The following is a 107,451-nucleotide window of genomic DNA, read 5'->3' on the forward strand; positions in this document are numbered from 1 at the left end:
CACTGTTCTAAGCGCTGGGGAGGTTACAAGGTGATCAGGTTGTCCCTCGGGGGGGCTCACAGTCTTAATCCCCATTTTACAGATGAGCTAACAGGCACAGAGAGTAATAATAATAATAATGATGGCATTTATTAAGCGCTTACTATGTGCCAAGCACCGTTCTAAGCGCTGGGGAGGTTACAAGGTGATCAGGTTGTCCCTTGGGGGGCTCACAGTCTTAATCCCCATTTTACAGATGAGGTAACTGAGGCACAGAGAGTAATAATAATAATAATGATGGCATTTATTAAGCGCTTACTATGTGCCAAGCACTGTTCTATGCGCTGGGGAGGTTACAAGGTGATCAGGTTGTCCCTCGGGGGGGCTCACAGTCTTAATCCACATTTTACAGATGAGGTAACTGAGGCACAGAGAGTAATAATAATAATAATGATGGCATTTATTAAGCGCTTACTATGTGCCAAGCGCTGTACTAAGCGCTGGGGAGGTTCCAAGGTGATCAGGTTGTCCCTCGGGGGGCTCACAGTCTTAAACCCCATTTTAGAGAGGAGGTAACTGAGGCCCAGAGAAGTGAAGTGACTTGCCCGAAGTCACAGAGCTGACGATCGGCGGAGCCGGGATTTGAACCCATGACCTCTGACTCCAAAGCCCGGGCTCTTTCCACTGGGCCACGCTGCTCCTCATCCTCACACTGTAACCTAGAGGTAGCAGACAGGGAATGGTGGAATAAGAAGGGAGCAAGGGTAAGCTCTTTGTGGGTGGGGATTGTGCCAACTAACCCTACTGCGTTGTATTGTCCCAAGTGCTTTGAACAGTGTGTTGTGTACAGTAGGTGTTCTATAAATAGCACCGATTGATGGGGGGAAGCGGGAATCCGGGCCTTCTTTTTGGTCCTTTGGAATGGCCCCTTGTATCTGTACTTGCTCCCCCAAAACAGTTAACTAGTTTGCCCTTATTCTGTACCAAACACTGTGCTAAGCATTGGGGCAGGTTCCAAATAATCAGCTGGGACACAGTCCCTGGCCCTCACGGGGCTCCCAAAGGGGGAGGGAGAATGAGGAAACTGAGGCACAGAGGTTAAGGCACTCAAGGTCACAGAGCAGTGCCGGCCGAGAGCGGCAGCCGCCGTCTTAGTACCGGGTTGGAGATAGGAGTGGGATAGATGGGGAAGCAGCCTGAGACACACGATTCATTCGATCGGATTTATGGAGCGCTTACTCTGTGCAAAGCACTGAACCAAGTGCTTGGAAGGTACAATTCAGCAATAGAGACAATCCCTGCCCGCACTGGGCTTACAGTCTGGAAGGGGGGAGACGGACATCAGAGCAAGTAAACAACCCCACAAGGCACCCGAGTGCAAGTTCTGAGCTCACAAGGAACGGCGTCAAATAATCAGGATAGCTACCTTCCTCTTTTAGGGCTTAGTACAGTACTCAGCATAGAGTAGGCACTCAATAAATACCACTGATGATGATGATGATGTTCTGTAGATAAGGGGGGTACCATTCACGAGGGGGCTTTGGGCTCTTAAAAGGAAAGGCACCACATGAATTCAACGTAAGGTACAAAAAAACCTCACCTTTGGTATTGTATCTACTAGACGTACAGCCGACGCAGGAGGGTGGCCATTGCTCTGGATTTCAGGATAGGCAAAATGATCCCTTTCCTCCTCTACGGCCACCTGATTTCAGAGGTTAGGTGTGAAGAAACCCCAGGAAGGCGCTGAGGGGAAGGCTGGTGGCTTTTTCATCATCTGGCAGTGGAAGTTATTTGGTGTAAGCTCCTTGTGAGCAGCGGGAGTAGTAGTTAAGGCATTTATTAAGCACGTCCTGTACGAAGAGCACTGTACTGAGCACAGGGAAAGAACACACGGGGGGGAATTCGACATGGCCAAAGCCTTCCAAATGTTTAGTACTCGCCCAACCACAGAGCACAGTGCTCTGCACGCAGTAAGAACTCGGGAAGCACCATGGTTGCCTGACTGATTCCTCAGGATGGTGATTCCGCTCGGCCGAAATCCTGCCCGTCTTAAAAATATTTCGGAAGATTGTAACCCTGGGTAATAACACCTCCAACACGAACCTCTCACCAGGGAGGCTCAAGTTAATATGATTATTGCTATAACCCAGTGAAACACCATCGTAACAACTGGCCGTTTCATGATTCTTGCTCTCCTTGTGGCAAGTCGCGCGCCAAAACGGCACGCGCTTGGTCGGCTTGCTGTTTCGCCTTCTGCCGCAGATTCCGTGCGCCGGAACGGTGGCTAGTGGGGCCAGATGCACTTCTCCGGTTGGGATTCTGGCGGTGTCAAACACTTCCCTAATTTCTCACAGCCTGGAGGCGCCCAGTTCTGGCAAATGAGAACGCGGGGAAAGGACATAAGCGTTCGAGAAAGGGTTAGACTCACGACCCATCAGAGTCCAGCAATCTGGACCCTTCCGACACCTCGAGGCCGAGGGCCATATGTGACCTCCTTCATCCACCCTTGTGGCTTCGGATACTCTGCGGTAGTAACAATAATAATATTAACAATAATAATAATGCTCTGTCTCTGGGGCTTTTCCCCCCTCAACGTGCCTTCCCACTGATTAATCTCACTTCCCACCTAACATCTCTAAACTTTCCCTCTAGAAATCTGTTATAGACCTCTCTCGTCCATGAATTTACCCCAATCCCTCTCAGACCTACTGATATTTTATGCCTGCCCGACTTCCTCTGAAAACGAATTCCATATACTCATCACTCGCCGTCCGAGGAAGTGTTTCCATTAGTTTGGGACCTACGGCCTCATGCTTCGAAAGGTGTCCCCTTGTCTCAGGTCTGTGGGATTTGGTGAAACACATTCACACTGTCCTCACTCATCACGATTCCATAAATGCCCATTTCATTCCCGCTCAGCCTTTATCTTTCCAATGGAGTGTCCAGATTTAGTCTGTTCTTAAAAGGAAACTTCTCCCCTAATGATCTTGGTTGTCTACGTGGCATTCCATAAATGCCCATTTCATTCCCGCTCAGCCTTTATCTTTCCAATGGAGTGTTCTGATTTAGTCTGTTCTTAAAAGGAAACTTCTCCCCTAATGATCTTGGTTGTCTACGTGGCATTCCATAAATGCCCATTTCATTCCCGCTCAGCCTTTATCTTTCCAGACTGGAGTGTCCTGATTTAGTCTGTTCTTAAAAGGAAACTTCTCCCCTAATTATCTCGGTTGTCTACGTGGAAGAATGAAGTATGCAAAACATGAAAGAAGCAGTGTGGAAAGAGCACGGGGCTGGGAGTCGGACCATTTGGGTTCTGATCCTGGCTCTGCCATCTGTCTGCTGTGTGACCTTGGACAAGTCACTTGACTTCTCTGTGCCTCCGTTACCTCACCGGTAAAATGGGGATTAAAGCTGTGAGCCCCACGCAGGATATGGACAGTATCCAACCTGATTATCTTGTATATACCCCAGTGTTCAGTACAGTGCCGGGCACACAGTAAGCACTTATCAACAGAAACCATTAAAAAAAATCCTGTTTTTAAACTCCCTCCAGATTCAGTGGGCAGCAAATGCCAACTGTCCAGACTTCAGTAACTGAGGTCTTAGAGAAGCAGCATGGCATAGAGGATACAGCACGGGCCTGTGAGTGAGAAAGTCATGGGTTCTAATCCCGGCTCTGCCACCTGTCTGCTGTAGGACCTTGGGCAAGTCACTTCACTTCCTTGTGCCTCAGTTTCCCCTTCTATAAAATAGGGATTAAGACTGTGAGCCCCATGTTGGACAGGGACGGTGTCCAACATGATTTGCTTGTATCCTCCCCAATGCTTAGTATAGTGCCTGGCACACAGTAAGCGCTTAACAAATACCAGAATGATTTTTATGATTTGAACTGCCCCAAGCCTCCCCCGCCACGTGGCTACGGAACATGACCCAAAGTTGCCATTCATTCCCAATTTCTGTCTCTGGCACGGGGAGAAACTGGCAGCCAGAAACTTGGGGGAAGCCATGATGCAGGCAAATGAAATCTGGGCCTTCGGGAAATTAAAAAAAAGAAATTTCAGGATCTTAAAAACGGCTCCATCTATGCTCAGGCATCCTAAGCGTGGTTCTGCCCGTCCTGGTTAACAACAGGCTACCTTTCCCTTCATGTGAGTAACATGACCAGATATCTGTCCCTCAGAGATCCTACAGCTCTGTCCTGCCACTCCAAAAGCCTCCAGGGAAACCCATCAGGGTGACGCTTTCAGCCGTGTGACGGCCAGAGAGGCAGATGCCCCCAAAGAGCAGGCACACAGATGAGCAGAGCCTAAGCCCATCCACTCCTCTTTTATTATTATTATTACTCTATTTATTTACTTATTTATTTTACTCGTACATATCTATTCTATTTATTTTACTTTGTTAATATGCTTGGTTTTGTTCTCTGTCTCCCCCTTCTAGACTGTGAGCCCACTGTTGGGTAGGGACCGTCTCTATGTGTTGCCAACTTGTGCTTCCCAAGCGCTTAGTACAGCGCTCTGCACACAGTAAGCGCTCAATAAATACGATTGATTGATTGATTGATTCCCTCAGTGATAGCAGCAGCTGCTCTGGAGACTGCCATTTTAGCAGGACCCAGGCAGCGATTAGCCCGCCTGAGCCAATACTAAGAATAACAATAATTATAGTGTTTGTTAAGCACTTCCTAAATGCCCAGCACTGTATTAGGCACAGGGGTAGCTACACGATCATCAAGTCAGACATAGTCCCTGCCCCACACGGGGCTCACAGTCTAAGTGGGAGGGAGAACAGGTATCGCATCCTCATTTTGGGACCGAGGAAACTGAGGCAGAGAAATTAAGTAACTTGCCCAATCAATCAATCAATCGTATTTATTGAGCGCTTGCTATGTGCAGAGCACTGTACTAAGCACTTGGGAAGTACAAATTGGCAACACATAGAGACAGTCCCTACCCAACAGTGGGCTCACACTCTAAAAGGGGGAGACAGAGAACAGAACCAAAAATACCAACAAAATAAAATAAACAGGATAGAAATGTACAAGTAAAATAAATAAATAAATAAGTAAATAGAGTAATAAATATGTACAACCATATATACATATATACAGGTGCTGTGGGGAAGGGAAGGAGGTAAGATGGGGGGATGGAGAGGGGGACGAGGGGGAGAGGAAGGAAGGGGCCCAAGGTTACACAGCAGCCAAGAGGCAGTCCCCCCACAACGTCCCCATCCCTCATTCATTCAATCGTATTTATTGAGCGCTTACTGTGTGCAGAGCACTGTACTAAGCGCTCGTTCTCCCATTCTTCCTCTTGCTCACTCTGTCCCACTTTCTCCCTTCTCCCTCCACCCTGTCCATTTCCCCCTCTCTGTCCTTCTTTCCCCACCCCAACTTTTCACTTAGTTTTAGATTCTGCTGGATTTCCACGATACAAACGGAGCTAACGGAGGTAGGTTTGTCAGCTTCAGTAAATTCCATCTGGTTACAGAAGATGGCAGTGAAACACTAGCAACCTCCACCGACTTCCTAATAAAACTCACTGAGATTTCCTTCCGCGCAGGCAACGTTTAGGTTTTTGTTTCACCCATGATCTGCACGAAATTCGACCACGTTCATCTAGTCTGAGCATGACCCTAAATGGGGTGCACCTCCGGGGGCGAGAATACAGAGTCCTCCAAGAGTGATCTAGACAATCAGAAAAACAAGATTTAAATAAGTAGGGACTATATTCTCCTTGTGGGCAAGGAACAGGTCTGCTACCTCTGTTGTATTGGACTTTAGTAAGCTCTCACTAAATACCACTGACTGATAGGGACATGTGCCAGGTACATTACCAATTAATTACAGGCTATACTGACCCAAGTCTGCTAACGACTGGATAGGCGCAAAGATAAAGGAGAAATAACCGGAGTTTCCGAACGGTTCTTGAAAAGCAGGTGAGCCGGCTGTAAAGTGCTATGATTACAACAGCGAATGTGATATTGGGATGAATTAAGGGGCGGGACATTTGAAAGTGAGGTGCAAGTCTGTCCTTCACAATATTAGCACACAGGGTCCTCTTTGACCTGCACATATTAAGAGAAATTGGCGAGGGTCCAGAAGAGCAGTAAAAATGAATAAAAAGATAGCTATGGGGCCTAGGAGAGATGTTTGAAAGAGCTGGGGCTGTTTTATCTGCAGAATAGAGGCCAGGTTATTACAAGGAAGTTACAGATCAACTATTTTCCATCTTCACAAAGGACTCATTCATTCAGTCGTGGCTACTGAGCGCTTACCGTGTGCAGAGCACTGTACTAAGCGCTTGGGAAGCACAAGTCGGCAACGTATAGACACGGTCCTACCCGACAACGAGCTCACAAAGTATGTAGGCAATTGTCTTAAATGGTAAGGGAAGGGCTGTTATCACTGTCAACAGTTAGATTTCAAATGTTGAATTTTTCCACATTTATTGGTCTCCCACTTGGCTAGTAAATTCCTCCCGGGCGAGGATCACGTTTGACTTGTTTCACTTAATTCCCAAGCACCTAGGTGGGTGATTTGCACAAAGTGGGCACTCGCTAAATAATTGATGAGGAGGAGGTTTAGATTAGATGGAAGGGTGAATTTCACGAAGAAGAACATAAACACTCCAACAGCCCACTGAGAAATGCTGTGCGATCTTGCGGGAGGAGGGCTCTAGAATATGCTCGGTTTCTATGCTGCTCTGTGGCTGTCAGATATCATCATCATCATCAATCGTATTTATTGAGCGCTTACTATGTGCAGAGCACTGTACTAAGCGCTTGGGAAGTACAAATTGGCAACATATAGAGACAGTCCCTACCCAACAGTGGGCTCACAGTCTAAAAGGGGGGAGACAGAGAACAAAACCAAACATACTAACAAAATAAAATAAATAGAATAGATATGTACAAATAAAATAGAGTAAAAAATATGTACAAACATATATACATATATACAGGTGCTGTGGGGAAGGGAAGGAGGTAAGATGGGGGGATGGAGAGGGGGATATCTCCCGATACCCAACGGAAAGCTATAAGGAATGGGTTTGGGTTCCAACAGGTACAAGGCACTATTTCCCCACAATTCTCCCGACTAGCCCAAAGCCCTGGCACTAAATCGGTCCTGACGCGCTGGGTGACACTGAAAGAGGACGGAAATTAATTTGCCGCTGTCTCTTACAAGAAAACCCCACGGTCCCTAAATCAGCTCTAATACCATTCTGAGGGTGGGGATGTTAAAAGTAAACCCCGAGCAGGAAGGGTTAAGCCTGCCCCTCAAGCATTTTAGTAAAGGTTAAAAAAAAAAAACCCACAAAACGCCACCAAAAAAAAAAAGAACCCAGAAAAGCTCATGCTGACTCTTTGGCTCTTAGAAGGGTTTTGCTGTGAAATACAGAATCAAAGAAACCAGAGATGGTCAGGGCCTATTAAGTCAGCTTGTTACGCCCCTGGCTCCCATCTAACCAAGGTAGGATTGTTTCCCCCTGCCTGTTCCGCGGACCTTTGTCCAGTGCGGTTTGAAATGACTCAATCAGTAGGGCATCCCCCTGCTACCTGGAAGGAGACTATTTCACCACCTAATAGGCCTTGCTGCTAGGAAAATTTTCCTAATATTCAGACTAAATTTTCCTCCACGCAATTTCTTCCCATCGCTCCTCATTATCCACTCCCGGCTTGCTCAAAACAATTGTACCTCTCTTTGGTCTAGGCGCCCTTCAGGACTGGCCCACAATGCAGCCCCTACGCATGCGGTACCCCAAATCTTCAGCTTTCAGTAGGGCTTAGGAGTCTTCGACAACGGGAACCTCGCAACATAAAAGCCAACTCCCGGCTACCATGTCTGTAATTTGGCCCGATTGGGGAACCTGATCTTAATTTATTTCTCCCTAAACGCAGGCTGAGTTGAAGGCTCACGCCCCCGGCCTCACGTTGAGAATGTGGCTACGCAACAGGAGCAAAAACTGAATAAAAAGCTAGTTGCCAGGCCCATTTCTTATTAGCCAGCTCTCTGAAATGTTGGCACAGCACTAGCCTGGCATCACTGACAGAAAACAGGCTTCCCACCTTCCTGCTTCTGTCCTGAGGGGAGGGAGCTGACGACGCAGCTAGCGGTATTGGGGGGCAGCGGGGAGAGGTCTTAATCAATCAATCGATCGTATTTATTGAGCGCTTACTGTGTGCAGAGCACTGTACTAAGCGCTTGGGAAGTACAAGTTGGCAACATATAGAGGCAGTCCCTACCCAACAGTGGGCTCACAGTTTCTCCTGAGAAGGCAGTGTTAACTTGGCCGAGGGAGGAGTAAGGAGCCCTGGGAATGGGTCAGGCCCAGGACTGTAAGCTTGCTGAAGGCAGGGAATTTGTTTATCGTTCTGTTGTACTCTCCCAGGCACTTAGTCCAGTGCTTGGCACACAGTAAGCACTCAATAAATATGACAATGAACGAAATGGGGATTCAGACTGTGAGCCCCACGTGGGACAACCTGATCACCTTGTATCCACCCCCAGTGCTTAGAACAGTGCTCTGCACATAGTAAGCGCTTGACAAATGCCATTATTATTATTTATGAAGGATGGAGAACGCAAACACAACTTACGGGGGTGCAGCGACAGGGTCGGTGACCACGTGGCCTCGGCAGCACTTTGGAAAAGTCCCCGGCTGTCCCAGAGGGGTGAGGTGGCAGATTTTTCCCTGATTGTGCCACCACCCTGCAAGCCCTACCTGCCCCCTGGCACCACCTGACCTGCTCCCAACCTCTTCCCGGTTGCATTCAAACCCCGGGAGCCAGGCTCCTAACGCTGGCACTAATCCTGAGGTCCCGAATGACCATGGGTCCACCTACAAAGGAGCAAACAAATATGTAGTTGGGCGTGGGGGATATGTGTGCGTGTGAGGGAGAATACCATCTGGCGTGCTGGGAAGCGTCACCAACGCGACCAGAAACTCTGGTTTCAAAGCCTTGAACTGGCTTTCCGAACAGGAAGCGGGAAGCTGAAGAATAAACAGACGTTCTACCCACCCCCCTGGGAAAAAGCCAGCCGACGGGCAGCCATTTCCATTAGCCTCAGTGGCGTGGCGCTCCCAGACCCGGCACCGGGGCTAAGGAAACGGAGATATTATGGGATCTGCAAATAAGTCACCAAGTTATCGCAGCGTGCTGGGAGATTTTCCCGGATTAATTCCACTCGCTTTGCACCGGCCTTCGTGGACTACTGCCCACAGGAGATAACTACCCGGCCTGTTTCTGCAGCAGAATAACCCGACGACCCCAGCGTTTGCTCCTTCCGGCTTCGGCAGTGGGAGGTTAAGGCTTTGTCACGATTTCACCAAACCCTGGAGGTTGAGCTATGGGGTTTCGAGTCAATTGAAGAACCACTTACCATGACGGCCTGGTCGCACACGTTGAGCTGCGGCTGGCCGGGGATCATGGCCTCCTTGTGCTGCTCGACGATGGGGAAGATTTTAAGAAGGGCATCCTGGTACTCGGTGCTAGACACCCTAGAAATAGGAGGAAGCCGAAATGTCACAAAGACTATTCAGACTTGGCATCTGCCCAACAGGGGAACGCCAGATCCCGAAATGTGCCAGACGTATCTGGCTTGTTAACGGCTAAGTACCCTCCTCCTCCCTTCATCCTCCGGGAAGGTCAGTTCCCGGGGAAAGCCTGGAAATGTTAATACAGGACACCGGGCGGCATTCTTGTTGCTTGAATCGTTAAATGATTCAGTGGGGAAAAGTGAAGTCCCAAAGCAAAGTCGGAGCACTGTCTCAAAGGTGCCTGGCCCCTGATATCGGTCCTTTTTATGGCAAAAGGCCTCCCTTGCCCACTACGAAAGTCTCATCTCCAAACAGATCGACTCGGACCTCTTTTCATTTCCAGGCAGCCTACGCTGAGTTAGCTGCTTGCCAATCAAATTATAGACTCTCACGATAAGAGAGTCCCGAAGGTGAGTCATTTGTTTGGGAGCCTTGATTCAGACTGGTCGAATGAGAATGATGATGATGATAGTAGCAGTTTTGTTAAGCATTTACTACGGGCGGAGTACTGTACTAAGCACTGGGGTAGATCAAGATAATTGGGTTAGTCACAATCCCTGCCCACACGAGTCGAAAGGTGAGGGAGAAGAGGCATTGAATCCCCATTTTACAGGTGGGGAAACTGAGGTACAGAGAAGTTAACTAGTTAACTCTGGTGTGGGGGGTGAGGGACATCTTTTGGGGGGGTAAGTTACATTACTACTAGCTATCAAAAATTCACTACCCTTTCTGGTAGCTCCCTCCTTCCTCTCCCCCTCCTCCCCATCCCCCCCACCCTACCTCCTTCCCCTCCCCACAGCACCTGTATATACGTTTGCATAGATTTATTACTCGATTTATTTTACTTGTACATATTTACCATTCTATTTATTTTGTTAATACGTTTTGTTTTGTTGCCTGCCTCCCCCTTCTAGACTGTGAGCCCGCTGTTGGGTAGGGACCGTCTCTATAGGTTGCCAACTTGGACTTCCCAAGCACTTAGTACAGTGCTCTGCACAAAGTAAGTGCTCAATAAATACGACTGAATGAACGAATGGTTCCTCTCCCTTCACCTCAGATGACCCCCTCACCCTATTCTCTCCGGCTCACCATCTGGCCCTTCACTTGCTTCCCTTACCACTCTCCATGCGATCACCACTTTCCCCAGGGACGAGGCTAGGCCTGAACTCTTAGGAGTCAGGACAGAGGCCCAACTCCCTCCGAACGGCTGGGTGATCTGGAGCAGCCGCTGTAGCCAAGCCGGACAAGGGTAGTTTTCCTTGGTCTCCTGCAAGGTGGAAGTGAATGACATGACAACCAGGCCACCTTTCACTCCAAATTTCAAACTCCATGGGGCTCCACCATGGACAAGCCAGGCAGACATCCTGGTGAGGTCGACTACATCTCGTTGCCAGGAGACGGCCGTTGGTCCCGGTCCCATCACCCTCTGGGGTCAATGAAATGCCAGCTCAGCTCTAAGGGTGCCGGAGCAGACCAGGACAGGCCTGGCCTCTGGCCTTCCCCACTCTGGAGGAGTTGGTGGGATCAAATGAGGGATGTGGACCCTTCCCTTAAGGGTGGGCCGGGTCAGAGCCAAACCAATCTCCTCAGTATCATCTTGGCCTGGGGATGGCCATACAGCCCTGGCCCTCTCCAATCCAGCCCGGCACATTCTGGGAGCTGGGAAGAAAATAATAATAATGATGGCATTTGTTAAGCGCTTACTATGTGCAAAGCACTGTTCTAAGCGCTGGGAAGGTTACAAGGTGATCAGGTTGTCCCACAGGGGGCTCACAGTTTTAATCCCGATTTTACAGATGAGGTAACTGAGGCACAGAGAAGTGAAGCGACTTGCCCAAAGTCACAGCTGACAAGTGGCAGAGGTGGGATTTGAACCCACAACCTCTGACTCCAAAGCCCGTGCTCTTTCCACTGAGCCACGCTGCTTCTCCAAATACACGGGTCTTCACAAAAAGGGATTGGGCGAATGGCAGCAACTTATCCTACAAAAATGGTATGGTTTCTTGGCTTCCGCCAGAGATGAATCCCTGCCCTAACTTGGTTTGCTGGAACAGGCCTGGCTTTCTGAAGAATTTGTCTCTTCTCTACACTAGTGCAAAGCAAAGGAGATTCCCCCCCACCCCCGGCATCTCTGAACAGGATCATTACTTGGGCAGGCATATGCTTAAAAGGCTTCAACTGCATTTCCTTGTGTTAATACTTCAACTACTTCTTCAATGGGGCATATGATGATTTCATTTGGCCATCTTCTTAAAGTGTCATTGAAAAAAGGGAGTGAAAAGCAAATTACTTCTAGAGATAAATGCTCAGCTGTCAACTCGTCCGGAATCCTGCCCTGACGGTCCAAACTGGCACCGGCCCCATCCTTAAAGCTCAGTTCCTCTTCTTTGAGGGGTAAAATAAAATCCCATTTTGAAACCCAGAAATGTGCCAGCAACTTCCAGTAAATGCTATAAATATCACATCTCCTTGGCAGCTTTCCAGGGAGAAGAGTGCAAATACAGGCCCAGTCTCCCCTGGCAGAGAAAGTGAAGGGAAATTTGTATGGGCATGTTTAAGTCGTTGTCTTCTCCAAAATTCTCTTTCGATCAATTGCTGGAGATCACATCTATGAATCTCAAGCCAGAGAGACACAAGAGCCACTCTGACGGGAATTGGCAGGCAGCTGCCCCCAGGGATCGTGTGATCCGCCGACATTTCTCTTCAGGCACCTCATCTGAAATCCTTGAGTTCTCAAAAACAGCTCTGATAACCAGAGCCATTTAAGTAGACCTGTTGCCTAATCTGCTGATTTGAGCGTACCTACCAATTTGAAATCATCCCTGGCTTTTTCTGTTCCTAATCTGAACTATGTGATCACAGCTCACCTTTTTGGAATAAAAGGCTTAGCTCTTTGAAAGGATTAAATCGCTAACCCCTCACCTTTCATTAGTTTCTGCCTAAAAATAGCAATGTTTTCCATGTCTGATATAATTAAGGCATTAAAAAATATCCATTCCTATATCTTTATATATCGAGTAGCATTTCTCGTTTTGCTCTGGCTTTTGGTCCGTTTTCTTAGTACTGGGGGTCTAGTTTTTTGTTGGCGTTTCTATCTGCATTTCAAATCTTTGACCAGCTCTTGGCTTAACCAACTTGTTTTATTGTTATCCTTCCTGCTCTTACATTTTGGGGCTTCTTTTCATCACCTTGTAGAACTTCATTACAGATCGCACGCTTCTGGGACTCCATCTTCCTTCCCATTGGCTATTTCCTAGGGCAAAAGTCCGCTACCGTGAAGTTCACCGTCTCTACTTTGCTGAGTTCCTTTAAGAGCACATGGCTGCTTAGATCCCTTCAGGCAGCAGGCCTTCAATTTCCAAGGGATTTATTAGAATTCTAGCAGCGTCGAAGCTCTAAATGGGCTCCCGAAGTGGCGGGATTATCCGTGTGAAATGCACAGGAAAGGCTATCACCTTTGGAGACCGTGCAGGAAGTCGGGGCTGTTTGTGCGGCAGATGTCTGGGGACTTCAGAAGGTCATGACCAACGGGCTCCGTCGCTGGCCGATCAGATAAGTTACTGAAGAAAGACCTCATTGATTTTATCCTCGTTTAGAGTTTAAGAGCAAATCTAACCACGGCATTTACCTTTCTGTTCCTTCTACGGGGCTAAACTTGACAGGGCTAAACCTGAACCCATCTTTCTACTTAAATAGTAGTTGCCGTTCAATAGTATCTATTAAGGACTTACTATGTGTAGAACACCGTACTGAGAGCTGGTAAAAAATACACAGTTGGGAATCAGACAGGGGAAAAGGGGGGATGGAGGTAGGCCCCAGTTCATTGTGCCTTCTTTGTCATCACAGTTGACAACACCAGCTTAGAACGGTGCCAGCGAATAGAACAGTGCCAGGGCTTACAACAGTGCTTGGCACATAGTAAGCGCTTAACGAAAACCACAAGAACAATTATTAATACCACTACCCTCTCCGCCCCATAAGCTTATAGCACTGTTATCTTTAAATCTCTGCTGTCTTCGAACTCTCATATTCAATCTGCCTCAAAATCCTGCCAGTTTTCCGCCGCGATATTTCCTACATCCACTCTTTCCTCTCCACCCAAATGGCCACCACCACCCTGTTTTCAAGCTCTCATCAAGTCCAAGACTACTACTGCATTAGCCTCCTCCCTGGTCACCCTGCCTCTTAATTTTCCTCCTTTCAGACATCAGAGTCAGGAGGAAGCTTTCCCCTTCTGCTATTAAAACAACTGCAGCACGCTTAGCTTTTCTGAATATTAGCAATCCAATTTTTCAGCTACTAGGGTTTACTGTATCCTCCTTCCCCTGCATCACGGGGCCCCAGCAGGAATGAGTTAAAAATAGCCCAACTCCTGCTGGAGTGTGGGATTAGAAGTGGGACCTACTCATCTCTGCTTCTCAGGTAACGGGGGAAAAAAAAAAAAACTATTTGAAATAGGTTCAGTCCTTATTTCAGATAACTGAATTACTTTGTGATGCTTAATACATTGTGCTGGGTTACCTACAAAGAAATTTGGCTGGACACTAGCTTTTTATTTAATGGTCGCACCTAGCTATCACCACTTGATGATGATAATAGTGTAATTTCTTAAGCGCTATGTCACAAGCACTGTTCTGAGAACTGGGGTAAATAGAAGATCATCAGGTCCCACATGAGGCTCAAAATCTATGTAGGAAGGAGAAGAGGTATTGGATCCCCATTTCAGGTCCCACATGAAGCTCAGAATCTATGTAGGAAGGAGAAGAGGGACTGGATCCCCATTTTGCAGATAAGGGAACTTAGACACAGAGAAGTTAAGTGATTTGGCCAAAGTCACACAGTAGCCAAGGGGCAGAGCCGGGATTAGAACCCAGAGCCTCTGACTGCCAAGCCTGGGCTATTTCCACTAGGCCCTGCTGCAACAACATGAAAATGCTTTAACTGATGCAGGTCTAATTTTTTTTCCCCGTGAGTAGATGCTAATTGGGTCCACAGCAGCGAATGCAGGTAGTGAGGCAGGAAGAGAAAGGTATTAACCAGATTACAGAATTAGGTTCCTTCACTAAATCAGTGGCATCTGGCAACTGTGGGTTTGGCCTGCTAAATGGAAACTTTTTCACACTTTGGTTTTTAGAGTTAATTTCCCGACAACACGTATGCTCCTGAGGGCAGCACTGTGACTCACTCAAGTTTTCTCCTTCTTGCTGAGAAAGATTATCCGCCGTGGGAAATAAAAGAACCCGCTCTGGGAATTTTAGCGAAGAGGTCCCATAACTTGTATTTGGTCACACAACTTCCATTTGGTGGGGAACGCAGTACTTTCGCAGTTTAGGAAGGAAAATATCTCCGGTAGCCAGACTTGGAACCCGACTGTGTGGCTTTGTAGCCTCGGCCCACGAGGCAGCTCACCCTCTCCGCAGGGTCGGCTTTAAAAATCAATACATTCTCAAAGCCCTGAAGGTGTGTGCACCCGATGGCTAAAGACTACAACTGTTGCTCCCCGTGGGAAGCCAGCATTTTGAATTCTATCGCAACAGCCCGGGCGAAGGACAGCAAGGCTCCGGAGTGACAGGGAGCAACAGGGGAGCGTGTGCGGCGGGGAGAACAGGTGGTGTTCCGAGGAGTGAGCGAAAAGGGATCCCCCTGTGTACGCAAAATGAAGGGACGGAGTGGACTACGTCCAAGGTCGTTACATTAATTGACACTTTTAACCTCTAGGCAGTCCCCGGAGGGTCAATCAGGCCTGGCGTTGGGAGGGCTCGGTTCCAGACCCAGGTGTGACCTGGGCTTAGTTCATTTAGGGTAATTGTGCCTTGGCAAGCTGCTCGCCGCTCCACCCATTCCAAACAACTCATTGCGGAGCCTGCTGTGCTTCAGTTAAATTCCTATTGGGGGAGGCTAACGAGGCAGGGGGGGTTACGGTGGGTAGCCATCCGGCTTTTAAACACGACACTTTCTCCTGCTTCCACCATCTCCCGGTAATCCTCCAAATCCTTCCACCTCGTGGTCCCTAGTGTTGGCTTTTTTTTACCCATTGTGAGGCTGGCACGGGGAGATGAAGATGCTTCATCACACACACACTGCAAAACCAGAAGCACTCTGACCCGGCAGGGTTTCGCAAAGGAGGAGGGCTGAGAGAGATTGGGAAGTCGGACTCCCGAGGGCGAGCACCACAGACCCTTTAGCCCGAGGCGGGCCACGTTGAACTGCACTTGATTCCCAATCCGCACAAAGAGATGCTATTGAAAATCCCCCATTTCCGGCTGCTAAACCCTCAACGTTCAGGTCAGAAAGATCACCCTGTCTGGCCTCCGTTCTCTTGGAATTCACTCGGTCCGTCCCTTTGCTCGTCTTCGGCCAGTCCCCGTCAATCAGCGCGGCTCAGTGGAAGGAGCCCGGGCTTTGGAGTCAGAGGTTACGGGTTCAAACTCCGGCTCTGCCAACTGTCAGCTGTGTGACTTTGGGCAAGTCACTTCACTTCTCTGGGACTTAGTTACCTCATCTGTAAAATGGGGATTAAGACTGTAAGCCCCCCATGGGATAACCTGATCATCTTGCAACCTTCCCAGCGCTTAGAACAGTCCTTTGCACATAGTAAGCGCTTAATAAAAAATGCCATTATTATTATTATTATTAATAGACTCCTATTTGTCATGGATGGGTCGGAGCGGCCTGCAAAAAGCTGGCGTACAGAGAGATGGGTCCTTCGGAGGGGAGACCTGGAGCCGATCGGCCATGCCTTTGCTACTCTTTCTTTCCAAGAATCAGTCCGCAAGTAATCTGGTTTGTGCCAGGGCGGAAACGCCGTAAATACCATAAGAATCAACTGCTCTTCTGCCCGGTACCTTGTTAAGACTAGGGGAGAACTGGAGTTTGCATAGATACGGGAAGGATGTCCTTGAGAACGGGGCTGGATTGACAGCACGGGCGCCTGAATTGGGAGAATAAGTCCAGCATAGGCAGCGGCAGGCCTCCCGCGGTTGGCCGGGATGATTACCTCTCTCTCCAGCTGCTCAGGACCAAACACATACAGCAGACACACACACACTCCTCCAAACAACATTAGGATCGAGAGAGAACAATGAAGCAGCTCTTTCTTGCGGAAAGAGCACGGGCTTGGGAGTGAGAGGACCTGGGTTCTAATCCCGGCTCTGCCGCTTGCCTGCAGCGTGACCTTGGGCAAATCGCGGAACTTCTCTGTGCCTCAATCTCCTCAGCTGTAAAATGGGGATTCAGTGCCTACTTACACCGTGAGCCACACGAAGAACAAGGACTGGGTCCGCCCTAATTGTGTGGGAACTACCCCGGCTCTTAGAAAGAGCACTACTTGACATGTAGTAAGTTCATTCGTTCGTTCAATCGTATTTATTGAGCGCTTACTGTGTGCAGAGCACTGGACTGAGCGCTTGGGAAGTACAAGTTGGCAACATATAGAGACGGTCCCTACCCAATAGCGGGCTCACAGTCTAGAAAGGGGAGACAAAACAAAACATATTAACAAAATAAAATAAATAGAATAAATATGTACAAGTAAAATAAAGAGTAATAAATATGTGCAAACATATATATATAGTAAGTGCTTAACAAATATAACAATAATAATGATAATGATGATGATAATAATAATAAGAAAAACCCTGGATAATCGGCAAGCACAATAATAATGATAATAATGATGGCATTTGCTAAGTGCTTATTATGTGCAAAGCACTGTTCTAAGCGCTGGGGAGGTTACAAGGTGATCAGGTTGTCCCACAGGGGGCTCACAGTCTTCATCCCCATTTTACAGATGAGGTAACTGAGGCACAGAGAAGGGAAGCGACTCGCCCAAAGTCACGCGGCCGACAATTGGCCGAGCCGGGATGAGAACCCATGATCTCTGACTCCAAAGCCCGGGCTCTTTCCACTGAGCCACGCTGCCTGTGAACCTGATCTACGGATCAATCAATCAATCGTATTTATTGAGCGCTTACTATGTGCAGAGCACTGTACTAAGCGCTTGGGAAGTACAAATTGGCAACATATAGAGACAGTCCCTACCCAACAGCGGGCTCACAGTCTAAAAGGGGGAGACAGAGAATAAAACCAAACATACTAACAAAATAAAATAAATAGGATAATTCAGAATAAGAAGCTGAAGCTATTCTTTTTCTCCCAGCGGAGGATCCCAAAATACCACCAATCTTCCTCTCCTCTGTGTGAGAGAGAGGCAGTTGGCTGTATTGATTTGGCGTTACGGGAAAGCTTGGAAGGAGCGGATGATTCCGAGGTCTTTAAGGCTATGATGAGCCTCCAGAGAAGGGCCAGACTCTCTACCTTTCCCTTCCTGTCAACGGACCGTCTTCCGAAGGGCACCCCAAGCACATGTGGAGTGGAAACAAATGATGAGGGCTCAGGAAAAAGGCAGCAGATATTGTTTCACGGTTATGGGAAATATTTAGATGACTGAAATAACTCTGGCTTCCCCTGTCAGTGCTAAGTGCCAAATCTTCAAAAGCTTTGCAAGCCTGCGCTTGTGACATTTGCAAGGGCCCAACTCTGGTCACCTTTGTCCATTTGCAAATCAGAAGGGTATTTCCTCCCTCCCTTTTTCTCGCATTATGCCAGGTCACTTTAACACAAGACAGCTTCACGTGAATACCCTTGAGGGCTCTTTAAGGTCAGGAGCATTGAACCACTGAAAGGATGGAGATTTTAAAGAATAACAGAATCCTAGAACTGATGGAAGGGAATCTAAGGGTTACCCCCTTGCCTTTATACAGTATAGTACCTAAATCATCCAGAGCATCTGAGATGGTGGTCCAACCTCCATGTGACTTTTAAGGAAAAAGAGTCCAAATGAGGTTAAATGTAAGCTGTGACTTGCTGCCTATTCTAATTTCAGTTAGTGCTCTAACTGATGGGGACGGCTCACCTGATTCCTCTGCTTTGCCTTTTGATGCTTTTTAGAAAAAATAAATAAGTTGCATTCAGCCAGACCCTGTTTTCCCTACCCATTGATCTTTTGATGCTTTTTTGGGGTTAAGTTCATTTGAGATCTCTTAGCCTTTTACGGACAATGAAGGTGGTGAATTCAGACTTTACGGGCTCAGTTCAATAGTCTGTTTTATTCTCACTCCACCCAGCCTCTTGAGTTATGTTATACAAGAAGTTGTTGTTTTTTTGTCTTTGAACAACATTCATATTCCCAGTCCCTTCATCTGTTGAGAACCCAGTTCCTCATGCAGAATTCAGAGAGCTGGAGACCACATTTTTTTATGGTATTTAAGTGCTTTTTTTAAAGGTATTTGGTTGTTTTTTATGGTATTTATCAATAATAATAATAATAATGGCATTTATTAAGCGCTTACTATGTGCAAAGCACTGTTCTAAGCACTGGGGAGGTTACAAGGTGATCAGGTTGTCCCACGTGGGGCTCACAGGTTTCATCCCCATTTTACAGATGAGGGAACTGAGGCCCAGAGAAGCTAAGTGACTTGCCCAAAGTCACACAGCTGACACTTGGCGGAGCCGGGATTTGAACCCATGACCTCTGACTCCAAAGCCCGCGCTCTTTCCACTGAGCCACGCTGCTTCGCTTCTTATCAAGAGCTTATTCATTCGTTCGTTCACTCATTCAATCGTATTTATTGAGCGCTTACTGTGCGCAGAGCACTGGACTAAGCACTGGGTAGATACAAGCTAATCAGGCTGGTCACAGTCCATGTAAGTCTTAATCCCCACTTTACAGATGAGGTAACCGAGGCACAGAGAAGTTAAATGACTTACCCAAGGTCACACAGCAGACAAGTGGTAGAGCTAAGATTAGAACTTAGGTCCTTCTGACTCTCAGGCCTGTGCTCTATTCCAGACTTTTCACAAACCTGACAACCATGCATGCTAAGAAAAAATCAGACAGAGCTGACCTGGAGCTTGGAAGCTGCCTTTCCTTTCATGTTGCGTCTCTCAAGTGCTTGCTTCAGTGCTCTGTACACACTAAGTGTTCAATCATCATCATCAATCGTATTTATTGAGCGCTTACTATGTGCAGAGCACTGTACTAAGCGCTTGGGAAGTACAAATTGGCAACATATAGGGACAGTCCCTACCCAACAGTGGGCTCACAGTCTAAAAGGGGGAGACAGAGAACAAAACCAAACATACTAACAAAATAAAATGGAATAGATATGTACAAATAAATAGAGTAAAAAATATGTACAAACATATATACATATATACAGGTGCTGTGGGGAAGGGAAGGAGGTAAGATGGGGGGGATGGAGAGGGGGACGAGGGGGAGAGGAAGGAAGGGGCTCAGTCTGGGAAGGCCTCCTGGAGGAGGTGAGCTCTCAGCAGGGCCTTGGATAATTACGAGTGACTGCTATTTACATAACAATAGTTGTGGTATTTGTTAAGCACTTACTATGTGTCAGGCACTCTACTAAGTGCTGGGGTGAATACAAGCAAATCGGGTTGGACAGTCCCTGGCCCACAGTCTTAATCCCCACTTTACAGATGAGGTAACTGAGGCACAGAGACGTGAAGCGACTTGCCCATGGTCACCCAGCAGCCAAGTGGCAGAGCTAGGATTGGAATTCAGGGTAATCAGGTCAGACACAGTCCCGGTCGGGGCTTCCTGTCTAAATAGTTGGGAGGAGAGATACTGACTCCTAGTTTTAGGAGAAGAAGCGTGGCTCAGTGGAAAGAGCCCGGGCTTTGGAGTCAGAGGTTGTGGGTTCAAATCCCGGCTCCTCCAACTGTCAGCTGTGTGACTTTGGGCAAGTCACTGCGCTTCTCTGGGACTCAGTTACCTCATCAGTAAAATGGGGATTAAGATTGTGAGCCCCGCGTGGGACAACCTGATCACCGTGTATTCCCCCCCAGTGCTTAGAACAGTGCTTTGCACATAGTAAGCGCTTAATAAATGCTATTATTATTATTATTATTCTCTGGGCCTCAGTTACCTCCTCTGTAAACTGGGGATAAAGACTGTAAGCCCTCTGTGAGACAACCTGATCCCCTGGTAACCTCCCCAGCGCTTAGAACAGTGCTTTGCCCATAGTAAGCGCTTAACAAATGCCATCATTATTATTATTATTTTACATATGAGGACTTGCCAGGTTGCAAGGCAGCCAGGTGGCTGAGCCGGGAGCAGCATCCCGGTCCTCTGACCGGCAGGCCTGAGCTTTCCACCTGACCCTGCTGCTTCTCGTCACGAGTGTCACCGTACACGGGGATGACCCATTCCTTGCTCATTTGTGTGCGGCGTGGCAAAATTACGGACGGGCACGCCAGCTCCCACAAAGGCTTGCTGTGGCTCTCCTAGAACCAAACCGTAGCAGGAAGGCCCACTTCCTATTACATAACAATACTAATAGTGATAACTAAATGATATTATTTACTAAGCACTTACTATGTACCAAGCACTTAACTAAGCCCTGGGATAGATAAAGATAATCAGGTCAGATAATAATAATAATAATAATGGCATTTATTAAGCGCTTACTATGTGCAAAGCACTGTTCTGAGCGCTGGGGAGGTTACAAGGTGATCAGGTTGTCCCACGGGGGGCTCGCAGTCTTCATCCCCATTTTCCAGATGAGGGAACTGAGGCCCAGAGAAGTGAAGTGACTTGCCCAAAGTCACACAGCTGACAAGTGGCGCAGCCGGGATTTGAACCCATGACCTCCAACTCCACCCATTCATTCAATCGTATTTATTGAGCGCTTACTGTGTGCAGAGCACTGTACTAAGCGCTTGGGAAGTACAAGTTGGCAACATTCATTCAGTCATCCATTCAATCGTATTTATTGAGCGCTTACTGTGTGCAGAGCACTGTACTAAGCGCTTGGGAAGTACAAATTTGCAACATCTAGAGACGGTCCCTACCCACAGCGGGCTCACAGTCTAGAAGGGGGAGACAGATGACAAAACAAAACATATTGGCTCAGTGGAAAGAGCACGGGCTTTGGAGTCGGAGGTCATGGGTTCAAATCCCAGCTCAGTCAGCTGTGTGATTTTGGGCAAGTCACTTAACTTCTCTGGGCCTGTTACCTCATCTGTTAAATGGGGATTAAGATTGTGAGCCCCACGTGGGACAACCTGATCACCTTGTAACCTCCCCAGCGCTTAGAACAGTGCTTTGCACACAGTAAGCGCTTAATAAATGCCATCATTATTATTATTATATTAACAAAATAAAATAAATATGTACAAGTAAAATAGAGTAATAAATCCGTACAAACATATATACAGGCGCTGTGGGGAGGGGATGGAGGTAAGGTGGGGGGGGATGGGTAAGGGAAGGAGGGGGAGAGGAGGGAGGCGGCTCAGTCTGGGAAGGCCTCCTGGAGGAGGTGAGACTAAAAAGCCCGGGCTCTTTCCACTGAGCCACACTGCTTCTCTGCAGCAGCAGTCCCTATCCCTCATAGGGCTCATAGTCTAAATGGGAGGGAAAACAGGTATCCAATCCCCATTTTACTGATGAAGACACTGGGGCACCGAAAGTATAAGTGATCTGCCCAAGGTGACACAGTTAGGTAAGTGCTCTCTGCCCTGCTTCCACTTGTATCCTCCATCTGTGAACGTCCTGGAGATTCAAATATGTTCGAGCAGAGAGAGAACTCTCAAGTCCCATTTCAAACTCTACACCCATGAGCCAGAGAGGCTGAGCACTGGCTCAAGGTCACACAGCAGACTAGGGGCAAAGATGAGATTAAAACTCTTATCATTAGGCTACACAGCCCCTGGTTCTATGTTTTCTTTTTTTTATGTTGCCAGAACGAGTGATCCTTTCAAGGTCTTCCTATTTTCTCTAATCCCTCCAAGTCACTTTGGAATTCGACTCTTCTCTTCCAACCCCGCTCCGAGTCCTCCAAAAACTTAATTTCATCATGCATTTCACTGGTAGAGCTACTGATTAAATACTGACCACTATGGAATCCTTCAAGCTAGGTCATTTCTCGTCGATGCTGAGCTATTGATAAACCGTCTGACCCCGCAGCGCCGTCTTTACAGTCTCACTGACAAACTAGGAAGCTATGAACATAAACTGGGACAGAATCAAAAGTCTTACAAAATTGAGATTAAATCTCTTGCTTCCCCTTTATCTACAAGACCTGCCACTTTATTATCGAAGAAAATTTAATTGGTCAGGTACTATTTGCTCTTCAGAAAGCCATACTGGTTGCTTCCCAGTATCCTGGGCCTTCTATGTGGTTGCAAATCAATCAATCGATGATAATTATTGAGCATCCGTCATTTGCACAGCAGTGTCCTAAGTGCTTGGGAGAGTTTACCCGGAGCAGAAGAAATGGTCGCTACCCTCAGGAAGCTTGCACTCAGGAGATTTATTTACAAATAAAGGAACCAGGAGGAAGATCGAGGATATAAGTAGCAGTAGCGGGAGTAAGCGAGGACGAAATGGCAGAGGAAATAACGACTAGACTGATTCACATTTGCTTGAACCTCTCTCTAGGTGAATAAACTAAACTGCCTGGGAGAGTTATCTGGATCAGCAGTATCTGAGGCTATTTTCCTGCCTCAACCCCAATGCTTAGCACAGTGAGTGTTAATAAACACAACCAGTGAGAAGCAGTGTGGCCCAGTGGAAGGAGCATGGGTCTGCAAGTCTGAGGATCTGGGTTCTAATTCTAGCTCCATCACTTGCCTACTGTGTGATCTTGGGTAAGTGGCAACTTCTGTGTGCCTCAGTTTCCTCTGGAAAACGGGGATTCGCTACCTGTTCTCACTCCCACTTGGAATGTGAGCCCCTTGTGTGACAGGGACTGCATCTAACCTTATTGTCGTGCATCTGCCCCTGTGTTTATTACAATGCTTGGCACATACTAAGTACCTAACCCACACTATTACTATCGTCAATAATAACAATAACTACCTTGTTTTCCTTTTTTAAAGATGGGGACTATATTTATTCTTTTCCAATTTTCCGCTCTTTCTTTCTTCCTTGACTTTTAAAAAATAATACCAACCAATTCCTTACATGTTCTGGGATGCATATCAGCTCTTATGGACTCAATATCCATTCATTCATTAATTCAATCGTATTTATTGAGCGCTTACTGTGTGCAGAGCACTGTACTAAGCGCTTGGGAAGTACAATCAATCAATCATATTTATTAAGCGCTTACTGTGTGCAGAGCACTGTGCTAAGCGCTTGGGAAGTATAATCAATCAATCATATTTATTAAGTGCTTACTGTGTGCAGAGCACTGTACTAAGCGCTTCGGAAGTCCAAGTTGGCAAAATATAGAGACGGTCCCTACCCAACAGCGGGCTCACAGTCTTGAAGGGGGAGACAGACAACGAAACAAAACATATTAACAAAATAAAATAGAATAAATATGTACAAGTAAAATAAAGAGAGTAATAAATATGTACAAACATATATACATACATATAATATATCCTGCTTTTCTTTAAAGTATTCTTCAACCAGGCAGGACAGTGGGCTTTAGAAAATTCCTTAGCTAGTTTCCTGCTTTTATGGTTTTCAGTTCACAGAGAGTTCATACTGGCTTGAGTTATTTGCAACTTTTCTCCTGGGTTTCCACTTTAGGTTAGGTTATTTAATTGGTCACGTTCTACACATGCTCAGCTGGATGGAATGTCCCACCAGTAACCGGTGTAACAGAATGGAATGTAAGGCAGTTCCAAGCCTCAGAATTCTGGCCCACTAATAATAATAATAATAATGGCATTTATTAAGCGCTTACTATGTGCAATAATAATAATAACAATAATAATAATGGTGGCATTTGTTAAGCGCTTACTACGGGCAAAGCACTGTTCTAAGAGCTGGCGGTGGGGGGCTACAAGGTGATCAGGTTGTCCCACTTGGGGCACACAGTCTTAATCCCCATTTTACAGATGAAGTAACTGAGGCACGGAGAAGTTAAGTGATTTGCCCAAGGTCACACAGCTGACAAGTGGCGGAGCCGGGATTTGAACCCATGACCTCTGACTCCCAAGCCTGTGCTCTTTCCACTGAGCCACGCCGCTGTTCTCCATACTGGTTTTGGCTTCGCTCTCATGCTCCCTTCTAAGTCCAAGCTTCCTGACTCAGCTTGGAAATTTACAAAGATGATGAGACGCAAGGAGGGAGAAGGGTGAAGGAAGGAAGAAACCAAGACTCTGTATTTCCTACTTTCCTTTCCCGCAGTTTCCTTACCACTCCCATCCACTCCTGGCCCCAACCATCGCCACAAAACCTTTCTGGAGGCAAACGGGCCACACCTACCTCCAATCCCCCGTTTAAAACCGTACTAAAAATTGCCAGGCTCTCCTCGGAAAATACCACAATTCTGGTTCCCTGAATTTCAAACTTAAAAAGCATTATCACGAGGAAGTTGATTCCGGTTGGTTAATACATCTTCTCCACTGTGGAAGCAGTATCCTCTGGACTTTATGTGTCACGCTGAAGGAGGGGCTTTAAATGCAAAATTATAGTAGAGTTTCTTGTTTCTTACCGGATCGGGTATTTTTCTCCTGGGTCTCTGCCGAGGTGGAAGAGCAGAGGTACTTTGGTATGTTCTTCCTGGAAATGGGTTGTCACTCCTGAGATGTTCTGTCCAGGACAGAAATCAATACCCTGCGATGAAGAATACGGGAAAAGAGAGAATGAAAGGTATTCTGCAGGACTTCAGTTAATCATGAGACATGTCAAAGCTGCACTGCAATCAACCCAACCTTCTCTTCTTCTGTGGTATTTGTTAAGCACTACGTATATATGTTTGTACATATTTATTACTCTATTTATTTTACTTGTACATACTTATTCTATTTATTTTATTCTAATATGTTTTGTTTTGTTCTCTGTCTCCCCCTTCTAGACTGTGAGCCCACCGTTGGGTAGGGACCGTCTCTATATGTTGCCAACCTGTACTTCCCAAGCACTTAGCACAGTGCTCTGCACGCAGTAAGAGCTCAATAAATACGACTGAATGAATGAATGAATGTGTCTATTGTGGAACTCCACTTCTCACCTTCATTCCATTCCACTTATGCCCTACTATTTATGACCCTTAGACACCTGCGAATATAACTACAAAATATTAATACAAGAAAGCAAAGACAAGTGCCTGCTTAGATTATTTTGAAAATACTGACCATCGTTTCTACACAATTCTGTATCTGCAAGTCATTTTCACACATTCCTATCTATTCTTCACAAACTCTCTAATTTAGGTAGGTAATAATAATACTAATAGGCATTAACTGCTTACTATGTGCCAAGCACTGAACTACCCACTGCGGAAGGTACAAAGATAATCAGGTTGGACATGGTCCCGTCCCATACAGGGCTCACAGTTTAGTAGGGGGAGAAGAAGAGCTATTTATTACCAATTTGACTGTAAACTCGCTGTGGGGAGGGAATGTGTCTGTTGCTTAGTACAATGCTCTACACATAGTAAGTCCGCAATACATATGCAGCGTGGCTCAGTGGAAAGAGCCCAGGCTTTGGAGTCAGATGTCATGGGTTCAAGGCTCCGCTAATTGTCAGTTGTGTGACTTTGGGCAAGTCACTTAACTTCTCTGTGTCTCAGTTCCCTCATCTGTAAAATGGGGATTAAGACTGTGAGCCCCACGTGGGACAACCTGATCACTTTGCATCCCTCCAGCGCTAAGAACAGTGCTTTGCACATAGTAAGCACTTAACAAATACCATCATCATCATGATTGAATGAATATGAGGAAATTGAGGCACAGAGAAGCCCAGTGACTTTACAAAGCAGGTAAATGGCAGATCTGGGACTAGAACCTGGGTTTCCTGATTCCCAGGCCTGTGCAGCATGGCTTAGTAGACAGAGCAAGTCAGAAGGAGCTGGGTTCTAATCCCGGCTGTCATTTCATTTCTCTGCGCCTCAGTTACCTCATCTGTAAAATGGCGATAAGAGTGTGAGCCCCGTGTGGGACAGGGACCGGGTCCAATCTGATTAACTTGCATCTACCCCAGTGCTTAGAACAGTGCTTGGCACATAGTAAGTGCTTAACAAATACCATAATAATACTACTACCAACGTAGGTTTATTGGTACAGTATTACTATTCAGATGCAGTAATGGAACTTTAGATGATTCCTACAAGTAGCTTATCATGAGTAGCTATGGAAAATACCACTTCCATCTGTAGTAGAGTAATAGCAGCAGCAGTAGTAGTATTAATATTAGCAGCAGAAGTAAGAGGAGGAGGGGTAGCAGCATTTATATTGTGCTCACTTAATAATAATACTAATAATGGCATTTATTGAGCGCTTACTATGTGCAGAGCACTGTTCTAAGTGCTGGGGAATTTACAAGGTGATCAAGTTGTCCCAAGTGGGGCTCCCAGGCTTAATCCCCACTTTACAGATGAGGTAACTGAGGCCCAGAGAAGTTAAGTGACTTGCCCAAAGTCACACAGCTGATGAGTGGCAGAGCCGGGATTTGAACCCATGACCTCTGACTCCAAAGCCCGGGCTCCTTCCACTGAGACACGCTGCTTCTCAAAGCTCTACTTGGTGCTCTACACTGTATCAGATATTTGAAAAATATAGAATAACAAAGTGACATGTTCCCTGAACACAAGGAGCTTATGCTCTAACAGGGGAGACCAAAATAAAAATATAACTAGAGAGAACAAAACAAATAAAGTGGACACACACACACACACACACACACACACACAAACACACACAGGAAGGTGTACGCTTCATCCAAAGTTTATCTTTGACTGATTTTTCTTTTCTATCATTTACCATTCTTTTTCTCTCTCGGTCCTCTCTCAGTTTTCCATGATTCCTACCTTCATTTGGGCCCAGATAGGAGACAGTTGACGGGAAAGACAAGGAAGGAGAGGAGGGAAAGGAAGAGGACTTTCTGAAGTTACACAAGGGGCTCTGGAAAGAGGACCAACCTGTCAAAAGTCACAGAGTGAGAAAGGTGGTAAAACTGCAGAGGAAAATCAGATCCCCCAGAATCGATCCACTAGATTTCAATGGCTGTCTGGAATCATGAGAAAAGGAAGCATTTGCGGTCCACGAAAGTTGTCAAAAGGAATGGACTTATTTCTTTTGCTGGATTCTTTGCTTCTTAAAATTAAAGCCTGACTTGTATCAATTAAATCGGACTTTGCCAGCCTGTTTCTTCTGAGCACATCAATGGAAATCTTCCATAAAAGCCGGATCAGATTGGGAGTGTGGCGGGAGAAAGAGATCCCAAACCCTTCTGTGAAAGACTTTTGGGTGCTTAAAAATAACGAGGATGGGGGGAGAGCTCAGGATAAAGAAAACAAGGAAGACCCACTGGGAAAATACCATTTTGCTCTAGGGGCATAGTCAATTTGAAAACAGAGATCTCAGTTCAGAAACTTGCATCTAATCCTCCACTTGCACACTTAGCAGTGTCAATGGTGAGAATTTTTTTTTCCCCCTCTAAGAGCTTCCACCCCACAGAGGTCCCGGCGAGCAGTCTCTTATTTTAGAAGCAGAATACTCCACATGGCCTTTGCAGACTCAGATAGGTACTGCCAGGTGCCATTTTCTGAATCTTGGTAAGTGATAAGTTTTCCGATAAAGTTCGACTTTTAGTCTCTTGGGTTCCCTGCTTTAAGGATGCATAAAATGATGTGAAATGAAAATCCAAGATTGCTAATTTCATAGGGAGAATACATACCGCAACGTGGGATTCTTCAGTCATAACAAAAGCTGGAAACTAAATGGACTTTTAAGCTGCTTATTTAAAAAAAAAAACCCGCAATTCCAGCTCGCTCACTACACTACATACAATACTACACCCCAACAGGGAAAAAGAAACGAACACGACACACCGTAAATATACTTAAGGGGGAGGAAAATGGTTGTATCACTTGCTTATAAAACAGAACTGAAACGCTCTCAAAAGATGAAAGAAAACTTTGATTGGCAAACAATTTTCTAAAATATCCTCTGTATTTTTAATGGACAGCTAGTCACTGGAGCAGTTAATATTTTGCTTTTCACTAAAGCAAGAGGGTTAGAAGCCCATGAAATGCCATTTATCTGTACTGAGCTGTGTAGATTCCTGACTCAGTGGCTGGAAAAATAAGGGGGCTGCTTGATAGGTTGTATGGGGTAGCCAATAATGGACTTTAAATGGAGACAGAAATGATTGACCTTTTAACCTCCCAAGGGTTAACCTCTTACAGCTTGAATGAAAATCTACGAATGGGAGAAACAGAATTTAACATACACAAGGGAACCCTTAATGGAATGGTATCAAAGCCTAGACAGAACAAACATATTTAAATTTGGAGGCAAATCAAACAGGCTATTTAATTAAGATCCGGCTAATTGGTGCAGGATTTCTCTCTGGTAAACTCTGTTGCTTGAGGGAAAACTTTATCCTCCTGGGCATTAGCATCTGGGTCCTGTTTACATTTCACCCTTTGCCTGGTCAGGTAATGAAACCCCCTTCTATCAATCAATCAATCGTATTTATTGAGCGCTTACTGTGTGCAGAGCACTGCACTAAGCGCTTGGGAAGTACAAGTCGGCAACACATAGAGACAGTCCCTACCCAACAGCGGGCTCACAGTCTAGAAGGGGGAGACAGAGAACAAAACCAAACACACTAACAAAATAAAATAAATAGAATAGATATGTACAAGGAAGATAAATAGAGTAATAAATATGTACAAACATATATCAGGTGCTGTGGGGAAGGGAAGGAGGTAAGATGGGGGGGATGGAGAGGGGGACGAGGGGGAGAGTGTGAGCCCGCTGTTGGGTAGGACCGTCTCTATACGTTGCCAACTTGCACTTCCCAAGCGCTTAGTACAGTGCTCTGCACACAGTAAGCGCTCAATAAATACGATTGAATGAATGGCACACAGTATGTGCTGAACAAATACCCTAATTATTATTGTTTAAACATGTCCAAAACAGAACTCCTTAGCTTCCCACCCAAACGCCGTTCTCCCCCATCTTTCCCATCACCGTAGACAATATCACTACCCTCTCTCACAATCCCGTAACTTTGACATTATCCTCGACTCATCTCTTCCTTCAACCCATACATTCAATCTAAACTTTCTCACTCACTCTCCAACTATACAACTTTTTTCACTTAACCACTCTACTTTTCTTCAAGCAGAACGGGCACACGGTGACAGCGCAGCATAACCAATTCCCCAACGAAGCCGCCAGCCGCTTGCTCAAAGACACAAGCCAATCTGATTTCTTTATACAAATCGGCGTGAAACGGTGCCAAGCTCTCCCTTTCCCCCACACAATACTTGGTAGGTGGCTTTCTGGCTAATAACTGAAGGGATACAATGGAAAAAAAAAATCATTAGATTCTACAAGAGTCGAAGGGTTCACATAGCATCAGAGGCATTCATATTTCATTTTAAATCAATTATGGGTGGGAGGAGAGAAAATCCGCCTTGGCATTAGAGGGAAATAAAGGTCTCGTTAACGTCAACCAGGATTCAAGCCTACAAACTAAATTTTCCTCTGCTTTGGTCGAGAAACTGACTCTAAAGGAGGAAATTTTCCCAACAGTCAGATTCATTCATTCAATCGTATTTACTGAGCGCTTACTGTGTGCAGAGCACTGTACTAAGCGCTTAGATATAATTCAGGGGGAGCCTTTTGGCTCCTTTAAGTAAAGCAGCCTTTGAGGCTATTCACTGGGAAAGCTCCTGGCTTCTCTCAATTCTGCCCCTGCCTGGGAAGCCCAGAAAGGCTCAGGGGTTCACAAGTCATTCCTGACCAGATACAGAGGGACCCAAAAGTCCTTAGCGGTTTAGAAAATCTCCTTGCCCCATCTTCAATTACTTCAAATCCTGATAGTGACACCTGAGTATATCTTTTTGACCACTTCTTGCATGGGATTTAGGAAGTAATAATAATAATAATAGTAATAATGGCATTTATTAAGCGCTTCCTATGTGCAAAGCACTGTTCTAAGCGCTGGGGTAGAAACAAGGGAATCAAGTTGTCCCACGTAGGGCTCACAGACTTAATCCCCATTTTCCACATGAGGGAACTGAGGCCCAGAGAAGTGAAGTGACGTAATTTCAGCTAATTAGCTCAAGCAGTCCATACCCACAGATGGACATCCAGTGCTCCACTTAGATATCCCACCCTTGCAAATCCCTCCAAATTATTCTGAGCTCTGGGCCACTTTCTTTGAAGCATTATCAAATACACCACCATCTTCCCTTGCAGGCTCAACAATGATACGTTGCTGCTTTTCCTTAATCGACTTTGGATAGAGCATGGGCCTAGGCCTTGTACATATTTACTACACTATTTTATTTATTTTATTTTGTTAATATATTTTGTCTTGTTGTCTGTCTCCCCCTTCTAGACTGTGAGACCGTTGTTGGGTAGGGACCGTCTCTATATGTTGCCAACTTGTACTTCCCAAGTGCTTAGTACAGTGCTCTGCACACAGTAAGCACTCAAGAAATACGACTGAATGAATGAATGAATGGGAGTCAGAAGGACTTGGGTTCTAATCTTGACTCCACCATTTGTCTGCTGGGTGACTTTAGACAAGTCACTTTCCTTCTTGGTGCCTCAGTTACCATATCTGTACAATGGGGATTAGGACTGTGAGCCCAATGTGGGACTGTGTCCAACCTGATTAGCTTGTATCTACCACAGTGCTTAGTACAGTGCCTGGCACCTAGTAAGCAATTAACAAATACCATGACCTTCTGACTTCCAGACATGTGCTCTACCCACTAGGAGTCAGAGGACCTGGGTTCTAATCCCAGCTCTTCCACTTGTCTGCCGTGTGACCTTAGACAAGTCACTTTGCATCTCTGTGCCTCAGTTACCTCATCTGCAAAATTCGGACCGAGCCTGTGAGCCCCACATGGGACACGAACTGTGTCCAACCTTGTATCTAGTCCAGCGCCTGGCACATAGTAAGTGCTTAACAAATACCATTAAAAAAAAAAAGTCCTCCATTTCCCACACACTGACACAATTTGGGTCAGGGTAGGGGCAACTTGGGTCTCTCCAAGCTTTTATTGCCTCACTAAAAGGGAAGAACAGCTGACTGGCATCCGAAGTTAAAAGTTGGGTTTTTTCTCATACCCTAATGAGTACCAATATGAGCATTTTGAAAGCTCCTTGTAGGCGGGGAACGTGTCTATCCACTGTCACACTGTGCTCTCCCAAACGCATAGACCAGTGCTCTGCATACAAGAGGTGCTCAATAAATACCTCTGATGGATTGATTTGGAAGCCATGGTTAATATTGGGGCTTGTTACTATTTATTTTATTTTGTTAGTATGTTTGGTTTTGTTCTCTGCCTCCCCCTTTTAGACTGTGAGCCCACTGTTGGGTAGGGACTGTCTCTATATGTTGCCAATTTGTACTTCCCAAGCGCTTAGTACAGTGCTCTGCACATAGTAAGCGCTCAATAAATACGATTGATGATGATGATGACGACGACCCAGGGGAGCAGCAGATTGCTTACAGAGAATAAAATCAGAAGCAGCCCACTTTGCTTCCCTGGGCAAAGAGTTTAGGATCCAATACAACCTGAGGCTGCAAGCTTGTCTCTAAACTCTACGCGCATTATGGGCAGGGAACGTTTCTGCTAATTCTGTTGTACTGCATTCTCCTAAGCACTCATTACAGTGCTCTGCACATAGTAAGTGCTCAATAAAATACCACTGATTGATTGAATATGAGTGACAGAGTAGGTGGACTCTTTTCCCCCATTCTGTGACAAAAGCTACCGGCTGCTCAATAAAACTGAACTGCAGGTCTGTTTCCAAGAGGTTGGAGCTAGGCGTACGATGTCTATTCTGGCCGAGAGGAAAACAAAAAACAAACCCAAAGCAACACTTAACACCCGGCTCTTGGTCTCTTGGATATCTGGCTAAAATGCCAGCTCTTCGACAGAACATTCAGTGGGCAACCACCCTTAGGGAATTCTGACTTTATGGATAGCAGCCGATTAGGAAAGAAGTGCCACAAACACAGGAGTTTCTGTGCACATCAATGTCTTATCATAATGCCAAAGGGCAAAAACGTACCAGAGAAGCACTAGGATGGAAGAGGAAAAAAAAAAATCAAACCCACCAGGCCTTCTGAGCCCTAATCCTCAGAATCCGAACTCATTCATAACATCGCCACAATGTCGGGAGGTGTTTTCACAGCCTGTTTTTCCAGAATGCCTTTCCCCACCTTCTCCTTCAAGGCCTCAAAGCAGGAGCCCGCATGTGATGTCCGCTGCTGTCCTTCCGCTCTGGAAGCCACATCGGCTCCGCTGAGCAAAAATCGCTTCTAATGTGTTAACCGTCTGGAAGGGACTGGGAAAAAAGGGGCAAATGGAAAAGTCTTCATCGGCTCTCAAGCAGAAGCGATCGATCGCTGGCTGCCTGGCACGCTCAGAGGACCACAATCAAATGTCATTATTTGTGAGGTTCTACTTGACTTCACGGAGCCCTCCCCTCTCCCCATCACCTCTGCTCTATCGATCCCTCCACGGCCAGGAGACGGGCAATCAAAATAGACTGAAGCAAGAATAGCCCCTTTGGCATTTTACATTAAAACAGTGGTATCTTCAAAAATAAGTAGGGGAGAAGGGGAGGTGGGGAGAGATGGAAAGGAAGGAGAAGTTTAAAGATACAGGAACCTTTGGTTAGGGGAAGGGGAGGAGAAGAGAAATATCACAGCATCCTAACTGGAAACATAAAAATGCTGAGCTGCCCATGGCGTGGAGCTGGCAGGGACAGACGCTGTTGTCCAGCTCACCCCAATATTTATGGGGAAAAGAAAAATCCAGACATATCTGTCCCCAACCCAGAGGGAAGAAAGAGGAAAAGTAGTATTGGCCTAATGGAAAAAGCATGGGCCTGGGAATCAGAGGACCTGGGTTCTAATTCAGGCTCGCCACCTGTCTGCTGTGTGACCTCGGGCAAATCATTTTACTCCTTCAGTGCCTCAGTTACGGCCCCTGTAAAATGGGGATTAAGACCGGGAGCCTTATGCGGGAGAGGGCTGTGTCCAACCTGATTATCTTGAATCTACCCCACTGCTTAGTACAGTCCCTGGCACATAGTAAGTGCTAAACAAACACCACTACCCGTCCCCCTGCAACGCACACACACAGAAAACAGCGTTCTTGGATTAAGTAAAGTGGAGAGCTGGGCTGGTAAAAACACTTTAAAGCCCTACCTCTTCCATCTTCCCAAGAGCCCCTTTTGGAAGATGGGAGGAAGTTTTTACTATTTCCAGTCTATAGATGGGGAAACCGAGGCAGAGAGGATTATGCAATATTTTCCTTTGATTAAAAAAACCATTCCACACAGAAACAGGAAAAATACGACAAATCTCCAGGTGGCCAATCTGGTGCTTTCCCCAAGGTGCTGTGCACAAAGTACTTGATAAATACCATTTCTTGCTTGCAGCTCGTTGTGGACAGGGAATGAGTCTGCTATTATGTTATATTACACTCTCCTGAGCGCTTAGTACAGTCCGCTGCACACAGCAAGCGCTCAATAAATATGTCCCCCTTCTAGACTGTGAGCCCGCTGTTGGGTAGGGACCATCTCTATATGTTGCCAATTTGTACTTCCCAAGCGCTTAGTACAGTGCTCTACACACAGTAAGAACTCAATAAATACGACTGAATGAATGAACGAATGATTGATCAAAGCATGCCAAATTTTTCTGAAGAGAGAACTGCATGAGGTAAACGTTCCTCCTAAAAATGATCCCACATCATTTATCACCGGATGTGTGAACCTCCAGTTGGGTTCTACTGAGAAAGTTTATATTTTTTTCCACTTTCTAGTGAGGGGAAAAAACCCAACTCTTTATATTTTGTACTGCAATTAGTTGGTTGTCCCACTGGATTGTAAACTCCTCCCACTGGAGGGTAAGCTCCTTGAGGGCAGATATCTGTCCACCAACTCTGTTGTGCTCTCCCAAGCGTTTAGTACAGTGCTCTGCACACAGTAAGTGCTCAATAAATCCACGGACTAGTTGACTCTCATTTTTATTAAGGGCTAATTATGTGCTCAGTACTGCGCTAAGTGCTGGGGAGGGTACAAAATAATTCATTCATTCATTCAATCGTATTTATTGAGCGCTTACTGTGTGCAGAGCACTCTACTAAGCACTTGGGAAGTACAAGTTGGCAACATAGAGACGGTCCCTACCCAACAGTGGGCTCACAGTCTAGAAGGGGGAGACAGAGAACAAAACATATTAACGAAATAAATAGAATATGTACAAATAAAATAGAGTAATAAATATGTGCTCAGACAAAGACAAAGTCTGCATTCCACATGGGGCTGAGAGATAAGGGTTAGATTGTAAGGTCTTTGAAGGCAGGAAACGTGTCTGCCAACTCTGCTGTACTGCACTTTCCCAAGCGCTTAGTACGCTGCTCTGCATACAGAAAGCGCTCAACAAATCTACTGACAGATTGAATAGGCAGAGGCAGTCATCTCATCCCCATTTTGGAGAAGAGGAAACTGAAGCACAGAGAGGTAAGTGACTTACCCAAGGTCACACAGCAGGCCAGGGGCAGAATTGGGATCAGAACGCAGGTCTGCTGGCTCCCAGCCCCATGGCCTCACTACGTCATGCTGCTTGTCATCATAAGGAGGAGAAAGCTACTGGGCAATGGAAATATAGGATGAAAAAAAAATTCACCAAATGAATAACGGGATCTGGAAATACCAGTTCAAAAACTCTCTCCCCAAGGCCTTTCACCAGTGTATTCTGCACATGAATGAGTATTAATTATGGGGGATCGATTCGATTTTGTTAATGTCAAAGGAACTAAAATAAAACTGCAAGCCAGCACAAACCAATGGGGCACCTGAAATACTGAAATTTCTCCCTAGGTCAGATGCTAAACACTTCACAATGGAGATGTATTAAAACAAACTCCTAAGCCCCCGCTTTCCTCTTCTCCCTTCCGCGTTACTCTAACTTGCTCTTTCTTCATCCCCACTCCCAGCCCCACAGTACTTCTAGACTGTGAGCCCACTGTTGGGTAGGGACCGTCTCTATATGTTCCCAACTTGGACTTCCCAAGCGCACAGTAAGCGCTCAATAAATACGATTGAATGAATGAAATACGTACATAGCTGTAATTTTTTTTATGTTACTGTCTTCCTCCCCACCTCTAGACTATAAACTCGTTGTGGGCAGGGACTGTGTCTGTTTATTGTTGTTGTTTTGCACTCTCCCAAGCTTTTAGAACAGTGCTCTGCACACTGTAAGCACTCAAAAAATATGATTCAATGAATGAAGTCTCATTCTATACAAGCTGTGTTTTTTTAAAGAAAAAAACAAAGGCATGCTCCTCTCCTTCTCCCCCTTCTTTTCCCTACTTTGCCAGGCTACGGACAGCAACATTTGAGGGAATGCCTGGCTCTGCAAAGGTCAGGAACATTATGGGAGTGGAATTTTTTGGCAGGAAGAATATCTTACCTGAGTCCGCCTGGGGTAAACCTACAACGGTTGCCAGGATGAACGTTTTCGGTGTCGGGTCTTGCTTCCCGGCCCGCCCTAAGTACCCTGTCACCGGCACATCTGCCTGAGTGGCAGATGACACTGGAGGCTTTTCTGGTCCCTCGGATCCTTTTCACCACTCCACTGCCACCCAGGGCAGTCTCCCGAAACCAGACAGTCTGGCTGCCAGGGCAAAGCCCAAGCTTAACAACTTTGGAACTGTAGTGTGCTAAACCGAAACAGATCTTCCTCAAGTTAGCTGGCTAACACACGACAGGCCTTTAAGGTCACGAAGGAACGTGCAGAGTCAGGACACCTGGGTTCTGATCCCAGTTCTGCCACTTGCCTGTTGTGTCACCTCCGTTTCCTCATCTGTAAAATGGAGATTAAATTCCTGTTCTCCCTCCCCTTAGGCTGAGAGTCCCTTGGGGGACAGAGAGTTAACTGTACCTATCCCAGTGCTTGGCACATAGTAAGTGCTTCACAAATACCCAAATTATTACTATTATTACGTGGATTTGGTAAACATTTTAATGCTGCCGTTACATTAGTGGGAGAAGCAGCGTGGCTTGGTGGTAAAAGCACTAGCTTGGGAGTCAGAGGTCATGGGTTCTAATCCTGGCTCCGCCACTTTATCAGCTGGGTGACTATGGGCCAGTCATTTAACGTCGCTGTGCTTCAGTTACCTCATCTGTAAAACGGGGATTAAGACTGTGAGCCCCACATGGGACAACCTGATTGCCTTTGCGTCTACCCCAGTGCTTACAACAGTGCTTGGCATATAGTAAGCGCTTAACACCATTATTAGAAGCAGCGTGGCTCAGTGGAAAGAGCATGGGCTTCAGAGTCAGAGGTCAGGGTTCAAATCCCAGCTCTGCCACCTGTCAGCTGTGTGACTTTGGGCAAGTCACTTCACTTCTCTATGCCTCAGTCACCTCATCGGTAAAATGGGGATGAAGACTGTGAGCCTCCCGTGGGACAACCTGATCACCTTGTAACCTCCCCAGCGCTTATAACAGTGCTTTGCACACAGTAAGCACTTAATAAATGCTATTATTATTATTATGTAGACTTTGGCCCACAGTTCTGGCCTTGGAAGGTCCCCACATTGGAACCTACATCTACTATTCATTCAATAGTATTTATTGAGCGCTTACTGTGTGCAGAGCACTGTACTAAGCACTTGGGAAGTACAAGTTGGCAACATATAGAGACAGTCCCTACCCAACAGTGGGCTTAAGGGGCTTAATCAGAGCAATTACCCCTAAGCCTGACCTGGATTTTTTTTTTTTTAAAGAGTGGAAAAACTCACCCAATTAGCTCATGCGCTCAGGATTGCACCCTGCTTCCATAGCATGCCTTGTAAACCCATCCAGAGAGTGTTTTGCCAACATTGGAGAATTTCCAGCTCATGGCTCTGATGTCAAATGAATGCATGCACTAAGATTCCCTCGCTATGAGACCAGCTAGTGAAATTGGGCCCGACTGCTCAACCAGAATAACTAAAACTCTAGTATCAATAATATTGATAACACAACCCATCAGCAACAAGGAGGGGAGTCTGCAGCAATTAAGTCTGGTGAAGGGGGGTGGTGGTAAGGGGAGGGGAAAAAAGCCAGAACAGTACAAACATTCCGTTTTCCAAAATCCTGCACTTGCAAAGGTTGTAATTAATGTCTGGGAGTCACGAAAAGAACTGGAACAAACTCCAGCTCCAGCCTCCTCTGCATGTTGTTAATGGCTATTTTGTCCACTAATGTGTTCCAATTTTACCCACATCAACCACATGTGATATAAACTGCAGGAAATCAAATGAATTTTTAATCATCTCTCTGATGTACAGTATAATTGCTGACTTTTATCAGCCAGCAGTTAAACAAAGACTTGGAAAGAAATAAATATTCCTTAATTGCACAACTGCCACCGCTCGCAGTGGGAAAGCTTAGGAAATGAATAACCAGGACCTATTATTGCAGTTCTACGGAAATTCAGACATAATCAAATGGCTTTATTCCGACAGGTGGATTTTTCAGGGTGGGGTGGGGAGGAAGGAAGATCAGGTCAGAGCAGGTTCAGCTAAGATGAAGACAACGTACCATTTAAAAAAATACCATACAAAGATTATGTTTTCACCCTTCTGTAGGCACAGAAATATAATTCATATTGGGACCTCTTCTACCCCCAGAGACATAAAGAAATCAGGCACATAAATATCTATTTCCCTCTAACCTAACACTCAAAAGAAAAATCCTTTATATGCCAAAGATATAAACTTAACTCAGACTTTAGCCATCTATTGCATTATTTTATACCTTTCACATCGATAAGCTCCGTTCCTCATCCTTTTATCATTTCTTTTATACATTTTTGTGACACTGGTATATCATAGCGAACTCTGGCCCTTTGAGCTGAACCAGTGATACAGCAAATCCAAAACTAGTTTCTTGGCCTCTGATCCAATTTGCTCCGCTTCTTTCCTCTTCCAAACCACGTGAGGAAACCTCACACTTATTTTCGTATTCCCCCATGCTGCCACATTTATTTCTGCATCTGTGCAGCCCTGAGAACTTCCCAAATATAAATCTATGTATAAAACATTCCAACGTAATAATAATAAACTTGTAGTAATAAAAACCCTGGTGTCAAAATTACTAAAAGTGTCACCCTAACAGGTTGGCCTCCCTTACAAGGGTATAATCATCTCAGTGCATTAAGGCTCACATTCCTGAAAATTAGCAACCAAGTTGATAGGAAGGAGAGTGAAAACGGAATGAACCGAATAGGGCTTAGAACCTGGGAGAGCAATCATTTATAAAATACAAAACCTGTTAATCCCTATAGAAATTGCGACTTTTGTGAAGACCTCTATTAGATCATAGAATCCCACAGTTGGAAGAGATCTCCCTATGTAACCCCTTGCGTCCAAGCTGGCGAAAAATGAAACCACTCAGAAACGAAGTTCTTTCTTTACAGGATGGAGATTCCACAACCTCCCTTGGTAGCATTCTAGTGCTTCCCTCTCTCCATTCCCCCGCAACTTCCACAGACAAAACATTCTTCCTTATATCCCACCATAATCTCCCCTACTTTAAGCTTAAACCCATTCCCTCTGTTGAGGCCTGAGGGGAATTGATCAGAATCACCTCCATGAAAACCCTTCATATACTTCCTTAAACACGATTACTGCTTAGACTTTTCCTGTCTAGGCTAAACCACACCAAATCCAAAAGAAACGCTTAGGCTCAAGGAGACTAACTATAAAAGATAAACCCAGTTTGGGGGATAACCTACTGCCCTAGGCAATTATGCCCACTGAGGTAGGGTACAGGAGTAGAGGGTTGGGAGGGGAGGGGAGGGTAGAAGAGAAGAGAGAAGAGAGAGAAGAGACGAGACGAGAAGGGAAAAGAAGGGAAGAGACAGGAAGAGAAGGGAAGAGAAAAGAGGAGAGAAAAGAGAAGAGAGAGAAGAGAAGAGAGAAAAGAAAAGAGAGAAAAGAGAAGAGAGGGGAGAGGGAGGGGACGGGAGGAGAGGGAAGGGGCGGGAAGGGGAAGGAAAGGGAGGGAAGGGAAGGGGAGGGAAGGGAGAAAAGAGGAGAAAAGAGAGGGGTGGGGAGGGGAGGGGAGGGGAGGGGAGGGGAGGGGAGGGAAGGGAAGGGAAGGGAAGAGAAGAGAAGAGAAGAGAAGAGAAGAGAAGAGAAGAGAAGAGAAGAGAAGAGAAGAGAAGAGAGAAAAGAGAAGAGAAGAGAAGAGAAGAGAAGAGAAGAGAAGAGAAGAGAAGAGAAGAGAAGAGAAGAGAAGAGAAGAGAAGAGAAGAGAAGAGAAGAGAAGGACGGAAAATGAGGGGAGGGAAGGGAGAAAAGAGAGGGGAGAGGAAGGGGAGAAGAGAAGAGAAGAGAAGAGAAGAGAAGAGACGAGATGAGACGAGACGAGACGAGAAGAGAAGAGGCAAGAGAGAGAAAAGAGAAGAGAGGGGACGAGAGGGGGAGGAGTGGAGAGAAGAGAGAAAAGAGAGGCAAGGCGAGGTGGGGAGGGGAGAGGAGAGGAGAAGAGAGGAGAAGACAGTCTAGAGGCGAGGCGAGGCGAGAAAAGAGAAGTACAGCAGGGCACGTAGCTCTTTTGAAATTCCAAATTTCCACGAAGCCATCTTGTAGCATCTGACCCTCCCCACCGCCCCCAACCCCCCGACTTCACGCACCTTGCCTCGAGACATATTTCTTGACTTACTGAGGTCACAGAAAAAAGGGTAGGCATCCCTTAAACTGACCAGTTGACCATTTGGAGAAGTCCATGGCTCTGAGAGTGGGCAAAGAAACAGTTTCATGCTTTCCCGGGGGGCACTAGTTCTTTCTCCTTGACCATAAAGTTGGAGGTGAACCACTGCCACCAAATCCATTCGACTGCCTCCAGACCCAAACTGGACCCTCTCTCAAACCTTCTGTGGGGAGACAGAGAAGCTCCTTCACGATGGGATGGGTCTAAGTGGTTAGGACGGAAAGTCATGGCGGGCACAGGGTCGCTTTGTGCGGCGACGTGTCATAGGGAAGAGGAGTAGATCAGACACCCCATATTTATGGAAGTGGGCATCTCCTAAATATACATTTTCAGCCTTTAAGGCTGGACTAAAAATATGAATTGCATTTATTTCCTTCGAATAAAGCCTTTTTACACAGTAAGTGCTTAATAAATACTACTGCTACAATATAGTTCTGTGTTTTCTCAGAACGGGCACTGTCAGCTAAGTTGACTTTCAGCTGGGGCTGGTGCAAGAGAAGCAGAATTATTAGGAAGCCACTAAGGAGAAAAAAAATCTTGCCAACATTTTGGTCCTCTAACACCACTGACAGGCTAACACCAAAGGAAAACCTGAAAAAAACAGCTAGATTTGACTAGTAATCCGCAACTTGCATCATAGCACCACAGGAAAAGGACTAGGGTATTAGAAACTTTAACCAATCAGACAGGGAACTCTGGGTGGGAAGCCCACCCATATGATTAAATAGTGAGGCCATGCTAGAAAAGAAGTAAACAGTTGGAGACGAACAGTTCTTAAACAACTCAGTGAACAATCAGTCAGTTCTACTTCTCCCTTGGCAAGCTTCTAAGACACCCAAAAACCCTTCAGAGAGATGGAACATTGCACACTTTTGTTACTGGGCTTCCCAAGTCTCTGCAACTCTTATTTTTAAATCAGGATTTTTTTTCCCCGAGAACCAGAGAGTGGAATACGACTTTCATTTCTCCAAAAGGACAACGCTCGCATATGGGCCCAAGAGGGACAAAAGAGACCAAGATGGGGTTATTTACCTTGCTGAATTCCTCCCAGGAGTTGCTCCATGTCCAGTAGTGAGCTTTATATTGCCCAACTCTTACCGCCATCATTTCATTGCCTCGGTAGTAGAATATTGGTCTGCAGGAAACAACAGGATTGGTGGGGTGCGGGGAAGAGAAAAAGCAAGAAGGGAGGAGAAACGGTTACGGCCGCACGAGGAACACAACCCCCTAAACAAGAGGCTTCTGAACATGCCGAGATAAGGGAGACACACTCTCCAACGGAGCCTGACTCCTGAATCAAATTCAGAGCAGAAACAGATGGCCTTCTAACAGCCACAACTGCAAGGTTTTTCTATTAGCGTTTTTTAAAGTGGTCATCAAGTGGAGATATCACATTGTGCAAAAATGAAACATTATACAACTCAGCTCCCAGGGACAGTTAATCTTTACACTATCAAACCCTGTAATTGCCCATACAGAGTGCAGTGATTTAAATACTGAACATCTTAGAAGACTTGGAGGGGAGTGGAGCAAGAAAGAGGGATCTTAAAACGCAGGAGGGTGATGGGGTGGGATTCTCAGAACAGAAAATGGTCAGGCTCCTGTTTGCGGGAGAAAGTGGTAAGGTGAATAACCCAGCTGGAACAAGGAGTAGGCAGGCAGAATGAGTGGAAGTTGGAACTGCTTTCCCCCCTGCCCCACTCAAATGGTATTTGCTAGCACTTTCTGTGGGTGGGGCACTGTACTAAGTGCTGGGGTAGAGACAAGATAATCACCTTGGACCCAGTCCATGTCTCACATGGGGCTCACAGTCTGCATCCCCATTTTACATATGAAGTAACTGAGGCACAGAGAGGTTAGGTGACTTGCCCAAGGCCTCTCAGAAGACAAGTGGTCCAAAAGAGAAGTACAGCAGGGCATGTAGCTCTTTTGAAATTCCGAATTTCCACGAAGCCATTCTGATAGAGATGAAGCCGCAGAGAGCTTGCTCCTTTTTAGCTGGGCCCACACTGATTTCTTGTAGCATCTGCCCCCCCGCCAGCCCCCAGCCCCCCGACTTCATGCACCTTGCCTCGAGACATATTTCTTGACTTACTGAGGTCACAGAAAAAAGGGTAGGCATCCCTTAAACTGACCAGTTGACCATTTGGAGAAGTCCATGGCTCTGAGAGTGGGCAAAGAAACAGTTTCATGCTTTTCCGGGGGGCACCAGTTCTTTCTCCTTGACCAAAAAGTTGGAGGTGAACGACTGCCACCGAACTGGATAATAGTAATAATGATGGTATTTGTTAAGCGCTTACTATGTGTTACTAGAGCCCAGGTCTCCAGACTTCTAATCCCAGCTCCACCACTTGTCTGCTGTGTGACCATGGGCAAGTCACAACTTCTCTGGGCCTCGTCGGTAAAACGGGGATTAATATGGGGGATTCATTTCCCGAGTAGCAGGGAATGAGACAACAAGCTTATTCTGTTGCCGAGAGTGGGTGGTTCTTGGTGCACGGAACCCAAGTGGTGCTGCTGACCCAACACCCACCCTGCTGTTCCGGCTTCTGTTCGCTTTCCCTGTTCACTGACAGCTTTCCTGGATGGAGGCTAGACAGTGAGTTCTGGAACAGGAATGTGTATTTCCCCCACTTATTCCAGCCTCCACACTTTTATTAAAAAAAAAAAAAAAACAGAACGCAGGGAACTTGTCTCATGCGGTCATCTCCGACCTATAGCGACTCCATGGACCCAGCTCTCCCAGACGTCCCACCTCCATGTGCAATCGTTCCGGTAGTGGATCCATAGAGTTTCCTTGGTAAAAATCCGGAAGTGGTTTACCACTGCCTTCTTCCGTGCGGGAAACTTCAGTCTCGGCCCTAGACTCTCTCCCGTGCTGCTACTGCCCAGCACAAGTGGGTTTTGACTTGTAGCAGACTGCCTTCCACTCGCTAGCCGATCGTCCTCCATTCGCTAGCCACTGCCCAAGATAGGAATGGAAATGGGCGGCCCTCGTCTTGACTCTCCCTCCCATAGCCGAGACTGGTAGAGGACTGGAAACTCTCAAGGTGTGATCCTGATAGAGGGAATCCCCTTATCTTCTCCACATAGGCACACTGCCCCTTGAAGCCTGTCCCAGCCCCAGGTTCACTAACAGCAATACGTTTGATGCCCCAAAACTTCAGAGGTCGCTTTCTACAAAACCTCTCCTCCCTTTCCGCCCCTGTTCACCCGTGTGAAATATTTGGAAAGAGCCCGGGCTTTGGGGTCCGAGATCATGGGTTCAAATCCCGGCTCTGCCGGCTGTCAGCTGCGTGACTTTGGGCGAGTCACTTCACTTCTCTGTGCCTCAGTTACCTCATCTGTAAAATGGAGATGAAGACTGTGAGCCCCCTGTGGGGCAACCTGATCACCTTGTAACCTCCCCAGCGCTTAGAACAGCGCTTTGCACATAGTAAGATCACCTTGTAACCTCCCCAGCGCTTAAAACAGTGCTTTGCACATAGTAAGCACTTAACAAGCGCCACCATTATTATTATTATGCTTGCCGATTATCCAGGGTTTTTCTTCTTATCATCATCATCATCATTATTATTATATTTGTTAAGTACTTACTATATATATATGTTTGTACATATTTATTACTCTATTTATTTTACTTGTACATATTTATTCTATTTATTTTATTTTGTTAATATGTTTTGTTTTGTCTCCCCCTTCGAGACCATGAGCCCGCTGATGGGTAGGGACCGTCTCTACATGTTGCCAACTCGTACTTTCCAAGCGCTTAGTACAGTGCTCTGCACACAGTAAGCGCTCAATGAATACAACTGAATGAATGAATGTATGAATTTGCAAAGTAACAATTACCAGGAGGGTTTTAAAAGCCAGCAGCTTTGAAAACGGTGGTGGGAGAGAAGGCGGGGGGTGGGTGGAGGCACGTGCAAATGTGTTCGGGGAGCTCCGTTCCGGGCCGTAACTAACCTGTCAATCAACTTGCCCTGCAGGATGGCAGGTAGAAGGTCAATGCCGTCAATCTCCCTGTCGCTGGGAGGCTTTAGACCCGCCAGGGACAGGCTGGTAGTGAAGAGATCCATCACATTGCCCAGCTGGTGACTCACCTGAAATCGACAGGGCAACAACGTGACAAGCGCAAGGACATTCCTTCCCGTCCCCAGGCAGCGGGGTGGGGGGAGGGTTGAAGACAAGGGCTCATGTGTTTATTTTAATACATCTACTGTACACATTCTAACAGTTCGTTCCCCTTATCTTTTGCACCAATGTTTCCTAGAATTTAGCTTTACCTTCTCTTCTGGGGTCCTTATTTTCCTCCCCACCATTCACTCTCCATTTGGCAATATTTTCTCCTAATTTTCCCCTTTCCGATAGGAAAACCTCCTGGCCATCTTGGGCCTCAGAATCCAATAAAATGGCTAGTGCCTCGGGTGGGTCCTCCATTTTGGTAGCCGGGAAGAGGTTCTCGAGGTCTGAGTTTGATCGGGGTGGGGGGGGGGGGGCCTGGGCTGGTCAGAGGGGTCCCGGGCCAGCCCTGAAGCTGCCCCTTTAGGGGAGGATCAGGATTCCCAGATCAGGCCAAATTCCTGGTTGTTTTTTGTACAAAGGACGATCCAGGGTTTCTTGGCTAGCATCAGCCAAGGGGTGATGCTTCAGGGGCGGCGGGCATGGCCAGAGTACAACCCATGGAAGACTGAATGAGTGTTCTCTGCCCCCAATTTCTACAAACCTTTACCTCCAAGCCTGGTGTGGATTCACCCAGCCTCTCTCCCCCACACCCTGCCAATCAATCACCTGAATAATTGCGGTCTCCTTGATCAACACTCTAACTATAGGCCAGCCTCCCCAGAACCATCAAGCTACCTCACCTGTTTTGAATAATAATAATAAATAATAATAATGGCATTTGTTAAGCGCTTACTATGCGCAAAGCACTGTTCTAAGTGCTGGGGAGGACACAAGGTGATCAGATTGTCCCATGTGGGGCTCACAGTCTTCACCCCCATTTTACAGATGAGGTAACTGAGGCACAGAGAAGTTAAATGACTTGCCCCAAGTCACACAGCTGACAAGTGGCGGGGCCAGGATTTGAACCCATGACTTCTGCCTCCGAAGCCTGAGCTCTTTCCATTGAGCCATGCTGCTTCTCTAAATGACTTTAAACACTTTACGATTTACATCACCTCTGCTCCCTTCCTCTTCTTCCTGCCATTCAATCTATGGTGTTTATTGAGTGCTTACTGTGCGCAGAACGCTGTGCAAAGCACTTGGGGGAGTACAGTCTACACTGCAGGTTGGAGAGCTGCAACAAGGAAGTGAGATTTTAGGAGCTGAGTTTGCATTAACACATGAAGACTCACCCCCTACATTGTGGGTTAGGAACCCCTGAGCTGCCTAAAGTCATGCAAATATATGGGAAGGAGCAAAATAAATGATTCTACAGAGGAGGTGATTTTGCACGTTCTGCTGATGCACTTGGTGGGGGACTGCTTATAATGAAGTGACTATCCACAGCCTGACGTGGTCCATGAATCTTCAGGTGATTAACTAATGCAATCCAGTCGGCAAACAGACACTAAGAAATGATTTAAACAGAGCAACAGTTTGAACGTGATAAGTGCTTATTGCAACCCGGGGCTCAGCGGTCCACACTTTCTCCATCCTAGGAGAAGTCCCCAAACCTTCCTCATGAGAGACAGGCCAGGCTGACCATTCAGCAAAGAGAAAGGGCCACTGTCCCGAACACTTCTGACAGACCGAAGGGTCCCTGACTTAGACAGAGAGCCCACTGGGCGACGGCTGTGTTTACCTTGCTTTCTAGAGCTCGGAACGCACCGCTAAGGCTCAATAACTGCTTGTCGATAACAAACGCATGAATAATAATGATTTTCCTCCGTTTTCCAAAAATAGCGTCCTCACCGAGATGCTGCGCTTTTGGTCTCAAACTTTAAAAGCCACTTCATCATCTGAAGCCTTCAATCCACGGCATCACCTGGCAAATTGCTGGGTGCACTTCGGAATCGGTTAGACAAGGGCTGTACTCTCCCGTCACCCCGAGCTCCAGGAAGCAGACTACACAAAGTAGTGGGGGCTAATTACGGCAAAGCACCGAGACGAGTTGGAGTGGGTGCTTTTCTCCTCGTTGGGCTCCTCCAGGAGCGGCTACGGGACGCTTAGCTGGAGCCTGCTTCTTCATTCCCCTTTCAGACCGAAATCCAGGGTGGCTTAAGAAAAAGGCATCCGCTGGGACCCACGTAATTTGGACGGACTCTCTACCTTGGGCCACACTAAAGATTCCCATCCTCGACTAAATTAAAAGGCTTTCTCCCTACAGAACGCGGTTGCACGGATACGTCCGACTAGCTGCTTAATATAAAGCCTCCCAAACCCAAGCTGTTGAACTCCAGGAAGTGGGGAATAAAAAGAGAAGCTGCTGTAATTTCCTCTGATGCACAGCGGAGACCAGAGGACAGGCTATTTTAATGAGGAAATTAGGCGTTTCGGTTTTGCATCCAGCGAAGGCAACCTCTTTCCGTTCCCTTCCATTCCCCCACCTCAAAAGAGCCTCCATGTTGGCATCACTGAGTCCCAGAGATCAGCCTTCTTAAAACCATTTCTCCTTGGGGTGTGGGAGAGGGTAGGTGGGATGCCGCCCCCCCCAAGATCCCACCTTTCCCATCCAAGCAGAGCTGATCGAACACCTCTTGTTATCTGAGGATACGGAGATGAGCGGCCCAGGCTAATTTAGACGGAAGGGGTTTGAAGAAATAAGGGAAGAAACCCACTTGTGAATACCGTCCCTACAATTAGTCATTTTGTGCTTTCCAAGGCAAACTCTCTCTCTCCTTCAGTCCACACTCCCATAGTCTGGACATTTAGCTTAACAGGCAGAACATGGGCTGGATCCTTTAGGCAGAGACGCTGCCCAGACAGTCCTGTTGTAAGCCATGCCTGCAACATTATCGAATTTACACAATGCATTGTGACAGTCCTGTGGGGCTATCGCTGACTCCTCGTACCGGCCCTCATTAAACATAACCAGATGGAGATCGCTGACTTTAATCAGCCAATTATGTCCCCGGTCTCAGACGAACATTCCTCCGCATGGAGGAGAAACTTCTTAAGGAAATTAAACACATATGCCACAGCCATTTGGATTTATCTGTGTACAGCAGCACGATGAGGGGGAGGGGAAATAAAGGTTAATATCTGTAAAAATAGAGGAAAAACAAAACAATCATTTTTTCCTACTCTTTCATTCCAGTCTTCCCTCAGTTGAAAAAAGGAGGAAATTTTTTTAAAAAAAAACAGAAAGCCTCCCCCTTTTTGTTATGTTTCTGGACTAGAGATGCTAAGGTAGGGAGAGAAGGGTTGGGGGGAAGAGGGGGTGAGAGAGAAAGAAAGAGAAAGAGAGAGAGCGCACTAGCTATATCAGATAGTCCTCGTATCAGTAAGGAACAGCTGGCAGTACGCACGTAAGAAGCTCTCTTTTTAATATAAACTCTCAGTGTACACATAACGTCTTTAAGAAAATGAAATCCTTTAGCTGTGGGCCACGTAGCGAGAATAGTCACCACCACTGCTGTTATCAGTGCTTTCAAGCTTTAACTCTGAATCAAAGGCGACAATTAATAAAGTCGCCCCCGCCAGGAATGGAAAAGGGGGAAAGCTAAATATTTGAAACTGGGTGAACAAATGTCAGGGTGTTTTTAAATAAAATCCTTTCACAGTTATCACAGCGAGCAGACCTGATATCCCTGTCTAATTCAATTTCAATTTGTGCCCCATGGGAGACGGTGAAGAAAAGGTTGCAATGCTGTCTTTGGCTTGATATGTTCTTTTCTCCTTCAGGGAGCAGGAAGCAGAGGGAGATTGGGGAGAGGCGGGAGGCGGGGGAAAGACTCAAAATACCACAATGTAAATCTCATCCACCTCGATCCTTCCAGAAGGCAGACATGATGTGGGGAATTTTTTAATGTTTACTTGTTTTGAATTCAGTGAAACTGGGAAAAGAAAAAGATATACGGGATTTCTGAGGTATAAGAGTGTGAAGGAGGGTGCCCAGTCAGACATATAAATTGGAGCCTTCTGTGTCTAAGCAGCGCCTCTCTGCTCACAAACCATTAAGCTAGAAGCCAAACGTAACTTATGGACCTGGATTAAAACAATGCGTCTCTCCGACTCCTCAACTGCTAACAGAATTCACAAAAGCCTCTCTGGCGCCGTTCCCAACAGAATGATCCGTAAACTAGCTTAGTGATTAGCCGGTCCCCATCCATTGGCTTGGTAACGCAAAGATGTTCCCTTTGGAGATGGGTCAGACGACGGGAAAGGGGACAATGGACCATACGGACGGGACTTGCAACAAGCTGTGACCTCCGCAACAAGGCTGCTGTTTTCAGTTTTGAGACTCTGATATACCAGCCAGCAGCAGCCTAGCTTCAGCAGTCCCTGTTCCTTTAGAGAAAAAGGAACACAAGGCAACTAAGTACCCTCACTCTCACCCCCTCCAGCCCCGCAGACTGAATTTTTCTGGGACAAAAACAAGAAGCTATTAAATAAGGGATGACACCGCATTTATGTGTACTCTCCCAAGCACTTAGTACAGTGTTCTGCACACAGTAAGCACTCAACATTGATAATATGAGATAATGGTAATAACATTACTTGTTAGGTGCTTACTATGTGTCAAGCACTGTTCTAATCGCTGGGTGGATACAAGATAATCAGGTTGGAAAAAGTCCCTGTCCCACATGAGGCTCAGACTGTAAAACGGAGTAGGATTTAATCTCCATTTTATAGATGAAGAAACTGAGGCACAGAGAAGTTAAGTGATGTGTTCCAGGTCACACAGCAGACCAGTGGCAGAACCCAGGGCCCCTGGCTCCCAGATCCACCCGGTCGTGCTGCTTCTTTAATTACCCTAAAACTAGATTAGACGAAAAATCTTAGGATTCTTCCAGTCTGGAAAGAAGAAGGTCGAAATGAAACATGATTGAAACCTACAAAACCGTGTAGACTGTGTGAATGGGGTGAGCAGCAAACTGTTCTTCACTGAATCCTACAATACCAGACGGCCAGTGGAAGCCCACTTAAAACAGATGAAAGGGCACACATCTTCACACATTGAGTTTGGTAAGCACACAGAATTCCCTAAACATATGTTGTGCAGGCTGAATTTCCACAGGTTCAGGAGGGGTTGGCATAAATTCATGGACAAGTGGATCATAATGTGTTATACAGGGAAAGTACCTCCAACTCGGTTATTTCGCCGCAGACCTCTCATCCACATCCTGCCTCTGGCCTGGAATACCCTTCCTCCTCATACCCAACAGACAATTACTCTCCCCCGCTTCAAAGTCATCCAAGGCACATCTTCCAAAAGGCCTTCCCCAATTAGGTCTTCCTCTGTTCCCATTCCCTTCTTCATCACTCTTGTACCTGGATTTGCGAATTTTACTCACCCCTCCCTCAGCCCTACAGCACTTATGTGCGTATCTGTAATTTATCTGTATTAACGTCTGTCTCTCCCTGTAGACTGTAAGCTCAATGTTAGCAGGGAACATGTCTACCAACCCTGTCATACTATTCTCCCAAGTCGTACTCTATTCTCCCAAGCTCTCTGCCCCTCTCAGGGTCGCACCTGGAGAGTTTCCAGTACTCCACCAGTCTCGGCTACGGGAGGGAGAGTCAAGCAGAGGCCTACTCGTTTCATTTCCAGGTTGGCCAGTGGCTAGCGAGTGGAAGGCACTCGGCTACAAGTCAAAACTCACCCGTGCTGGCAGCAGCAGCATGGGAGAGAGTCGAGGGTGGAGACAAATTCACTGAGCGGAAGGAAACACTGCCGTATTTTTACCAAGAAAACTCTATTGAAACACTACCAGAACGACTGCAGATGGAAAGTGGGGCGTTCTGGGAAAGATGTGCCCGTGGTTTCGCTATGGGTCGGAAACCACTCGACGGCATAAGACAAGACAAGCTCTCTGCACAGAATAGCTGCTCAATAAATACAAGTCACTGATTGAAAGTCAGACATACCGGATGGTTCATTCCTATCGTTATTGTGGATTGCGAGGTGGTGCTACATCCTGTTGCCAATCAACCAACAGTACTTATTGAACACCTACTGTGTGCTAGAGCACTGTACAAAATGCTTTGGGGAAAACAGAATTAGTAGCCATGATCCCTGCCCTCGTGAAGCTTACAATTTAGTAGGGGGAGATGGACATTAAATAAACTGCAGGGGGTAAAGAGTTTAAAGAGATGTACTTCAGTGGTCTGGGGGGATAGGAGGTGAGAGTAGCCAAGTGCTTACATGACACTTATGTGCTAAAGTGACTGTAAAGAGGATGGAGGGTGGGGAGATGAAACATTTGAGAAATCATTTGGGGTAGGCATCCTAGAGAAAAGGTGATTTCAATCAACTAATCAATCATATTTATTAAGCATTTACTGTGTGCAGAGCACTGTTCTAAGTGCTTGGGAGAGTACCAAACAACAGAGTTGGTAGACACCTTCCCTGTCCACAATGAGGTTACAGTGTAGAGGGGGAGACAGAAATTAATGTAAATACATGATTTCAAGGTATTTTCATAAATCCTTTGGGGTTGAGGGTGGGGTGAATACCAAATGTCCAAAGAGTACAGATACGAGTGCATATATGACGCAGAAGGAGAGAGAGTCAGGGAAGGGGGCTTAATTGGGGAAGGCCTCTTGAATAAGGCTTTGAAGGTGGGGAGAGTGGTGGTCTGTCATACATGGAGTAAGACGGAATTCCAGACCAGAGGACAGGGCTTTCCGAAGAGCTTTGAAGATGGAGAGATCCAAGCTCGTTATGGGCAGGGAACGTGTCTGCTAATTTTGTTATGTTGTACTCTCCCTTGAGCTTAGTACAATGCTCTGTACACAGTAAGCATTCAATAAATATAGTTGATTAATGTGAACGAGGAGGAAGCTCAGGCAGGAAGGAGGACATTCATTGATTCATTCAATCATATTTACTGAGCGCTTACTGTGTGCAGAGCACTGTACTAAGCGCTTGGGAAGTACAAGTAAGCAACATATAGAAACGGTCCCTACCCAACAATGGGCTCACAGTCTAGAAGGGGGAGAGGGACAACAAAACAAAACATGTAGACAGGTGTAACGTAGACATGTGTACCTTCACATACCATTTCTTTTTTGAAATTGCGAGTCATTTCACTGAAGCTCTCGCAAGGACTTTAGGATGGAAGTTTGTTCTAGCTTTCCGGTAAGAATGATCAGAATCAGTATTTTTTTTTAATTTAATGCCCTCTGTATGGAGGGCAGGACATGAACAAGGGGCTGGCAGCAGGAGAGACTGAACAAGGTATGGTATGTAGGTGGGCTGGAGAGAAACAAAACATGTGATATGGGGTGTACCGGGAGAACAGAAGCGAACAAGTAGGAGAGAATGATCTGACTGAGTGCTTTAAAGCTGATGGTCTAGAGTTTCCAATCGATATGGAGAGAAATGGATAGCCATTGAAGGCTTTTTAGGAGATGTGTGCAGAATGACATTTCAGAAAAATGATCCAGGCAGTAGTGTGCAGTGAGGTCTGGCGAGGGGAAAGACGGAAGGCAGGGGTCAGTGAGGAGGCTGATGCAGAAGTCAAGTCGGGATATAACAAATGTCTGGACCAGCAGAGTGGCTGAATGGTTGGAGAGGAGGTGGCAGCTTCTGGAATGATAGGATATGCCATAAGACTGAATATGGAGACTGAAAGAAGGGATAACGTCAGGGTTTCGGGTTTGAGAGACGGAAATGACAATGGTGTTGTCAACAGTAATGGGAAGGTATAGCGGAGGAGAGGATTTGGGAGCTAAGATAGGGAGATAGGCCACACTTCTTCTCAAATGACCATTAATATTCTTGAAATAAAAGCACCAAGAGGTCAACCCCTACTTCCCGGCCATGCCTTAATTAGGGTACTGTCTGGGATTCGACAACTTGAACAAGATGGGGCAAATCTGAAAAAGGTCCAGCAGAAACCTAGAGAAATGAAGAAAGGGTCAGGAAATAGGGCCAATGAGGAGAAAGGAATTGACTTTTTAAAAAACTTGCAGTGAACACTAAGGTACAACCTAATAACGGTTTTCAAGCATAAAACACAAAAAACTAATTCGGCAAAATTAGTCTGCAAAAAAAAATCTGTCCATATGGACGTCATTTTCCCCGACACACTAATCTTTTAAACAAGGAGACTCAAGATGGGCACACGAAACAGGTCACGCTACTGATAAGCAGCATGGCCTAATAATAGTAATAATAATGATGGAATTCATTAAGTGCTTACTATGTGCAAAGCACTGTTCTAAGCGCTGGGGAAATTACAAGGTGATCAGGTTGTCCCATGGTGGGCTCACAGTCCTAATCCCCATTTTCCAGATGAGGTAACTGAGGTCCAGAGAAGTTAAGTGACTTGCCCAAAGTCACACAGCTGACAAGTGGTGGAGCCGGGGTTTGAACCCATGACCTCTGACTCCAAAGCCCGGGCTCTTTCCACTGAGCCACGCTGCTCTCGTAGTGGAAAGAGCACAGGCTTGTCTGCTGTGTGACCTTGGGCAAGCCACAACTTCTCTGTGCCTCGGTGACCTCATCTGCAAAACTGGGATTAAGACGTGAACCCCCAAGAGGGACATGGACTATGTCCAACCTGATAAGCCTGTATTTACCCCAGAGCTCAGTACAGTGTGTAGCACACAGCAAGCGTTCAACAAATACCATTAAAAATACGTGTGCGCAAACAAAATATATCAATCCAGTCAGGTACATATGCACATCGATCAATGGTATTTATTGAACGCTTACTGTGTGCAGAGCACTGTACTAAGCACTCGTGAGAGTTCAATACAAAGTTGGTAGACAGGTCTCTAGCCCACAAGGAGCTTATAGGCTAGATGACTGTACATAGTCACATATTCAGTCACATTGGTGAGGGAGGTAAATTGCTGGGTGGAGATGAGTTCCCTGAAGGAAGGGAATGTGTACCCTGTACCTTCCACTTGTTGTGCGCTCCAAGCGTTTAGTATTGTGCTTTATATTAAATACATGCCACTCAATAAATGCCGCCAATTGCTTGAGAGCTTGGACCAAGCTCTGCTCAGTTGGGGAAGGGATCATGGAGAAGGTGAATGTGAGTTGAGTTCTGAAGGAGAGAGGACCCAGAGACAAGAGGATCGCACACAGACTGTAAGCTCACTGTGGGCAGGGAAGGTGTGTTTACTGTTTACTCTCCCAAGTGCTTAGTACAGTGCTCTGCGCTCAATAAATACAATTGAATAAGGATGGCAGTAAGGCAGTCACTGGGAAATGAGGGCCCTGAGATAGCAAGCTAGGAGAAGGCCTTTTAAGTCCATTAACTGCAGTCTGAATTTGCGGCATAGGGAAGCAACAGGCAGTTTAGAGCATGGAGCCAGAGAGTAGAATGACTGAAGAGGTGTTTGAGGAAAATCGCTTCGGCAGCCCGTGCTTCCGCAGCGTCAACAGATTCCAGGGGCAAACAAAGTGAACCACGGGTGTGTACTTTTCCCTCTCATTCCACAAGTAAGGCTGGGCCGAAACAGAGAAGAGCACCAGCTCAAGAATAAAGCTCCCAGTTGTTGGGTCTGAGACCAGTCACTCAATCAATGGTATTTACTGAGTGCTTACTGAAGGCAGAGAACTGTACTAAACACTTGGAAAAGTACAATACAGGAGAGTTGAAAGACATGTTCCCTGTCCACAGTGAGTTTACAGTCTAGAGGCGGAGTCAGAGCTCGAATCTGGGCCCTTGTAGAGCTAGAGTGTGAGACACTCTTGGCACACTGGGTGTTTAATCAATGCTGAACAATAATGGACATTTATTACTAATAATAATCAGGCCTCTCTGTTTTGCTTTACCCCTATCTTTCATCTACCTAGTGACATCTCACACAAATACTATTATAAATATTATTTATTTTATTAGTATGTTTGGTTTTGTTCTCTGTTTGCCCCTTTTAGACTGTGAGCCCACTGTTGGGTAGGGACTGTCTCTATATGTTGCCAATTTGTACTTCCCAAGCGCTTAGTACAGTGCTCTGCACACAGTAAGTGCTCAATAAATACGATTGATGATGATCCCTTACTTCCTCAGGTGCCTGAGGCAACTGAGTTATCCCCCTCATTTCTCAGATGGCACCAATAAGGTTCAAACAGGTTAAGTGGATTTTCCAGAATCAAACAGAAGAGGTCCTAGAATGGTGCTCTCCCTACCCATTACGGTTATCAATGACTCAAGAAGAGATCTTTAATTGGGGATTTATCTTTGGACAAGTGAAATTTCATTTCCAGAGATGGGCCATAAGGTTTGCAAGATTTTGCTTCCTCCGGGGGAATATCCGTGTGCCAAGGGACAACGGTACCTAGTGGGAAGAGGACAAATCTGGAAGTCAGAAGACTCTGGTTCAAATCCCAGCTCTGTCACTGGCCTGCTGGGTGATCGTGGGTAAGTCATTTAACCTCCCCTCACTTCCCTTGTCTGGAAAATGTGGATAACATAACTGCTCTCCCTCTCTCTTGGATTTTGAGTCCTGTGTGTGGAGCAGAGAATGTCTAATCTGATTGCTATATCTGGTTTAATGCTTAGCACATAGTAAATGTCTAATAAATACCATTATTATTATTATTACTATTAAATATGTCGGAAGAGGGGAAATCATTTTTGGAGTCCAAACCTGCTTGAGGCAGAAGGAAAGAGGACAGAGCACAGGTCTGGGAATCAAGAGAACTGGAATCTGAATTATTTACCCTCTCTGGGACTCAATTCTCCTCAACTACAAAATGAGAATCATGCCCGCCTTGACTGAAGGACAAGAAACACATTCTCTTTTCTGGATTTTTTTAATGGTATTTTTTAAGTGCTTGTTACGTGTCAAGCACTGTTCTAAGCATCGAGGCAGATACAAGTCAATCAGGTGGGACACAGTCCTTATCCCACATGGGGCTCGCAGTTCAAGGTATTCAATCCCCATTTTACAGATGAGGCAATTGAGGTACTGAGAAGTTAAAGTGACTTGCCCAAAGTCACACAGTAGGAATGTTGGAAGGGTAAAACAAGATAATGGCTATAAAAGTGCTATGGAAAAAAAAATCAAAGCTCGACATAAATTCAAAATTTAAAATTACAAGAAGACCTCCAGAAATTATTCTGAACCCGTAATAGCTCTACTTGAAGATCCCCAAGTCCTAAATCTTGATTTTTTAAATAATAATAGTAATAACGATAGCATTTATTAAGCACTTACTATGTGCAAAGCACTGTTCTAAGCGCTGGGGAGGTTACAAGGTGACCAAGTTGTCCCATGTGGGGCTCACAGTCTTCATCCTCATTTTACAGATAAGGTCACTGGGGCACAGAGAAGTGAAGTGACTTGCCCAAAGCCACCCAGCTGAAAGGTGGCAGAACCGAGATTTGAACCCATGACCGCAGACTCCAAAGCCCGTGCTCTATTCACTGAGCCACGCTGCTTCTCTTTTGGAGAGCTCTAATAGTGTAGAATGGGCTAATATGCCCACAGTATTCACTTACTTGTCCGGCAGCTATGTGTCCCGGCCACCAGGCAATGGCTGGTTCTCTCATGCCACCTTCAAAGGTGGTTTGTTTCCCACAGAGAAAGGGGCCATTACTGCCTCCTGGAAGAATGGAGAATTATACCAGATTTGAAAACAAGATACCCCCAAAACCCCAAAGAGACAACTTGGAACTTCACTTTCCCTAAGGTGACGCGTTGGGTTTTTCCCCTGAGGAGGCCGAGAAACTGAATGCGTGTGGTACGGGGAGTCCAAGCTGCAACCCGAGGATCACAACATACACCAGTGGCTCAGTGGAAAAGAGCCCAGGCTTTGGAGTCAAATTCCGGCTCCGCCACTTGTTAGCTGTGTGACTTTGGGCAAGTCACTTGACTTCTCTGGGATTCAGCTGCCTCATCTGTAAAATGGGGATGAAGACTGTGAGCCCCCCGTGGGACAACCTGATAACCTTGTAACAAGCACTTAGAACAGTGCTTTGCACATAGTATGCGCTTAAATGCCACTATATTATTATTATTATTATTTTTATTATTATTATTATTATACTACATGCTTCTCCAGACTCTCTTGGGTGTCGGCTAAATAACCACCCAGGGCAAAGTAGAAAACAAAGATCCTGGAACGCTGCGAAGGAAGCAGATCTGAGAAAACTTGTTCTTTCAATGGCTTTAAGCAAAGCAAGGAACATACCGAGCGGCAGTAAATCACAAAGGCTAGGAATTTTCCACAATTGTTTGAAAGGTTTTTCGAGGCCCCAAACAAGGGCTCCCTATGTAAGAACTGAAATACGTGGCATGTTGGCTCAATGTTGGCAGAAGATTCAGAAAACCTTCAAGCAGTCAGACAAAAGACATCGATGGGGATGTAGAAACCAAGGGGGCTTTGTGCGCTGCCAATAAAGCAACTGAGAAGCAGCATGGCTTAGTGGATAAACCATGGGCAGGGGAGTCAAAAGGACCTGACCTCTAAACCCAACTTTGCCACTTGTCAGCTGTGTGACCATGGGCAGGTCGCTTCACTTCTCTGTGCCTCAATTATTCCCCATTTTACAGATGAGGTAAGACTGTGACCCCCGTGTGGGAGATGGACCGTGTCCAACTGGATTAGGTTGTATCTACCCCAGCACTTAGTACAGTGCCTGGCACCCAGTAACCACGTAATTACCATTAAAAAAAACTCCCTCAAACTGTAGGACGGATTGGGGGAATACCCCTATCTATACCTTCTCATTTCTCCTTCTGCTTAAAAAGAAGTCAGCATTAGCTGGCAAGGCAGTGTTGTAAATGGGCAACCTTCTGAATGGGTGCACACATGGGAAAAATGAATGTCAGACACTTACCCTGCTCTGGACTTGAAATGAGAGCAGCTCCATTATCCGATGTGAAAAACACAAATGTGTTCTCACTGATACCCAGTTTCTGAAGGAATTTCAGGATTTTTCCAATGCTGTCATCAATTTCCCGCACTGCATCCCCATAACTACAGAAAGAGGGACAATAAATTGATTGAGGGACAAGAAACACGTTCTCTTTTCCGGATTTTTTAAATGGTATTTTTTAACTGCTTGTTACGTGTCAAGCACTGTTCTAAGCATTGAGGTAGATACAAGTCAATCAGGTGGGACACAGTCTCCGTCCCACAAGGGGCTCACAGTTCAAGGTGTTCAATCCCCATTTTACAGATGAGGCAATTGAGGCACTGAGAAGTTAAAGTGACTTGCCCAAAGTCACGCACCAGGCAACTGGTGGAGCCGGAAGGAAAACCAGGTCCTCTGATGCCCATGGCCGTGATCTTTCCACTAGGCCACACTGCTTCTCTGTTATTCACTGACCAACAAAAGTCAAATTACAGGTTAATAAGATGGGTTGACTGTGATCACTGGGCAGTTACTTCCATCTTTCAGGAGACGAATCTAGCAAAAACTCCTCACTCTCGGCTTTAAGGCTGTCCATTACCTCAACCCCTCCTACCTCACCTCCCTTCTCTCCTTCTCCAGCCCAGCCCGCACCCTCCGCTCCTCTGCCGCTAACCTCCTCACTGTGCCTCGTCCTCGCCCGTCCCGCCGTCGATCCCCGGCCCATGTCCTTCCCCTGGCCTGGAATGCCCTCCCTCCACACATCCGCCAAGTTAGCTCTCTTCCTCCCTTCAAAGCCCTACTGAGAGCTCACCTCCTCCAGGAGGCCGTCCCAGACTGAGCCCCCTTCTTCCTCTCTTCCTGCCCGTCACCCCCGTCCTACCTCCTTCCCCTCCCCACAGCACTTTTATATATTTGTACAGATTACTCTATTTTACTTGTACATATTTACTATTCTATTTTGTTAATGATGTGCATATAGCTTTAATTCTGTTTGTTCTGACGATTTTGACACCTGTCTCCACGTTTTATTTTGTTGTCTGTCTCCCCCTTCTAGACCGTGAGCCCGTTGCTGGGTAGCGATCATCGCTATATGTTGCCAACCTGTACTTCCCAAGCGCTTGGTCCAGTGCTCTGCACACAGTAAGCGCTCAATAAATACTACTGAATGAATAAATGAATGAAAGAAGCCCAGAGAAGCTGAGGTCCCGAGTCACCAAGTCGGTCAGAGGCCAAGCGGTCTCTAGAGAGCTGTACTGATGACCTGGCAGACCGACTGCTCCAAGACTGTCTCAGAGAAACAAAGGTTGTGGCTTTCTCCAGCACACGACAGCAGGGAAGGAATACGAAGTCACTTACCGTCCTCTCTGGCTGGTGCCCAAGAAAGGTTTTGAAGCGTAAACAGGCGCGTGGGTAGCATCAATGGCCCAATACAGAAAGAAGGGCTGCTGATTGCCATGTTGTCTCTCAATGAAACTGAGGGCTTCCTGGAAGTGAGAACTCAAGTTTCCCCGCTGCCTCCGGTGAGCAACTTCCCCCCCAAAACCCCGAAAACTGGCCTCCCCATCCCACACTCAAAGGTCCACTACCTGTAGGTAGATCTGGGTTAGATTGGATTCTCCTGTGTTCTGCTGAATTGGAAAATCTTCATAGAATCTGACAAAACAAAACGAAACCCCAAAGCGTAAGAAAATCAGGACAGGCTTTTGCTTCTCCAGGGCCTTCATGGATAGCCTGACTGAGCCAAGGAAATCCAAAACTAATGGAATGTGACAAGCTTCAGTAACTTTGCCCGGCCATTAATCATAATTATTACTCACTTCTCAAAAGCATCCGATGGTTACCAAACCACCTCCCCATCCAACAGAAACTCCTGACCCTCCAATTTAAGGCACTCATTCAGATCTCTCCTTCCTTCCTATCCTCACTGCTCTCCCACTACAACCCAGCCCAGATACTTTGCTCCTCAAACAGCAACCTACTTATTGTTACCGTTATTGTGACATTTAAGTGTCTACTACATTCCGGGGACTGGGGTAGATACAATACCATCAATCAGTTGTATTTATTGAGTGTTTACTATGTGCAGAGTACTTTATTAAGCGCTTGGAAGAGCACAACGCAACAGAATTAGCAGACACGTTCCCTGCAGATAACAAGCTGACAGTCTCTGGTGCAAATATGGCTCACAGTCCAAGGGGCAGGGAAAACAGGAATTAAAGAAACAGGAAATTGAGGCCCAGAGCAATTAAGTAACTTGCCCGTGGTCACACAACAAGCACATGGCAGAGCCAAAATTAGATAACCCAAGTCTCCTGACTCCTAGTCCTGGGCTAGGCCAGGTTGACTCTCAATTGTGTCCATTATGTTGTATGTGTCTGAAGGGGAGGCTGAAGCAATTTAGCGGTGATCTGCAGTAGTAAGAGGATAACAAGCTGTTGAGTGGGTTTATTCCCCATGCAATTTGGGGTAGAATTTGAATTTTGATCCGGCCATCGAAAAGTGGTCCTCTGAGGAAAAACAAAGAAGGGTAGGAAGTTTCACTGATTTGCAGCTATCGTTTGGGAGCGTAATTCCCCAGAACTACGGGACCCTTAGCATTTTCATAGATACTCTCAGTCCAATCCATCAACCCAGATTTGGACAGTTTTCTGAGAAAGATCTTAAAATGCTCAAATTGGCGCCTGGGATACTGTTTGATCTAAAAATATCCCAAGATGACATGTTAACTGGAACTGTGGGCTTTGGGATTACAAGTGGGATTAATATCCCACTTGCTTAGTACAGTGCTCTGCACATAGTAAGCGCTCAATAAATACAATTGATTGATTAATATCACCCATACAAAAAGCAAACAAACCAATTGCCAAAAACCTTCAGTGCAGAAGAGTCAATCACACAAGACTCCAAACAGCCTTCCGGGCCACTTCAACAGGCGAAAAATGATCAAAAGGAAGTTCTTAGCTCCAATCCGCTCTGACACTGTGTGAAATTGGAACGAAAGAAATTTATACCACTGTTCACTGGAAGGTAGGAGAAGAAAAGGTTGAATTACCTGCCAACCATCTCCAAGTTCCTGTAAACAGGGATGTTGGGCCTGACACTGTTGTTATAAGGTCCAAAATGACAGTTGGGTGAGCCAAACCACTCATCAAATCCATGCTTCAAGGGATGGAATTGGGGTCTTTGACCCAGATGCCTGGAAACAGGAACCCAAGACAGTTCAGACATCCAACGGAATGGAAAATAAAAATACTTCAACTATAGACCAATCCCCCGACATACACGCCCCTGCCACCACCCCACTGCTCTCCAAGTAAAATACTGCTACGCTTTTTTGGAAGTTGAGACTCCAGCCCTCAACACTATCTCCGAGATCCATTGCCATTATGTAATTTATTTTTCTGCCGGTTCCCCCTGAAGACTGTAAGCTCCTTGAGGTCAGGGATCTTGTCTACCAACTTTATTGCATTACACTTTTTCAAGCGCTTAGGACAGTGCTCTGCACATAGTAAGCACTCCTTTTGCAGAATCGATCCTCCTCTCCCAACTCCCATCACAAATCCAAGGACACAAGTTAATTTCCCAGTTTTCATCTCGTCTCCCACCCCTGAGAGGTTTCCTGGAGGTAACTAACTTCACGACAATCTCTTCTCACAGCTCAGCCTATTCGTTGTTCAAAAACGGGTCTGAAAGGTGAAAACAAGACGCTTCAGAAGCCATGACCTATCATGAGCCGGGTGAATCCTAGATGCAATCTGATTACACATAACCGACACGAACTGCTCCACGAACTGCTATGTATTTATAATTCCAAAAAAGTTCCGTTACTATGCAATGTTGAGTGATTAGAAGAGAAAATGGGCAAAATGCCCACTTTGGTGACAACTGTGAAATCTGTTTCAACAAGCGAAGATCATCTGCTTAAGTCAAGAGGGAGGGGATTTCCAGTTTGCAAACCCCATGCACACATTGGAGGCGTCAGTCTAAGCTGTGGGGAACTTCCTGCCAGGCTCTGCTCTTCTCCGGCTTCCCCCCTCCCCCCAGCCTAATTTTTCTCTACAGCTGATCTCTCGCTACTACAGTCAATATAAAATCAAGACCAAAGAAAGCCTTGCTTAGATGAGCCAGGAGGCTTTCAAATACTGCAGACTTTCCCAGCATACCCCTTTCCCTAATCTTTCTCAGCCTGTTAGGAATGTTTTGATCACTTTTCAAGTTCAACCAACTGCTCTTTATCTTAATTGTCTTAGACACTCTACATACAGTAATTCTTTTTTCTTTCCCAGAGAAAACGGGCTTCTTTGATAGTAATTTGGAGCCCTTGCGCTCAGATCCCTTCGATCTTCACCATGCTCCCCAGACTTTCCCCTTCCCAGAAAATGTAAATTCAACCCTTGATTTTACTCCTAGTATTGATCTTGGCTCTTTATATTTTCTTTAACCTCTGCAGGACACTAGCCTGTGGGTAACTGAAGTTTGCTTATTTTTATTTTGTATACACTTATCCTTTACACACATCTGACAATCAGACCAGCTTTTCTTTCTTAATAGAATTATTCAGGATTAACATTCTGTTTAATAACAAACTTTCAAAACATCATCTAAACACATTTAGTGATTTACTATTAGGTATACCACTCTGAATGCATTTGCCTTCCAGAGAGCTATAGTATTTCCTAATTCACCCCAGTGCAGTTGGCTTCCTCTCCATGACGGATGACTCACTCTATGTCAGTTCTAAAATCACTTTATCTACTGGTGGTGATAGTAGTAGTAGAAGTCACATTTACTGAGCCTGCACTTGATATGGTGCACTGCACTGTTTGGGAAGTACAGAATAAAGAAATGACAATTTCCCTGTTCACAAGGAGTTTACACTCTAATGGGGGACAAACATAAAAATACTGACAACGCTGTTGAAATACAGTGAGCGGATATATATGTATGTACGACTTTATATATACGTATACATATATATATATATAAATATATATAAAGACGTATATATACGACTTCGGGCAAACCATCTAACTTCTGTGTGTCTCAGTTTCGTCAACTACAATTTCAATACCTGCTTTCCCTCCTACTTAGACTGTGAGCCTCATGTGGGACAAGGGACTGTGTCCCACCTGATTGATCTGCATCTATCCCAGTGCTCAGAACCGTGTTTGACGCATAGTAAGTGCTTAAATACCATTAAAAAAAAACAAAACCAAAAAAGAACTAACTCCCTAGATTGCCTGGAGGCCCTTCTCACTCACTTGCTCCCTCACAGGCTCCATTCAAGACCACTTATTCTATGGTGGTGAAAACCACTGAACCGACTTGTACTTCCCAAGCGCTTAGTACAGTGCTCTGCACACAGTAAGCACTCAATAAATAGGACTGAATGAATGAAGCCTGTTGTGGCCGGTTCACTATGTGCATTGCCTGATAACTGATTCCCAACGTTAGCTCTGCTGGCATTTTCTCTAGTTGTTACTTCTCCAGCTTCTCTCCAAGTTCATTAGGCACCAAAATTGTGAACCCCAAGAGTTCCTCCTGGAAACCCTCATGGGCCATGACCCGGCCATAAATAGGCTTTCCAATACTTCCAAATATGCTCTATCAGTGCATTCACTTTATCAACACCTTGATAATCACTTCTGAGCTGTAGGATGGGCTCGCCATGGACATCTTCCCGGTTTATCCTTGAGAGGAGTGGAGAGGAAGAAGAGAGACATGCCTTTCTGTCATCAGTTAGACTCTTGGCTCCTAAAATTTCCTGTGAATCATTAACCAAGCTTCCATTATTCACTTTGCTAGAGTTCTCGAAACCCTCCAAAGCTGCAAATGCAGTTTTTTTTTTACATTTCCAAGACTGCTTTTTCCACTTATCTTTCTTTAATGGGAAAGCTGGGGAGGTGAAGAAATAAGCCACCTCTGTGCTCCTTGAAAGTCTCATAGATGAAAATGAAGTGAAAAATTCCCAGCACGTTGAATGCCGTTGAGCTGCCCCACTCCAGAAGAAAAATTTTCATTAATACCTCTTCTGCAAGTGGATTCTTTCTACACCTATCACAGTGCTTCTGCTTATAGGTGACTAGATCAATATCTGTTCTACCTAAGATTTTCTCCAAGTCCCTTTGGTACACTTTTTTTTGTGGCATTTCAGTTCTACCACAGAACTTCCTTGAATTTTTTTTCGTATTTATTGAGCGCTTACTGTGTGCAGAGCACTGTACTAAGAACTTGGAAAGTACAATTTGGCAACAGATAGAGACAATCCCTATCCAACAACGGGCTCACAGTCTATAAATTTGGAAGCTATCCTGACTGTGGCCTTTCTATGTGAAGGCTCAATCTTTCCACATTTCTCTCCCCTTTCCACTCTGCTCGGAGGGCTATTTTCCGCAAAGGCTATTTTCTAAAATCCCACTCCGGAAGGGGCACAGTTCCTGCCTTCACATTTACAATTGCTGGTCAATGGCAGGTTCAAGATATCCTTCATCTTTCCACCCCCTTGGCGTTTCTCCCAAATTCCGGAGTTCCTAAAAACATCTTTACAGCCTGGGCTTCCTAGTGTGAATAAATAAAAAAAAAGATAAAGAGGAAAACAAAATAATCTCAAAGCAGACTTACCACTTGCCAACAATCTTACTGACATATCCTGCTTCCTTCAGCAGTTTTGGAAGTAGTACCTCAGAATCTGGGATTCCCCCAACTATTTCCTGGGGCGTGAAGGCTGGATAAACAAGACAGTTTTATACGCTTACTTGAGGCTACCAAACAAGTCATAGAAACCTTGCAACCTGTCTAGAAGTCCCATTTTAACTGGTGAAAATTGAGAACAGTGGACGATCTCGGTGAGCGTGTCGAGCGGTAGCTGGAATTAGCAGAAGTAGCCTAGTCATCTCCAGGGAAGAGAGAGGGGCACTTCCTGCCAAACTCTAGCACCCCTTCAACTCAATGGCACATTTATTTTTATATATTAATGTCTGTCTCCCCCTTTACACTGTGAGCTCGTTGTGGCTGGAGAATGTGTCTGTAGTTGTACTGTACTCTTCCAAGCGCTTAGTACAGTGCTTTGCACACAGTAAATGCTCAATAAATATGATTGAATGAATGACAAGTCCAACAGTGGACTCTGAGAAGCAGGGTGGTCTAGTGGAGAGAGCACAGGCCTGGGGGTCACAGAAGGACCTGAGTTCTAATTCCAGCTCCACCATTTGTCTGCTGTGTGACCTAGGGCAAGTCACATCGCTTCTCTGTGCCTCAGTTACACCACCTGGAAAATGGGGATTAAGTCTGTACGCTTCATGTGGGACAGGGATTATGTCCGACCTGATTACCTTGGATCTACCCAGTGCCTAGTAGGGTGCCTGGCACATAGTAAGTGCTTAACAAATACCATAAAAGAAAAAAAAAGGGCCCCAGCACCAACTGCAGTACTGCTCTGAACGGCACCTCTCCATCGCAGCCGAGGAAAGCAACAGATACATGCTACCTCCCTTCCATGCCTGTTGGGACAATCTCTATAACCTCACATGCTCTATATGTGCTAGTACAGGGATCAAAGTTGCTGCTGAGCGTTCCTGGCATCCCCTCCACTGGACAGCCAACTCCGCTGCCCCCCAGGAACCAGCATCAGCTCCGCACCGCTGAAGAGACTCCATCCCATCCTGCCTTCCTCCACCCCGGCGGGAAATAGAAAAGCTCCCTCAGCATGAAGCTCCACAAAACCTCGGGAAGATTGGCGGCTGCTCTAGCTACTGCTGTGGATACAGGTTTACCTTAGATCCCGAGCCATGAGGGGCCTGAAATTCTGCTCCCGTAGCCACAGTGCCCTGCTCATTTTTGTTTTTATTTTCTGTATCTGTCCTTCACTTTTATGTTGCTTTAGTAGCTTCTTTTAATTAATCTGTTCCCAGTCTCCATTCCCCCTTATTCTCTTAGATTGTGAGCTCCTTGAGGGTCAGGGACCGTGTCTAATTCCTACCTGTGTAGTCTTTCCCAGTGCTCAGAGTAGTGCTCTGCACACAGCAAGTGCTTAACAAATACTACTATTTCTAGGGGATGGCAGCAAGTGAAAGACAAGGCTTAGGACAAGACAGGAGTGTTGCACCAAAAATTGGAGAATAGAAGAAGCAGGACACATTACAGCGGCGTATTACGCAGGGAAAGAGAAGAGAGCACAGGTCAGCTGCTTACTTTTTAAAATGATTATTACTATCAATGCGGTATTTGTTAAGTGCTTGCTACATGCCAAGCGCTGTTCAAAGTACTGGGGTAGATCCAAGCTAATCAGTTCTCTGTCCCACATGGGGCTCCTTTCTCTCCAGCCAGTTCTCAGTCTTGCTTTGGGTCTTCCGTGGTGAGAAGGAAGAGAGACTGAGTCAAAGTAACGTCCAACTGGGCCAGAAACAGCCAAACAAGCAACAGGTGCCTGCCATTCTCCTTCTCACATGCGGAGAAAGGGCCTACGGCTCCCCTGAGAGATCAGAAGCAGGCTTTGGGCCATCCCAGACTCGAGGACCTTCGAGAGGCCAAACTGATCCTTGCTCGCCGGGTCTCTTCCCCAGTGGGTAGGTCTGGATCATAGTTCCAGAGATGCGAGATGGCTCTAAGGACTCCCCAAATGAACCAGATCCCCAATCTCTCAAAAACATGACTCGGTTGCCAGGAGAGGGCACAGAACTGAATGGCCTGCCACCCTGCTCCAGATTTTAGGGCCTGGAGTCTCCTGGCCCTGCAGGCATGGACACCCATGGAAGGACAGGGGATAGGGAAGGTGGTGGAGCATCTAAATTTAACAATTCAGGCAGAATCAAACCAGGACCAGAAGCAAAAGGAGAGAAGCAACTTGTCAAATACACAGTTCTGTTGACCCGTTGTGTAATCAAATGGAGAATGTATAATAAATCAATCAACCAATTGTATTTATTGAGCACTTACTGTGTGCAAAGCACTGTATTAAGCGCTTGGGAAGTACAAGTTGGCAACATATAGAGACAGTCCCTACCGAACAGCAGGCTCACAGTCTAGAAATAAGAGCTTAGCACTGCCTCTACCTCAACTGCCCTTGAAAATCATTCCTTGGCCAACAAAAGTCAAAGCTACTTTATGGTTAAATTACAATCAGCAACAGGAGCATTCAGAGGCTTAACTCTTTATTCAAGATGCCACCATATGCAGATGTCTGTGTCCCTAGTTGAACAACTTTCCACCTCTCCCATCCTTTACCTCTGCAAATGCCAACATGAGGTCAAATGTTGCGGATACTCTCCGCAAAGGCTCGACAACAGTAATAATGAGAATGTGGCCTAGTGGATAGAGCACAGGCCCGGGAGTCAGAAGGACCTGCGTTCTAATCCAGGCTCTGCCTTTTGTCTGCTGTGTGACCTTGGGAAAGTCACTTCACTTCTCTGTGCCTCAGTTACCTCATCTGTAAAATGGCTGTGAGCCCCACGTGAGACATGGTCTGTGCCCAATCTGCTCTGCTTACATCTACCCCGGTGTCTGGTACAGAAGCTGGCACATAGTAAGTCCTTAACAAACACAATGATAATAATACTTGGTAAATGCTTAATATGTGCCATACACTGTGCTAAGTGCTAGGGTACATACAATACAAATCAGATCAGACAGTCCTTTTCCCACATCAGGCTCACAATTTAAAGGGGAGGGAGGACAGGTATTTAATCCCCATTTACAGATAAGGAAACTGAGACGCAGGGAAGTTAAGCGACGTCCCCAAGGTCACAGAACAGACGAGTGGCAATGCTAGGATTAGAACTCAGGCCTCCTGAACCTCCAGCCCGCGTTCTTTCCACTAGGCCATGCTGCTTGTTACCAGGGCAATGTAAGCAAAGGAGAGAAACCAAATGAAAAGATAAACACGCACCATTTCTGGCATGTCCATTGGTGGTGTAGAATCCATTGCGGAGAGGGAGGCGGCCTGTCAGCAGAGCAGCCCTGGCTAGATGGAAAGAATGGAAAAACAAACGCAACACAATGACGGATGGTTTAATGGACAGAAATTCCCCATTATACTTCTGAATGAATCATGGCTATCCAACATTTCTTCACTGAAGACCACAGGTCTACTCGACAGTGGTTTTGCCTAATTCCAAGCTGCACAATACCTAGAACTGTGGATTCTCATCAAGTACTTCTAGACTGTGAGCCCGTTGTAGGGTAGGGACAGTCTCTATATGTTGCCAACTTGTACTTCCCAAGCGCTTAGTACAGTGCTCTGTACACAGTAAGCGCTCAATAAATATGATAAAAAAAGTGCCGAGAATAAGGATCTCGACACACTTATAAACGTGATCCTAGTCAATCAATCAATCGTATTTATTGAGTGCTTACTGTGTGCAGAGCACTGTACTACACGCTTGGGAAGTACAAGCTGGCAACATATAGAGACAGTCCCTACCCAACAGTGGGCTCACAGTCTAAAAGGGGGAGACAGAGAACAAAACCAAACAAACAAAATAAAATAGAATAGATATGCACAAATAAAATAGAGTAATAAATACGTACAAACATATATACACATACACAGTCCCACTAAGGATAGAGCAAGCCCGTTCTAAAGATGAAGAAGCTGAGGCAGAGAGGCCAAATGGACTTAGCTTGGGCCAAAGAGCAAGTGAAGGTCAGAATTAGCCAATAAATCAATCATCGTATTTACTAAGTGCTTACTAGGTGCAGAACAGTGTTCTAAGCGCTTGGGAGATTATGAGAGTTCGAATGTTCGCCCCCCAGCCCCCAGAGTACTTTGAAATTGGAGTTTACTTACACGGAGAGCAGAGAGGGTTGGCAGTGTAGAAGTCTGGAAGAAGAAGCCCTTCTGCTGCCATCTGATCCAAATTAGGGGTCTCTCTAGAAGGCTCCCCGAACACCCCCAGGTCGCCCCACCCCATCTACAGGAAAGAACCACACGGGGAGTTGAACAAATAATTATCCACTTGCTGAACAGCAAAACCGGTATGAGCAAAATACACATAAAATGACTTTATTGCCCCTGAAATTCCCATTTCGGTGAAACTCAATCAGCAGCCTACTTCACAGCCAGAATTAAGGAAATGAGGGCTGACAGAGGGGAAGTCTGTAAACTAAGAAACAAGGAACTCTACCCTATTTCCATTGGTAATGGGGGCATTTAGGAACACTCATACTCAAACAAGGAACTGTATTTAGGGTTCTGGAAGCTTGGTGAGGGAGAGATATAGCCCATATTTTAATGATTGGAAAAATCAAAAGCAACACAATCACGGGTGGTTTTAATGGGCAGAAAATTCCCCCCGTAATTCTAGGAGAATCTTGCCTATCCAACACTTCCAGAAGCAGCATGGCTCAGAGGAAAGAGCATGAGCTTTGGAGTCAGAGGTCATGGGTTCAAATCCTGGCTCCGCCAATTGTCAGCTGTGTGACCAGGTTAATTCTGTCAGAGCCCAAATTCTGAACTAAAGGGACACTGGTCTGACTCTGTAATGGTGCTTCTTGCCTTCTAAGGCATTTGTAACCACAGAAGCACAAGCAGACGAGCTTTAGAACTGCACGCTTCCTGCCACTCTCTAATGGAAACATTTATAAAGTTACGGCTGATTTCCTGACATGTACAACCATGAAATGGCCATAGCGATGGATTTCCGAAGTGAGCTCTTCTTCTCTCCCCCATTTGTCAAAAGTTATTGCAGCTGAAAATCTGTGTTGGTTTTTCTTTTCTGTAACCCTGAATCTAGATTTCAGGGGACTGTCAAATGAAATCTGTGTCCCTTAATTAAACCAAAAGTTTCTGAAAAAACAATATTCCCACTTGTTCTTGCTACAAAAAGTCACATGTGGGCAGCAAGTTGGAGAAGCAGTAAATTACAAGTTACAAAGGACCTAGGTTCTAATCCTGGCTCTGCCACTTTGCTTTATTGCCTTGGGCAACTCACTTAATTTCTCTCTGCCTCAGTTGCCTCATCTGTAAAAGGGGGATTGATACTGTGCACCCCATGTAGGGCAGGGGCTGTGCCCAACATGATTATCTTGCATAATAATAGTAATAGTAGTTTTTGTTAAGCGCTTACTATGTGGCAGGCACTGTACTGGCTCTGCTATTTCTGCTGTGTGACCTTGGTCAAGTCACTTCAATTCTCTGGGCCTCAATTCCCTCACCTGTAAAATGGGGATTAAAAGTGTGAGCCCTATGTGGGACAGGGGCTATTTCCAACCTGACTTGTGTTTACCCCAGCACTTAGAACAGTGCTCAGCACATAGCGCTTAACAAGTACCATAATAATAATAATTATTATTACTAAGCGCTGGGTGGATAATAATAATAATGATGGTTTTTAGAACAGTGCTCAGCACATAGCACGTAACAAGTACCATAAGAATAATAATAATAATTATTAAGCGCTGGGTGGATAATAATAATAATGATGGTATTTGTTAAGCGCTTACTATGTGCGAAGCGCTGTTCTAAGTGCTGGGGGGGATATAAGGTGATCAGGTTGTCCCATGTGGGGCTCACAGTCTTCAACCCCATTTCACAGATGAGGTAACTGAGGACCAGAGAAGTGAAGTGACTTGCCCAAAGTCACACAGCTAAGTGTACATATTTATTACTCAATTTATTTTACTTGTACATATTCTATTTATTTTGTTAATATGTTTTGTTTTGTTCTCTGTCTCCCCCTTCTAGAGTGTGAGCCCACTGTTGGGTAGGAACCGTCTCTATATGTTGCCAACCTATACTTCCCAAGCGCTTAGTACAGTGCTCTGCACACAGTAAGCGCTCAATAAATATGATTGAATGAATGAACGAAAGTGGTGGGGTCGGGATTAGAACCCATGACCTCTGACTCCCAAGCCCAGACTCTTTCCACTGAGCCACGCTGCTTCTGGATCCAAGTTAACCAGATCGGACCCAATCCCTGTCCCACGTGGGGCAGTCTCAATCCCCATTTTACAGATGAGGGAACTGAGGCACAGAGAGGTGAAGTGACTTGTCCAAAGTCACACTCTACCCCAGTGCGTGCTTAGCACATAATGAGCGCTTCGCCCCTTCCTTCCTCTCCCCCTCGTCCCCCTCTTCATCCCCCTCATCTTACCTCCTTCCCTTCCCCACAGCACCTGTATATATGTATGTATGTTTGTACATATTTATTACTCTATTTATTTATTTATTTTACTTGTACATATCTATTCTATTTATTTTATTTTGTTAGTATGTTTGGTTTTGTTCTGTCTCCCCCTTTTAGACTGTGAGCCCACTGTTGGGTAGGGACCGTCTCTATATGTTGCCAACTTGTACTTCCCAAGCGCTTAGTACAGTGCTCTGCACACAGTAAGCGCTCAATAAATATGATTGATTGATTAACAAATACCATTTTTTTAAAACTACATAAATGGCAGGCCACTAAGTACAGAAGATACATCTGCCTCGTGCAAATACAGCCCAGACCGTCCAGCGGCCTGACAGAGACCCTCTGCGCAGTTTTCATTCATTCAATTGTATTTATTGAGCACTTACTGTGTGCAGAGCACTATACTAAGTGCTTGGAAAGCATAATTCGGCAACAGATAGAGACAATCCCTACCCAACGATGGGCTCACGGTCTAGACGGGATTACTTGGTTAGATGCCACGAAATAGGTGGCAATGCTTTAACCGTATAGGTGTTGTAAAGGCCACTAGGACCTCTTCCACCCATCTCAAGAGGAATGCTCACCTTCTTTCCCTTCATCCAACATCATCATCATCATCAATCATATTTATTGAGCGCTTACTATGTGCAGAGCACTGTACTAAGCGCTTGGGAAGTACAAATTGGCAACATATAGAGACAGTCCCTACCCAACAGTGGGCTCACAGTCTAAAAGGGGGAGACAGAGAACAAAACCAAACATACTAACAAAATAAATAAATAAATAAAATAAATAATAAATAATAAAATACAAATAAAATAAATAAATAGAGTAAAAAAAATATGTACAAACATATATACATATATACAGGTGCTGTGGGGAAGGGAAGGAGGTAAGATGGGGGGGATGGAGAGGGGGACGAGGGGGAGAGGAAGGAAGGGGCTGAGTGTGGGAAGGCCTCCTGGAGGAGGTGAGCTCTCAGCAGGGCCTTGAAGGGAAGAAGAGAGCTAGCTTGGCGGATGGGCAGAGGGAGGGCATTCCAGGCCCGGGGGATGACGTGGGCCGGGGGTCGACGGCGGGACAGGCGAGAACAAGGTACAGTGAGGAGATTAGCGGCAGAGGAGCGGAGGGTGCGGGCTGGGCAGTAGAAGGAGAGAAGGGAGGTGAGGTAGGAGGGGGCGAGGGGATGGACAGCCTTGAAGCCCAGGGTGAGGAGTTTCTGCCTGATGCGCAGATTGATTGGTAGCCACTGGAGATTTTTGAGGAGGGGAGTGATATGCCCAGAGCGTTTCTGGACAAAGATAATCCGGGCAGCAGCATGAAGTATGGATTGAAGTGGAGAGAGACACGAGGATGGGAGTTTTCAATTATTTCAACAGTTTTCAATTATTGCCAGCTCCCCTTTGGGCCAACGGAATTCCCCGGGCTTCGGTTCCCAGTTTGCAGGAAGCGGTGCCCAGCCCGTGCCCACCGGGCTCGGAGGGGGCTGGCACACTGGTCCTGGTCTCCAGCAGGCCGGGGCCCCGAGGAGGAAGAGTCCCGCTCTACCGTACTTCCCATCAAGAACTGTCGCAGCATGGCTTAGTGGGAAGAGCCCGGGCTTGGGAGTCGGAGGACCTGGGTTCTAATCCCAGCTCTGCCACTTGTCAGCTATGTGACTTTGGGCCAGTCACTTCACTTCCCTGTGCCTCAGTGACCTCATCTGTCAAATGGGGGTGAAGACTGTGAGCCCCATGTGGGACAACCTGATGACCTTGCATCTCCCCCAGTGCTTAGAACAGTGCTTGGCACATAGTAAGCACTTAATAACATCATTATTATTATCCACCTCTGCCATGTGTCAGCTGTGTGACTTTGGGCCAGTCACTTCACTTCCCTGTGCCTCAGTGACCTCATCTGTCAAATGGGGATGAAGACTGTGAGCCCCACATGGGACAACCTGATGACCTGGTATCTCCCCCAGTGCTTAGAACAGTGCTTGGCACACAGTAAGCCTCAGTGACCTCATCTGTCAAATGGGGATGAAGACTGTGAGCCCCACGTGGGACAACCTGATGACCTTGTATCTCCCCCAGCGCTTAGAACAGTGCTTGGCACATAGTAAGCACTTAATAACATCATTATTATTATTCACCTCTGCCACGTGTCAGCTATGTGACTTTGGGCAAGTCACTTAACTTCCCTCTGCCTCAGTGACCTCATCTGTCATCATCATCATCATCATCAATCGTATTTATTGAGCGCTTACTATGTGCAGAGCACTGTACTAAGCGCTTGGGGAGTACAAATTGGCAATGGGGATGAAGACTGTGAGCCCCACGTGGGACAACCTGATGACCTTGTACCTCCCCCAGCGCTTAGAACAGTGCTTGGCACATAGTAAGCACTTAACAAATGCCATCATCATCTCACCCCAGTAACCAACAGCGCTTAGAACAACACTTGGCACACAGTAAGCGCCTGACAGATATTATTATTATTACTGTTCACCTAGTTTTAGAAAAAGGAAACTCGAGCCCCAGTTTCCCTCGGGGCCGTCTCCCCCCTGACCACCCGCCCCTCGGCCAGGCCTTCTTCATTCATTCAATCATACTTATTGAGCACTTACTGTGTGCAGAGCACTGGACTAAGCGCTTGGAAAGTACAATTCAGCAACAGATAGAGACAATCCCTGCCCGCAACGGGCTCACAGTCTAGAAGGGAGAGACAAGCAACAAAACAAGTAGACAGGTGTCAATACCATCAAAATAGATAGAATTATAGCTATATATGCCTCATTAATAAAATAAAGTAGTAAGTACGTACAAATATACACATGTGCTGTGGGGAGGGGAAGGGGGTAGGGCAGAGGGAGGGAGGGGGGCGATGGGGAGGAAGAGGAGAGGATAAGGGGGGGCTCAATCTGGGCACTGCACACCTCGAGTGGACAGTCACTTAGAGGTGTGTGTATCTCTTTCTCCCTTCAAAGCCCTACTGAAAGCTCACCTCCTCCAGGAGGCCTTCCCTGACTGAGCCCCCCCTTTTCCTCTGCCCTACCCCCTTCCCCTCCCCACAGCACTTGTATATATTTGAACATATTTATTACTCTATTAACGATGTATATCTAGCTATAATTCTATTTATTTTGGTGTTTTTGACACCTACTTGTTTTGTGTTGTGGTCTGTCTCTCCCTCCTAGACTGTGAGCCCGTTGTTGGGTGGGGACCGTCTCTATCTGTTGCCGACCTGTACTTCCCAAGAGCTTAGTGCAGTGCTCTGCACACAGTAAGCGCTCAATTAACACAACTGAATGATGACTGAATGGTCTGTTGCTGGAATTGTACTTCCCAAGGGCTTAGTTCAGTGCTCTGCACACAGTCTGCGCTCCATAAATACGATGAATGAGTGATTGAATCAATCAATCATATTTATTGAGCGCTTCCTGTGTGCAGAGCACTGTACTAAGCGCTTGGGAAGTACAAGTTAGCAACATATAGAGACAGTCCCTACCCACTGTTGGGTAGGGACTGTGAATGGTCCCTGTTGCTGAACTGTACTTTCCAAGAGCTTAGCCTAGTGCTCTGCACAGTCAGCCTTCACTAAATACGACTGAATGAACGATGATTGAATGGTCTGTTGCTGAATTGTACTTCCCAAGCCCTTAGTCCAGTGCTCTACACACAGTAAGCGCTCAGTAAATACGAAGAATGAATGACTGAATGGTCTCCGTTGCCGACCTGGACTTTCTAAGAGTTTAGTTCAATGCTCTGCACACAGTCAGTGCTCAACAAATACGATTGAATAAATGATGACTGAATTGTCTGTCGCCGAATTGGACTTCCCAAGCGCTTAGTCCAGTGCTCTGCACGCAGTAAGCGCTCAATAAATACGATGAATGAATGGCCGAATGGTCTCTGTTGCCGAATTGGACTTTCCAAGTGCTTAGTTCAGTGTTCTGCACACAGTAAGCGCTTAATAAATACGATTGAATAAATGATGACTGAACAGTCTGTTGCTGAACTGGACTTTGTGAGCACTTAGTCCAGTGCTCTGCACACAGTCAGAGCTCAATAAATACAATTGAATGAGTGACTGAATAGTCTCTGTTGCCAAACTGGACTTTCCAAGCACTTAGCCCAGTGCTCTGAACATAGCGTTTTTTTTCATTTAATCCTATTTATTGAGCGCTTATTGTGTGCAGAGCACTGTACTAAGCGCTTGGGAAGTACAAGTTGGCAACATATAGAGACGGTCCCGACCCAACAACGGGCTCACAGTCTAGAAGGGGAGGGCAGACAACAAAACAAAACTTCTGGACAGGTGTCAGCGTTCACTAAATACGACTGAATGAATGATGATTGAATGGTCTGCAGCCGACTTGTCATTCATTCATTCAATTGTATTTATTGAGCACTTTTTTAAAAAAATGGTTTTTGTTAAGCACTCACTATGTGCAAAGCACTGTTCTAAGCGCTGGGGGGGATACAATGTGATCAGGCTGTCCCACGTGGGGCTCACAGTCTTCATCCCCACTTTACAGATGAGGTAACTCAGGCACAGAGGAGTTAAGTGACTTGCCCAAAGTCACACAGCCAATAAGTGGTGGAGCCGGAATTAGAACCCGTGACCTCTGACTCCCAAGCCCGTGCTCTTTCCACTGAGCCAGTGTGCAGAGCACTGTACTAAGCGCCTGGGAAGTACAAGTTGGCAACATCTAGAGATGGTCCCTACCCAACAACGGGCTCACAGTCTAGAAGAGGGAGACAAACAACAAAACATGTGGACAGGTGTCAAGTTGTCAGAATAAATAGAAATAAAGCTAGATGCACTAGACTGTGAGCCCACTGTTGGGTAGGGACTGTCTCTATATGTTGCCAACTTGTACTTCCCAAGCGCTTAGTACAGTGCTCTGCACACAGTAAGCGCTCAATAAATACGATTGATTGATTAACAAAATAAATAGAATAGTAAATATGTTCAAGTAAAATAAATAGAGTAATAAATCTGTACAAACATATATACAGGTGCTGTGGGGAGGGGAAGGAAGTAGGGCGGGGGGTTAAGCTCTTAATCCAGTGCTCTGCACACAGTAAGCGCTTAATACTTTTGAATAAATGATGACTGAATGGTCTGTTGCCGAATTGGACTTTCCAAGCGCTTAGAACAGTGCTCTGCACACAGCCTGCGCTCACTAAATACTACTGAATGAACGAATGAATGACAAGTCGGCAACACACCATTCAGTCATCACTCATTCAGTCATATCTAGTGAACGCTGACTATGTGCAGAGCATTGGGCTAAACGCTTGGAAAGTCCAACTGGGCAACAGAGACCATTCGATCACTCATTCATCGTATTTAGTGAGCGCTTACTGTGTGCAGAGCACTGGGCTAAAGGCTTGGAAAGTCCAATTGGGCAACAGAGACCATTCAATCACTCATTCATCGTACTTAGTGAGCTATTACTGTGTGCACAGCACTGGGCTAAACTCTTGGAAAGTCCAATTCAGCAAGAGACCATTCAATAACTCACTCATCATATTGAGTGAGCGCTTACTGTGTGCAGAGCACTGGGCTAAACGCTTGGAAAGTCCAATTCGGCAACGGAGACCATTCAATAACTCACTCATCGTATTGAGTGAGCGCTTACTGTGTGCAGAGCACTGGGTTAAACGCTTGGAAAGTCCAATTGGGCAACAGAGACCATTCAATCACTCATTGCATTGTCTCGCTCACCTCCTCCAGGAGACCTTCCCAGACTGAGCGCCCTCCCACCCTGCCCTACTTCCTTCCCCTCCCCACAGCACCTGTATATATGTTTGTACAGGTTTATTACTCTATTTATTTTACTTGTACGTATTTATTCTATTTATTTTATTTTGTTAACATGTTTTGTTTTGTTGTCTGTCTCCCCCTTCTAGGCTGTGAGCCCGCTGTTGGGTGGGGACCGTCTCTAGATGTTGCCAACTTGTACCTCCCAAGCGCTTAGTCCAGTGCTCTGCACACAGCAAGCGCTCAATAAAGACGATTGAATGAAGGAATATGTTGCCGAACTGTACATCCCAAGCGCTTAGTACAGTGCTCTGCACACAGGAAGCGCTCGCTATATACGACTGAATGAATCCATGCATCCATCCATTGCATCCATAAATTCATTCATGCAATCGTATGTATTGAGCGCTTACTATGTGCAGAGCGCTTAGGGCAGTGCTCTGCACACAGAAAGCGCTCTATACACAGGATTCAATGAATCCACGCATCCATAAATTCATTCATTCATATGCACTGAGCACTTACTGTGTGCAGAGCGCTTAGGACAGTGCTCTGCACACAGGAAGCGCTCAATACATACGACTGAATGAATCCATGCATCCATCCATTCACTGCACTAAGCAATCTGCACACAGGAAGCGCTCAGTACGTACGACTGAATGAATGGATTCATTCAATCGTACGTACTGAGCGCTTCCTGTGTACAGAGCACTGTACTAAGCGCTTGAGATGTACAATTCGGCAACTCGTTCATTCAATCGTATGTAGTGAGCGCCTACTGTGTGCAGAGCACTGTACTAGGCGCTTGGGAAGTCCAAGTTGGCAACGTCTGGAGCCGATCCCTACCCAACACAATCTGGATGGGTGGATGGATGGATGGATGGAGTGCGTTTTTCCCGGTCCCGGCCCCGCACTCACGTCGTCCATGAGGAGGAGCAGGATGTTGGGGGCCCGGTGGGCGGCGGCCAGCGCGGCCCACAGGACGAGCACAACAACGACCGCCGCCATCGCCCCCTCAGGCCCCACGACGGCCGCCTCCCCGGCCTCGCGGCCACGTGACGCGGCGCGAGACAACCCCCGCCGTCACGCGGCCGGCCACGTGACGCGCCCTCCCCGCCTATCACGGGGCGGGGGCTCCGCGGCGTCACGCGGACGGTCACGAGGCGCGCCCTCCCCGCCTATCGCGGGGCGGGGGCTCCGCGGCGTCACGAGGCGCGAGGCGCCCCGCCGTCACGCGGACGGTCACGTGACGACCAATCCCCGCCTATCACGGGGCGGGGGCTCCGCGACGTCACGCGGACGGTCACGTGAACACCCCCCTCCCCTTCCAACGGCCTCCTCCCGCTCCGTCTTCGGCCTCTCCCAAGATGGCGGTGTGCATCGCGGTCATCGCCAAGGAGGTGGGTCCGATAATCATCATCATCATCATCATAATAATAATAATAGCAACATTTGTTAAGCGCTTACTAAGTGCAAGGCACTGTTGTAAGCCCTCCCCATCCCTCCGCCTTACCTCCTTCCCCTCAGCACCTGTATATATTCATTCATTAATGAATGAATATATATTCATTCATCATTATTATATATTATATAGAATCAATATTATATATTATAGCAATATTATATCGATATTATATCGATATTATATATTATATCATCATTATATATTCATCATCATTATTAATTATGAATAATTATGAATAGGTATTCATCATTATGAATATATATTCATTCATGTATGTATTCATTCATTAATAAATATATAGTTATATATAGATCATTAGTCCAGTGCTCTGCACTCAGTAAGCGCTCAATAAATGCGATTGAATGAATGAATTCAATCGTATTTATTGAGCTATTCATTCATTCAATCGTATTTATTGAGCGCTTACTGTGCAGAGCACTGGGCTCATTCATTCATTCAATCGTATTTATTGAGCGCTTACTGTATGCAGAACACTGGACTCATTCATTCAATCGTACTTATTGAGCGTTTATTGTGTGCAGAGCACTGGACTCATTCATTCACTCAGTCGTACTTATTGAGCGCTTACTGTGTGCAGAGCACTGGACTCATGCATTCATTCAGTCGTATTTATTGAGCACTTACTGTGTGCAGAGCACTGGACTAATTCATTCAGTCGTATTGAGTGCTTACTGTGTGCAGAGCACTGGATTAATTCATTCATTCAGTCGTATTGAGCGCTGTGTGCAGAGCACTGGACTCATTCATCCATTGAATCGTACTTATTGAGCGCTTACTGTGTGCAGAGCACTGGACTAATTCATTCATTCAATTGTATTTATTGAGCACTTACTGTGTGCAGAGCACTGGACTAATTCATTCAGTCTATTGAGCGCTTACTGTGTGCAGAGAGCACTGAACTCATTCATTCACTCATTCAATCGTATTGAGCACTTACTGTATGCAGAGCACTGGACTCATTCATTCATTCAATCCTATTTATTGAGTGCTTACTGTGTGCAGAGCACTGTTCTAAGCGCTTGGGAAGTCCAAGTTGGCAACATATAGAGACAGTCCCTACCCAACAGCGGGCTCACAGTCTAGAAGGGGAAGACAGACAACAAAACAAAACATATTAACAAACTAAAATAAATAGAATAGTAAATATGGAGTCAGAGGTCATGGGTTCAAATCCCAGCTCTGCCAATTGTCAGCTGTGTGACTTTGGGCAAGTCACTTAACTTCTCTGGGCCTCAGTTACCTCATCTGTAAAATGGGGATTAAGACTGTGAGTCCCCCGAGGGACAACCTGATTGCCTTGAAACCTCCCCTGCGCTTAGAACAGTGCTTTGCACATAGTAAGCGCTTAATAAATGCCATCATTATGTACAAGTAAAATAAATAGAGTAATATGTACAAACATATACATGTATACAGGTGCTGTGGGGAGGGGAAGGAGGTAAGGCTCATATGTATGTATATATATACACCTATGTATATGTGTTTGTACATATTTATTACTCTATTTTATTTGTACACATTTATTCCATTTTATTTTGTTTTGTCGTCTGTCTCCCCCTTCTAGACTGTGAGCCCGCTGTTGGGTAGGGACCGTCTCTAGATGTTGCCAGCTTGTACTTCCCAAGTGCTTAGTCCAGTGCTCTGCGCACAGTAAGCGCTCAATAAATACGATTGAATGAATGAATGGATAAGCAGCATGTGCTTGGGATTTGGAAGGACCTGGATTCTATTCTATTTATTTTATTTTGTTACCCCACCTTCCTATTTTCAAAAGAGCTCGGCCATTGGCCGCTAGACAGGCTCCACCTCGGGAAGCCCCTAGTCACCTGTATATATGTTTGTACATATTTATTACTCTATTTATTTATTTATTTTATTTGTACATATCTATTCTATTTATTTTATTTTGTTAGTATGTTTGGTTTTGTTCTCTGTCTCCCCCTTTTAGACTGTGAGCCCACTGTTGGGTAGGGACTGTCTCTATATGTTGCCAATTTGTACTTCCCAAGCGCTTAGTACAGTGCTCTGCACGTAGTAAGCACTCAATAAATACGATTGATGATGATGATGATGACTAGGAATAGAGGAGAATTTTGAGGAAAAACAAAGAGACGGAGGGAGGGGGCTAGTGGGCTCCAGGGACAGGAGGTAGCCCTCAATTACCTTGTTCCTTTCTGTCCAGTTGTAAGGCACTCTCTCCAACTCACTAGGTGTTTCTGCTTCTGCTAGGCCTCAGGTTTCTGCCGCTCCATGCTGAGTGAAAATATACACACAGAGACACCAACCCCCCTGCCCAACATCTTCCTACCCCGGGAAGAGTAACAAAAATGGTATTTAAACACTTACCATGGGCTGAGCACTGTGTGCTAGGGGTTGGGACCGTACGATACAACAGAGCTGGAAGCACGTTCCCTGCCTACAACAAATTTACATTCCAAAGTGGGAGAGAGACATTAATATAACTATGTAATTTCTCATTTAAGATATGTACATCGTAATAATTGTATTTGTTATGCTCTTAGTAGTGTACTAAGCACTGGGGTAATCAAGGTAATCAAGTCACACGCAGTCTCTGTCCCACATTGGGCTCACAGTCTAAGGAAGACACAGAATAGGTATGAAATCCCCATTTTACAGATGAAGAAACTCAGGCACAGATAAATTAAGGGACTTGCCCAAAGTCCCACAGCAAGTCCCACAGCAAGTAATTTGTACTTCCCAAGCGCTTAGTACAGTGCTCTGCACATAGTAAGCGCTCAATAAATACGATTGATGATGATGAAGTGGGGGAGCCATGCTTAGAATCCGGGGCCCTCCTAATGCCCATAATTATTATTGTCACCCAACTTCTTTGTGCTTGCTTCCTCATCTGTAAAATGGGGGTAAATGCCGTAGAACAGTGCTTGGCACATAGTAAGCACTTAACAAATACCGTTATTATTATTATTTTTGTTAGGCAGAGCCTCCCTACTTCCTCATCAAAGCAGCACGGGGGGAAGTGGTTTGAACACAGGCTTGGGCATCAGAAGGTCATGGGTTCTAATTCCGGCTTTGCCACTTGTCTGCAGTGTGGCCTTGGGAAAGTCACATCAGTTATCTGTGGCTCAGTCACCTCATCTGGAAAATGGGGAGCCCCTTCATCAATAGCATTTATTGAGCGCTTACTGTGTGCAGAGCACTGTACTAAGCACTTGTGGGACAAGGGCTGTGTACAGCCCAGTTTGCTTGTATCCACCCCCAGTGCTTAGTACAGTGCGTGGCACACAGTAAGCGCTTAACAAACATCACAATTATTATCGATTTCCCATTAGGGACAGGGGCTGGACCCTGTCCCCAGAGCTCTCCCAGTCAACCAGTGGAATTTGTTGAGTGCTTACTGTGTGCAAGGCACTGTACTAAGAGCTTGGGAGAGTACATTCATATTAATGTCTTTCTCCCCCTCTAGACTATAAGCTCATTATGGGCAGGGATGGTGTCTGCTAATTCTCTTGTATTCTTCCAAGCGTTTAGAACTCTACACCTAGTAAGCGCTCAATAAATGCCATTGATTGAATACAACAGAATTGGTAGACGTGTTCCCTGCCCACAAGGAGCTCACAGTCTCAAGGGGGAGACGGACATTAATGCAAGTAAATCAATTACAGATATGTACTAAGTCCTGCAGGGCAGAGGGTGGGATGAATACTGAGTGATTGAAGGGCCTCCTGTGTGTACTCACTAAATATGTGCCGACAGATTAAAATACCCTGCCATGCACAGACTAAGACACTACTACATTTCTTCAATGCTGTTTGAAGAGCTAAGCACTTACAAGGGGACAAAACTCAAAATAAGTAATAATAATGATGGTATTTGTTAAGCGTTTACTATATGCAAAGCACTGTTCCAAGCACTGGGGAGGTTACAAGGTGATCAGGTTGTCCCACGGGGGGCTCACAGTTTTAATCCCCATTTTATAGATGCGGGAACCGAGGCACAGAGAAGTTAAGTGACTTGCCCAAAGTCACGCAGCTCCCAGTTGGTGGAGCCGGGATTTGAACCCATGACCTCTGACTCCCAAGCCCGTGCTCTTTCCACTGAGCCACGCTGCTTACTCTTAAAGCAGGTGGTGTGAAGACATTTTGGGATTTAGGAGATTAATGATATATATGGTTTTTGTCTTGGTGGTACTGTTATGAGTTATTGAATGATCATTAATTTTTTTTAATTTTAGTTTAAACATGAAGGGGGCTTTTTTAAAAAATCAAAGACTCAAGTTCAACTTTCCCCTCATTCAGCTTCAAACATCATCCTTTGTTGCAGAATTATCCTCTCTACATCCGAAGCATTCCCACAGAGAGTGAACTGAAGTTCCATTATACAGTACACACATCCCTTGATGTTGTAGATGAGAAGATCTCAGCAATGGGAAAGGCCCTTGTGGATCAGAGGGAGCTCTACTTGGGGCTTCTGTACCCCACAGAAGACCACAAAGTGTATCTTTTAATGCTCGTCAGAGGTATCTTGTAAGGGAAAGAAGTTCTCTGCCATTTGGTTCTTTACATCATCAACTTCAAGGCTGTAGATTAAGGGCTTCAGATGCAGGGCTTTCTTTGAGGTCATTTGGTACCTTAGACCATGAATGCAGAGTACAAAGAGTGGCCGGTTGGTAATTATCTGGTAAATTTGGGTAGCAACTCAAAGAATTAATCTTTGTGGTGATGTAAACCCATCTCAGGCTGGTTACAGAAAAACTGGACATTTTCTCCCAGCGCTTAGAACAGTGCGTTGTACATAGTAAGCACTTAACAAATGCCATCATCATCATTATTATTATTCTCCATCATCGTTTTGCCTATTCCCAGTGAGTCTACCTGCAGAGAAACTCAAATGGTGTTTTCCTGAGGCCATCCCTTCTAGCAAAAAGGCACTCCATTCCTCCTTCCATTTAATAATTTCCCCTAGAATCACTATCCAACTCCCTGCAATTGTTGACACGAGTCCCTGTTTCATCACATGGTACAATGGAGTTCAGAGTTGTCAGAGCAGAAATGAAACAGAAAGGAAATGCCACATAAAAAATTCTTAACTGCTTCGGTATCTAACCTTTCGTGGTTTAAACAAGTGTCACTTGTAGTAATTAAAATTATTTTGCCGGGAGAACACCGTAACTTTGGAAAGGTAGCAAGGACGTCTGGTGGCCCACCCAGCCAGTGGTGAAATGGCTCACAGGGCTGCAACAATCAGTGGTATTTATTGAGCGCTTACTGTGTGCAGAGCACTGTACTTAGGTGCTTGGGAGAGTACAGGACAAGGGTTGGTAGACATGGCCCCTTAACTTAAAGCAGAACAGTTTGTTTCTTAAATTTCTATATGTGGGGACTGTGCAGCATGGGTTTGTAACCATTCTTGGGCGGCCAGAAGCTAAGTGTGTAGTAAATAGTGCAAAGTGCCGGAAACACTGTACCGTATTACTCCAGTTTTTCAAGATTGTGATGGTTTTTTTCCAAAGTGGCTTTGGTCACAGCAGTGAAAGCATGAACAGATGGACATCCACGTGCGCATTCTTCGTGTCGGTGCTTTGTTTGCTTCGTTTGCCATTGCAACAGTCCCAGAGTTGAAAGCATGTTCCCTAACCAGCTGCACAGCTACGGCTATGTGACAAATTCCAAGGTGAAATTTGTCATGGTGGTAGATTCCTCCAACACAGCACTTCGAGACAATGAGATCCGCAGCGTAAGTACAGGAAACCTGAAAGCAACTTGCTAGATCAGCGCTTTTAACCATTTTCCCCTTTGTTGTAAAATGCTGAGAAGCCAGAAAATCTGGCCTAGAAGTAGTAGCATTTATTACATGCTTACTGTGTGCAGAGTACTGTACTAAGTGCTGGGTGAGAACATACAGGAGGAAATTAGACATGGTCCCTGCCCCTTGAGGGGCTCACAATCTAAGAGAAGCAGCGTGGCTCAGTGGAAAGAGCACAGGCTTTGGAGTCAGAGGTCATGGGTTCAAATCCCAGCTCCGCCAATTGTCAGCTGTGTGACTTTGGGCAAGTCACTTAACTTCTCTGGGCCTCAGTTCCCTCATCGGTAAAAATGGGGATTAAGACTGTGAACCCCCTGTGGGACAACCTGATTACCTTGTAACCTCCCCAGCGCTTAGAACAGTGCTTTGCATATAGTAAGCGCTTAATAAATGCTATTATTATTATTATTAAGGAGCAGCATGGTGAAGTGGATAGAGCAGAGCCCTGGGAGTCAGAAGGTCATGGGTTCTAATCCTGGCTCTGCCACTTGTCAGCTGTGTAACCTTGGGCAAGTCACCTCACTTCTCTGGGCCTCCATTCCCTCATCTATAAAATGAGGATTGAGACTGTGAGCCTCACGTGAGACCGGGACTATGTCCAACCTATTTGCTTGAATCCAGCCCAGTGCTTAGTACGGTGCCCGGCCCATAGTAAGCACTTAACAAATACCACAGTTATTATTATTCTTAAGAATATTATTTAAGTGCTTACTAGTGATAGCTTCCCCTCTCAGGATCACACCTGGAGAGTTTCCAGAGCTCTACCAGTCTCAGCTACGGGATGGCGAGTCAAGCAGAAGCATACCCCTTCCATTCCTCACTTGAGCAGTGGCTAGTGAGTGTCTACTACTGGTCAAAACTCACCTGCGCTGGGCAGCAGCAGCATGGGAGAGAGTCATGGGTGAAAACTCAAGGTTAGTGCGTGGAAGAAAGCAATGGTAACCACTTTTTTACCAAGAAAACTCTATGGATGCACTACCAGAATGATTGCAGGCGGCAAGTTAGGCATTCTGGGAGAGACGTGTTCATGGAGTCACTATGGGTCGGAGACGACGCGACGGCATAAGACAAGAAGTGATAGCTTGAGACTTGTTCGTTAAAAACTCTTTTGCATCTCTTAGATGTTCCGAAAGCTGCATAATTCGTACACCGATGTCATGTGTAACCCTTTCTATAATCCTGGCGACCGTATTCAGTCCAGGTGAGTGAACTGCTTCCAGAGCTGCCCCCAGGAGCAACCTGGGACCCGAGGGCAGGCGTTGGATGGGGTTACAGATGTTTGAAAGCCCCCGGATCCTCCTTAAGTTCCAGGGGTGTCCCATTCTGCCCTGCTAAGCCCCCCAGAATTTCGCCCTGAGGCCCAGGTCTGCCTCCCACATATTATGTGATCTGGCAAAAAATTTTCCTCAGTGTGGAAAATGGGAATAAGATCGATTGGAAGCCGGGGGGTGATAGGGCTCTGGACAATCTCACAAACTTGTAGCTGCCCCAGCCCTTAGACCATAGCAAAGGCCTTACTAAATGCTGTAATTACTGTGGAGGCAAGACCAGCAATAAGATTTGAAGTCCTCTACACAGATGACATGCGGCTTAGAGTGATGACTGGGGCAAGCAGTGGCAGTTGAGTAGTTTATTCTGCCACCTCCCACTCCTACCAGAATGGCAACTGAGGGAAGGGCAGACTACCTCCCCTCCTTTCCAAATAGCTCCAGTGTCATGTGTGGGGGAAAAAAGCACCTCTGGTGTTTAATGCCATCATCTTTTCCCCCTGAATAGGAAGGAGGTTATTTGTGTGACCATTTTAAGTAACTGCATTTAAAAAAACCCAAACTAGGCTGTTAGGCATTAGCCTACTCATTTGACCAGACCCCTCCAAAAGTCACCAGCCCTCAGAGAATCCTTTTGACAGGAAAGCCAGTTTGGCTCGCTGTGAGAGAAACCAACCTTGTTTTGTGACTGCTTTCCATTGGAAGTTAATTTTGATGATAGTACTGAAGCACTCAAAGAGTGAAACAGTGGGGTAGATACAGTCATCATATTGGCCGTCATCTGTTCCAGCTGAGGTTCACAGTCATATCCTCAGTTTATAACTAAGGAAACTGAACTCTGGAGAGGTTCAGTGACTTGTCCAATGTCCTATAGTAAACCATTGGCTGAGCTGGAACTAGAACCACAATCTGGTGCTCTTTCCCCTATACCACTTCAAGTCAATATCTCCTCATTATAAGTGGAGAGCAGGCTGCATGGGCCAGGATTCCTAGCTGGTGAGCATGCTGTCCCACAGCTGTGCTCAGACAGGGCAGCCCGATGCCTGCTCAAGCCTTAGTGCAGATCTGTGTGGAGAAGGACCTCCTCCTGTCCCCAGCCTCTAGCCAAATGCAACAGGATTCAGGTGACTCACTGAGCAAGTCAACCTGAGTGGTCTCACACCACCCCTCTAACTCCAGCTTAATTAAAACACTGCTGCTGCTTAAAGTAGTGAGCCTAACTCAGGTCAACCCAAGGGCTTTTTCTTACAAGCATTCAACAAAGCATGGGTTAAATGGGACAGAATTTGCTCAACCACTTGTTCGGAGCAGTAGCAGCTTGTGCTTTGGAGAGTTTCTCCTATTATGGGCAAAGTCAGTTATGATCTTTCCCCTTGCTCCGTTTGTGTTGCAGGGCCTTTGACAACATGGTAACATCCATGATGATGCAAGTTTGTTGAGAAGGCACCTTGCTTGTTCCAGTTATGTTTTCTGAGAAATGCTATATTGTATAGAATTGTATTATGGAGATGTATATATCATCACTTGGCTCGTGTAATTTAAGTGCAGCTTTGTTTGAATGGATAACTTATATGTATGGACTTTTTGCTTGAGAGTGTGTCAAAACAGCAGCAAGTAAAGTTGGCCACTGTTAAATCTCTCTCTGCTTCTTCATTGCCCAAGTTAAAGCCTGACCTCTTCCCCAGGGCTGGGATCAATGGGGTATAGGAAGCATGATACTTTGCCAAACCTCCAAAGGTTAAGGCTTGCTTAATCCTTTGACTGGTGCTGGAGAAAAAAGTCATTTACTTAACCACTGTGTGAAAACATTTTTTTCCCCTCAAATTTGAATCCTTCCTCTCTTCCCTCACTTGGAACACTGAACCCCTAAGCACACCCCAACAAGGAGGGAGAACATAACTCGACTCCCATAAACTACATTCTTCCCAACATTTTTGCCCCCCACACAACCTTTTCTCTTCCCAACATTTCCCCCCCCCAACCCCACGACCTTTCTTTGAAGTAGTCTTTCAACTTCCAAAGCTGACTTTACACTGAAAGTCAGAGTTATTAGGACAATTGAGTGGATGCACCTGACTCTTCAATCATTTTTTGAGCATTTACTCTGTGCAAAACATTGTACTAAGCACTTGGGAGTTTTGCCAGGTTAAGTGAGCTAACCAGAGAAGCAGTGTGGCTCAGTGGAAAGAGCACAGGCTTGGGAGTCAGAGGTCACAGATTCTGATCCCTGCTCCGCCACTTATCAACTGTGTGACTTTGGGCAAGGCACTTAACTTTCCTGTGCCTCAGTTACCTCATCTGGAAAATGGGGATTAAGACTGTGAGCACCATATGGGACAATCTGATTACCTTGTATCTCCCCCAGCACTTAGAACAGTGCTTGGCACATAGTAAGCACTTAATACCAAAATTATTATCATCTTTGGGAAAACTCCAGACCCTCAGTCTCTTGCCAAAGGAAATGACTGTCTGGTCTGCTAAAGGAAAGTCTGACATTAAGTGCCAACCTAACATTAGCTGGGGATTACACTTTAGACAGATTCAGTCTCCTACCTGCCACCTTTAAGCCCTCCCCAGGAATCTGTAGAAAGTACATAATAGCTTTTCAGACCTTTCTCTTTTCCCTCCCCTCCTGCCTTTCAGTAATTCCCAGAATGCAAGGAGGTTGGAGCAGCAATATTTAGCTGGCAGCAGTTGGGTGGGGAGTAGGGAAAAAAGAAAAAAAAATCCCCATCAGTTTGGTCTTGCTCAGGTGCAATGTGGTACCTTTTATTAAAAGTTCTGTATCCAGTTACTAGGGTCAAGAAGTAGTGTCTTATTAGCAATAGTCCACAGAGTTCCTGCAAAAGAGAATTTCTGGCAAATCCGCTTTTTTCATGGCTTGATTCTGATTTTGGCAGCCTTGGTGGCTAGTCTTACTCTTCTACAACTACTTATACAGTAAGAGCTAAATACCTCACAGATTAAAGGCATTTTATGCCAATTAACCAGTTTAACTTTTCTGATCTTTCCTTTCTGTTTCCCCCTCAAAAGTACAAATACAAGTCCTGTTCCTGTAGTGTCAAATCCTAATAATAGCAAACAGTGAGATCATTTGGTCTTTTTTTTTTTAAGCCACAGAATCCCATTTTAACTGCCACTCAGTTTATTCCATGCAAGTGACCTTTGTTTCCTTGCTCTAGTTCTGAAAAGCCCCATTCCAAAAGCCTCAGCACAAATACTTTCATCTTGGTTATCTGCACAGTAGGGGCCCTCACACCTCAGACTGTAGTTTGAGGAGTGCAATCCTTAGAGCTCTTTGGACTTTCCTCAGACAGAAGTGGAGTCCTGCATTTCATTCCCCCCCAGGAAGTAGTGGAATTACATTTCTAAAATAAGGTTTGGAAAACTAGTGCTTAGAACAGTGCTTTGCACATAGTAAGTGCTTAACAAATGCCATCATTATTATTAGCGTCTGACAACTTAGTCCGCATCTGAGCCCCTGGATTGGCTCAAATCCTTCCTCAACATAAAGCATGAACTGAGGGCCAAGACTATGGGCAGTACAATCACACCTTCACACACAACTCAAGTGGATTCCTTTCTCTCCAAACTCTAGTGTATAAGAAAAGTTGAGGATTGGTTTAGAGGGAGAAAGCACTTTTATAGACTAAGTAGTGTCATGATGTAGCCTGAGAGCTTGTTTTATGACAGATAGTCCATAATGATCCCTTACCTCTTTCAACTTTAGAAGTTCAAGTCTCATACTCATTTGAAAGAGCAAAGAGACTGGAACAATTTACTTTTAGTCCTGCCTTGTGGGACGAACCTGTTGTGGGAGCTCGGACAAGGTCACATGTTTAGTCTCACTTCCCATCTGAGTTAGTTTTTCCTGATCCTATCCACCTCACAGGGCTATTGAGGCAAAGTGTGACATGAGATGGAAAATTGGAAAATAAAATTACAAGTTATTGGGATTACCAGCTCATACAACCTGAAGAACAGGGGTCAAAGTTGAGATTCCTTCAGCCTACCCCGTAAGGTGACACAGAATAGTTATAGGACCCCAAATAGAACAGCTAGCTTCAGCAGTTAGCCCAATTCTTGCTCCTTCCTCCAGCAGGCACATGCAGGAACAAGAAACTGTTTAGAAGCAGATGAAGTAGCTCACCTTAGTAGGTCTAAAAGGCTGTTGGCCGAAACTCTGGTTGCGTCCAGGCCTGCAAGAACACAGGAACCCGTGGTGGTCGAAGAAATTGCTCAAGGACATGTTTGCTGGGAGCAATCCTTAAAGTGGGGCTTGGTGAGAAGCCAACCCCCTTCAGTTGAAGAGAACTGGCAGTATTCCTTTCTAGAAGAGTTTGGGACAGTTTCCCCTCCTAAGCCCAGGCAGCTCAATGGCTTGTGATCCATCCCACAGTTTTCTTTCCCACCCCTTTGAATGTGTGACCTGTAAATATTTCAGAGGAGGAGGAGGAAGGATAAAGCCATCAATTTCCCTTTGACATGGGAGCAAGAGAGGGTGATGTTTGAGAGGGTGGAAGGAATGGAGTAAGGCTGTGACTAGGAAAGATCTTGGTTTCTTGTACAAAAGCATCCAGCGGTAATTATAATCCACATGCCTGTACCACATCTGGGTAACAGCTATTGTATGCAAACATTCAGGCCATTGCTGCACCACATAAGCTAAATGTTGGCAGGGCAAGCTACAGTAATATTACTGTCATCCCTTGAGTGCTGTAATTCTTCCCAGCAGCAGACACCCTTGCCCTCGTGTGGATGGTCACAGCCTCAATAAGCAGTTTCAGGGTTACTGACCTTTTTATTTTTTTTATTTTATTTATTTTTTTTTTTTACTCCTTGGCCCTGAACGAGTCAGAAAAAAAAAATTAAATAAAGTCTAGAAGCAGTTTCTTTAAATTCACCACCAAGTGAGTCTTGCCTCTGGTCAGAGAGGTGTCAGGGATCACCACATCCCTGGAGGCAGAAGAAGATTCCCAGGATCAATTCTGTCCCTCTGCTTGGCTTAGCTGCTGTGTGTGTGCGCCAACACAAAAGAATGGAGAAAGGTCCAGCAGGGCTTTGAGCTTTTGACGTAAGTAGGAATCTGGCACATGCTTTCTTAAAAATATTTGCAAATTTAATGACATTTTAACATTAAGACAGTGTACAGTTGTTTCTTTTTAAAACTCATATGAGCTCGAGGAACTGAGCCCGAGCTGCCCCTGCTGGGAGATTTACATTTTGTTATCACATCTCTGTTCTACTGCTGAGCACCCAGCTGGAGATTCCCAGAATATCAACTCCCTCACATGCAGAACAACACAAAGGAAGGAGGCTCCCAAATCAGGGTGCTTATGCTAGTGAGTCTGGCCAAGTAAATTGCCAGGGCACTTAGCTAACTTGGGCCCCAGAGGCAAGCTCTTTCCTCCTCAAGAGGCCCAAATGCAGGACTCTGGGTTTTCTGTGATATGTGGGGAAGTCCCCTTCATTAGTTTGACAGCTTGATATCTTCCCAGATTCCTATTCAGGTCCTTCCATTTTATCTCCATAATCCACTAGCTAAACCATCTTTTCTTCCCCTCTGCCCTTCACCCATTCTCCCCCCTACCCCCCAACCCCAATAAGTCTCTATAGAATCAATCCAGCCACAATCTACCCTATCCAAGCAGCATCTGGGCACAAAGGGAGTTAGTATGGCATCTGATTGTTCAGCTCTAAAGCACTCCGTACCTGAATTGTCCCGTGCCCCAGCGCAAAACACAGGCCAGATGGTTAAAATAGTCCCTTTGCCAGAGAGCTGCTGGTTTCCACTTGAATGTCCCATTCTAATATGGCGCATACCACGGTGAGAATCGTCCTCGTCCCCTGTGAAGAGGAAAACAAGCCAAGAGTTGTGTTGCTGTCAATATATGGGAGGGGCTTCAGAGGCCAGCAGGTGCAAGGCCAGAGGCCCAAGACCACCCAAGGCAGTCTCCAGGTGCTGAGAGTCAGTGAAGTGATCACCTCAGGGCACACCAGGGTAAGGGCGGTCTTGATTGCCCAGTCCAAAGCAAAAGGGATCCCCATTTGAACTGGGACCTGGAATGGAAAGCCAGTGGTTCTTGGGGTGGAGAAGCTCTGGAGAGCTGGCACTGGTGTCCAGGCAGTTGATTCCTGCCTGGTGGGGGACATTCATTCATTCAATCGTATTTATCGAGCGCTTACGGTGTGCAGAGCACTGTACTAAGCGCTTGGGAAGTAGAAGTTGGCAATATATAGAGATGATCCCTACCCAACAACGGGCTCGCAGTCTAGAAGGGGGAGACAGACAACAAAACAAAACGTGGACAAGTGTCGAGTCGTCAGAACAAATAGAATTAAAGCTAAATGCACATCATTAACAAAATAGAATAGTAAATATGTACAAGTAAAATAAATAGAGTAATAAATCTGTTCAACATATATACAGGTGCTGTGGGGAGGAGGAGAGGAAGAAGGGGGCTCGGTCTGGGAAGGCCTCTTGGAGGAGGTGAGCTCTCAGGAGGGCTTTGAAGGGAGGAAGAGAGCTAGCTTGGTGGATGTGCGGAGGATGTGCGGACGTGTGAGCAAACCCACCAGACCGAGTTTTGCCTAGGCAACCAAGCCTAGACCCTTGCCCGGATTGGAAGCTCCAGGCCCCCCAAACCCCCATCTTGGTCCTGTTCAGCCTGGTCCTCCATCTTCTCCTCCCCCTGATGCACCACCTCACCTGTAGATTCTTCCTCTTGGCCTAGATCTGGATCCACCGTGGAAACTGGCCCTGAGAGAGAGGGTTCCTCTGCCAATGCAGTGGCCCCGCAGGCCCCCGCGATCTGTAGAGCTGATTCCCGGCCTATTTGTCCTTTTGGGCAGAACCTAGAGCCAGATACAGAAAACCTCAGAGAAGACACTGCATGAGAGGGGGCTGGGAAGCCTCCTGCCATGGGCATAATAATAAATAATAGTAATAATAATAATAGGTATTTCCTAAGTACTTACTATGTGCCAGGCATTATACTAAGTGCTGGGGTAGATACAAGATAATTTGGTTGGACACAGCCCCTGTCCCATTCAGGGCTCACAGTCTTAATCACCATTTTGCAGATGTGGTAACTGAGGCACAGAGAAGTGAAGTGATTTGCCCAAGGTCACAACAGACCAGATGCGGAGCTGGGATTAGAACCCATGACCTTCTGATTCCCAGGCTGTGCTCTATCTACTTCAGGGGGGTGCCAATGCTGGAAACAGTCCGAGAGACCAACATTCAGAGATGCTTTTCTCCCCACACAGGTGGCTTCAATACCCAATCGGGAGGGAAAAGGAACCAGTTTACAGGCAGCCTGGGGAAAGGTCCCCTTTCCCTTGGGCTTCTCTAATCAGCTCAGAGCCTGCCTAATTGGAAATTCTTTTCTTTCGCTCCTCTCTGCCCATCCAGACAGATGCCCTGACCCATCCTTCCAGAGAGCTGTCTGGCCCTCACTCCCCTCCCCTGCTGGGACCCCAGTCAATCACTCACCTTAATGACCCGCCCGCGGAAAGTGCTCTCATCCAAAGCCATCGCAGCTTTTACGGAGCCCTCGCTGGCAAACTCAATGTAGGCATAGCTGAAAGGGGTGAAGGGACAGGGAAGGAAAATAAGGGCCAGGGTTCCCTCCCCACAGGAGACAGCTCTCTCCATGAATAGCAATAATAAAAATAGAGTGTTAATAATAAATGGCATTTATTACACATTTACTATGTGGAAAGCACTGTTCTAAGCGCTGGGGAGGTTACAAGGTGAGCAGGTTGTCCCACGTGGGGCTCGCAGTCTTAATCCCCATTTTACAGATGAGGTCACTGAGGACCAGAGAAGTTAAGTGACTTGCCCAAAGTCACACAGCTGACAGTTGGTGGAGCTGGGATTTGAATCCATGACCTCTGACTCCAAAGCTCGTGCTCTTTCCACTGAGCCACGCTGCTTCTCTGCTAGTGTTGCTATTTATGGAGCCCTTACTATGTACCAAGCACTGTAGATACAAGATAATTAGGTCAGTCAGAGTCCCTGCCCTACATGGAGCTCCCAGTTTAAGTAGGGGGGAGAACAGGTATTGAAAGCCCTTTGACAGATGAGGAAACTGAGGCCCAGAGCAGTGCTTTGCCCAAGGTCTCTGAGCAGGCAACTGATAGAGCTAGGGTTAGAACCTAGGTCCTCACTCATTTCGCTAGCCCACATTACTATTCTGCTTTAGACACTCCCTCTCCTCCTCAAGCCTTCCTGGACTATCATAAACCAGTCAGTGTCCAGAGAGCTGGGGTTCTAAAGCCACCAGCTTTTCCCATCTCCGCCGATCCATCCGCTTCCGTACAGGCCCCTGGTATTCCGTAAGTCTTGTCAGCCAATGTTTCTACCCCTGGACTCCGTAAGAGGTCCTTTTTAGAGAAGCAGCGTGGCTCAGTGGAAAGAGCCCGGGCTTTGGAGTCAGAGGTCATGGGTTCAGATCCCGGCTCTGCCACATGTCTGCTGTGTGACTTTAAGCAAGTCACTTAACTTCTCTGAGCCTCACTTCCCTCATCTGTGAAATGGGGATTAAGACTGTGAGACCCATATGGGACAACCTGATCACCTTGTACGCCCCCCCAGCGCTTAGAACAGTGCTTTGCACATAGTAAGCGCTTAACAAATGCCATTATTATTATTATTATTATTTTAACAGAGGGACAGTACCTGGCTCACATCAGACACCCTGGTACCCTTCCCATCACTTGAGAGGGAGGCTATTTCCTGTCAGTGGTGGGAGGCATAGGAATTTTTCCTTCTTCCTCTCAATGCCACTCTTCCCCATTCTCTGAGTCACTGATTTCCCCCTTTCACCCCCACCCCCCCCAACCCAACTCCCAGGCGATCCAGCACTGACCCCTTGGGGTGTCCGGAGAACTTGTCGCACAGAATGGTGACTCGGTTGATCTTCCCACAGCTGTTGAAGTGGGATTCCAGCTCCTCTGCCGTGCCTCCATAATCCACCTACAAAGACAGCCAGTCCTGGGGGGCCCTCCTGGCTTGCCCACCTCTGAGGGCTGTTTGGCTACTGCCTCTGCTTGTCCAGTCAAGGACGGGGAGCAGGGTGACCCAAGAGCAGACCCCAACTCCTCCTCCCCGCCCCCAACCAGGAGTCCCTTGCATTCTGGGCCAGCTACCTCCAACCCAGATCCTGGAAGCCATCCTACAGGATCACCCTAAATGAAGGAGGGATGGCCGAAAGGATGTTCACAGGAACCGCCAGCTCAGCCAGAAGGTGACCCTGGATCATCAGGGTACGGCCCACCTCTATTCCTCCTCCCCCTGCTCCCCTGGATCCTTCTCCATCAACTGTAGGGGGGCCCTAGGACTCAGGATCCCCGGGGGCTCACCCATCCATCTTCACGGGGTCCTACCCCCTGGGACGTTGCTCTGATCTCTTTGCTAAGATTACACCTTCCCCTTCATGGATCCCAAGGGCCAGTAATGAGGCGGATAGAAAGGAATATCAAGTCAAGTATTGGAAAGCGATGGCCAGTGTAAGAGGGAAAGCAAATGATAGTCTGTTCCCTGCCCCACACTCAAGCCCCTCTCCCCCACCATCCCTTCGCACTTTATCAGCTCTCTCACAAACCACACTCACTTACATTGCCCACGTAGACAGACCTATTATCAGCCTCCATCTTTTCCTTAGGGGTTCCCGGAAACAGAGCACCTGTGAGAAGAGAACACCTGAGCAGAGGCTCCCCAAAGGGAAGCGGAGAGGGGAGGGGATGCACTGAGGTGCCCAAGAATGGGGATCTTACCATGGAGAGGACCTCAAAGGGCCACCTGGGCTACTTAAGTGATCCAGAGCAGTTGGTCATCTCTCTGTGGAAATTATCAGACTTCTGCTCAGAGTCTGGGAGAAAATGGCCTCATGTTTCATTTTCCACAACCCCAGAGGGGAGTCTTAGCCCAGAAGGGCAGCTCAGCCCATTTTGCCTCCAAGATAAGGCTAAATGCAATATTTGCTTAGTGCTTACTATGTGCAAAGACTGTGAGCCCACTGTTGGGTAGGGACCGTCTCTATATGTTGCCAACTTGTACTTCCCAAGCACTTAGTACAGTGCTCTGCACACAGTAAGCGCTCAATAAATACAATCGAATGAATGACTGCAAAGGACTGTACTAAGCATCGAAGTAGATACAGTAAAATCAGCTCAGGCATAGACCATGAGCCCCATGTGAGACAGATTGTGGGTGGGGGGAGCAGGTACTTCATCCTCACTTTAGATGAGGAAGCTGAAGCACAGAAAAGTTAAGATCTGGCCTGAGGTTACCTGGCAGCCAAGTGGCAGAGCCAAGATTAGAACCCACATCCGCTGACTCCCACCCTTGTGCTCTTTCCACTGGGCCATGTTGCTTCTCCCAGTTCATGAAGTTTCCTCTTCAGGAATAGTTCATGCTCCCCTCAGGGAGGGAAGCCACTCAGAAGCCAAGGAGACCACAGAGCAGAGATTTAGTGGGCTATAAGGGTAGTCCCCAAGTCTCCTGGCCTCTTACCGAGGTCAGTGCTCAGCAAGATACTGTCAGTCACCGCCGCTGCCTCCTCGTAGGCCTTCAACCTCTCGTGGGCCTTCTCCAGCTCCCATAGCTTCATCTTGATGGCTTCCAGCTCCAGCCCGGCACACAGTGGGGGGGGCATCTCCAGCTGCCGCACACCTCCCATGCTGAGAGTGGGGTAAGGCTGGTGGGAGGAGGAGAGCAGGAAGGAAAGATTAGGATAGGGATTCTCCTGAGTTCAGAGGCCTCCACTCTTGGGAACTGATCATCAAGGGGCCTAGAAAGAGGTTCCAGGGAGCCAGCATGTGGGAAGGGGCGGGAGCTGAGGCAGGGGAAGAGGAAGCTGACATTAGCCTGATACCTCAGTAGGCCTCCCTCAGTCCTTCTCAAGTTCCCTTCTCAACCCAGAAAAAGCAGAACTTCAAGCAGATTCCAAGTAGTGCTTCCCCTTGTTAACCTAACCCAGGGCTTGTCAGAACCAGAGAAAGCTTTGGTCCTGCCTTCTTTCCCCTACCAGAGCAGCAGAGGGGCAGAGGTAATGGCCTCAGGCAGGCCTCTAAACTGTAAGCTCATTTTGGGCAGGGAATGCTCTGTTATACTCTCCCAAGTGCTTAGTACAGTGCTCTGCACACAGTAAATATAGTTGACTAACTAGAACACCACTGACCCAGGCACCTGAGCTCGGGTTGCATTCATTCATTCATTCGTATTTATTGAGCACTTACTGTATGCAGAGCACTGTACTAAGCACTTGGGAAGTACAAGTTGGCAACATGTAGAGATGGTCCCTACCCAACAGTGGGCTCACAGTCTAGAACACAAATACATACAACTGACTGGCTGACTCAGACCTCAGAAGTCTGAAGTCCTTTCCTCCCAACATCACAGACAACCCCACCCCCGTCTTGAAGTCAGGGCTTTGTACATAGGCCCAGGGAGGAGGGTACCCACAGAGTCCCCTCCTTCCTCTCCCCCACTTATCTCCCTCCCCACAGCACGTGTATATATGTATATATATTTGTATGTATTTATTGCTCTATTTTATTTGTACATATTTATTCTATTTATTTTATTTTGTTAATACGTTTTGTTTTGTTCTCTGTCTCCCCCTTCTAGACTATGAGCCCACTGTTGGGTAGGGACCGTCTCTAGATGTTGTCAACTTGTACTTCCCAAGCGCTTAGTACAGTGCTAAGCACACAGTAAGTGCTCAATAAATACAATTGAATGAATGAATCTCCAGAAGACTGGTCTTCTTGCCCGAACATCTAATTGTCTCCAAAGGATTCCCAACTCATTAAGAGAACACCAACCTCCCACCAAGCCCTGCTGGAGCCCTGCTGCCCAGCCAGGGAACTCTCCACTCTGCAGGGGAGACCAGGCCAGCCAGGGACCCGGTTAATTAGCGGATTAAAGCAGAGAGCCCCCACAGCTCCACGATGACTTGCAGAACTCATCCTCTGGGACCCAGCCCAGAAGTAAATGCATTGGGCCGGGCCCACTGGGGAGCCCCAACTAGCCAGTCCTCACCCCAGAATCAACCACCCCAATCACTCACCAACTCAGCTTCAGGGGGGTCTTCCAGGAAGTCCCTCTCCAGGAGGGACAGGGGGAAGTTTTCTTCATCCTCATCACCATCCTGCTTCTCGGAGCAGGACTGGGGCATCTGCTCCTCACCCCCTTCACCGCCCCATCCCAGATCTTCCTGCTGCTTGGGGACTCTCTGGAGCCAGGCCTCAGAGGGAGCAGGGAAGAGGGAGTTGCTGGTTGAAAACCACATGGCCACAGGTATAACATTTACCCTAACTACTCCCATCCCATGCTAACAACTCTCCAAGCCTGAAGCAGCCAGCTTGGGGCAAAGGAATTTAAATCATTTCCCCTGCCTCCCACCTGCTTCCACTTGAGCACTGAAAAGGGCCAAGCCCCCTCCGGGGGCAGGGTTCAAAACCCAAAGGTAATAGGGTAGTGTTGCATCCGCAGATTACTAGATACTTCAGAGTCAATTGGAGGATCCTTGCTTGAATATATGCAGGTAGTCAAAGGGTTGAATCAATCAATCAATCGTATTTATTGAGCACTTACTGTGTGCAGAGCACTGTATTAAGCGCTTGGGAAGTACAAGTTGGCAACATATAGAGACAGTCCCTACCCAACAGTGGGCTCACAGTCTAAAAGGGGGAGACGGAGAACGAAACCAAACATACTAACAAAATAAAATAAATAGAATAAATATGTACAAGTAAAATAAATAAATAGAGTAATAAATATGTACAAACATATATACAGGTGCTGTGGGGAAGGGAAGAAGGTAAGATGGGGGGGAACCGAATGAACTGAACCTGGCTTAATAACGTCTGCTGAGCCGAAATAAGCCACAAAAGGGCCGATCTCTCTTGGCCCCCTGCCAGCCCAGGTTCATTTCCTTACCATTCATTCATTGAATCGTATTTACTGAGCGCTTACTGTGTGCAGAGCACTGTACTAAACGCTTGGGAAGTACAAGTTGGCAACACATAGTGACGGTCCCTACCCAACAGCGGGCTCACAGGCTAGAAAGGGGAGACAGACAACAAAACAAAACATGTGGTCAGGTGTCATGTCATCAGAATAAATAGGAGTAAAGCTAGATCAATCAATCAATCAATCAATCGTATTTATTGAGCGCTTACTGTGTGCAGAGCACTATACTAAACGCTTGGGAAGTACAAGTTGGCAACACATAGAGACGGTCCCTACCCAACAGCGGGCTCACAGTCTAGAAGTGGGAGACAGACAACAAAACAAAACAGGTGGTCAGGTGTCAAGTCATCAGAATAAATAGAAGTAAAGCTAGATGCACATCATTGACAAAATAAATAGAATAGTAAATATGTACAAGTAAAATAAATAGAGTAATAAATCTGTATAAACATATATACAATTGCCATGGGGAGGTTCCTCATCCTATTTGCCCCCCCTTCTGAATTGTCTAGGCACTTGATCTGTATAAATAATAATAATAATGATGGCATTTATTAAGCGCTTACTATGTGCAAAGCACTGTTCTAAGCTCTGGGTAGGTTACAATAATAATAATAATGGCATTTATTAAGCGCTTACTATGCGCAAAGTACTGTTCTAAGCTCTGGGGAGGTTACAAGGAGATCAGGTTGTCCCACGGTGGGCTCACAGTCTTAATCCTCATTTTACAGATGAGGGAACTGAGGCACAGAGAAGTTAAATGACTTGCCCAATGTCACACAGGTGATAAGTGGTGGAGGCGGATTAGAACCCATGACCTCTGACTCTCAAGGCCGGGCTTTTTCCACTGAGCCACGCTGCTTCTCTGTACAAGGTGAAGCACTTTGATACTCACCCTACCCTTCCCTCCACGGCACTTACGTCCATCTCCTTGTATTTGGTTGCTTTCCCTACCTGTAATTTATTTAATGTTTGTTTTCCCTGCAAGATTGTAAGGCAAGGATCATGTCCACCAGTTACATCTAACAATTGTATCGTACTCTCCCAAGTGCTTAGTACAGTGCTCTGCACACAGTAAACACTCAATAAATAGCATTGATTGATTTTTCCACTGAGCCACGCTGCTTCTCTGTACAAGGTGAAGCACTTCGATACTCACCCTACCCTTCCCTCCACAGCACTTACGTCCATCTCCTTGTATTTGGTTGCTTTCCCTATCTTTACATATTTATTACTCTACTTATTTATATTTTACTTGTACATATCTATTCTATTTATTTTATTTTGTTAGTATGTTTGGTTTTGTTCTCTGTCTCCCCCTTTCAGACTGTGAGCCCACTGTTAGGTAGGGACTGTCTCTATATGTTGCCAACTTGTACTTCCCAAGCGCTTAGTACAGTGCTCTGCACACAGTAAGCGCTCAATAAATATGATTGATTGATTGATTGATTGATTGATAATAAATAGCATTGATTGATTTTTCCACTGAGCCATGCTGCTTCTCTGTACAAGGTGAAGCACTTTGATACTCACCCTCCCCTTCCCTCCACAGCACTTAGGTCCATCTCCTTGTATTTGGTTGCTTTCCCTACCTGTAATTTATTTAATGTCTGTCTCCCCCACTAGATTGTAAGGCAAGGATCATGTCCACCAATTACATCTAACAATTGTATCGTACTCTCCCAAAGAGCTTAGTACAGTGCTCTGCACACAGTAAGCACTCAATAAATAGCGTTGATTGATTTTTCCACTGAGCCACGCTGCTTCCCTGTACAAGGTGAAGCACTTTGCTACTCACCCTCCCCTTCCCTCCACAGCACTTACGTCCATCTCCTTGTATTTGCTTTCCCTATCTTTACATATTTATTACTCTATTTATTTATATTTTACTTGTACGTATCTATTCTATTTATTTTATTTTGTTAGTATGTTTGGTTTTGTTCTCTGTCTCCCCCTTTCAGACTGTGAGCCCACTGTTGGGTAGGGACTGTCTCTATATGTTGCCAACTTGTACTTCCCAAGCGCTTAGTACAGTGCTCTGCACACAGTAAGCGCTCAATAAATATGATTGATTGATTGATTGATAATAAATAGCATTGATTGATTTTTCCACTGAGCCATGCTGCTTTTCTGTACAAGGTGAAGCACTTTGATACTCACCCTACCCTTCCCTCCACAGCACTTACGTCCATCTCCTTGTATATGGTTGCTTTCCCTACCTGTAATTTATTTAATGTCTGTCTCCCCCGCCGGATTGTAAGGCAAGGATCATGTCCACCAGTTACATCTAACAATTGTATCGTACTCTCCCAAGAGCTTAGTACAGTGCTCTGCACACAGTAAACACTCAATAAATAGCATTGATTGATTCTGGCCAGGTTTAGAGCAGGGTGGAGCTTGCTCAATGAGGAACTGATCTGGCGTAGAGACGTTTAGATCCCTTGTTGCTGGAGCGAGCAGCGAAGGAAGGTGGTAACTTCCTTCTTGAAGGCCATCTGCAGAAAACTACACACAGCAACCCCGGGCTCACTCACTCAATCAATCAATCAATCGTATTTATTGAGCGCTTACTGTGTGCAGAGCCCCGTGCTAAGTGCTTGGCCTCCTGGACCTTTGAGTCCCGCAGACTTTTTGCTCCTTTTCCACCTCCACCACCACTTGGTTGCTGAGACTTGGGCTCAGTCACTTTGCAAACTGCCTGCCTCAGTTTCTCCGATTGGTTAGTACTGGGAAAGCAGCGTGGCTCAGTGGAAAGAGCCTGGGCTTGGGAGTCAGAAGTCATGGGTGCTAATCCCGGCTCCGCCGCTTGTCAGCTGGGTGACTTTGGGCAAGTCACTTAACTTCTCTGTTGCCTCAGTTACCTCATCTGTAAAATGGGGATTAAGACTGTGAGCCCCCTGTGGAACAACCTGATCACCTTGTGTCCTCGCCAGCACTTAGAACAGTGCCTTGCACATAGTAAGCGCTTAACAAATGCCATTGTTATTATTATTAGGGAAGAGCAATATGGTTAATGAATTATGGCATTTGTTAATTAAGCAATTATGGTTGCTTAAATGCAGACCTGCAGGTAGACTCATAGACTCCTGGGGCTGGAAGAAAGTTTGGAATCAAACAATCTAATGTATTTATTGAGCACTTACTATGTGCAGAGCACTGCACTAAGTGCTTGGGAGAGTACAATCCAACAGAGTTGTTACTTTCCCTGCCTATGAGAAGATCGCAGTCTTGAGGTCATCTATTCATTCATTCATTCATTCAGTCGTATTTATTGAGCGCTTACTGTGTGCAGGGCACTGTACTGAGTGCTTGGAAGTACAAGTTGGCAACATATAGAGATGGTCCCTTCCCAACAGCGGGCTCACAGTCTAGAAGGGGGAGACAGACAACAAAACAAAACATATTAACAAAATAAAATAAATAGAATAAATATGTACAAGTAAAATAAATAAATACATAGAATAATAAATACGTACAAACCTATATACATGTCTGCTGTGTGACCTTGGGCAAGTCACTTAACTTCTCTGAGCCTCAGAGCAATAAAAATAAATAAGTAAATAGAGTAATAAATATGTACAAACATATATACAGGTGCTGTGGGGAGGGGAAGGAGGTAAGCCGGGGGGGATGGGGAGGCAGAAATCATCTAATCAAACCATCTAATTGGATGGTCATCTAATCCACCCCCCTGCCTTCTGGAAGGATCACCGAGCGTTGTCTAGTGGTAAGAACACGGGCCTCGGAGTCAGAGGCTCCACTTGGCTGCTATGTGACCTTGGACAAGTCATTTCAATATTCTGTGCCTCAGTGTCCTTAGCTGTAAAATGAGGATAATAATGATAGTATTTGTTAAGTGCTTACTATGTGCAAAGCACTGTTCTAAGCACTGGGGAGGTAACAAGGTAATCAGGTTGTCCCACGGGGGAGAGGGGTCACAGTTTTAATCCCCATTTTACAGATGAGGGAACTGAGGCCCAGAGAAGTTAAGTGACTTGCTCAAAGTCACACAGCTAACAGTTGGCGGAGCCGGGATTTGAACCCATGACCTCTGACTCCAAAGCCCGGGCTCTTTCCATTGAGCCATTCGGCTTCCTTCTCCCTTAGAGTGTGAGCCCCATGTGGGACAGGGACCATGTCCAATTTGATTATCTTGCACCTACCCTAGTGCTTAGTACAGTGCCTGGCACATAGTAAGCACTTAACTTTCCCATTATCATCACAACCCCATCCACTCTACCCTGGTAAAACTGTCTTTCAATCACCCATTCCAATGTCTCATCATCTTTGGCTTCAGAAGTACTTTCTGACTGGATTCTCCTTTGCTGTGGCTCCACTCCATTTCCTCCTATGCTCAGGAGGGGCATGTGGCGGGGGGCAGAGTGGGGCTTCACAGAAATATCCAGCCTGAGGAATGACCCTTGCCCTTGCGGCCTACCCACCCTCAGCAGAGCCAGGGCACGGAAGAAGCCAAGTTCGCAGGAGCTGCGAGGGTCTAGTATCGAGGGCTGAGCCACGTTTTACCTTTTCGTTGACGTTCCGATTTGCCTGCAACCCGACTTCTCTTGGGAGGTTGGTGACCAATAAGCCCAGGCGATTCCCCGATACTGACTCTGCTCCTCCTCCGCCACCGGTGGAAGAGGTGTCCAAGGAAGAGGAGGAGCGACTGGCTACCAGAGCCTAACTTGAAACTGATGGGGAGGGAGAGGAGTTGGCGGACCTCCCTAAAGCTTCCCCCTCCAAGACCCAGAGCCCAATGCTTCCCTAGTCAAACCCCTCCAGTCCTCTCCCCTGGAGTCTTCTAGACTGTGAGCCCGCTGTTGGGTAGGGACCGTCTCTATATGTTGCCAACTTGTACTTCCCAAGCGCTTAGTACAGTGCTCTGCACACAGTAAGCGCTCAATAAATAGTATTGAATGAATGAATGGAGACAGGATCGCCCCAACCACCATCTCCTCTGTCCTTCCGTTCTTGGGGTGCACACAGCAAGCGCTCAAGAAATACAATTGATTGATTGATGGGTTGAGTATCCAGAGATTCCAAAAGCGGAACACTAACTCCCTCAAGAGATCGCCTGGAATCACCTCTCATCTCCACCCTGAATGCGTGGCTGGTTGTCGCTTTGCTTTTGGAAGATTCTCACCGGGGAGATTTTTTTTTTATGGCATTTACTAAGCGCTTACTATGTGCAAAGCGCTGTCCTAAGCGCTGGGGAGGTTACAGGGTGATCAGGTGGGGGGCTCCCAGTCTTCATCTCCATTTGACAGATGAGGGAACTGAGGTCCAGAGAAGTGAAGTGACTTGCCCAAAGTCACACAGCTGACAATTGGCGGAGCCGGGATTTGAACCCCTGACCTCGGGCTCCAAAGCCCGGGCTCTTTCCATCGAGCCACACTGCTTCCCCACTCTCTCTTCAGAACTGGTCCCGGACTATCTTTCTCATGCCTGACTTGAGTCCCTTTCAGCTGGGTTTTTCTTCTCCATCTCTCTTTGGAAGAGGGAAACAATGTCTTTTCTTCAGGAAACCTTCCATACGTGTCAAGACAGTTACCTCGTCTCCAAACACTGGGTTATGTTCATTTTTCTCCTTCCCCTCTCCTTCCTCATTCAATTCATCCCCAGAAGTGTACGGGAACTGGCACATAAATAGGTTTCGTGACCCTTCAGAGTTAAACCTACTTCCTCAGGAAGACTCCCCCAGTTAATTCCACCACCCCTGATTGAGTCATCCCAGGAGCCAAACTTGGCCCTTGGAGCTATACATGTATTTATTTAAATATCCCAATTATTTATTCAATCAATAAATGGTATTTATTGAGCTCTTACTGTGTGCAAAACACTTTTCTAAGCAATTGGCTCAGTGGAAAGAGCACGGGCTTGGGAGTCACAAGTCATGGGTTCTAATCCTGCCTCCGCCGCTTGTCAGCTGTGTGACTTTGGGCAAGTCACTTCTCTGTGCCTCAGTTACCTTATCTGTAAAATGGGGATTAAGACTGTGAGCCCCATGTGGGACAACCTGATCACTTTGTATCCCCCCAGCGCTTAGAATGGTGCTTCGCACATAGCGCTTAACAAACGCCATCATTATTATTGTTATTATTACAATACAACAGAGTTGGTAAACACATTCTTATCCATTTCCCTGTAGACTTCTCTATAGAATTATCAGTATATTTTCCTCTTGCTCCCACTTCATGTATACAATTTCTGCCTACTTATCTTCCCAGTTAGTTGTAAGTTCCTCAAGGAAAGAGAGTCTCCTACTTTCATTTTCCTCTCCTAAGTGCTTACCTAGTATAGTGCTCTGCACACAGTAGATGTTTAACACAAATTAATGAATAGATAAATGAATAAATGCATCATCATCAATCGTATTTATTGAGCGCTTACTGTGTGCAGAGCACTGTACCAAGCGCTTGGGAAGTACAAGTTGGCAACATAGAGACAGTCCCTATCCAACAGTGGGCTCACAGTCTAAAAGGGGGAGACAGAGAACAAAACCAAACATACTAACAAAATAAAATAAATAGAATAGATACGTACAAGTAAAATAGAGTAATAAATGTGTACAAACATATATACATATATGCATGCAATTAATGAATAGATAAATGAATAGATGCATGCATGAGCAAATGAATGAAGGCATGAATGCAGGCAGGTTGGCCATGGTGGGCTTGGAAACCACTTACAGTACAGTGGGATCAAGGTTTCCTGTTTTATCGTTAAAGTCCAGAAGGATTGGAAAACCGGACACTTTGTCCCTATGGCCTACCATCCACATTCCTCCCGTCTCCACCACGGAACGCCAGGTGCAGCTCGGAAAGCCTTTGAGCAATTTCAGGGATGAAGCAGAGAATCCTGAGGCTGGCTGGGACCTCAAGAGACCATTCTCCCATCGCCCTGCTTTGGGCAGGCCTGCATCTGGGATGTCTCCATGGAGAACACCCCAAGAAGAACCCCAGTTACAGGGGGGGAACCAAACTTGCAGACGTGCTTGACTCCCAAGGGGCCAGAGAGGAAGAGCCCCCACCCCCAACTCTCTTCCCAAGCATTCACTGCGCTAAAATTTTCCAGGGGTTGAGGTTGGGGAGTGGGGGGAGAGCGAGGGGGGAAGGGGGCAGGGCACAACCCAGAGTCCAGACCCAAGAAGGGGCAGAGCCACGTGATATTAAATTTTGTTTTATTACACGGATACAGAGTTAAGAACAGACATAACCTGAATCATAATGTTTTACAGCGTTCACAGGTCAAACATACAGTACATTTAGAGAAAGCAGGACACAGCACCGGGGAGGGACAGCATGCCAACATTGTCATTTCTCTAGAATGGCCACAGAAACCCGAAGAATATTGGGGAACAGGGGCTTTTTTCATAAAATTCTATTTTTTTAAAAAAATTCTCTTTGAAGTCCTGTCTTTAAAACACACCTACCAGTCTGTACACACCCAGGCTCCTCTCTCTCCCCAGCCCTCCACTCCCCGAGGCCTTCAGTTCAAGTATTGCAGAGTTTTGCAGGTGGGAGGGATGCCACTCCCCACTGGGTAGCCTGAGGGGCTGAAGCAGTGGGGGCCACAGGGCAATCAATGGAGCCATCGCTGAGGTGGAGGAAGGGAGCCAAACTCAAGAACCCAAGATCTGAGGAGAAAGTCTCCTCTGTTTGGAGGCTCCCAACTCCACTGGGATCCCCGGGGTCGGGGAGCACAACCACCATGGGTACAGCAGAACCAAGTGGGAGGTGGGGAGTGGAGGAGGGAAGGAAGGAGAGGAGGGAGAGAGAGAAAGAGATGAAGGAAAAGGGGCAGCAGGGAAACACCAAGTGCTTTTCAATAAGGAAACAAGGAAGCAGTTGAGGCAAAGAAGAAATTGCTGCTGCTGAGACATCTTTGGGTGGGAGAACTGTCTCGAGTGGCAGCAAGCCTAGAGCTTGCCGGACTTAAAAGGATTGAGCAGAAAGCCTGTGAGATTGGGGTCTCTTTCCTCCTTTACTAATATCTTTAATATCATTGGCTTATTAATATTTTAATATCATCGACTCAGCATGGTTTCTGTCTGCTTCCTGGCCCCCAGGGCAAGCCCATCTTGTCTGGGAGAGCCCTTCCCATGTCACATTTGGCCAAAGGAGCAATAGCCAACGACTTCTACCTTCTCTCCCCCTACAGAGCAGGTGGGCCTGGCTGTGGGGAGAGAGAAGTGGAGGAAGCCACGCATCTGGAGCCCCACCCAGCTCCTGCCCATGGCCCTGGGGGGAGGCAGCCACTCCCCTCCTGGGGAGGATGGGGGCCTGAAGATGACCAACGCACCCTCCTGCACACAGAGAGGGAGAGAGAGTGGTCACAAGAGGGAATGGGCTTGGGTAGGGCATGGGTGGAGGTGCTTAGTGAAGAACACTAGCCCTGGAACCTGCTCTGTCTGGCTCTTGGGGGTATAATTATACCCCAATCACGTCTCATTGCACCTTAAAGAAGCCTGACCTGTTACAACATAAGGAGGAAGGCTTCTTGAGACAGCTTTCTAGTGCTTTGTCCAGTCTGCCTTTAGGGGTTTAGGCCCAGAGAAAAGGATGGGAGTTGGGGGAGAGGGAGGAGTGGGGTTGAGGGCGAAGTACATTGCAATGGGCAAAGCTGAGCACCTCCCCACAACGCCATTCTCTCAGTCCCCAAGACCTGCCCACTTGACTATAAAGGTAGATCCAATTACACCAGCCTTGTTGCTAGCAAAGACTAGAAGTCTTCTCTCCCAGTGGTTGGTTAACGAGGCAGCTCAGCTCCAGCTCCAAGGAGAGCCTCACCCACTCCCCACAAAAAAACCCCCAAATCTCAAAAATCATAAGGACTGGGCAGAGCTCTAGAAACCAGAGCTGAGGACAATCTTAATTCAATCCTTAGAGACAGAGCGGCTGGCTGGACCATTTCCAATTCTCTAATCACCTTGAGTCTCATCCTAGAGCAGTAGGGACTGCCGGCTGGATGTAAGGATGCATTTTTCCAACAGTATTTTTTTTAAAAATGCGAGTATCTTTTCTCTTTGATTGTTGGCAAGTCCAGTCCTAATGGACCACGATTGGCCAGCAAACTTTGGACAAGTAGTTGCCCAGGATCTGGTAAACCTGGGGCTTTAAGATATTGGATGTATCATCTTGGATGGGTGGATGAATGGATAGATGGATTTATGAGAAACAAATGCTTTGGTGTCAGCGAGGATTTCTATTTGGAACAATTGAGGATTAGGACAGTCAGGGTCTTCAAGGAGACCCCCCATTCCACAGCATATTGACAAAAATGACCACTCCTGGTTTCCCTGCTCACCCACTTCCTCCCGCCTCTGATTCTGGGTCCCCAGGCAGAGACCAGTAACTCTTCCCCAGAGTGGAAACAGAGCTAGGGGGCAAACACAGATCACCCTGAGATCCCAGAAGGGATGAGTGAGGGCAAGAAGTTGAGCCCTGGCTTTGGGCCCAGGTTTCCCCAGAAAAATAACCAAATCCAGGGAAAGGCGCATCCCCCCTTTCCCCATGCCACTCACTCTTTCCTTCCACTGCCAACAAAAATGCCCATGGCTCTTCCCTCGGCCCTTCCTGGCTATCCTTTCTCTGAGAGAAGAAGAGAACTGCCAGCTGACCTCTCTTTCCCCAGCTAAGTGCTGCACCGGGGTGGGGGCACGTTGCCCGAGTGAAACCACGGCTTTGGCATAGAGCAGGGTGGCATTGAGGAGGGCCAGGCTGGGGCTATTCCCTGTGCTCCCAGGATTGATGTCTTTCAAGCCCTTGGGCTCAAGATCATAAAAGTGGATCCATCTGAGCCCTTTGACTCTCCATGAACATGAGTACATGGAAGGGCCCTTCCCTCCCTAAGTTCCAGGCTCTGTTTTCTTTCATTCCCCCAAC

At 46.2% G+C, this 107,451-nt stretch overlaps 3 protein-coding genes and 2 non-coding genes across 5 annotated transcripts; 2 read left to right on the forward strand and 3 right to left on the reverse strand.

Annotated features, from left to right (window-relative positions):
* Positions 1 to 1,246: 1,246 nt before the first annotated feature.
* On the reverse strand, positions 1,247 to 77,052 carry GALNS (galactosamine (N-acetyl)-6-sulfatase). Its single transcript, XM_038754323.1, has 14 exons — positions 76,963 to 77,052; positions 67,953 to 68,076; positions 67,053 to 67,127; positions 63,791 to 63,893; positions 60,222 to 60,365; positions 58,756 to 58,822; positions 58,526 to 58,653; positions 57,152 to 57,291; positions 55,811 to 55,914; positions 44,208 to 44,344; positions 41,274 to 41,376; positions 24,986 to 25,107; positions 9,362 to 9,479; positions 1,247 to 2,350 (listed from the first exon to the last, which is right to left on the reverse strand). Exons 1-14 carry the CDS (start codon positions 77,050 to 77,052, stop codon positions 2,264 to 2,266), a joined length of 1,542 nt encoding a protein of 513 aa, XP_038610251.1. The 3' UTR covers positions 1,247 to 2,263.
* LOC119935374 lies at positions 49,864 to 50,001 on the forward strand. The gene has a single exon (XR_005453259.1). It is a non-coding gene; the product is annotated as a small nucleolar RNA SNORA7 (small nucleolar RNA).
* On the reverse strand, positions 70,772 to 70,899 carry LOC119935449. Its single transcript, XR_005453333.1, has one exon. It is a non-coding gene; the product is annotated as a U6atac minor spliceosomal RNA (small nuclear RNA).
* A 276-nt stretch (positions 77,053 to 77,328) lies between the features above and the next one.
* Positions 77,329 to 86,221, forward strand: TRAPPC2L (trafficking protein particle complex 2 like). Its single transcript, XM_038753807.1, has 5 exons — positions 77,329 to 77,444; positions 81,833 to 82,005; positions 83,158 to 83,245; positions 84,436 to 84,515; positions 85,976 to 86,221. Exons 1-5 carry the CDS (start codon positions 77,412 to 77,414, stop codon positions 86,019 to 86,021), a joined length of 420 nt encoding a protein of 139 aa, XP_038609735.1. The 5' UTR covers positions 77,329 to 77,411; the 3' UTR covers positions 86,022 to 86,221.
* Positions 86,222 to 90,185: 3,964 nt separating this feature from the next.
* Positions 90,186 to 96,917, reverse strand: PABPN1L (PABPN1 like, cytoplasmic). Its single transcript, XM_038754675.1, has 7 exons — positions 96,660 to 96,917; positions 95,102 to 95,285; positions 94,204 to 94,271; positions 93,456 to 93,562; positions 92,078 to 92,165; positions 91,292 to 91,437; positions 90,186 to 90,429 (listed from the first exon to the last, which is right to left on the reverse strand). Exons 1-7 carry the CDS (start codon positions 96,915 to 96,917, stop codon positions 90,390 to 90,392), a joined length of 891 nt encoding a protein of 296 aa, XP_038610603.1. The 3' UTR covers positions 90,186 to 90,389.
* Between the last annotated feature and the right edge of the window lie 10,534 nt (positions 96,918 to 107,451).

The sequence above is a fragment of the Tachyglossus aculeatus genome, chromosome 11 (genome assembly GCF_015852505.1).
Source record: "Tachyglossus aculeatus isolate mTacAcu1 chromosome 11, mTacAcu1.pri, whole genome shotgun sequence".
NCBI classification, from domain to species: domain Eukaryota; kingdom Metazoa; phylum Chordata; class Mammalia; order Monotremata; family Tachyglossidae; genus Tachyglossus; species Tachyglossus aculeatus.

Excerpts from the sequence above, each read along its gene's own strand:
- GALNS (XM_038754323.1), bottom strand. The coding sequence starts at position 77,052 with ATGGCGGCGGTCGTTGTTGTGCTCGTCCTGTGGGCCGCGCTGGCCGCC. Across the intron at positions 68,077-76,962 it reads TGCTCCTCCTCATGGACGAC|ATGGGGTGGGGCGACCTGGG; the intron begins GTGAGTGCGGGG and ends TCTTTCCTGTAG. Across the intron at positions 44,345-55,810 it reads GACACATAGCTGCCGGACAA|GTGAGTCACCAGCTGGGCAA; the intron begins GTAAGTGAATAC and ends TGTCGATTTCAG.
- TRAPPC2L (XM_038753807.1), top strand. The coding sequence starts at position 77,412 with ATGGCGGTGTGCATCGCGGTCATCGCCAAGGAG. Across the intron at positions 82,006-83,157 it reads CCCACAGAAGACCACAAAGT|CTACGGCTATGTGACAAATT; the intron begins GTATCTTTTAAT and ends CCAGCTGCACAG. Across the intron at positions 84,516-85,975 it reads GGCGACCGTATTCAGTCCAG|GGCCTTTGACAACATGGTAA; the intron begins GTGAGTGAACTG and ends TTTGTGTTGCAG.
- PABPN1L (XM_038754675.1), bottom strand. The coding sequence starts at position 96,917 with ATGGGAGTAGTTAGGGTAAATGTTATACCTGTGGCCATGTGGTTTTCA. Across the intron at positions 94,272-95,101 it reads CTTGCTGAGCACTGACCTCG|GTGCTCTGTTTCCGGGAACC; the intron begins GTAAGAGGCCAG and ends CTCTTCTCACAG. Across the intron at positions 92,166-93,455 it reads TTCTCCGGACACCCCAAGGG|CTATGCCTACATTGAGTTTG; the intron begins GTCAGTGCTGGA and ends CACCCCTTTCAG.